This window comes from Macrosteles quadrilineatus, unplaced genomic scaffold (genome assembly GCF_028750875.1).
Source record: "Macrosteles quadrilineatus isolate MER2022 unplaced genomic scaffold, UCM_ALF_1.0 Scaffold_2__2_contigs__length_208266976, whole genome shotgun sequence".
In the NCBI taxonomy this organism is placed as follows: domain Eukaryota; kingdom Metazoa; phylum Arthropoda; class Insecta; order Hemiptera; family Cicadellidae; genus Macrosteles; species Macrosteles quadrilineatus.
This window is the reverse complement of record NW_026542595.1, coordinates 181,175,254-181,291,499: the sequence shown is the minus strand read 5'-3', so window position 1 is coordinate 181,291,499 and position 116,246 is coordinate 181,175,254. Positions and strand designations below refer to the sequence as shown.

The 116,246-nt window shown below is 36.5% G+C and overlaps 4 protein-coding genes across 9 annotated transcripts; 2 read left to right on the top strand and 2 right to left on the bottom strand.

Moving 5' to 3' along the window:
- Positions 1-6,277: 6,277 nt before the first annotated feature.
- Positions 6,278-33,746, bottom strand: LOC128985719 (RAC serine/threonine-protein kinase-like). Of its 3 annotated transcripts, none has more exons than XM_054405528.1 (11): positions 33,511-33,746; positions 22,427-22,531; positions 20,795-21,026; positions 20,220-20,418; positions 18,648-18,845; positions 16,479-16,597; positions 15,151-15,352; positions 13,138-13,275; positions 12,183-12,347; positions 10,564-10,730; positions 6,278-10,115 (listed from the first exon to the last, which is right to left on the bottom strand). In XM_054405528.1, the coding sequence occupies exons 2-11, from the start codon at positions 22,515-22,517 to the stop codon at positions 10,037-10,039; spliced, it is 1,590 nt and encodes a 529-aa protein (XP_054261503.1). In that variant the 5' UTR covers positions 22,518-22,531; positions 33,511-33,746; the 3' UTR covers positions 6,278-10,036. The 3 variants fall into 3 exon arrangements, with proteins under 3 accessions (XP_054261503.1, XP_054261505.1, XP_054261504.1); XM_054405530.1 differs by lacking the exon at positions 33,511-33,746 and adding an exon at positions 33,459-33,485; XM_054405529.1 differs by lacking the exon at positions 33,511-33,746 and adding an exon at positions 26,015-26,111.
- A 6,019-nt stretch (positions 33,747-39,765) lies between these two features.
- LOC128985352 (radial spoke head protein 9 homolog) lies at positions 39,766-55,995 on the top strand. 2 transcript variants are annotated; one of them, XM_054404775.1, is made up of 7 exons: positions 39,766-39,860; positions 44,686-44,772; positions 50,513-50,764; positions 51,355-51,634; positions 52,756-53,047; positions 54,199-54,359; positions 55,387-55,995. In XM_054404775.1, the coding sequence occupies exons 3-7, from the start codon at positions 50,538-50,540 to the stop codon at positions 55,750-55,752; spliced, it is 1,326 nt and encodes a 441-aa protein (XP_054260750.1). In that variant the 5' UTR covers positions 39,766-39,860; positions 44,686-44,772; positions 50,513-50,537; the 3' UTR covers positions 55,753-55,995. The 2 variants fall into 2 exon arrangements, with proteins under 2 accessions (XP_054260750.1, XP_054260752.1); XM_054404777.1 differs by lacking the exons at positions 39,766-39,860; positions 44,686-44,772 and having other exon boundaries at positions 50,478-50,764.
- Positions 40,184-44,611, top strand: LOC128985353 (uncharacterized). Its single transcript, XM_054404778.1, has 2 exons — positions 40,184-40,648; positions 44,203-44,611. The coding sequence occupies exons 1-2, from the start codon at positions 40,253-40,255 to the stop codon at positions 44,596-44,598; spliced, it is 792 nt and encodes a 263-aa protein (XP_054260753.1). The 5' UTR covers positions 40,184-40,252; the 3' UTR covers positions 44,599-44,611.
- On the bottom strand, positions 55,903-112,522 carry LOC128985351 (protein expanded-like). Of its 3 annotated transcripts, none has more exons than XM_054404772.1 (16): positions 112,199-112,522; positions 90,491-90,647; positions 82,398-82,497; positions 72,208-72,287; positions 69,849-69,928; positions 68,747-68,948; positions 68,021-68,257; positions 67,199-67,264; positions 65,532-65,706; positions 64,978-65,124; positions 64,371-64,496; positions 63,717-63,856; positions 62,976-63,106; positions 62,606-62,724; positions 60,765-62,461; positions 55,903-60,478 (listed from the first exon to the last, which is right to left on the bottom strand). In XM_054404772.1, the coding sequence occupies exons 2-16, from the start codon at positions 90,608-90,610 to the stop codon at positions 59,846-59,848; spliced, it is 4,053 nt and encodes a 1,350-aa protein (XP_054260747.1). In that variant the 5' UTR covers positions 90,611-90,647; positions 112,199-112,522; the 3' UTR covers positions 55,903-59,845. The 3 variants fall into 3 exon arrangements, with proteins under 3 accessions (XP_054260747.1, XP_054260749.1, XP_054260748.1); XM_054404774.1 differs by having other exon boundaries at positions 64,371-64,493; XM_054404773.1 differs by lacking the exon at positions 112,199-112,522 and adding an exon at positions 104,654-104,737.
- Between the last annotated feature and the right edge of the window lie 3,724 nt (positions 112,523-116,246).

Here is a 116,246-nt window from a genome sequence, read left to right as displayed (position 1 = left end):
ATAGGTTAAGGCCTAATGTATTGTAGTCTATTTTTGCTACTTATCACAGTTATGTATTTTTGTTAAAAATAGACTGGTTGTGTTTTTCTCCACATTGCAAATATCTTTCTTCACATAATCATTCCATGATGAATTACCTTGGATTACAATTTGTGTGTGTGTGAATAAATATAAAACATACTCCCATTAAATATATTTATGGATGAGCTGAAGACAGTTTTAAGGTATTTTTCTGGCCAGGTTTTTTAGAGTGTGTTATAGTATGTCCTGGGTGATTTTTTTTGTTTGTTTTTTTAGCGAATTTCCCATATAGGGAATAAGCTATTACCGTAGTACTCATGGTAAGACCTGGACCAGGGACCGATTTACTTTTTCGTTTTGAGGTCCCTAGAGGCCAAAAACACCATCTGTTCAAATTCATATATATATTTATATTTATATATGTGTCCGTTAGCGCGATAACTCGAGCAAAAATTATCCAATTTTGATGAAATTTGGTATAAACGTGTAAACCTACATTTATTCGAACGAGTTCGCGAACCAGCATGATCGGACTATGGGAACGGGGTTTTATATGGGGTTTTATGGGGTAAAAATAGGTTTTTCCCATTTTTGACCCTAAAAACACAAAATTTTACAATTTCTTTCTAAACCATTTTGTAAAGTTTAAAAAAAAAACAAATAATTTAGTATATTGAAGCGTTGTTGTGCGCCTAATGGTTACGGAGAAAGTTCCAAAAAATTTTAAATTTAAAATTCCCATGTTATTCCTATGGAGAACTAGCAGAGTACCCGTCCTTCGTACGGGGTTGGCATATAAGTTTAAATTGCTTTTTTCAGTTATACTCAAGCTTTGCGTTTGCAATGGGGGAGGACAAAGTTTGATAAAATTTGCTTCTTTAAATTGACGGTATACTATGGTATAACACATCAACCATAGCCATAATGTTTTACCTCTTCACCTAAACAATAAAAAGAAATAAAGTATTACAAATATAAATACCCCCGCCGCAGCAAACCTGCAGACTAAGCGAATTTCCATTTCCCTGAATGAATTTACACTAAAATGTCTCCTTAAAAATATCCCATTTATTCCCTATTTAAATAGAATCAGTTTAAAACATACTTAGGTTTGCTGCAACAGGGAGGGTAAAAGTGTTTTTTTATGTAAAATGTTAATAGATGGTAAGAAATAAAAACATTTTCCAAATTTGGGCAAAATATGTTAATAAACAAGTTTACTTATTCAACAGTTTACTTATTCTCCATAAGAATAACATAAGAATTTTAAATTTACAATTTTTTGAAATTTTCTCCGTAACCATTAGGCGCATTATAAGGCTTCAATATACTAAATTATTTGTTTTTTTAAGCTCTACAAAATAGTTTAAAGAGAAATTGCAAAATTTTATGTTTTTTGGGTCAAAAATGGGAAAAACCCATTTTTTCCCCATAAAAGCCCCCATAAACCCCCGTTCCCATAGTCCGATCATGCTGGTTCGCGAACTCGTTTGAATAAACGTAGGTTTACACGTTTGTACCAAATTTCATCAAAATCGGATCATTTTTGCTCGAGTTATCGCGCTAACGGACACATATATATATATATATATACTAGCTGACCCAGCGAACTTCGTATTGCCTAAGTTATAGGTTTCCCCTAAGACAGACCGATGGAAAGAAAGTACCGTTACGTTTAATTTTCAAGATGATCTCGTTCGCATCGCTCAATCACGTCCTGGTTGAAGTTCGTTCGCTACGCTCACTCACCTTTGGGTTGGAGCTCGTTCGCTACGCTCACTCACCTTTAGGTTGGAGCTCGTTCGCTGCGCTCACTTGCCTTCAGGTTAGCTCGTTCGCTACGCTAACTGGCCTCCAGGTTGAAGTTCGTTCGCTACGCTCACTCACCTTTGGGTTGGAGCTCGTTCGCTACGCTCACTCACCTTTAGGTTGGAGCTCGTTCGCTGCGCTCACTTGCCTTCAGGTTAGCTCGTTCGCTACGCTCACTCACCTTTTGGTTGCAAATTAGCTGTTGTCATAAATGTAAAAGAAATAATAGTGCTGCACCCTGTTGGTAATCCTTGTAACTTTAATGCTATTGAACATCATAGAACAGAACCAACTTGTTTAATTGAAACAGCTGTTAAGATTCATTAATTCCATTTCTCATAAGGTTAACATGGGAAACTCCAGAGTCACTGGGGCGGAGCCCTTTTAAGAATTTCGAAACGGGAAATAGTTTACGTCCGATTCGCATACCTACAGAATTTACACACCAAATTTCATAACGATCGGTGAAGTCGTTCCGGAGGAGTTTGCAGACAAACACTGTGACACGAGAATTTTATATATTAGATATATATATAAATATATATATATATATATATATATATATATGAATTTGAACGGATGGTGTTTTTGGCCTCTAGGGACCTCAAAACGAAAAAAAAAATCGGTCCCGGGTCCAGGTCTTACCATGAGTACTACGGTAATAGCTTATTCCCTATATGGGAAATCCGCTAAAAATCACAAATTATTCATGACATTAAAAACATAATCATAACTGTAAACAATCCTACTTTGACAGTTCTCATTGTGTTTCATAGTTGTTTGTTGCTGCTTAGTTCAAATTAGCTGTTTATGAAAAAAATATATAGTGCTGCACCCTGTTGGTAAATCTTATAACTTTTTAATGCTTTTGTATGTCATAGAAGCAACTTTTTAGTTGAAACAGCTGACTAAATGCTTTAATTCCCTTTAAATATGAATACTCATAAGGTTAACATAGTGTTGCGGGCTTAACAGGTTCTTTACAATAAAAACTTGGCGATTTTAAAATAGCTATTTTATTTACACTATTTACTCGCTATTTACAATAATTGCAATTACCTAACACCTAACTAATCCTATCTAAACCTAGCTATTGCCTATTCTAATTTACAATGTTTCTACTTACAGCTAGCCTCTACAGGATTTATCACTACTTCTGTTACAACACTGACCAGGCCCGGTCTGGCTCCATTGGAGGCCCTCGGCTAGATGTTGATTTGAGGCCCCCAGCCAGAAATAAAACAAGGACCATGGGGTGCTCTCACGGCAACAATTAGTTAGCATATTTGTTTGCTGCATGCCACAGGTTCATAAAAGGGGCCTAATGTGGTTTTAAATGATAAAAGTTTTGGATAATTTTGATTAAATTAATAATTGCTAAATTTCCATAAATTAAAATCTTTGTATTTATAAATTTAATTCCAAAGGTATCAATCAATTTAAATTTGATATAAAATTTGCTCGTATTTCTATTCACCTCTACAGCTGCCATAAAATTTAAAGGCCTATTCTTAAAATTGTTTTAAGTCTTCAATTTAAAAATAAGACCAAAACCTAGTCTTGGAGTTTTTGCCATACATGGTAAAAAAGCATATCACGTACCACTTTTGAATTTTGAATACATCTATGAATGGACCATATTTACTGTTTATCACACACTTTACTCCATAGTTGTACTTCAGCAACAAAGACAAACAGAAATAATCAAAAGTATTTTAATTTAAACGTTATAAGGCTTACAAAAAACTTCTGATGATTTCCGCCTGCCTGTTTGCGACTTCTCATTGTTAGCAGAATCGGAACTGAAACCAGCTAACCTGCTAACCATAAGTTCAAACAGTTTGAATTTAATTTGTTTTTATTTTGAAATATTTCCTATCCATTTTTACTTGCGCCACTTGGGTGCACACGTTTCATTTTATAAACTGAACGATTCACGTGTTAGTAATCTTTCAAACAATACGCCATAACCTACTACGTAGGAATGACTGGAAACAGTCGTCGGTGATTAAACTAGTCGTAACACCATACTCTACCTTTTGGTGTTGAGATGAGGCTGACTGGTCGAATAAAATCAGTTGTAGATAAACTGACGGATAGGAATTGGGAACAGTTTTTAGGGATGATACATAAAATGTAATTGCATTTATTTTTGTTGTTTAAAAAAATATGAAATTGCCAAGACACTGTGTTTTATATACTGATGATTTAGATTTTAATGCCTGTAGTAAAATCTGTTTTAAAAACCAGGTAACAAATAAATAGGAATATTTGTTATACTGAGTTAGAGACATTAGGCCTACTTAATAATTTAAATCTTGCAGTCATGTATAACTAAAAATTTTTTATTAATTGTAAATGTTGTCATTCTATTACGTTTTATACCAAAGTAACAAAATATTAATTCAAATGACAACAAACAATAGGAATCAAGCGGGAAAACTCTAATGTTTAAAGTAAAATTATATTCGATAATTTTCTTTGCAATGACTGAAACCACTGCACCGATTGAACGCCACCAGTTGTTGTTGTAGTGGAATTCTCTCGGTTTTTCATTCGACTGAAAAAAAAAACCACTGGTTTAAAAAACAACCGATTGACAAATTGACTAGTCGATAGTTTTTTCCAGTCGGTTGTCCCATCACTATACTAGTACAAGCGCTAAGCTGTCTGCTTGAGTCCAGACACCAGACATATCGCTGACGCGCCGGCACGGCAATGTCTCGTCACTACAGCGGAGCGCTGGGCACTGAGCTGATTCGAACGGTGCGTTGCAGTGAGATCGGTGACTATCCTCTAGTACCGAGTGACTATCACTGTACTTAGGGGCTACCCCTAACTGTAATTCAATTAAAAAAAGAGTATTGTTTTTTAAAAATTGTTTTTGCAAGACTACGTCGCTGTGAAACAGTTAAACAAAATATTTTTTTTATTATAACTAATTTTTTTTTAATTTATTTTTTGGCTTTTGGAGGCCCTCTTGAGCCAGAGGCCCTCGGGGATCGCCGACCAGCCGCCCTGGCCAGACCGGGCCTGACACTACACTGTCACTACTGTCACTACACTGTCTCTACACCGTTACTACACTGTCACTCTCACTAGCACTAGCACTGGTCACTAACACCGACGGGCACTTGCCGCGACGATTCTCGGAAGGCTGAACTCAACTCCACTGCCGTGTGCCGGAAGACGGTCCCTTATATAAGTTTACCGTGGAACATTCTGGAGACCCCTAGTAGCCTAGACAAAGGTGTTTACAGATCACTGTGGAAGCTTCTGGTGGATGTCAAAGACCCTATTGACGTAGTCCGTTGACATGGGTCTATTGTCTTTCAGGGAACCCCGTGTTGACAAACAACCCTTTTTAGACGGCGCCTGGCTATTGTTGCGCGGGACTCCTGACTTGTAACAATAGGGAACTACAGAGCCACTGGGGCGGAGCCCGAAGGGATTTTTGGGATAAGAATATGCCTATATGTGAATCGGGAATGTGAACTATCATCATGCCAAACTTTAGCCCAATCCATCCCCCCAATCCCCCCCCCAAATCCCCCAATCCATGTTTAGGTTTATGCGTGATTGACCTTCAAACACACAAACAAACAAACAAACGAACAAACAAACACACAAACTTTCACATTTATAATATTAGTAAGATAAGTCAACTGTTGTAGTTTGCTTGTTTATAAACATATTTTGATCGAGTTTGGAATATACTTTAATTTCTTAATAAACTATTAACATTTTACAAAAAAACACACACACTTTTACCCTCCCTGTTGCAGCAAACCTAAGTACTCATCGTTAAACTAATTCTCTTTAAATAGGAAATAAATGTGATATTTTTATGGAGGCATTTTAGTGTAAATCGAATCAGGTTAATGGAAATTCGCTTAGTCTGCAGGTTTGCTGCGGCGGGGGTATTTATAGTTTAAAACTATTACTTCCAAACTAAAGAACTAATTACAAGTGGTGATAAATCAAAGTCAAGGTACGACATATAATCCTTATTTATAATATCTGAAGGCGATTTCTATGAAACACTACTCCTCTGTTAATAATGGACGGATTTTTGCAATGAGCCAAAATTAATTACTTTTTGTGAAGACACCCCCTCTCACTCATTCCTGTCATAAATGTCCTCGGGGCTTGCCTGTATTTTTTATGACAAAAAGATTTTTTTTTACAGACGAATATTTGTATGAATTGCATACTAAAACAGCTGTTCAAGAACGTTTGCTTTCAGAAAGTTTGTTTGCAGTTCCGATAACTGGAGTGGGGTGATTGATTACATTATCTTTCAGTTGACTCTTTTTTTAGTCGTCGGCAATTATGACTGTTGTTTTGAAATAACGCCTGTAATACTTTGCAATTGCTCGATTTGAGCAACAGATGCACTAGTATATTATGTAAAGAAGCTGAAAAGGAAAAAGGAAGAATTCAGCACTTGACCTTTTTACAAATCATTATACAAGATTTATTTTCAAATATTCAGTTTTTACACACCAGTGCTTTACAGAGTCCTAGCACCATCTTACAATATTACAACATATTTTTTTTATTATTTTATCAATTCCTTTTGGTTTAACATTGTAACATTGTAAACTTATTGAACTAACAAGGCAAAAACAGGTGTATATATTTTTTTATTTTTAGATTTTTATGATATGTTACTAATAAATATCATAGAGTATAATTTCCCAAAGTATAAATAATAGTACTATAGAAAATAAACAAGCGGTTAAAATGAGGAAAAGTAAGTAAAATATGGGTATTGCCAACACTGAGTAATTATTTTTAGATAATTCATGTCAAACCTTTGAGGTCACTGATTTATTCTACTAATTAATACTATGCATAATTTTATTTAAGTATATATAATATATAACTTCCCATGTATCTATTTACAGGTTGATATTTGACAACTGATTAGAAGGTGTGATTTTAATCGAGATAATATAATGTAAAGAGTATAAAGCTAACTGAAATAATTGAATTAACACATCCTTATATATTAAAGTGAAACAAATATCAAGATTTAATTTATTAATAGATATTTTCAAACCATGGTTCCTACTGCATAAATAAATCCAATGTAAATATTACTCGAGGAATCAAATCCGAATTTATAAACAATAGAGATTGCCTGATATTAAAATAAATGGTTAGAAAAATTGAAAATATCTGAAGCTACAAACTACAAATCATAAAAAAAATATTGTATTTAACAATGATCAATTTTATTACCTGTAAAAAGAAGAAAAGTTACTCAATCTATCAAACCAGATTATTTAGTAAATTATCCAAGTTTTACAAATTTAAACAGCCATATAACAGTCCTAGTGTAAAACGTTTTTAATTAGACACAGAAGTTAGAAATCACTAAACATTAACAATAATTGCCAATTGTGGATTTTCATCAAAAAGGTTTAGTTGACAAATTCGGATTTGATTGTAAACTACACACACATCCTTGCACAACATTAACAAAGTAAAACTAGATGATTAATGTAAAGCGGTCTCAACTAGCAGAATAACACAAGCACAGCCCAGTCTAATGGTGTACCAAAAACAAATCAAACTACGTCAAATCTGTAACATTTACCGTCACACACCATTAGGAAAGACTTTCATATTTTCTAATCCACACTTAAAAAAGAAATGGATTAGTCGATGCTTTGTTCTAAAATATTTTTTAAAGATTCTCTTTGCTTTAACACACAAAATAACAAAATGCAATTTGCAGTTTTTGTCTAAATTTTTACAATTATACTACACAAAGGACACAAGCCAGTAAAACTTATTTTTTCACAAAACACTTAGTAACATTGATTATGAACAAACAGTGAAACAAAATAAGTAGAAATTTAAGTTGAAACATCTACAATAATACTAACTATTTTATTTGTGGAATTCCTTGTACAAGATGTCCATAAATGTTGTACATATTGTGATTGATGAGGTAAGGAATATGATCATTGGTTCTTGATTATAAAAATTAATTTGAATTAAAACAAAACAATATGCAAAAAGTTTCAGGGTCGAGGAATATCTTTTGAGAGTCAACAAATTGAAAACACACAAAGTACTTCATTTACAAACCTCTTTGTACTCGGTAAAAAGAGAAATAACCTACAATAAAGCTGATAATCACAAATATTGTAAACATCACAACCACAAGGTCTCTTAAAAGTTCCGTTCTGTAATCGATGTATGGGAAAATGATTATATGCCACCATAAACACAATGTCAAAACATAACTAGGCTAACTCTAAAACCCTATTAAATGCAAAATATTAACATTTTGTTATTAAAAAATCATCAAAACCCAAAACATAAAATAAGTGTCACTAATAAGTTTTTCTCTTCTTTTTCAAAAACTAACATAAATCATTAGGTAAAACACAACCAGTAATTTATTCAAATGATCAATCTCAAAATGTTGTAGGACAACTAACACTTTATCCATTGCATTTTAAAATTATACACTGTTAGTGAACATTTAAAAAGTATTTTTAAATTAGGTAGAGATTTTTTTAATTATAAAACTTTTATTATAACTTTTTTATTATAAAGTAAGATATACTAAAAAAATGACGGCTTGGAAATATTTTTACAGAGGTAAAATTTCTATTATTCCCTGATAGTTGCTAAAAAGTCAAGAGAGACAATTTTTTTAAATGTAATTTTAAAACAGTTGTACAATTGACTGACCTCAAAACTAAAAATCCAACACAACTGTAAAACACAACTAAAATAATTATACTTTGTTTTGGGTTTTGAAAAATTGATTTTAGCTTTACTGATCTTTACGACTTTTCAAATTTGAGTCATAAACATTATAATATAACACTAATTCACCTAGTTTGTAATCCTTTGATAATTTCTGACAAAAAACATTACATTGTTTTACGACATCGTAAATTTGACAAAGTGAGCATAAATATATAAAACATTACAAAATGAATAACATAATCGACATTTATAGTACATATATTAAACTGGGCTAGATATTTCAATATTAGCTGGCTACCGTTTTCACCGTCCAGCCATTATGTATTAATAATTTACAACATTATTCACATTTAATCAACAATCATTCAATAAATAAATATATATTTATAACAACGATACCTCCGCGTTTATTATGTATACTTGCTAGTTAACCCCAATCATTCAACTATAACTTCCATTAACCTAAACATCGCAGTCAACTCTCATTTAACATAACTTGTAGTGAACACTGTTGCAGAGAAAAACAAAACCAACACGATTCACAAACGTTATTTGATCAATTGGAATGTAAATTTGGAAAAAATATCATAATTTTCCATTAACAAGAATATAATAAATTTATTCTCTGATTTACGATCTTTTCAACATGTTTGTTAACACATTTTTAAAAATCTTTGTAAACCTTTTATATATTTTAAATGATATTGAGAAGGACGTTCAATAATAATTACCAATATGTTTTTTGTTTTAAAATAAAACTAAATCTTTAGATGAAGAATTCCATTTAATGAACTAGAGTCGGGACCACGTAAGTTTGCAGTTGGTAGCAGCCAATCACAAGACAAGGCTAGTGCGACGTTGCCACATCACCCGTTGACAACACTAATTCAAATATACTAAGCAATATTTTCAACTCAGCTGATATTATTAGATTTGGCAACACCGAACGGTTCTCATTGGTTCATTCAAACCCATATGGTAAATAGGCTCCTCCCTCAACTGCAAACTTACGTGGTCCCGACTCTAGGCTACAAGTTAGTTTGTTTACAAGTAAGTTTGTTTACAAATACAATATAATAATAATTAACAACCATATGACTTTATAGTCATATGTCACATATGTGTCATATGTTACTTTATAGTCATATGTCACATATGTGTCATATGTTACTTTATAGTCATATGTCACATATGTGTCATATGTTACTTTATAGTCATATGTTTGTTAATTATTATTATATTGTTTTTGTAAACAAACTTACTTGTAAACAAACTAACTTGTAGTTCATTAAATGGAATTCTTCATCTAAAGATTTCATTTTATTTTAAAACAAGAAACAAATAGGCTATTTAAAAATTATTCTCAAAATCTTTCTGGCATTGATTAAATTACTTAGTCAGATTATTCAGTAGGAATGCATTAGCCTTCTGAACAGTGTTCACTTATGACTAGATGTACAAGTTACAATGTTCAATGTTGTTGTACCAGCGAGCCTGTGCTCAGACTGATGGCCGTGGAGCTGCCGAGGGTCGATCCGAGGTCTTGGTAGCTGAAATCATACCGCAACACTTAATTTAATCTCATGCATTTGTAACAACAAAACTGACCATCAGAAACATTCACCATCTGACTAATTCAAATGAATTTAGTGAATTTACTTCATATTAAGTGGCATGCACACCTTTTCCGAGAAGAAGTGATATATTAAATTCAGATCTTGAATTCACCCAATCTCGAGAAATCATTTTATTCTCAAATCTCATACGGTAGACGATCCACAATAATGAGGCTAAGTGATCGTGGATAATGCAAACCTAACCTGAAATTCTCAAGAAATAACTAACATTGACTCTGAATGTATAGTTAACCTTTAATACAGGTATACTGTAGGAGTTTTTTGGTCCGTGTTTTTGACCTAGGACAGTATTGGATAATATTTAACTAGGTAATTTTTGACTAATAAATTGTAAAATACGTCAACATAAAACAGAGCGAACCTGAACTGAGGGAAGTAGGGTTGTTGTTGTTCAAACTCCTCAGCGATGCTGTTGAGAGGTCCTTGATGTTCTGGAGGTGTCAGTTCCACACTCTCTCCTGTGAACTCTGTGTCGAAATACCTCGTGTCAGTGTCAGACTTGACCTGGGGCTTGAATGGAGGCGTGATCTGGAACAATTCATGTCACAAACTCAAATGTATGCTTTCTTTATGCATTTTTATGTACAAAAGTGATTAATTTTTTTACTAGGTTCTAGCCCGGGATTGTTTTTCACCCCACTTCAGACACCAAGGGCTTGCGGCATTATCACTTGGATAAAATGCATTGGTGATTGAAATCAAGCTCTCTACCACTAGACCAGCCCCCTCCTTAGGAGGTAAATTATAAAAAAACTAGCAAACTATTTCCAGGTCTAATCATAGGTTAAAATTTATGCTGAAATCAACATGTAGATCAATTATTATCAAAACTAAGTTAAGGAATGTATTTGCCCAAGGCCACACTAAAAAAACAGGCCGTAATGGTCGTAAAGCATGACTTCACGATAGAAGACAGCAATGACGTAATGTTTGCCATTTGTGATCAGCTGCTTGTTTTAATCTTTCCTTGGAAAATAAATAAACAAATACCTACGTCATTGCCGTCTTCTATCGTGACGTCATGCTTGACGAGCATTACGGCCTGTTTTTTTTTAGTGTGGCCTTGATTTGCCCCCAAGGATGTTCTTTTGTAATGGAATGTGGGAATAACCCACATCACCGCCAACAATTATAAAATAAGGTAAGAGTCAACCCCATCAGCTGATCGAAAGGCAAGCAGACAGCTCTAGTCAGAAAATTGCGACACTAGCGCTACTGCCGGGAAACGAGGAACGGACCGGCAAGGAGGTTGGTCTTTGTCGAACTTCGTAACGGTGTTCATCGGCTACTTCTCTTCTCTTGGTAACGTAATAGTGTAGGGTAGGGATGACCAATTAGTAAATTAATCGTTAGGGGGATAAAGGGGTTAAGGAGTATCTTTTCTAAATTAGCCAAGTTCAACCAACAATAAATTAAGTGATGTAACTAAATTAAACTTTACAATTATCAATATCCAACTTAGGGCAAGTTGTTGCAGGCATCTAATAATGGCGAGGGCTAATTAGAATATGAAAATGTAGTTAATCTATTAATTCAAGACCCATCAAAGCTGGTTTACGCTGAGCAGGGTTTTCGTGAGAGCTATTGGGAAATGGAATCCGTACGTTTTTCGTTAAAATGTGGATCTGGGTGGATTTATTCCAGTCAGGACCCCACAGGAAAAATATTTAAAAATATATTTTTTTCAAATATTTATTCTTATTTAGTTTATGTCTTTATGGTTCAACCACAGGTTGCAGTTGACATTGTTACCATTATGTACACAAACAACTTCTTGGCCACCATTGAACCTGAAAGCATCTTTTTTGGACCCAACTCATCCTAGGTAGAAAATGCTGTCAATCGCAATAAACTACATACCGGTACCCTAATTTTAGTGAACAGTATAATACTTCAGTATAAAACTATCAGGGATACGCACAAAAATATAGCTTATTGAGCTTATAAACCCTTGAGAGGGAGGTAGAACTTCTCATTTACCTTTTTCTGATTGAGTTCTGTCCAGTTAATGGATCGGAAGAAGTTGTGAGCCATGATATCCTTAGCATCGTCAGGACCTCCCCCAAGCCTCCTGGTAGGGTCCTTAACCAACAGTCCACTGAGCAGGTCCTTGGCGTCTATGGAGATGTTTCGTGGGAACTTTACCTACAGAAGGGAAACAAGGTGAGCATAGCAGTTATTATTATTATTAGTTCAAGACAGCGATGCATACCTAGGAGCATATTTTAAGCCAAACATGTGAGGGTATAATGGAGTGAGGTGATTTGTGTAGCTTTGTTACTGGCTAAGATCAGCTGTTTCTTGAGCCAGGACTATTCATTAATAAGCATAATGATAGAGTACAACAGGGGCCTGTTTCATAATAAATTACAAACCAATATTATTAGTAAGTCAGCTGATCGCACAATGGAAATCTAATGGAAATTACAAGTTACAAGTTAAAACTTTTAACTTGTAATTTATTATGAAACAGGTCACTGGGCCTAGTTTCAAACCATCATAAAGCTTTAAAAAAAAGGTTGTATTAACCAAAGGACATGTGAATGATGAAGAAGACACACAGGATTTGAGCAAGTGATGCAATTGTTTGGCGACGCCAAGTATTTTTCAGGGGATAAGACCAGAAGTAAATTATGAGGGTTCAAAACATTTCCCATGTAACACACAAACTAAACACGGCAACTTTGTTCTCTTTGGATTTTGATTTTACCAAATGGGGTCTATTTTGATTGATTAAATATTTTAACTCCAATGTGTAAAACTGCCCTTCTCCAGCTTCAAAGTCCAGTTTCAAGCCCAAACAAACAGAGTTCCATCAAATTTTAAGTTTCTGAAACTTAATGGAGTCTCATAGAGTTAAAATTAAATTGTCACACAATGCATTCCACATTACACACACCGCACAGACGATGCTTTCTGTTATCTTAAGACTTACCTCTTCCATAAGTATAAGAGTGAAAAGCACGTCGTGGTCCCTGTTGTAGAATGGAAGCCGACCACACATCATTTCATACATAACAACTCCGACTCCCCACCAGTCAACCGCTCTGCCGTAGTCATTATCCTCTAGAACCTACAACATTTGTCACGGTAGCTGCTGAGCAAACAGTTAAAAGTCAAATTTATTTATTTATCTTGTGTATACAAACATAAATAGTGCCACAAAATAAGGTGAAATAAAAAGAATTGTATGGTAAAAACAACCAGACCTCAGTCAATCAATGAGTTTTTGTTGAGGGACATATCAAATTGTGCGAGGGACATATCAGCACGAGAAAACTAAAGCTGCAAAATCGATGACAATGATTAAGAATGGGGAAAAGGAAAAGGTGTCGATTATAAACTATAACATCAAGTTGTATAGAACAATATAATCCTATACTCTAATACGAGCAATGTTTGCTTGTATGTATGTATGCTTGCTTGCAAACAAGATCTCAAAAACGGCTCCGACGATTTTCTTCAAATGCTGTAAATAGTTTATTTCTGGCCTAAAAACGAGTTTACTGCAGTTAGAACTGCCAACAAAAATCTAATTACGTAGAAAAATGAAACTGAAAATCACATTTTTTTAACATTAGTCTTATGGGTTGCTAGGTAACCATGTTGGCTGAATTAAATAACAAGGAAAAAGTAAACAAAAGACTTGAAGTTGTAGAATGTGTTCATAATAAGCCAATTACCCACAGTATACTAGCAAATTACAAATACAGTAAAAAAGGAAAAACATCACTTGTTAATATTTAGCAAAGATTATACTGAAGATAACTCGATACATTGTAGCATAGATAAAACATACTCCCTGGTTAGTCTATGATTGTAGTAAAGGGTAGCAGTGCGAAGTCTGGAATCTATTTATGAAATCATAAAATAATATGGGAATGGAGGGAAACAGGTCCGTGACGTGGGAAGTGATGAAGGAAGTAGTAAAGGCGAGCAGTCCGGAGTGTGGGGACTGTTTATGACGATAAGATAAATCGTGGGTATCTGCAATCCTAAAATGCTATGGGAAGGAAGGAAAACAGGTCCGCGACGTAGGAAGTGGTGAAGGAAGTAGTCAAAGCGAGCTGTCCGGAGTGTGGGAACTGTTTATGACGATTAGATAAGGGTATGGGTAATCCTAAAATGCTATGGGAAGGGAGGGAAACAGGTCAGTGACGTAGGAAGTGGTGAAGGAAGTAGTTAAGGCGAGCTGTCTGGAGCGTGGGAACTGTTTATGATGATTATATTAAGGTTTTTGCAATCCTAAAATGCTATGGGAAGGGAGGAAAACAGGTCCACGACGTAGGAAGTGGTGAAGGAAGTAGTCAAGGTGAGCTGTTCGGAGTGTGGGAACTGTTTATGACGATTAGATTAAGGTATCTGCAATCCTAAAATGCTATGGGAAGGGAGGGAAACAGGTCAGCGACGTAGGAAGTGGTGAAGGAAGTAGTCAAGGCGAGCTGTTCGGAGTGTGGGAACTGTTTATGAGGATTAGATTAAGGTATCTGCAATCTTTAAATGCAATGGTAAGGGAGGGAAACAGGTTTGCGACGTAGGAAGTGGTAAAGGAAGTAGTAAAGGCAAGTAGTATGGAGCGTGGGAACTGTTTATGACGATTAGATTAAGGTGTCTGCAATTCTGAAATGCTATGGGAAGGGAGGAAACAGGTCCACTACGTTGGAAGTGGTGCAGGAAGTAGTCAAGGCGAGCTGTCCGGAGTGTGGGATCTGTTAATAACGATTAGATTAAGGTATCTTCAATCCTAAAGTGGAATGCAGGGAAACAGGTCCATGACTAGGAAATGGTGTAGGACGTAGTAAAGGCGAACCGTGTGGAGTTTGGGAATGGATTTATGTATCTCCAATACTAAGACTGCTTTCAGAGTGAACTAATGATTTTCCCCGAGCAAAGCTCGGTCCCCAGGTACTACAGTCTAATATGAGCTATCTGAAGAGTTGAAACATACCTCAGGTGCTAGGTACTCTGGTGTTCCACAGAAAGTCTTGGTAGTTCTCCCGTAAGTTATGTCTTCTTTGCATAGACCAAAGTCAGCTATTTTAATGTGACCATCCTTGTCCAGTAATAGATTTTCAAGTTTCAAATCTCTATAGATTATCCCTTCTTCATGAAGGTAACCGAGGGCTGATATTATTTCGGCTCCATAAAACCTGAAATCAACGCAAATAATTCAGTCTAAAAACAGTAAAAACTATTATTTATAGATCTAACTATGAAAATTAATATTAATAACCAATTACTGTAATATTGATTTTATTTCATGATAAGTTTTTTAACGAGCTGAATTTAAATAATATGGGTAGTTTTTTATATATATATTTAAATTGGTACTTTATGTTACAGTTTTTAAATAGGCCTATGTTCTTTCACAGCAGGGTGCCAACCCACCATTGTTTTATGTGTTTTCTATTATTGTACAGTATCAGCTGTAAATGAGTTGTGAAAAATAAAGCACTTATTCCTTTCTTTCTTCATAAATTCGTCATCATATAACTGAGTTGATGAGTGGTTAAGGAACAGCTGAATCTTAATCAGTATGAAACTAAATTAAATTGTTTGTTGTCATGAAAACTAGATGATGTGGTTGTCAAAACAAAACCATTAAAATATCTTGATCTTGGCTTTACAATAAAATGAACCATATAAATTCTATCTTTAGTATAATAGTACAGTGGAGTCCCGATAATCCGAACTTCGGTAATCCGAAACCAAAAAATATACTTTTGAAAATTTTTTGAAATTTTTTTTATTAAACTTTTAACACAGTTAGCTGTACCTCGTCAAAGAATTCTGTAGCGGCCGGGCGAGATAGAATTTTTTTGTAGAGTATTTTAGTAAATATTTCACCATTCATTTTCGTCCGCCAAATCACAAATGGATTTTATTAAGAGATAATGCTGCAGCCACTAAGTAATGTGAAAAACAATCCCGGGCTCGTGCCTGTGTTCTAAGAAAAAAAAAATTAAAAAAATTAAAAAAAAAAATTTTTTTTTGAAAATAAAAAAAAGTCGTTTAATCCGAAATTTTCGGTTATCCGAAATGGGCCCGGTCACAACCATTTCGGACTAACGGGACTCTACTGTATGTAGTTATACAGTATAATAGCAGTATTTATATTATTCTTATTTAGAAAATAATAAAGCCTTAATTGCATTCCCACTTCATAATATTAAGGATATAGTGAAGAAAAATGTAATGTTTGAGAGGAACAGAAATTTATAAAACAATGTATGTTATCGAAATGTTTAAAACTTGTTACAAAGCTAAGATTGTTACCTGGTCCGATCTTCACTGAAGACTCGTTCTCGACTCAGATGGAAAAACAGTTCTCCACCATTCACGTACTCCATGACAAAACATAACCTGTCTGCCGTTTGGAACGAGTACTTGAGAGACTGGAATAAAATATATCTATAAAATATAGGCCTATTGTTTACATTTCTCTTACAGAAAGCTTAAGCTGTCTCACTTCAAAATACATAATACGAGGCCAGTTCGGAAAGTAACCTCCTTTTTCTGTAAATAAAAAAACACAGAAGTAGAAACAACATTTTCATTGTATACATCTTAAAATTACGTCTTTCCTCTAACATAGTTTCCTTGGACGTTTAACATTTAACTAAGAAATTCCCACTTTACAAAAAAAATCATCCACCAGTGCCTTGAGCCATCCCGTGACTGCATCTTTCAGTTAACTTACTCATCATCGTCAAATCGCTGGGAGCCAAGCCATATATTTTCATGTGATTGAAAAAGTGGTAGTCGCTCAGAGCCAAGTCTAGGCTATATGGAGGATGCGAAAAACATTCCATTTGAACTGGTCCTAAAGGTCTTTGGTTTTCTGGGCAGTATGAGGACGTGCGTTGTCATGCAGAAGGACGACACCAGACGACAGAATACCGCGACGTTTGTTTTGGATGTAGGTTCTTCACTGTCTTAGGTTCTTCAGTTTCAACACACAAATCCGCATTGATTGTTGCACCACGTTCCAAAACTTCAACTGGCAGTAACCCTTTGGCGTCCCAAAACGCAGTTGCCATGAGCTTTTTTTTAGAAAAATCTTGCCGGGATTTTGTTGGTTTGTATGGTGATGCCGTTTGACCCCACAACTTAGACTGTTTTTTGGTCTCAGGATTCACGCATTTGACCCAGGTTTCATCGCCAGTCACAATTTAGTTCAAAAAAATGTCTCCTTCCTTGAAGTATTGAGTCAAAAAATCCAGAGCCAAAAGGTCATTTGTTGAGACTTGTGGTTTTCCGAAAGGATTTTCAGGACCCACCGAGCACAAAATGTACCTAACCTGTCAGTCACAAATTTGTACAGAACAGTAGTCCTGGAAATTGGTGAAAATTTGTCTAAAAGCTCTGAGATAGTGAATCGTCAGTTGTCACAAATCTTTGCATAGATTTTCTCAACCAGTTCATCACTGACCTCAAAAAAAAGAATGACCTCAAGAAATGGCCTGCCATTTCTTTCTTCATCATGCACATTCGTTTGGCCATTTTTAAACGAGCGAACCCATTCCTGAACAACTCCTTTACTCATTATTTTAGGTCCATACACAGCACAACGTTCTCTATGAATAGCTGCTGCCAAATACTGTTTAGCAATGGAAAAACCAATCCCAGCATGAGTGCATACACTTGGCAGGTTCGACTAGCTACGGCAAAAAAAACTAGCGCTCAGACGACCTTTAAACTACCACGGCTAAACGCCGATTGTGAAGAGCGGCGGCATTACCCCTCCACTTCCCGGGCAAGAAGCAAACGGAGGTATTTTCCGAGCTGCCCTCGTACATATACACTTAAAAATTTATTCTAAAAACCAACTTTTAAAAACATAATACATTTTGTTGCTTCATAATTTTTGCTGTTAAATGTTTTTTATTGACTGTCATTGCATTTTACAAGAAACTTTTTAAAGCTTGATTTTACATGATTTAGGGACGTATTTTTATTTTAATAATAGGTGGGTGCATTTCAAATGCAGTAAAAACAGATTGGGTTTACAAGTCCACTTTATTTGTGTGCTTACTAACAAAAAATTTAGATTTTCAGAATTAAAATGTCGCCTAGTTAAGATATAGATTGTGTAGCAGAGATAGATTGTCTTTCTACAGTGCAGTTGATTGGTACAGATAAACAACCACTTTGCATATGTATACGTTCATTATTCTGTGTAGCCTAGTATACTTTAGAGGAAAATCTTTCAAAATTTAGCAAAGATATTTGCAGTGCGGCTGAAAATTCAAACATTATCAATGGTACAAGATTAATTCTACAGAATTTTTAATGTTTACATGGTTACTCGTTTTTACAGGTCTTTATGATATTTACAGGTCTTTAGGTTATATGACCTAGGCCTGGTCCTGTAAGAATCGGTTAAGAGAGGGGTTGATATTTACAAATTTGTGTTTACATTGTATGTTAACAACAGAAACTCACAATCAGGAAAGGATGACTTGTAGTTCTGAGCACTCTGTTTTCCGTTAATGTATGAGCGACTTCATCTTTCTGGATTATCACTTCTTTTTTCAGTATTTTTATGGCGTACAGCCTACCAGTTGCTTTCTCCCTGCAAAGAATAACTTTGCCGAACGTTCCTTTCCCGAGAACCTTTAAGAACTCAAAGTTCTCAAGAGTCTGAAAAAGACAAAATATGAGTACATGAATAGAGAACAGATTCAACTTTGAACAACGAACCAGAGAAAAAGATACATAGAAGAATTAGTAATATTGAATAAAATGTTGCTATGAAGAATTCTCTGTAATATGTATGTAATATATCTCTTTTTCCTACTCAAAACCTTTCTTGCTTAAAAATGCTGTTCCAGTGACACTGAAATAAATTAATTAATACATGTAACACTTTGTTACCACACTATGTTTTATTGATCATGTATATTGCATTATTGTTAACCCTAATAACAATCTATATATTAATTTGAAACTGTTTTTCTTTGTCATAGCTAAATTGAGAGAACGGCTGGGCGTAGAAACTCGGTAGAGGTGTCTAAAGAAAGGTCTTGGTCTGTAGATGAGCCATCAAAAGAGAAACGTGGTAAATTCCCTTGGGGCTCTGCCCCAGTGGCCTTTGAATTCCCATCCCATGTTATTCTTATGGAGGAAAAACTGGGTTTTTGTCCCAGCTAATTTGAGAGAACGGCTGGGCATAGAAACTTGGTAGGGGTCTCTAAAGAAAGGTCTTGGTCTATAGATGAGCCATCAAAAGAGGAACGAGGTAAATTCCCTTGGGGCTCTGCCCCAGAAGCCTTTAAAGTTGCCTCTTCAAATTTGTTTACCATATGCATAATTCTACACTACTTTTTAATGAAACAGCTGTTAATATTTAAATTGTGATTTATTGATTTTTTCAAAATGAAGTACAGTATTTGCAATGGGTTTTTCTGATTTTAAAATTGATTTTATTCTGCATCGTGTCATGTTTTGCAATATAATGTTCTATTACCAAATCAGTGGAAAATTCTAATATCACAGTAACTCTTAAAATTATTTCTTAAGGAGTTAACTTACAAGACCAGTTTTTTGAGAAAAGATAAGATATTTACAAAAGATTTTGATTATATCTAACTGTTGTGTAGATCGTGAGTATTTCCATACGTGAGTTGCCTGTAATGCTTCGCAATTGCTCGAATTCGAGCAACAGGTACACTAGTATTGCATTATTGTTAACCCTAATAACAATATTGCATTATTGTTAACCCTAATAACAATATTGCATTATTGTTAACCCTAATAACAATATTGCATTATTGTTAACCCTAATAACAATATTGCATTATTGTTAACCCTAATAACAATATTGCATTATTGTTAACCCTAATAACAATATTGCATTATTGTTAACCCTAATAACAATATTGCATTATTGTTAACCCTAATAACAATGAAGGATTTGATTTGATATAGGATGAAGTTGTTAGTTTTTCTTGTGCCTGAGAGGACTCTAGGACTAGCCTGAAGTAACGTGTAAAACAGTTTTACTCCAACACTCACCACTTTCTTCTTTCCCGTGGACTTGCTGCTGGACGTCCCCTGCAGTGAGAACTTGCTCTCGAGCTCCTCTAATGCTCCGGCCCCTCCAGTCTCGCCACTGCTGACGCTGTGTTGGGACAATGTCCCGCCACGCATCTCCACGTCCTCAGAGTCTGCCAGCCGGTCCGCCACACCTTGGATGGCGGCCATCCAGTCCTCCCTGTAATGATAAGCCTTCCATGGTCACTAACTCCACAAACTTTGTCTTTGTCCGGTGGAGTGATTCCGCGTCAACAAAAACAGCTTGAATTAAAATTTTACCCGACCATTTCAGTTTTCATTGAAATTTGATGTGTGTACACCTCATAAAAACCAAGAGAAACACAAAATTTATTGTCTAGTGTTATGTTATCGTGTGTAATAACTGGTCGTGCCTATTACAACACTATTTACTGTAATATGTAAATACACTCAATTCTTTCTTACTAAGCCAACATGCATTACAAGAAGTATAGGTCTATTCCAGACAATCAAAATCCAATTCCAAACTAGGATTGTTAGATTTTTAAAAGCCAAACTACTTTTATATTCAGTACCTCTCCTTGTTGGACTCGACGTGGAATGTGCGCTCGATGACAGTGGTCCATTGCAGTCCTCGTATGATGAACGTGTAAGGTTTGGGCCGGTCTGTACTCATGATCTGACACCCCTTAACAGTGAAGTTGTTGAGAGGATCTGTCGGACCCTCGGGTTTGTTCTTGTAGCCGATGAGACTGCCATCCTCCAGTAACAGGAAGTAACGTGACCTCCAGTTCTTAATATGCTCGCCTGTACGTCCAAGAGTTATATTAGTCATATACACCTAGTCTGATTAACTCATCAGTTTCACATAAATTATTTTGTATTACATGACAAATTATCCTAATGAATATGAAAATACCCCTACAGCAAACCTACAGACTAATGAATTTTTTATCCGTCTTATTGGCATTTTTTAAGTTACTAAGATTTTTCTTTAAAATACCATAACTAAGCTTTATTTATACAACATATCCGGTTTACTGAAAACCGCTTTGATTTGCTACTACGAAAAAGGGTAATTTTTTTTCAAATTGTTTGTATTAACCGAAATAATTTAAATAGCCTACATTATAGCTTGAATAAAAATAAATAACATACACATACAAAACAACTTAACTCTTACCGGTCCCCGGACTATTGGAAGATATATCCGCCAACATTTTATGCATAGCAGACGGTAGGCGGATATATCCGCCAATTATTATGACTATTATGAGTTATTATTATAGTTGATGGTCTTTAACATCATTAATATTCATAAACACGCCCACAAATAATAAACGTTTGTATTTTTAAATGTATAATTTATAAACCAACAGGTTCACAAAACATATAGGTACAACTTGTGTACAGATGTGATATGAATGCAACAGAGAGCAAAGATAACAGAAGTGAAGGTGCACTCTTATTATGAACACCAACACATAAACATACGGTAATCAAAGTGCAAAGAGATAATTTACTGAACACTGTTTACCGGAAAATTGTTACCACACAAACTTCACATGTAGGAAAATAAATTAGTACTAATAAATTCTTACTATACTATATTCAGGGGAGCGAGCTGGCGTAGTGGTTAGAGCGCGGGACTTTAGTCCCTGAGGTCCCGGGTTCGATCCCCGCCAAGTCACCAATGGATTTTATCTAAGTGATAATGCCGCAACCCCTAGGTCTAGCCTGAAGTAATGTGAAAAACAATCCCAGGCTCGTGCCTAGCGTCCTTAGGAAAAAAAAAAAAAAACTATAGGCTACTATATATTTAACTATAGAAGGCTATATGCTAATAAGATATTTTTAGAAATTACATGTCTTAAATTGGGGGGGGGGGGGGCTAGCTGGTCTAGTGGTTAGAGAGCGAGCTTCAGTCCCTGAGGTCCCGTGTTCAAATCCCGTCGAATCACCAATGGAGTTTATCTAAATGCTGCAACCCCTAGGTCTAGCCTGAAGTAATGTGAAAAAAAAATCCCGGGCAAAAAACTATTGACTAGGAGGTTTGGTCTAGTAAAAGTCTAAAGAAATGTGAACAGCATGGACAAGAACTAAAGAGTTTTTTTTATGACAAACAGTAATGAGGGATTTTTACAGCTGTGCTCTTATCTGATATTAGCAAAATAGTGAATCTTAAGGCAGTATTTTTTTTTCATTACCTCGTTTGAAGAGCCATCCTTCCTTGACTACGTTTGCAGGCAAATGTGTGGAAGAATTCGGGAGATTCTGTAGTACTGAACTGTCAGCCATTTTTCAAATCACAACTAAAACAAACATGACAATGAATCAATCAAATCTTTCAGACAGTGTTGTACACTTAGGTATGTACAGTAGACCCCCTCTTAACCGACCCTAATGGGACCGGACCTAGGTCGGATGATTCAAAAGGTCGGATAAAACGGGCAATCCCTAATATCATAACATAATAAAGTGCTATTCATTTGGAATTATATATTCATTATTTTGAAGTCATACTTGCATTATTTATCAAATAAACTACTCTTATCTCCTTTTTCATATTGATAGAAATGTCACAAATAAACACAAAACACGGTTAAGTCAAATAGGCCTACTTTTTAGTGAATCTATATAATTAATACGCTACATGAAACTTTGTCGGTTGAACTCCTCCGCCACTTCTTAACCGATTTTATCCATTGACGTCTCATTGGAAAGAGCGAGTCGCGTAGATTTGCAAACTGGCCTTACATTTTTGAAAAGGTCCCTTGGGCTCTGCCCCAGTGGCTTTGAAAGTTCCCATGTTATCCGTATGGAGAACATAATTGTTTACATTTTGATCAGCTGTATTATTTAATTGCTGTTATTTATTTTTCAATTCAATGAAACGCATTGAGTACATTTATTTACTATTTGAGTTTGTGTGAACATAACCACCAAAACGGATCATGTTGGTATGGTTGTATCTTAAATTTGTGTATTTATCGTTGTTTTGTGTCGCTATGACGGATCGTGTTAGCATGATTTTAACTTAAATTTGTATTACCATTATTATTATAATCTTATTTACAACCAAGTATGGTGCACAAACTTTAGGATTATTTTAGTATCATTTTATGTATCTACATTGAGTTAATAAATAACTGAACATACTCCTCCTTCGTCGAATATTATGTTTTTCCACAGTTGCATTAACATAGACAATTTTACAAGTTTTTGTTTTTGGTGTTGTTAAAGATTAATGCTCAAATCTCCATTTTGTTGGTGTTTGAAATCTAATTTGTGAACATCCTTGAAGTGCTCATTTGGAGATTTATATTTTATTTCTTATTGAGCGAAGCGAGTGAAGCTACGTCGACTCTTATGCATTTCGTAATACGCAAACTCTTCCTAGACGGCTGAATCAATCGTTTTCAAATTTTGCATAGTGATAAGGACCATATCGGTGAGTGCCAACATCTATATGGCGTTAAAAATGTCTCTCAGGAATCCGCCCCACTGGGTCTCAAAGTTGCAATGTAATCCTTATGGAAGCAGTATTTGACACATAAACAAAGACATATGATCAGCTGTTGACTTTTGAATGCAGTAGATAAAGAAATAGCTGATAGCATTATTTCACAGATATTAGAACATGGATCATAAATATAATCAAATGACGACTAGCTTGAGGTTCGTTACGTAGGAAGTGGTGAAGGAAGTAGTAAAAGTGAGCGGTCTGGAGTGTGGAAACTGTTTATGACGATAAAATTAAGGTATCTGCATTCCTAAAATTCTTTAGGAAGGGAGGAAAACAGGTCCACGACGTAGGAAGTGGTGAAGGAAGTAGTAAAGGGCAGTTTTTTCGGAGTGTGGGAACTGTTTATGACGATTTTAAGGGATCTGCAATCCTAAATTCTATGGGAAGGGAGGAAAATAGGTCTGAGACGTAGGAAGTGGTGAAAAAAGTAGTCAAGGTGAGCATAGTGTGAGAACCATGTGTGGCAGTTAGATTAATGTATCTTCAATCCTAAAATGCTATGAGAAGGGAAGGAAACAGTCCCACGACGTAGGAAGAGGTGAAGGAAGTAGTAAAGGCTGACAGTGCAGGGTGGGGGAACCGTTTGCTCAGTTAGATAAATGTATCCGTGATACTTTATGCTATGAGTAGGGAAGGAAACAGGTCTATGACGTAGGAAATGGTGAAGGAAGTAGTAAGGCTAACAGTGCAGAGTGTGGGAACTGTCTTTGACAATTACATTAATGTATCTGCAATCCTAAAATGCTATGGGAAGAGAGGGAAACAGGTCCACGACGTAGGGGGTGGTGAAGAAAGTAGTAAAGGTGAGCAGTGTTGAGTGTGGGAATGGATTAATGTATCAGCAATGCTAAAATGCTATGGGAAGAGGCTGTAGACTGTAGGTTAAAATTATTACGAAGCACGAATCGATACATATTTTCGATACATGCAATCGTTTACAATCGAAATTTACAACTGGGTTGACAACAGCTGATTTTTACTCCATAGAGGTTAAAAACGATTTTTACTCCCTAAAGAGTAAAAATGCTACTTTAGACCCGCAACGCATGCATTACAAACGACCGTTTTTACTACAGTATGACAAAGAAATATAATATGAACCCTTGATGACTACGCTCAATTTTGTGGATGCCTCTGCGAACGCCACCTAGTATATTATAATACTAGACAAAAGTTAATTAAATTCCTATTTTAATAACTTTACTGGTAACTGTAATGTATTAATTAATGCTTTCCAAATACATCGTAATACAGTAAAGAACCTTTTGTCGTCATTAAAGATACAAGCGACCATTTTGTTACAAGATAGGACGTTTATTTATAGCCTCTCACTGGAGGCTCGAGGCACAAAAACTATCTTGACCTTGGAGTTGTTAACACCCCTTCCCTGCCCTCCCTACAAGTTGCTAGTTTGTTTACTCCAGCGATAAGATAATCAGTTCTCAAAATCGTAACGCACATTATGATGTTATAAATTTGCCGCACAGATAACAAATCAGATCAGATGTGCTCGAGCTACGAACGATGATGACAAACTGACAATAGGCTATGCTATATTTTTTGTGATCATCACAAAATAACCATTTGTTAGTCATATCCTGTGGAGATAAGCGTATGGTTCAGTTCTCATCGCCCAGCGTGGGAGCGGAAATGCTGAGATTCCTAGAAAGCGGCGGTTAAACCGAGCTGCTCTCAAAGCAAGGTCGGTTAAAACAAACTGTATTGTTTTACGATCAAAGGCGGATAATCCGATTATCGGTTAATACGAGGTTGGTTAAGAGGGGTCTACTGTATTTTGAACTGAAATTGATTGGATGGTGAGTGTAGAATTGTAAAAAAAAACAAGTTTTATATATTAAGTAACTTATGGGTGATTATAAATTTGCCCTAAAATTACGGTGAGGAAGTTAACATAAAATACAACCTCTACAGCAAACCTGCAGACTAAGCAAATCTCCATTTACCTCCTTCGTTTGCGCAAAACAAAAAAAAACACACCTAATCCCATTCCCTGTAGCCAGGAAACATAGGAGGTAATAAGGCTAACCGACACATTAAAATCAATGTTATTGGTACTTTCCTGTTAAAAAGAACATTCTATAAATCTAGCAAGGTAAAAGGAAATTTGTTTAGTTTGCAGGTTTGCTACGGCAGAGGTAACTTATTTTGACCTTAGTCCCAACTACCAAGATTTTTTCACAGTCATTTATATATTGACAAGGAGAACTAGGTTAGCTTTGTTTTGCAATTTTTTTTAACATCAACTTACAGCAAGACTGATTGCATGTTTCCAAATAACTAAAATACACATCCATCATCGCAACTATATCACTAAAACAACAGTCTAAATTATCAAGGAAGTCTAATCACATCACAATCATGACAAGTATGAATTACGTTTATAAACTCAGTAGTCTTTGTATAATTCTATTTTATGTTATCATCATGGGTCAATTAGAGGGCCGCCTGCCACTCTTTCACAGTGCACCGAGGCGTATATGGGTTAGTTTGGATTGATCAGTTTATTCCAATGACAAACAGGATATAAGTTACTCACAATAAGTTTAACCATTCTCATAAAAAACACCAACTTAACTTATAGAAAAGAGGATCCACAGAGATACACAAATTGAAGTCTTTAAATTAGGCCTACTATAAATTTATATCATCAACAAATTACACAACATATGATCAACTTTTGTTTTACAAAAATATAGACCTAACCTGGTTTTTTACAGATAAGTTAAACTAGAACTAATAACTTAAGTTAAGCTTACTTCATTCTATTTAATAATATAGCCTATTGTGGGTTCTCTGAGGAACCAGTACCTGCTAAAAGCAAAGAGGGATTCAAAATTTAGATTTTATTACAGATTTATATTGAGGAAAAAATAAAAATGGCAAATGTGGTACCAAAGTGATCATTAGATCATCTACCCCGATCATGTTAAGATTGTGGTTTAACATTAACAGGTCGTGAGTGATGAATCATCATCATATGTCAATCATCATCATATGCCAAAACTGTGGCAAAATTTATAGCATCTCCTGCAATTAGCTTTTTCAATTAGCTATTAGTATGTCAAATCAATAGTTTGTTGTAATGGTTGAACAGTAGGTAGTTGTAGGGGAGAAAGTGTATATAGATTAGAGCTCTTAATTAATTAGTGCTGTAAATTTGCCAAATGAATAGTTATGTTTATTCTTGACTTGACACAATTCATGTATAGAAATGTACTGTTTGAATAAAGGATTTTTTGATTTGATTTGAATCTTTAAGACAATGAGATCCTTCTGCCTATCAATGCCACTAACGCGGCAAAATGGTTGCTTAAGTTAGCAACCAAAAAACCTAAATCGACATTTAGCCTATCTTAAATTCCCAGCAAGTTCAAGTAGGTCTATATATTTTAAGTAGAAACCAGTCAAACAAATAAGTTACCGTAACCGACTTTAAAACTGATTTTTTCCCATCCCAGGCCTACCTTTTACGTACTTAGGCTATGTACATGTTTCAACTTATTTTGCCTTATTCAGTAGGCCCAAGTTATTGTTTCAGTTTCATTAAGCAGTGTTAACCCTAGCAGTGGCCAATGTTAGAAGTGTGGTCCGGCCAGCCAATTTTGGCGATTTTTCAGACCTTTTTTGGAAAATTCTTAAAAATTCAACCGTAGAAGTAAACTTAGCCAACCTCATATTCGTTTTGTTTGGAAAGAAAAGGAGATTCTAGAAATAGTACCTAATATAATAATGATATTGAAAGTTTTTTTTCTCGGTAAAGTGAAAAGAAGAAACAAATTTTGAATTTTCTTTTTGAAATTTCAAAAGCAGCCTGGGTAACATTTTTTCTACAGATTTTTTATAGGAAATTCATTAGGATACATTTAGTAGATAATCTAATTTCCTACATAGAAATATATAACATGTTGGGAAAATATTTTTTCTTAGTAAGTTTTTTTGGGCGTAATATAATAACAAACGGAGTACCGAAAAAATTTAAAACCGTACACAGTGTTAGTATGTGTTATAAAAAAGTTATAAAATATAGCCTATGTATATACAGTAGAACCTCTTTAATCCAAATCCCCGTAATCCGAACGTCCACTAATCCGAACCCCTCATTGCTGTACTCTATACACTGTACAGCAGTTCTTTATTGTATACTGTACTGTATTTAATTTACAGTACTGTTTATTCATCATGTTTACTACTGTATTAAATAAACAAACTGTATTTTACTTGATAAAACATTTTTTCACTTTTCCCAAAATAATGTTGATAAATTTTAGCCATGTTTTAGCTATTGTTATGTAAAAACAACAATATGTTCTGTAATCCGAACTATTCAATAGCCCGAACTACTCCTGGTCCCAATTAGTTCGGATTAAAGAGGTTCTACTGTACCAATAATGATATTTACATAAAGCTAATGAAGTAAGAAATCCAAAGAAGTCATAAAGTTTATAGTAAAAATATTTGTTTATTTATAAATAAAATAATATTTTTATGTTTTAACAATTTTGTGTAAAAAGATTCCTAGAATTTGGTATAAAACTTTTGTACCTACCAAATGTTTTTACTTCAAACCAACATAAAGTGTATTCAATTACCTACATAAAAATGTATAACACGCTGGGTAGGCCTACGGTAGCAATTTTTGTTTTAACGTGTCAGGGGCATAATAATATAATAAACGGAAAACCGCTAGAAAAATACTAACTTTTATAAACACAATTTTACACTGTTCCGTAAATATTCATGCATAATAAAATGCATGAAGATTACTGTTATTTACACACACACATTTCTCTAACAATACGAAATAATAACGAATTTAGTAATAGGCCTAAACCGCAGAAAACACAAGAGTGAAAATTCACTCTCGACGAAAAATTCGCAACAACACGCGAATACAAGGCACCTTTGACAGTGTATGAGACCTTTGACAGTAGTGACGCACTTTCGTCGTCTTCCTGAGAGAAAACGGAAATAGCCCTGAGCGCAGGGCTGCCACTACCTATCACAAGCTACATTTCTTCTTCAAAATGACATATTACATGACTAGTAATAATAACTTACACTGTATGTAATTCATATTTTCCGTACTAGCGTATTACGATGGTTGGCCATTGGTTATAAATTTCAAAAACAACTTTTTCATAAAATCGTACCTGTTGTAGGCTACAATCAATATTTCGTTCTAAATATCAACACCACAATGAATATAAAATCAATGGCTATCCAGTGGTACCACCCACAACATCCCAAGTCAAAAATTACCCGAGCAGGGTAATGCCAAAAAAGTTGTATTTTGACAGTTCCCAAGTGTCAGCTGCAACAGTCGTGCCATGCCAAAAATTCATTTGATTTCTAATCATCGTGACACTGTTAATACCTGCTACAGGGTTTGTTTATATACCTAATAAAATGAATGTTCAAAATGAGATCTTTCAAATGGTATATATATTTTGTTCACATTAGAGTTGATAAGTGTGGTTCTTTTACCATTAAAAAAATTTTGGTCCATACTATCGTATTACGCTGGTGGCCATTCTGGCCGTCACGGCAAACGGGCGTATTACAATCGTTGGCCACTGCTAGGGTTAAACAGTGCACAACTGCACAAACTGTGTTAAGTTGCCTAACCTACTGTGATCGTTTAGCTTACAAATGTAAACGAGGCCTAGGCTACATAAGTTAGGCCTATGTAAGTGAATTTCCAAGGTTTAACTTAAAGATCAGCCTTTCAACCATAAAGATAGCTTACCTATGTATCAAATCAGTATTTATTTAAATCACAATTGATTGGGTCTCAATTAACTTAAGTTAACTTATTGCAGATTGTTGACACTCTTAGTATGCTATAATGTGTGATCGTGTAAATGTTTTAGGTCTAAAACATCTGAGCTTTACAACAGATATTGAAACATAGACCTAATAAGGGCTCATTTGGGGTACACTTCCATAAGTTATCTGTTTGTACAAATAACCGAATGAGTAATATTGATTATTCGATTGTTTCATTCATTTCGTTAGTGAAGTTGGGTTAGGGTCAGTCCATATCAAATCAACACACTTTTAACATATTTTTTACCTTACCATCTTAGATTTTGATGAAATTTGGTATATAGGTTACCTTTATGAAGACTAAAAAAAATACCAAATTTCAGCTAAATATCTCAACCCGTTCCCAAAATACGGCCATTTGAAATTTTCAAAAAAATGGTCAAAATCGCGCTGCGGTAAAACTTTAAAATAGTCATAACTCTTCTCATGTTTAAGCTAGAAACATGGGAGAGGTGTCATTGTTTAGCCCTTTTTATGCCCTTTCTAATGATATGCAACACATAATAGGTTATGAAAACAAAAATTTTGTCAAATTCAAAAATAAATTTTCAAAATAAAATATTTTGAAAAACACATATTTTTATTTTTTTCAAAAAATTATTTTAAGTTTGTCATATTATCACTAATGTGTACACCAAGTTTGGTTATGGGATTGCAATGGGTTCATGGTTAAAATAATGTTTTATTAGTGGTGGTTTTTACTACATCAACGCAATTTAGGTTAAAATAAAATAAAAATCTCATTAAAAAAAATCTGGGTGGATAAAGATCCATAGGAAAATAGGTATAATATCAATGTTACCAGTTATGAACTAATTGAAATTAACTAACTGGAAAAACCTACAAAGTATATCCCTTGTAAATATTCTTAAAATAATAACATGATAAAAAAATGGATTTTATAAAATTAGCTTAAGATTTGGATATATTTTTTTGCTTCCGACATTTTTCATTTATATTAATTCATATATTTAATTGCAAGCTGAGTAATACTGTTTCCAGCAATTGTGCCATTATCATCTCTTGTTTCTACCTGTAGGAAGTTTTCATGTCTCTACTTGTTTTTCAAGTTGATACAAGCTCAAGTCCACTAGCACTACAGAGTTTGTTCACTTTGCATTTGAAGTCTGTGGTGCACACATATCACAAGAGATGATAATGGCACAATTGCTGGGAACAGTATTACTCAGCTTGCAATTAAATATATGAATTAATATAAATGAAAAATGTCGGAAGCAAAAAAATATATCCAAATACGCCTTAAGCTAATTTTATAAAATTCATTTTTAGCGAATTTCCCATATAGGAAATAAGCTATTACCGTAGGTCTCATGGTAAGACCTAGACCCGGGACCGATTTACTTTTTCGTTTTGAGGTCCCCAGAGGCCAAAAACACCATCCGTTCAAATTCATATTTATATATATATATATATTTATATATGTGTCCGTTAGCGTGATAACTCTAGCAAAATTGATCCGATTTTGATGAAATTTGGTACAAACGTGTAAACCTACATTTATTCGAACGAGTTCGCGAACCAGCATAATCGGACCATGGGATCAGGGGTTTATGGGGGGTTTTATGGGGTAAAAATGGGTTTTTCTCATTTTTGACCCTAAAAACTTTAAATTTCTAAATTTCTCTCTATACCAGTTTGAAGAGCTTTAAAAAACAAATAATTTAGTATATTGAAGTGTTTTTGAATGTTCATTGACTACAGAGAAAATTAAAAAAAATTGTAAATTTAAAATTCCCATGTTATTTTTATGGAGAATAAATAAACTGCTCTAGTTTGCTTGTTTATGGATATATTTTAATCAAATTTGGCAATTTGGTTTATTTCATACTAAGCTATCAATATTTCAATTGAAAAAACACACCTCAACATCTTCCCCGTAGCAGCAAACCTAACTACTCACTAAAATTAATGTTATTTAAATAGGAAATAAATCTGAAAATTTATAGGGAATATTTTAGTAGAAATCAAGCCGGGTAAATGGAAATTTGCTTAGTATGCAGGTTTGCTGCGACGGGGGTATATATATATATATATATATGTGTGTCCGTTAGCGCAATAACTCGAGCAAAAATGATCCGATTTTGATGAAATTTGGTACAAATGTGTAAACCTAAGTTTATTCGAACGAGTTCGCGAACCAGCATGATCGGACCATGGGAACGGGGGTTTATGGGGGCTTTTATGGGGTAAAAATGGGTTTTTCCCATTTTTGACCCAAAAAACATAAAATTTTGCAATTTCTTTCTAAACTATTTTGTAGAGCTTAAAAAAACAAATAATTTAGTATATTGAAGCGTTATAATGCGCCTAATAGTTACGGAAAAAATTCCAAAAAATTGTAAATTTAAAATTTCTATGTTATTCTTATGGAGAATAAGTACTGTTGTAGTTTGCTTGTTTATTAACACATTTTGCCCAAATTTGGAAAATGTTTTTATTTCTTACCAACTATTAACATTTTACATAAAAACACTTTTACCCTCCCTGTTGCAGCAAACCTAAGTATGTTTTAAACTGATTCTTTTTAAATAGGGAATAAATGTGATATTTTTAAGGAGACATTTTAGTGTAAATCCATTCAGGGAAATGGAAATTCGCTTAGTCTGCAGGTTTGCTGCGGCGGGGGTATTTTATCATGTTATTATTTTAAGAATATTTACAAGGGATGGATATACTTTGTAGGTTTTTCCAGTTAGTTAATTTCAATTAGTTAATAACTGCTAACATTGATATTATACCTATTTTCCTATGGATCTTTATCCACCCAGATTTTTTTAATGAGATTTTTATTTTATTTTAACCTAAATTGCGTTGATGTAGTAAAAACCACCACTAATAAAACATTATTTTAACCATGAACCCATGGCAATCCCATGACCAAACTTGGTGTACACATTAGGGATAATATAACCAACTTAATATATTTTTTAGAAAAAAATAAAATATGTGTTTTTCAAAATATTTTATTTTGAAAATTTATTTTTGAATTTGACAAAATTTTTGTTTTCATAACCTATTATGTGTTGTATATCATTAGAAAGGGCATAAAAAGGGCTAAACAATGACACCTCTCCCATGTTTCTAGCTTAAACAGGAGAAGAGTTATGACTATTTTAAAGTTTTACCGCAGCGCGATTTTGACCGTTTTTTGAAAATTTCAAATGGCCGTATTTTGGGAACGGGTTGAGATATTGAGCTGAAATTTGGTATTTTTTTTAGTCTTCATAAAGGTAACCTATAGACCAAATTTCATCAAAATCTAAGATGGTGAGGTAAAATAGGTGTGTTGATTTGACATGGACTGACCCGTTAACCTTTTTTACCTAACGATTTATCGAATAATCGATAAGTTATATCGATCGATATTATCATTCGGTTGTTTGTGCCAACAGATATATGGAAGTGTAATACTCCTCATTTGGATGAAAATTTGCATCCAGGCCCACTTAGGACATAGGTTCAAAAAAGGTAAGTTACACACATCTCAATATTTAGGCTAGAATAGGCCTAGGCTAAGTTAGGTCTGGGCTAAAAAGCACTACCTATTTCAAGAAGGGGTATAGAAAAAACCCAAACAAAATGGGTCTGGCTAGGAAAGACAACTTTTAAAACGCCACAACAAAATACAAACATAGCCTAGGCTACGCAATTTTATTATCTAACATGTAGGTAATTCAAATGTACCAATTTGCCAACACTAGCCTATGGGGAAACAAGGCCACAGAGAAGAACATTATGATTAGTTAAACAAATAACCCTAAGAGACTCATTCAACCTTTATAAAACTTCGAGCAACTCTTATTTAGTCTAATTGCGTTGTTTTATTGGGAACGCAAAACACTTACATGCTAAAGGCTAGGTTAGCACATGAATAAGCTAGAAACAATAAAAACACACCGATAAGTGCGAAGGTCTTTGAGCTTCTACTGTACCCAAGTTTATATTAGTAAACATTAAAAATAATCTGCATGGAAGGCAATTTGCGATTATTAAAGGTCAATCTTTGTTTTACGAAAAACAAAAACATCGCGAACAGTCAATATCAAACTCATGGCTAGACACTAAATACTAAAAACACTCAGACATAGACAAGAAGATGAACATGAAGACAAGCTATTTTAGACGTTTCTTCTAGTGATGTGCGATACGTATCGTATCGTATCGGAATATCGCGATACGCGAGGGACGATACGATATTTCGATACGATATTTGAAAAACGATACGTATCGTATCGCCTAAAACGATATTTGTATTTATATCGGCACATAGAGCGATACGATTCATGTCAAAACGATATTTTTAAGCTTTTTTGCGCAGGCCGAGCAAACTGCAAAATCTGTACTCTGTGGATGTGTAGTCTGAAATAGGAGTTTTTGATGTCTGTATTTTTGGTTTTTACTTGATAATGTACCAGTCCCATCCACTGAGCTAAAATTATAACTGGAGGTAGCACAGCCATGGCAGAAGTCTGTCAAAAGCGTGTCGCTGATTTTGTTAGGTTGGTATAGCAGTGGGTTTTCTTATCATAGCAATAACATGGCTTCTTATAACTAGGTTGGTATAGCAGTGAGTTTTCTTGTCATAGCAATAACATGGCTTCTTATGACATGACACCCGCCTCACGCAAACATGGCGGCTGGCGACACGCATCTTTGACATTCAGTGCTACCTCCAGTTAGATTGATAACTCAGTGATCCCATCCCAGTCCATCTCCACTAGCGTGCTATGGCTATCTGGCAGTCTGGCACTAGCAGTGCAGACTGCAGACTGCAGAATGTGGGAACTGTCTGTGGCTGTGGCAATTACATTAATGTATCTGCAATCCTAAAATGCTATGGGAAGGATAGGGAAACAGGTCCAAGACGTAGGGAGTTGTGAAGGAAGTAGTAAAGGCGAGCAGTGTGGAGTGTGGAAATGGAAATATGTATCTGCAATACTAAGACTGTTTTCAGAGTAAACTAATGATTTTCCTCGAGCAAAGCTTGGTCCCCAGGTACTTATATAAATTTGCCGTTTCTAGGTTAGGTAGGGGAGGGGGGAAACGATACGATACGTATCGTTTTTCGATATTTTTGACGATACGATTCGCGTATCGCGATACAGACGCCCGATTCGATACGGCGATACGATATTTTTTTCCGATACGTATCGTATCGCTGTATCGCGATACGCGTCCGTATCGCCCATCACTAGTTTCTTCAGGTTATTTTTCTTGGAATTAGTATTATGGTCATTGTTAAAAAAAGACAGGCAAAGAGGAATATTTTGTATTTTTATACTTTTTGGAATTGTTTAGAATAAACAGCAGTGTATGTGTATGTTCATATAATCAGTTACCGGTATGAGTTTGTAACGTTTATGTTTGTTATTCAGAATTCAGAGTCTGAACTCTGTTTCTTAAGTCAGAGGTTTGTGATATTATAGTGGTTGAAAATTGAACAAATTATTTTGACATCCCAAAACTTGAATTGAAATGAGGGAGAAGGGGTCGTTTCAACGGATTTGTGAATGGACCACCTGACCAGGGCTACAGATATACATAAACATGTATATTTGTAGCCCTGTCATTGACAGCGGATGACCATAATTGTCACAGCATTCTTGGAGATGAAGCAAAACCATTCTCCCGGTCAATCCAGGAAATTCAAAGTAATTTTTTAAAAGTTCCTGGGGTTACTACAGTTGAGTTTTAGTCTGTTATAATGGCGTTTCTCTTTACCACAATCCTTAATAAATCATAATAACAATTATATATCATATAATAAGTTTAATTAGTATGCCTAGACTATTTTCAAAGTATTGCAAGCATCCCAACAAGGATACAACCCTTGTTTTGATACTCTAGTATTGACACATAGTAAATATTAATCTGTGCAATTTTTATCCGTGCTACGCTTTAAAAAGAAGTCAAATAATTTTATTCAGCCCCAAGTGGACAGTAAATATGCATTAGTAATGTTTATGAGAGAAAAATTACTACACTTTTCCAAAGGGAGTGTTTTATTAATGTCAAACTCTTTCAGTCAGAAGGGAACAAATCTGCATGAACATAAACATCATCCAACGATTTCAGTCAAAAGTTTTAAGGTTCATCCTGCAAGCCCCAGCCCCGTGGTATGTTAATAACAATATCCTTCACAAGGACAGTGGAATTCCAACGGTGGGGCACACGGACGATTTCTCAGGTGCCGTTTGACGTCACTAACTGCTGACGTCACTAACTGCTGCGTCTGAATAAACAGACAGTTTTATAATTTTCTATTATTAAATTAAACTGTCATAACCTAACCAAACTAACCAAACGTGCTGATAATGGAAAAATCGAATAAAGGTTTACTAATCTAAAAAATAGTTTTGTTCATAAAATAAAATTATAATTGCCTAAAATTCAATTTTATAATTTTTTTATTATAAAATTAAACTGTCATAACCTAACCAAACCAACCAAACTTGCTGATATGAAAAAATTGTTGATAAAAAATTATTGCCGCCGGCGGGATTCGAACTCGAGACATTCGGATATTAGCCCGCAACGCTATCCACTACACCACCAAGGCCGATGACTCATATCCGTATCGTTGCGGTATTGGTGTTCCCTCAAAGTGACGTCAGCATTTAGTGACGTCAAACGGCACCTGAGAAATCTTCCGTGTGCCGTTTCGGAATTCCAACGGTTGAAGAGGAAATAACCAAATTTAGTGCAAAATATCTAAAGAAGCTTGAAAATCACTCCAATCACCTGGCTCTAAACCTTTTGGACAACAGTACCAGTATATACAGGCTGAAAAGGGTTCATGTCTTGGACCTAAGCTCACGTTTTGTTTGAACAATTTAATTTTCTCCTGTTTATTTACTTATTTATTTTTTCATTGAAATATTTTTAAGTTAGATGAGATCTGCCAATTGATATAGACTAAATAACGTTTTATTAATAATTGTTATTGTATTTGCTGAATGTTCGAAAAATGATTCGATTGTAAATAAAATTTGTGATTAAAAAACACCAGGTATAAATATATGATAACACAAGTCTCACCCGATCCAAATTAAAGTTGTAAAAAAAACAAAAAAAACTGTTTAGCCGTTCCGTAAAAACATTATACATTATAGCTTTGAATGTATGATTAAAAGCCTTTTTATAATAATAATAATAATACACCTGCTTATAATAATTATAAAAATAATAATAATAAATCAAATATTTTCTTTTTATTTAAAATTCCCTAACTTGTTTGAGAAAATTTTATTAGTTGAACAATTTAAGGGGAATTATTTCATATTATAACAATTATAATAACCTTATTAATAATGGCGATTAATTCATCCATATTCAAATACCAGTATTCTCTCCAACTCCAAGAAAAACAATAATGATGCATAAACGTAGAGTCATTTTTTTACACCATTTATTTCTGGTTCAATGATGACATTTAGTGAGTCGGTGGCTCAGTCGGTAGCGTCGCGGACTTCGGGCCCAAGGCAGCGATGTCGTGGGTTCGGATCCTGGTCACTACCGATAAAATTTTATCAGTACAGTTCACCTTTGTACTGTACCGGCTCACTCCTTGCCTTGCTGTTAACGATCCACGCACGGGCGCTTAGTCTATGTGGACGGTGACCATTTTATCACCCCCTCAGTGTTGACAAGATATCGGTTCAATATCGTGTAGTCATATCGACCATCACTTGCTACCGCTATCGATTATCGATTAAAACACACTAAAAAGGACTTATGAAAATAAACAAAAATTATGAACTATTAATATTTATTTTAATACTAACGCCGGAATGTTAGTCTGCCTTTTATCCCAATTAACTTATATTTACTTAAATAACGCGTCTTGGGTATACCTAACAAAATAATTTACTAACCTTTTAAAATAATGATTTGACAACTAAGAATCTTTTTACCTTATTATTATTAAACCCCAAGTAGGAAAACAAAACATGGACGGGGTAGTTTGACTCGAAACTCAAGAGAAGGAAATATTTTAGTGTGTTGTATCAGTCCTCTTTTACACAAACCCACAAGCTAGCTAAAATAAACCAAGTGAGAGCCATCGATGTATAATAACTCTACAGTTATTATACATCGATGGTGAGAGCCTGTATCATCACATTACTAGGGCTTAGGCTACTTTTCTTTTTTTTATAGTAGCAGCCTTAACTTAATGGCCTATTATATTAAAGCATTTTCCAACCAAAAGGTGGTTTAATATTGTATATTTCAATAATTCATACGCTAGCTGGAACAGGCCTGATAAAACTGATAATTACCAATCATTATTGCTATATATTATTTCCTAGAAAGTGTTGAAGTTAAAACATTTTACGATAGGCCTATCCTATACGTTCTAATGAACCATCTCGGTGTGTTTATTTAATTAGGCCTAACTTGGTTCAATTATTTATTTGGCCATTAAGCAATGCAATAGGCTATGTCACTCTCGATACAAAATAAATAATAATTAGTCCGCCTTGACTCACAAATGCATGCATGCTAGATAAATATTTCGATACACAACAGTGGCAGATGTAGGACCTCACTAACTGAACAGAACAATCCCAACCCAACAGCAAAGTGAATACCCACATAACAATTCAGAAGCTTAAGTCATATTTTTGGATGTGCTAATAATAACTTAGGCTAAGAAGCCGAAGAAGTATTTTTTATGATAGGAATAAAGCAATTAAGGAGGCGAGGATTGGCTTTGGCTTTGCTCATGCTTGGCGGGACATCATCAGCAGAAAACGGTCGATGGTTGGTTGGATGTCGTCGACGTCGATCACTGGTTGACTGGTTTGGTTATCGAATACGATCCGTTCGGTCGGTTGACAATCGACTGGTCGATATGGTTACGAAAAAATGTCAACACTGTGTTGGTGATAAAATGGGCACCTATGTGGTCGGGCAAATGCAAGGTTAAAAGAGGCCGCCAACCTCTTTTTTAAAATAAAAAAAAAAATGTAAAAAAGTATTCACAGAAGTGTTAACAAAATAAAATACCCCCGCCGCAGCAAACCTGCAGACTAAGCGAATTTCAACTTGTCTGATTACATTTTTACTAAAATATTTCCATAAATAAGACATATTTATTCCCAATTTAAATAACATTAGATTTGATTTAACAAGTGCTTAGGTTTGCTGTTTTTTTTTTTACTAAAAAGTGTTTTTTGACCATATGTCAATAGTATAGGATGAAATAAATAAATTTGCCAAATTTTATCAATATATATCCATAAACAAGTAAACTACAACAGTTTTCATTTTCTCCATAAGAATAACATGGGAATTTTAAATTACACTTTTTTTTATTTTCTCCGTGACCGTTAGGCATACAACAGCGCTTCAATATACTAAATTATTTCTTTTTTTAAGCTCTACAAAATGGTTGAGAAAGAAATTGCAAAATTTTTTTGTTTTTAGGGTAAAAAATGGGAAAACCCCATTTTTACCCCATAAAACCCCCCATAAACCCCTGTTCCCATGGTCCGATTATGCTGGTTCGCGAACTCGTTCAAATAAACGTAGGTTTACACATTTGTACCAAATTTCATAAAAATCGGATCATTTTTGCTTGAGTTATCGCGCTAACGGACACATATATATATATAAATATATATATATGAATTTGAACGGATGGTGTTTTTGGTCTCTGGGGACCTCAAAACGAAAAAGTAAATTGGTCCCGGGTCTAGGTCCTACCATGAGACCTACGGTAATAGCTTATTCCCTATATGGGAAATTCGCTAAAAGAAAATAACAATAAGAATGAACATCGTGGGTTCGACCAGACCTGAGACACCCTGTATCATAATGAATTTAGATACAAATATTTAATCTTCTTTAGGTTTCATTCATCCAATAGATCTTGAGGAAGCCTTCGACGTAGCCTCATGTTCTCAGTTGCTTCGCCAAGATGAAAAGCTTGTACACCAGGGACATTGTCTAAGGACTTCAGAAATTTGGAGGTGGTTTTTTGTAAGGCTGAGATAGACTCCACCCCTCTTCATGTATATGCCTGTTTCTAACAAACCATAGGGAGCATTCACCGCTATTCTTAGAATTTTTTTTAATCACTTGAATTTTGAAGAGTTTGTTTTGATATAGCTATAATCCCCAGATAGGAGATCAAAAATATTAAAGTATTGCGACCATTGCAGCTGTCGGCCATTCTTTAACCGCTTAAAAACTGCAGTACAGTAACAGTATCAACAATCACAGAAAGCTCAGAGGTACCTAAGGTAAGAGGTTCATAGCCCGGCTTACACGCTACGATAAAACGTAACGATTTGTCTGCAACGACAAAACGTTGCATGCAAGACCACAGAAAACATACTACTAACTAAAAAAGACGTAACGTGTAAACCGGTCGTCGTTACGTTTTGTTGGAGTTGGAGTGAGGTTGGAGTTGGAAGGTTGGTGGAAATTGGAAATCTCCAGTCTCCAGTCTCCATACCAATTTTGTAGATCGTAGCGACAAAACGTTGCGTGTAACGGCGAATAAGTCCATTGCTATGTACTGTACTGTGTAGTACTGTTGTTTAACCGCTGTATATTTTGACTGTGTAGAGGAGGTTTAGCTTAACTGTTTTCGTTTTGTGTTGTGTGTCAGTTAAAACATTTATTTGTCACTATGTCAGACATACGCCAAGCCTCTCGTGACTTTTTCATAGAATTCATTGAACTATACAAGAGTTTCCCTTGTTTATGGCAAATCAAACATAAAGACTATTCTGACAGGAACAAGAAAGACCTGGCCTATGTAGAATTGATCAACAAATATAGAGAAGTCGACCCTGCTGCAGACAGGGCAATTGTTGTAAAAAAAATTAACTCGTTTAGAACAGTGTACAAAAAGGAAGTGGGGAAAATTAACAGATCCCTCAAATCTGGAGCAGGTGCTAATGAAGTATACAAACCTAAATTATGGTATTTTGAACTTCTTCATTTTTTGAATTATATTGAACCATCAAGGAAGTCCACAAGCACAATCGATGAATCTGATGAAGAAACTATGATTGAGGTGCAGGTGAGTTAAATCCAAACGATAGCCTACCATCGAACGAAATAATCGATAGATCGATATTTTTCATTCTGTTGTTTTTGACAACAGATACGGAAGTCTACCCAAATATAAGTTATAACATTAAAATCCAAAATATTTTATAATTATCATAAGAATATGGATAATTAATTGGCCTACTGTAATGCAAAAACAAAATGTTGCTACCACGTTCAACCCTTTAAGTTAGAGTTTTAGGCCAAGCATTTTTTTAAAGGATGTTTTGCAGTACAAAGTAAAAGAAATGTGTTTCTTTTTTGGGGGATTTATATCTTACTTATTAATTTAAAAAAAAAATTAAATTATTAATATTGAAAAAAATTACAAGTTTATAAATAAATTGTATTTGAATTGTATTGGTTTATAACTTAGGCCTATTTATTAATTTAAAAACAAAATTATTAACAATACTTATTTATAATTTATAAAATGGAAATTATTAAGATTAACAAAATTATAAGTTGATAAATCAATTGTATTTGAATTTTTGGTAGCCTAATTCTTACCTTATCAGCGTACCCTCGGAAAATGGAATTTTCTTTTTTCAAAATGTAGGAATTAAATAAGTAACGCCCTGATACTGAAAATGTTATTTATTTCGGAGCAAAATGTTGGAAATACCAAAAAAATCTGAAAAACAAAAAAAAACTACATTTTTGCGGAAATAGGCCATGTGGGTACTGAAATAACTTAACCGGTAGAGCAAGCCGGAACAAGAATTTGCAAGAAGTTTTAAGTTCCGATGAATATTAACGGAGATAACTTACAACTGGAAAATCATCGGAAAATGGAAAAATAACTGTGGCATTTGGACGTTTTGCGCGGAATAAAACTATTATTTTCAGAATCAGGGAGTTGTTTCCCAGATTTATAAAAAAATTTTAATCTTTCGAGGGTGCACTAATAAGGTATAAGAATTAGGCCTATCGGTTTTTTAAAATAAAAGCTTCGGTAGCGTTATCGTAACTCGTGGCAAGCATCGGTACTACAAAATTAATATTGCAATACATACATTTCTTTTTACTGCACTAAAAGGGTTGACTGTTGCAAAACCATTACAAGTTCTATGCTAATTTATCCTGCCAAGGCACTGATCCCTCATTGTTGAAATAATCACTGAAATTGTTTTGAACTATTTTGGCTGATTTCAAAATTGTTCCTCCCGAATGTCGTTGTGTGGTGCAACTTATCTGGATTACATCTTTCGCCTTTCATTATGGTGCTGTCCTCAATATTTTCACGATCAAATAAGCCTCAGGAGGCGAGTAGGTAGTTAAGTGACCTTTTGCGCAAAAGATTATATAAAGCACAGCCTAGAAATGACGCATTCAATGTTTTCAACATCCATATTAATTGCAGTAGCCTATGTGGTACTCGAAACCGAGATGCCAAAATTCCAAATGTGTTCTCAATAATTCAGTGTGCTCAGGATAAGCGATAATTGTATATATTCTTCTTTCATCTGTAAGTGACCCCCTAGTGTACGCGGTTTTAATAAATCTGGACGCATTGCAAATGCCTCATCACCTACAAAACATAGTTTAGTGTACGAGTCAAATTGGTTATTGGTTCAGATTCTGGAATGTTCAGTTTTTTTTTCAACAAGTTTTTTGGTAAAAATTGAATTATTAATCACTCCTCCATCACAATAGATGAACTCGTAATTTGCGTTAGCTATAGTCACGAGGACGATGCCATAGACTAACCAACACAAGTAGACTTCTCATCCCATTGTAAATTTTGAAGCACGTTTTTCGTGTCTAGTTCATGTACGTGGCACAAAGGCGCCAGTGTCGATGAAACTTTGCTTCCATTATTTTAGGGTTAATTTCTTGATTTGTGCTTTACTGTTTGGTTATATAACTAGGGGACAAGTTATTGTTTATGATTAGACCGTATTATTTGTTTAAATGAGGTTTTAAAAGGGCTGTAATAACGGGAAACAAATTGTAAACAAAACACGACCTCTACATAAACCGTACATGAACTAACAATAATATTGTCTTCAGCTGTTCCATAAGGATGAGAAATCTACTAAGGGAGTATGTTTTATCTATGACGATGCTATGAGTTTTCTTGTAGTTGAAGTAATAGGAACCACATACTGGCTGGAGGAACAATCCTTAAATGCTTTCCATCAAACGAACCAAAGCGATGAGGAAACTGCCACATGTCTTCGAAGTCGGAAGCTACAGTATTTCTATCCATTCAGCTGTAGTAGTTGGTAACTGGAATAAACAAATACCTATTATAATGATGTCAAACAAATTATAGGGTAAGCAAATCTTTGTAAAAGTACACCATTTCGATGTTACAAGGATTACATGGTCTCCTAATTTAAAATTTCATAAAGATACTTACTTACTTTCTGTGTCCGGAAATCAGACTTCGCTTTTCCAAAAATTAGCTACCGATATGGCTTTGTCATTCGCTTGTAAAATATCATTTAATGTGCAAGACTGGTCTAGGCGTGGACAGATCAGCAGATGGATCAGCAGATGGACAGATCCTGAACAGAACCACACGCACACAAGATGTTTTCTTCGTCTGGTAAGAGACCACATTTCTGCATGTTTGTCTTGCATTTTGGTACCTCGACCCTGATTCCATTTAGGGTCTTCCACACCGTGTAATGCAGGCCTCCACCAGGAGCCAGTTCCTCCCTGGCTGGTTTGGGAGGGTTAGTCAACGTGGCCTCCCACCTTGCCACCAGATTGCTTGAGAGTGATCCAACCAGGACTCGTGTCCGTGATAAAAAACTTGTTCTGGACCGAAGCCGTCCCTCTGCAGGTTGGTGGCCGTGTAATGGGTGACGAGGGTCTGTCTCTTACTTAGTCCTTTCTGCGTCGGCAGCGACATCACGTCGGATTGATGGAGGTGCAATCCCTATGTTAGGATAGAGTTTGTATACTGGGGTTGGTTTCAAACACCCAGTTACAATCCGAGCCATGTCATTGACTGCAATGTCAAACTTTATTGCATGTGACGATGCATTCCATACTGGTTCCGTACTCCACAGCCAACACACTGAGCGCTAAAGCTGAGGTTCTGAGGACATTAGGGATAGCACCCCAGCATCTGATGGTTAGCTTCCTGATGATATTATTCCTCGCTGAGACTTTACCTCTTGTCGCAATACAATGCGCCTTAAATGTCAGTGTGCGGTCCAGTATGACACCAAGATATTTGGGTGTAGAACAATGCTGAAGACGGTCTCCCTGCCACCTCACATTCAACTCACGGCCTGCTTCCCTATTGTTTAGGTGAAAGGCACAAACTTTTGGGTCTTAGCAGTTTTCGGCTTGAGGTGATTTGCTTCATAGTACTGGGAAAGTTCATTAAGAGTCATAGTCAGCTTCTGTTCCACCTCTTCAAAACTCCTACCTTGTGCCGCCACCGCCGTATCATCGGCATATATATACTGACGTGTTCATAAAGATAAGAAATAATAACCTTATTGGGTTCATTCCTATGATGATTTGTGTACATATTGGTTACAGTGTTTTTGTTTGTTTTCGCAGAACGATGAACTTGAAGATCAGGCGAGTCTGAATGTTAGTGAGAGGTCTGAAACCCATCTAACAGGTACCACACAGTGTGTGACTCCATCAATACCAAGCACATCGTTGAGTCTACCTAATAAAAGGAAACTACATGTGGTTGAGACTGCGATGCTAGAAACAATGAAAAGGGTTGGAGATAAACTTAATTCAGTGAAAGAAAGTGACCCACATGACATTTTCGGCAAACATGTAGCCGACAGACTGCGCAACCTCAAACCTCATCAACTGAAATTTGCTCAAAAATTAATTTCAGATGTTCTGTTTGAGGCAGACATGGAATCGTTAAACAGATTTTGTAGGATTACCGGCACTGTGGATCCAGTACCACAATACAGCGGTCATACTACTTCATAGAAAGAAATAAAAGTTACTCAAAGAAATAAAAGTTTGTATTTTCTTACCTTAATGAAATGCTTTAATAAATCACCTTGTATGTTTCAGGTATTATTTTGCAGAGGGATGGTTGAGAAATTAGTGTTGTGCATTCCAAGTCTTAAGTTGAAAGTATCTGGTTCGAGACCCATCTGGGTAAACCAATTTTTTCTAGTTCTTTTTTTCAAAATTTGTTTTTATGAACTATTTAATCAAAATACTCAACTGATAAATGTGCTTTTCAGACTAAATATTTATCGAACAAAAAACCACTAAGTGGTAACACTTTCCCCGCCAAGTCAGCAATCCAAAAATGATAATAAATCATTACTTTTTCCGCCAAGAAGTTTGGCAACTTGGCGGCAGACTTTTGATTGTTTTTTTTTCATTAAAGTTAACGTTCGTGGATAATTTCACAAATCAACTTCTCTAATTAATTAGCTCAACTAAGTATAATAATTTTGAGGTAATCAGTAAATATAAAACCATCACTATTATGATTTTATGAAATTTGGCACAAATAAGGTCAAATTTCGTAGAATAAGCTCTCACCTAGCAATGTACTAATGGGAGAGAACTTGTTTATAATTGATTTTCCTTTATAATAATTAGGAGTAAAAGGACTACACAGTATGGTTTCTAAAGTCCATGGAAGAGAAGTTTATTTACAACAAATTAATAAACATAGCAAACACATGGCATATAATTAACACATGACAGCTGCTTCTAACTTAGTACCAAGAAGGCAATAAGGAACAAGATTATAAATAAACTAGCAACAGAGCCCGTTGTAGTTAAATACAACGGTCCCTAGAAAGTACAGTAGTACATAATATATGTCCTTGTAAGTACCTGAACATTTTTTAAAGAATGAAATTGTTTAGAAAATAAACTGATGTTCTAAGATCGTTGTGCCTTCACCAACCGTTACAAAATAATCCAATTTCTCAGCATATATTTTGAATTGGCAGTCAAAAACTCTTGCTGCAGCTTCGATTTCGACATTACCGGCGTATTCCCCATCTTTGGTCATCAAATTTCTGTATTCCGTCACGTTTTTTACTTCTTGTCTATATGTCTTATCCCCTAAAATAAAAGAACAATAGTAGTCCCAGTTGACGACTTCATCAACTACTGTGGATCGTATATCACTGTATCTGGATTGAGATTTATGGCATAAAAATGAGACACTTCTAAAGAAACATTTTCTATCACCAACCATGTAGTGAAGAGTAAAGTTATTCATTTTTCAACTAATGTAAAATATTGAGTCTATAACGAACAGTTCAAAATAACGAATATTAAATACTATTTTAAACTGTGAATTATAAATTAAATTTTAATAATTTATAATTGACAGTTTAAAATAATAATTTTTGGTTATGAAATCCATACATCACTTAACTCACCAATACTTAAATGGTACAGATTAAAAACATTACTTTAGAAACACACACTTTACGGACCTCACTTTAACCACCAATTCAAATAGTAAACAACTAAATGTAAACAAAGAAAAATCAAGGAAATAACAATAAAAAAATCAGCCGTTAAACTATAGGTTGTGTTCCATATGATCAGATGATGCATACTGGCTAACCCATTATTACTACCATAAATTTTTTTAGATTATTCATACCGGCAAACGTATTACTACCATAAATAAATAAAACTCAAACTTTACTAATTATTTGGAAATCTACACAGATTTTATTGACCTATTAATTAATAAAATCGGTCCAGTAGAACTGTAGATTTAGTTGTAGAAAGTTAACAAAAATCTCTCCAATTCAATATTTTCTCACCACAATAAATTAGGAGGTTGCTAAGCTTTTTTGCAAATAACTCTTAAACGGTGAGGAAATCAACCAAAGTGGAAGGTGATATTCTGAAAGAGAATAAAATTTGCTACAAAGTACTCTTAGACGTTTTTTGAAAATATTCAAAAAAGGCAACCTAAAGTTAACTACAAATAGAAATTTTAAAATATAAACTATAAAAAAAATAGTTTTAATGTATTTTTGCTTTTTATTATTTTTTCACCAAAAATAATTAATAAAATCAAACTTTCATAATTATTTGCAAATCTACACAAATTAGGCTTTCCAACGATACATTAGTTAACAAAATCGGTCCAGTAGAAGTCTAGATTTAGTTGTACAAAGTTTAACAAAAATATCCCTAATTCAGTATTTTTAACAACTAAAAATTTGGAGGTCACTTATCTAATTTGACAATAACTTTTAAATGGTGAGTAAATCGTAGAAAATGCACGTGATATTCTGAAAGAAGATAAAATTTCCTACAAATACCCTCTGTGTATTTCTTGAAATTATTTAATAAAGGCAGCTAAAAGCTGACTACAAATATAAACTTTAAAATAAAAACCTGAAAAAAAACAGTTTTGAATGTATTTTTGTTATTTTTATTTTTCCGCCACAAAAATTAAATAAAATCAAACTTTCATAATTATTTGCAAATCTACATGAGTAAGGCTTTCCAATGACTCATTAATTAACAAAATCGGTCCGGTAGAAGTCTAGATTTAGTTGTACAAAGTTTAACAAAAATATCCCAAACTCAATATTTTCTCATTATTATAAATTCGGAGGTTGCTTAGCTTTTTTGCAAATAACTTTTAAATGGTGAGGAAATCGACCAAAGTGGAAGGTGATATTCTGAAAGGGAATAAAACTTCCTACAAATTGATACCATACACTTCTTGGAAACACTAAAAAAGGCAGCTAAAAGTCGCACCCAAATAAAAAGTGTGAAAAACACCGTTTTCAATGTATTTCTTATTGAAAACATGTTTTTTTGAAATTTTTCACCATAAATCATAATAAAAAAAAACTTTCATAATTATTTGCAAATCTACACGACCTAAGCTTTTCAACGACCCATTAATTAATAAAATCGGAACAGTAGAACTCTAGATTTAGTTGTACAAAGATTTTTAAAACTGAATTATATATTTGTACAAAGATTTTTAAAACTGAATTATATATAGAATAGATTCTAACAAGAGATACTTGCTCAATGAAACTAGTTTTATGGTATTTTTTAAAGTGATCGAGCAAAAGTCTGCCGCCAAGTTGCCAAACTTACATACATTACATTGTTTTTCTTGGCAGATAAGTAATGATTTATTATCTTTTTTGGATTGCTGAATTGGCGGGGAAAGTGTTACCACTTAGTGGTTTTTTGTTAGATTTTATTTATTTTTGTAGAAAATTAACAGTTAAAATAAAAATCCTCTTTTCTCTGATATATAGACCACAGCACAACTACATCTCATTTAATTTCAATAATATTGTTTGTGTAGAACTAAATTCTACATTTTTGGTCTTATCTGCTTTAAACCGATTAAAAACTTTTTGACACACGTACCAAAATTACTATTTAACAAACCCCCTGGGCTTAAACTCAGTTTCAAATTTCATCAATGGTCATCTTGAACAACATAAAATGTGTTGGTGTTACATAAGTGTTCTGATAATTAAACCTGTATATCTAAAGACTAGTGTAAATTGAGCCCTTATTAGGGAAGTAAAAATGTAACCAAACAGATTAGGTTTGTTAGAAATAGCATATAAGGCAAAACAAATATTGAAAAACTCATTTATCCTAAATTTACATATCACTTTTTAATTGCTTGTTTAACATACGTAGAGTGATTTTCCTGAATGTTTTATTTGTTTTAGTGTATCAAAACATAAAACAAACCTTAGTACTAGTACTAAGTTTCAAGAGTATGTTTTATCTATGGTTTCAAGTTCCTAGGTTTCATATGTTTCGATAAGTAGTATTAAACTGTTAAAAATGACAAGCTGCTGTACCAGTGTACCATCGGTACACTGCATTTTTCAATGGAAAGTATCGCGGAATATCACTGCTCTAAGTAATTTTATATAGCAAGTTAGTTCATATCATTCGGTATACCTGAAAAAAATACTTTGTAAAAGTTTTAAAATAATTTTTCAGCTGTTCCTATGAATTTCTCTAACATTTAAATTAATTGAGATTTAATCGCAGCTGGTCCTTCTTTTGTTTTGATTTTAATCCCATGTTATTTAAATGGGCCAAAATCGTACTTTGAGGGCTTGCCAAGGGTTTATGGGTCAACGCACCGACTTGAGACCCTCAAAAGGCACATCTACACGTTAAGGGCTTTCAAACAACATTAAAAACATTAAAATTGAGCCAGTGGTTTGGGCTGTAGGTCCGTTACATTCAAGGAGAAGGAGAAGGAGAAGGAGAACACGGAAAATTTGTGAATTTTAAAACTAGTTTTTCTTGGCTCAAACACAACCGTTTTTAAATTCTTTTTTTTATTTTGTTGAGAATGAGTGCCCCTATCCAGTAGATGAATAATTATTTTAATAGCTTTTGTTTCTTCAGAGCTATAGACGAGTAAAAAAGCCACTTTGTCACGTCATGTATATATACACTGCAGCAGCTGTGTACTGCTGGGGGACTTGGCGGGGCAGAACGCTGCCGCGTTCCTTAATTATTTTGTGTTTTTATGTATTTATTATATATTTTTTAGTGATCTGTCAGCAGATTTCCGTACAATTCAACTTTAGAAGTTCTTAATTATTAATTGTAAATCTAATATCTGTTGAAAGTTAAAATTAGTAACATTTTAACTTCTTCACAATATCTAACAAATATAAATATCTGGATTTGGATATTGATAGATGTATTAAGTATCCAAGTGAAATGTTTATAAGATATTCTATAGATATCCCTGTGCTGTTAGGGTTATTTTACAGAAAACAATAGAAAAAAATATTGGGCACTATAACAATTATTGACAACAAAATATCTAACCTCTAATCTCTAATAGTAAACAAAGCAATAACAATGGTTACATGGGGTGAGCGTGGTGTGGGCCGAGCGCCGCTAGGACTACCTGACTATATGTTGTGACAGTTTTGACAGCGAACCGGATAAACTAAGTAAGTGTACCCTTATACTTGCAAATTATCCATGCATCTGCGTCCATTTATGCGAGCCTTTGAAACCTGTTTTCAAACTTAGTGTTTTAGGAGCGTTCTTTTTACCTAATAATATTAGCATAAAAGTTAGCCATTAACCTAGCCTAACCTAACTAAACCTAACCTAACCAAACCTAATCCAACCAAACCTAACGGCTGGCTCTCCGAACTTGTACTTGGCCTGCGAGGGACCCGAATAGTGACCACCGTGCGGAGTTGGGATAAGCCCTGCCAACCACAGAGGCTTATGTTAACCCCAACGATATACAACACTCCTCATCACTTCTGCTTCATTGAACAGACCAGATTTATGGCCTCGGTGCTCACACTACTTATTAAGCCGCGGCGCTCGCCCCACTCGACGCTTGCCATACAACACCATAACAATATGGCGTTGACTTAAAAAATAGCAAATTTTTCCGAGAGAGGAAGAAGAAAGTGCAGTCACCGTCCACTCAACAGCTCAATCGGAAAATCGGTGGTGTTTGTGGTGAGTAGTTTTGGTTGGATAAGTCAACTGATAATCGTTTGAAAAATACGAAACGATTGGAAAGTGATTGACTGAACAGTCAACCATTTCATAAATAGGCCCCCCTGATCTAGGTCTTACAATGAGACTTTGGGTAATAGCTTAATTATTCTCCTAATGTTAATATGGAAATTCGCTAAAACTTAATTTTACAAACACCACCAACTTATTCTAATTTACCCTTTCTTGCCCATTTACTGGTTATAAAGCTATAAGCCTTTAAATTTTGCTTAATATGTATTGCGTATAAAATTATTAAGAAAAATAAAACAGCTGATTACAAGTTGATGTTAAAAGAAATTTGCTATTTTGAAAAGAATGTTTATCAACATTAGAAGCAAATAATAACATGATTTCTTATTTTTAGAGCCCGATTCTGCGCAAAAGAAATCATGGATGTGCAAAGACTATACTGTTTGAAACACTGGGTGAAATACTCCTCTTTTACGCTTAGTTTGGAAAATTATGTTGTTTTGACTAATTCATTGTTACTGCTGCAAAGTGACAATCATTTCAAGAAAATATTGTTTTGGGGAGTCCTTCAAGGTTTAGAAGCAGATTATTACATTTCTTTTGGCTATGAAAAAGATGCTTTAGTAGGGAGAAAGTATTTTTACAGGTAAGTTTTGATTACCTATAACAAAAAAATTACTTATATAAATGCTAAATAAAACTGAGATGTTCATCTCGGTAGCTCAATCAAAGTTAATTCATAGACAACCCTCGTAATTTATCCACCCAATGTTAATTTTTACAGTGTAAAACCGGCATTAAACACTTTACTTTCAAATTTTAAATCTGAGACTAATTAATCTAGTTTCTTTCAGTAATGCAGTAATTAATGATGATGTTTAAAGGTGAATCTGTGCTTACCGGTACATAGCTTTATTTTAAGACAAAAATTATAAAAATTGGTCAGGTAGAAGAGCCAAACAAACTCGGAAAAGAAAAACAAAATTAACTCCCAAAACAATTGTACAGGGAGGGAGTTGCTTTTGTGCATAATTTAAAATATTTACGTCAGATAAATGAATGCCAATGCTTGATACCTTTAATTTAAGACCAAAGGTAAGGGTAGAAGAGCCAAACCAACTAGGAAAAGAAAAACCAATAATTATTATAGATATTTACTTTACTTCAAATTAATTTAACTTTTCTTGGTTAGAATGTGCAAGAAAATCTTTCATCATACAAATTATATTTGCACAGTGATGATTGCCTGAACTGGAAGCTTCTTCCAGTTCCTCAAAGAGAACATTTAGTTCTCACAGAGCTCTGCAAAAGACCATTCCAGGGAGATCCTGGACTTGTTGTGGAGGTTGTTGATGATTCCTCGGAGGATATCCCAGATCAAGATGCATCAGTTTCTGCGGAAATGGGAGGTGGTGATGGTGAAACGGAGATCGAAACAAACCAAAGCTTTGTGACAGAGAATGAAAGAAAATTATCTACATTGTCTGGCGAACAAAGTTTGAGGAAGAGTAAAGAGGTATTTGAAATATATTTAAAAGTCAAGCTTGTTTTTGTAGGTCCAAGGTATTTACATATTTTTTAACTAGATTTATTGTCCTCCTGTCTTTGCTAGGGTAGGTAATTCTTAAACTAGGTAAGGTTTTATAAATAATCTTCCCCAAAGAATCTTCCCTTCTTCCTCAAAGCACTTAAACTTTAGATTAATGGTGCTTATTAGTTAAAATTATGATTTGTTTAGCAGCCAAGTCAACTACCACTGAATATACACTTGAACTTGAAACAAATATTTTTATGATAATATGTTGAAAAATCAAACCATTTTAGAAAACATCAAAACAAAGGTAGACCTAATTAATGCACAAGGTACCATACACAATTTTGTAGGGGATGTTTCTCATACTAACCCAAAAATAATTGATAGAATGTGTTGGTATACCCTAGTACGGTACTTAAAGTCTAATGTCGTAAACTTATGTGCAAGAGTCACAGGGGTTCAATCATCAGCTTGTTCTAACAAAATTGATTGGATTTACACAGCTTTCTCTTAAAAGACTCTGGCTCAGAAACAAAAACTATGCTGTGTCACTATTTTAAAACATATACAGTAGACTCCCTCTTATCCGGACTCTTCGGGACCGAGGCCAGTCCGGATAACGGGTTTTCCGGTTAAACCAACTAACCAACTCATTAAAATGGACAGTTTAAATGCATACTGTATACAGTATTGGAGAGCATTGTATTTAGACACATGATCACTGGTTTCAAATCTTTCTCACGAGAACAGTTGTTTTAGTACCGAACACTTCTTGCCGATATAGTCTGGTTAAAAGGTGTCCCGATAAGAGGGAGTCTACTGTATTAAAGGGCAGTGCATACCGGGAAGTGGAAGTGACGCAAATTTAGTTCTAGGAAGTTCCTGTGAGGGACTGTAAAACAACGGTTGGATATGAGAGGACGCACACCAACACGAATCGTTCACGCGCCTGGTTCGCTGCATGCAGCGTTTTCCGGTGCGAACTGGAACCATACAGTCAACAGTCACTAGTCAGTTAAAAAGTGCCTTTAGTTTCACCCATCTCACAATAGTAATAATGATGTCATATGATAATACTTTTCTTTTGTGTTTTGCCTGTTTAGACCACAACAACCAGCAGCGAACTGAAAGAGGAGGATCGATTAGCAGCAACAGTCCAATTGATCTCAGACGAGGCTGCTATTGTTCCGAGGGGAGGACTGTTTAAGCAAACAGACGGAACCTGTGTCCACAGTAGGGCTTTTGAGGGGATAAAACTTGAAGACGCTGACTCCATGTGCAGTTTTCAACACTATCGAGCTCCTCGGCACGATTACAATACAAATCTGATGATAAGATGTGATTACAACTATGCACTCGATTTCCTCGATACTATTGACAAAGATTTGCCAGCAGGTGTGTTATACCATATTGATAATCCATAGTGGAATTAAAATTTATTTTTCCTACAGTTACCTAACAATGTACATGTTCTCTCACAGATTTTTTTTTTTTTTTTTTTTTTTTGAGAAAGCAAAGTGGCCAATTCGCTCATCAGTGAGACAATGTTAACATTGTCTCACTCTAATTACTTTGTCTCACTCCAGATTTGCATCGTGAAGGCACGAAATAGTGAGCGCGTAACATGCAGTCAACGTCGTATGCGCGCGAAATACGTTGGCAGCACTGGCTGTAAATCAGCTGGTCAGCTGTTGTACTGTTGTATTTGTCACTTCGCATTAAATGTTATGTTAAAAGTTCACTTCTGTGTAAAAATAGGTTATGTTTCTCCACCAATTTATTTGTTTTATGGTAACTGTAGGAAAAGTATAATGTGCAACTCGAGTTCAAAGTACAATTGCCTCACTCGAGAAACCATTCCTCACTCGCCTACGGCTCGTGAGTAAGGATTTCTCTCGAGTGAGTCAATTGCTCACTTTTCTCACTAGTTGCACAAATAACTATTTATTTTTACCCAAGAACTGGAGGGGAGTGAGATGCCTTGTGTATTTTGGAATTTTAAGAATGATAACTTTGTTGACTTGGTTATCTTCCTGTTTTCTTTAGGCAGGATTTTTTAAAGACTACCAGTATACTGTAGCAAAAAATAAAAGATGGGTCCTGTTTTTACAAGTTAGTTTTTACAGATAAACTGAATTGATGAAGCTTTCAAAGTAGTATTTAGCTTTTGTATTCAATGTTCTACTGTGATGTAATGTTAAGCAGTACATTTTATATGCTGTTTGGTTTGTTGAGTAGTGTGAAGAGAAATTTCACTGACCACTTTGTCATTCTTTGAGTGTTTTATCTACATTAAGGTAGGACCATTTATTAAAAGCCCAGTGAAGGACAACTGGGTCCTATTTCAAATGATCTAAATGCTACTTACTCGGATATAAAGCCAGTGATAGTTTGATTGTTGTAGTCATGATAGTAGCTTGGTAAATAGAGAGAGAGAGATAAGAAAGAAAATTTATCTTTCAACTGTAAAATCACTAGTGTTAATGTTTTCCTTTAGGAAAAAAAAAATAAATCAGTGGTTTTTTTAAGGTAATTGTTGTGTTTAGACTGCTGGTCCGCCCAGTTGGTAGAGGGTGATAGATCTATCATCCTGCGTAGCCTGCACTGGCCGGGGTTGATGTTCTTCCACTACCTGAATGGTCCAGACCATGGCTTCATCTACGTAGGCCAAGGCCTTCGCAATCTCGACATACCTTTCATGACTCAGGTTTTTACCTCTTATATTATAATTTTCTTTTGTTACTATAATTATTGTTTTATGATATTACATGTTCAAAGTCAGGTGTAACCTGTTTACAACTTGTGTCAAATTCACGTCTCATATTCAAGACAAAGAATTAGAATAACATCTACTGTAGTAGTAAACTACAAGACAACTACTTGCAGTGGTGAGTCGTTGGCTCAGTCGGTAGCATAGTTCGGGCTGAAGGCAGCGATGTGGATTCGGATTCTGGTCACTGCCACTACCTTCAATCAGTACAGTTCACCCTTGTAATGTACCGGCTCACCCCTTGCATTGCTCGATACATTCCACGCACAGGTCCATAGCCTATGTAGATGGGCAAATACAAGGTTAAAATAGGCCAGAAACCTCTTTAAACAAACAACACCTATACTTTGATTACTCAGTGTTGTTGGCCCTACTCTCACAAACACACACACAGGCAGACTCAAGGGTGAACCATTGATGGCTCACATAAATTTGAATATCAATTTCCTTCATATTACCTTCGCTATAAGTACTGTTGATGAAACAAGAATTTTGATTGCACTCGCTGAGCAACTAGAGTATAGCTCATGTTTAATGTTAGGTAACCATTTTTTTCCTGAAATCACTAAATTAACTTTTTTCCTAATCTGAATTGAAAAAATTAACTTCTTGTGTACTATGACTGCACTAAGTGTTTAGTGAGAAATAAAAAAAACTTAATTTGGCTTCATACGAAGGGTGGTTTCTGATACAGAAACAGTCCATTTGACTAACTTTTTTTACCCTATAAGTCGACCTACTGCTTAAAGAAGCCTCCAAACCGGGTCACAACCAACAACAACAAGTTAACTCAGCTATGACCCAGTCATTGGATCTGAATACAAGTTTGAAAGTATCCCGCATTACATTCCATGTGGCCAGGGACTACGCACAACTTAACGACATACAGTACTACATTTTGATATTTTAAAAGAGTAAATTTAATTTTGTCTGTAAAAAAAAAACAATAGCAATATTTTTTTAGGTAAAGATTCCAAGTCATCCAGTAAATCTGCTGGATGATTCTTCAGAAGAAGAGAATGAAGATCCAAAGATAAGTACAGTTACAGGACAAAGTAGACTTTCCAGAGGAAGTAGACCATCAACGAGATTAAGTACTAAACTTGACACAAAACTCAATACAAAACTGAGCACAAAACTCGATACAAAACCAAGTGAAAAACTTGGAACAAAACTTGAAACAAAACAGAGTGAAAAACTTGGAACAAAACTCGATACAAAACAGAGTGAAAAACTTGGAACAAAACTGAGCACAAAACTCGAAACCAAACTAGGGACAAAGTTGAGTGTGAAAACTGATTCTAAGAACACTGAAGCCTACATAGGTTGATGTTTTATCTTACTTTTCTTTTAGATATTTGACATCATACTTGTATTATTAAATTTGAAAATTTTACTTCCAAAGTTTAATAAGCATTGGATTTGGTTTGAAATTGAATTCTTGCCACTGAAACAGACACACAAGGTAATAACCAAACAATTACTGTAACTGTATTTTATTTACTGATGTAGACATGGAATTTGTTATCTATTTACATTGTTCGTATAAAACTATGCAGATATCTTCAAAATTGTGTTACCATTAAATAATCTTTTCTAACTTGTGACCTCCCTGAAGCCTTTTTCAAACCCGCAGTAGTTTTAGTAATAAGTTAGTATTTAGATTAACTTAAAATCAACATAATCTCCAGTTTTGAAAGTGTACAATTAGTCAGGAGAGAATGCCAAGTTAAAGTTAACGGAATCCAGTGAGTGGGTAAATAGTATTGTTCGGCTAGAGATTAGAAATACATAATTAAACCATAGCTCTGGAAATAAATAATACTTTTAAACCATAACAATGATAAAAAAAAAATTGTACGCTAAGTAGAAAGTTTGTTTAACTAGTTGGGTAACATCAGCTGGCTTATGTTGTTATATTTATACGAACGGTAACAAAATTTATATGTTTAGGAGATTGAATTATTTGAATATGGGATTAACTCATATTGGCTTTAGAAAAATCATTTCTATTAGGAGATGACTACAGTTCCTACTACAGTCTTTAAGAACAAAACAATAATCATTCAGTTGCAGGAGTACAGTAGTACATTTGTTGAGTTGTGTGTGTTTTAAAATATATAAACAAGAATTTGTTACTGAGCTTTTTAAGGAGTTTTAACATTTGGAAATTTGTAATGACCCAACTGATGAATTTAAAAGATTCTAGATATTTGTTGTATCAAATACAAATTTTAAGAACTGGAACTTTTTAGGAAAACCCTTGATAAAGATTTTTGTTATGTTCCATACTTTTGGGAGAATCACGTGTAACAAATGATTTCCAACTATTTACAGTCGATTTAAAGAGAAAAAATGTAAACAGATTAACAAAGACAAAACAAATCAACAAGAAACAAGGCTTAACCTATAAAATGACAACGGAATTCTGCTTAACAATAATTGAGCATTGTAATAAGTGTTTATAAAATACATAAACTGTTAATCAGAACAAATAAAAAAATGGAATGTTAAATATTTTGTTTCTACCAACACATTAAAATCAAACTTTAAGAGTTATGAAAACATAACAAAACAAATAATTGTTGAATGGCACCCTGAGTTAATACTATGAATTGTCTTTTTTAAGTTTATCAAACAGGTTGCGATGAAGTAAAATGTTTTTTTTTAGCTCTTCAAAGTAAAAAATAGTGCTACTTCATCAAGATTTGTGACACAAGAACATTTTCTTTGGACTACTTTGTCTTGGATTTTAACTTATGAATCAAGAAAGTAAAATTGGCCTTTATTTATTTGTACGTATGGGTTATGCTACATATCCTTTTTGTAACAGTAAATTTTTCAACAAACGGTTAGACAATTTTTTAACCTTATATTGGCTGTCTTCTTATAAATCAGGTTATTATAAATTATTTTTAGGACAAATTAAAATAAGTTGAGACATTAAACTTCCTTTTACCTTAAAACTGTTAAATATATTTAAAATATGAGTGTTTTTTAAAGTGCTGGCCTCACATCTTTCCGTCCTCAAAACCACGTACGTACTATTACATACGTACATACCTACGTATTAACAAACGTACCAAAGCATAGGTACAGTACAAGAATGATTCTAATGATAAGTTTTAAATTTTTAAATACAGAATACGAGCCTATGACATCATTGTCTTGGAGTCCTAGTTGCACTGCTGAACTAGCTTTTTTATTTTAGAGCACCTAGTATTGTAAAAGATTTAAAATCAAAAATCAAAAACTGAAAATCTGGATGAAACTTTTAGAGTATAAAACAGTTTACATCATTTAAACCTGTTTGCAGTAACCAAATGTGTTAGATAAAAAATGTCTTAAAGTAGCACCATCAACTGATTTATTTATATTGGGTAAATACTTAACTAATACTTCACATTGACGTTAATCCTTTACATATAAATTTAAATGTACAAGATTTATTGTATTGTCATGGCGACCTAATGCAATATTTTCACAAAGAACAAGTTAAATTACGGTAATTAACCATGATTTTAATAAATTTGGTAAAAATCTGGTTTTAATTTTGTAAAATCCAAAAATGCAAAATCATTTCTTTAAGTTGTAATTTAATTATTGAAATTAAAAGTTTGTCCAAATGGGTATAATTTTAATTTTTTTATAACTTAAAAATTAAAATCAGTTTAGTTTTTTTAGGAAAGCTTGTATTTAATAAAAATGATTATAATTCAAAGACAACAAAACACAAAAACATTATTTGACAGAATTTTAATGGGTGTCCTATAATCATACATAATATAATTGATTTTTACTACATCTTGTAACTACATAGGAACGTTTTTGTGTTAAGAGGTCTTTCACTGAATAATATAGGGATTTTTTGCATGAGACAAGAAACTTTACTTACAAATCAAATACCTTTGACATTGTTAAATAATGTGTAACATTAAAATTAAAATTACAAATAAAAACAAATATCCCAACCAGCATGAATTATTGTGTGGTGAGAATTCATTGGGATCTATTTCAAATTATCTATGAAAGAAAGGATATTTTTTTAATGTGAAAAAAAAAACTTAAGTATATGAATAACTTGTGTATAATCATAGACAAAAAGATTTAAATAGACTGTCAGCTGTGCTGCGGTTACCATGGTTACCATAGGTTCTGGCGCACACTGCTGCGAGCGCCTTGTAGTTACATAGCACATAGGCCGTAACTTCATGGGGCTCCCAGCAGTGTGCCCCAGAACCTATGGTAACCGCAGCACAGCTGATTGTCTATATTTAATTCTTTTAGTCTATGGTATAATGTTTCATCATTTAATTTTTTTATTATTCCAACCATTGATATGTATACATAGCTTCCAATGATACAAGGCCTCCATGTTAGTGTGTGGCAACGTCGCAACAACCAGCTTTTTGCTATGTTGATAACAGTAATAACAAAAGTGTAAACATACACATTGTGGAGAAGCTCCGTTATGAATTAGTGCAACATCTGTTTAGGTAGGCCGAGGCCACTTTTGTCTTGCCAAGGCCTTGTATTAGAGGAGGCTATAGTAATACTGTAAAAAACAAGACTGAACATAACAATAACATTAAATGTTTTTTTTTTAATTTTCTTAAGTTCATAAGAGCCAGAATCAAGACTAAAAGTCAAAATTTATATCTTAAACATATAGGTCGCCATGACTGTTTATAAATTTCATTATAACAATAATTATTGTTTCATAATAATGACAGTAGATTATACAATAAAGATTTATTTATGAAAGTACAACCATAGAGACCAAATTATGATAATCAATTTTTAAATAAGGGAAGTGTGCAAATACCAAGAGTTTGAACAATTTGTTATGGTAAATGGAACTACCTAATTGATAAAAATATGGTAGGTATTGTGTACCGGTACTTATTTTATTGATGGTTAAACTATAGACATAATTAGCCTTAAAGGGTCAATACAATTCATATATTTGGTGAAAAGATACTGGCTGTACCTCAGGGTGATAACAACAATATTTTGTTAGGTGTAAATTACAACATTTCAACAAACTAATTGTAATTATGTAATAGGGTAAGCAAGAAGTAAGCAATTCCCAGTTGAGGACTAACAAATTATATAAAAGAGATTTCAAAATGACTATTTCGTAAAATAATAAATATACAAAGAACTAATATTGAGCAATAGTGTTGTACTTGGATCCAAACGCTTCACTAAATCAAACTACACTAAGTCTTTAAAAGGATTATATAACACAGATCATTTTGAAAACAACGATAAAAATTATAGAAACAAATCAACAAATCACAGAAAAGAACTCAAGATATTGCATTTCCCTTATGTAAAATTGAGTATCATGTCATGGCTGAATCTCTATGGATACTCGGGACTTAGAGCTAACTAAACTTTAAATATACACATCATGTTTGTCATTGAGGTAAAATTGTTTCTTTAACATTGGCACTGCTCGTGGTCGCGCTGCTCGTGCTTTTGCTACGTCCGACTTTAGCGACTTTATTGTCCGGATGGGTGTGTCTGCTGGTACCTTTCCTCACGGGTTTGACAATTTGCGTTGTCGACAGTCCAGACACAGGGTATTTCACTTTGGGCGCTGTCGAATAAGAGTGTTTGGGCGAGGTCGATTCGCTAACGGATTTGGACGACAGTAACGATGACAAAAGAGACTTTTTAGGCGTCCCTTCGTCCAGGGCTACAGGTGCTGATTTACCTTCTGGGGATTTCTTAGACTCTACGTGCCAGCTAACTGGTCGTCCTTCACTCTTCTTCTCACCGGGATGTCGCGGCATGACAAACGCGTTTGTTTGTTTCAGTAGGGAGCGGTCGTTACACAGGGCAGATATCAGAGGCAGGTCCATGTTCCGGCTCTTCTCTCGAAGTGTGCGGATGTCCAGCAGTCCGTCTGCCGTGGCCTTCTCTGATGTGTTCTTCTTCTCTTCTCCAGAAGTCTTTGTCCCCAAAGGCACTGGAGGGACAGAGGGTGCTGCGTGTGTAGCGGGCACAGTCAGTGTGGGAGGCTGCTTCTTCTGTACATCTGATTCTTTCTGTGAAAAGAAAAAAGGTTGAGTTTTATTGATTCTGTAAACTTGAGAAGATGAGTAGTTTTAAAATAGAATATGATGATGTAGTAACTATATTAAATTTACTAGCGTTTTCATATATTATTTAGGAAATTTGGAACTTCAAAAGAAACATTTGGATAAGTTGGATTAGCTATCCTGGAGCTTCCAGTTTAATAACAATCTTCAGCAGCAATTATTTTTAATATGCTTGTTAGAGAGTAGGCTAATTTATTATTGTAAACAGTGAATTAACTAAATGAAACCGTACCTGAAGATCAAAAGCTGAAGGTATCGGTGGGGGTGGTCGCCTCATCCTAATTCGCTCAATCGTTGGTTTCTCATAGGACGAATTCAAAATGTTGTCATCAGACTGAGTTCTGGTGAATCCTCCAGTGTTGACGATAGGAGAAATCAACTTAGGCACTCCTATTTGTAGCGCAAAGGGGTCGTAGCGTAAACTTTGTGTGGACGATGAAGAGTAAGAAGCAGCTGCAGAGTACAGGGGTGAAGTCGATGAAGGATAGTGGCTCAGGAAAGAGAATGAAGAACCGGGGTAGGCAGCAAAATCTGATGACAGATTTGTGTTTGAAGCGTATTTGACTTGAGAAGGTATTGTTGGGTTTTTGAATGACACTGGGATGTAGCCACTGGCAACAGCCACATTAGGTGTACTTCTGTAGACCATGTGAGACTTGCCGGAGTACGAGGGGTAAGGTGGAGGTGGATAAACCTGGTTGTAGTGGTTCAAAGCCATCTTGGAGTCCATATACTCTTGTTTACTGATGGCTGGATCTTGCATGGGGTAGATAACATAGTCGACGTCAGAGTACAACTGTTGTTTGAACTGCTCAATCTGACTACGGGTAACCTGGCTGGTGTAGACTGTCTGTAGCGCAGTCCTGGGTGGTGGAGGTGGAGGGGGTGGTGGGGGCTGCCGAGGGTGCAGAACTGGTGGAGGTGGGGGGAATTTTTGATGGAAATGTTGAAGGAAAGCTGCCCCACTTCCTCTTACATCCAGATAGTTGTTGCTCCCGACGATAGGGATAAGATTTTGAGTGTTTTGGGGATGTTTGATCTTCATCCTCGATGCCGGATCCAGTGGGTAACTTCTAGTTTCAGGGAGGTAGTTTCTTTGAGAGGAGGTATAGGTGGGGACAGATGTCTGATAGGCTAGGGTCGGTGCGGCAAAACTCGGAGCGGCCGTTGAAGCGACCAAGCTCGCATGAGCAGTTAAGATGTTTATGTGCGGTTTTGTGCTGATGAATCTCACATTGGCCTCTTCTGTCGGAGAGGGAAGATTCGGAACGGGGCTGAAACCATTCGGGGACTTTGGAGAAGTTTGGCTTTGCATATTGAAGGAGTTCTGGAACTGTTTGGACGGTTGAATAGAGAGTGGTTGAGATAAATACTCAGGCAAATCTGTTGTTTGCACCGCAGTGCTTGAGGTAGAAACAACAGTTTTTGGCGCCGTATGGCTGAGAGGTGTAGAGCTCGATGAAAAATGCTGAATTGTTTGCTTTTGAGGAGAAAATCTCGAATTCAAATGCTGGAACTGAATTTGCTGTTGCAAAATAGACTCCTCCATAGACTTTCTGGAAGACAAACTCAAATTCGATAAAGAATCGTCCAACCTCAGAGGACTTGTTAGAGTTTCTTCTGGTGAAGACAACGCTGAAGCGAGTTCTAGAATAGCGTAAGTGGAAGACGGTTTTTCTGAGTCAGATCTAGGGGGTGGAAGTGGAGGAGGGGGTAACGTCACGTAGTCGGAATCAGAATCTAACGTGGAACTGACTGTAGCCCGAGACGGGTATATTCCTCTCCGTGGCTTAGGACTTCTACCGACAATCAGATCGGACAACTCCTCGGCTGATAAGAGAGTTCCTCGGCCAGCATCCGACGGGTCACTTCCATCTCCGTGGAAACTTCCTGTCGCACTGACGAGCGATCCACTGCGGGAGTGACGACCTGCAACAGCACAAACTTTTTTAGAAAAAGTCACTGAATATTCAATTTAAAGGATGCTGAAAAGTTTAGCTGTCTTTTATTTGTTTTGCCTTCGCAATCTGATAGCAAATCAAAGCTGAATTACATGAAAGCATAAAAGCTTACCTTCACTCTGGTCAAGTACAATCCCAGAAGTCTGACTGGAGCACGCCATGGTGTGACCCGTGGCTGCGGTGCTGCTGCGTAGAGTGTACACTCCACTGCTGGTGTGGGCGGACTGTACGCTACACAATACAGTTACATGGTTACACAAAAGTATGTGGAAAAACTCAAGCTTTAAGTAATGGGAGGGAATGTTGAGAGAAATTGTAAAGGATATAGTCTTTTTTTCTGAAAGAGAAATTTGATAAATTGTTTAAACTTATGTCTTTTGTTTTGCACCTTGCTGCACCAATGGTTAAATTCATAATGAAGATTGGAAGCAGGCAAATCTTTGTCTATTATAATAAAATAAAAATGGAGTCATTTAAGTTACCTGTAGTCGAGTTCCAGACTCACGCTGGTGTCACTGAGAGCCGAGTTCTGAGCTGTATGAGAGTATCCGAGTTCTAGACTCGAGCTGGTACTGGCTTGTCTTCTATTGGTAACCAAGCGTTTCCCTTCTCTCTGTTAGACAACAAATTCAAACATAACATTCACTAGAAAGTAGCAGGATCAAATGTGGTGAGCACAAATTGAACGAGAACTTTTGCACATTTGTCTTGGCTGTTTTTTTAGGAATAATGAGGTTTGATTTCGTTTTCAATGATCATTCGGTTTTATATTATTAAGATAGCAACAAACTTTCTGTGCTTATTTGATGGTGAACACGAATCTAGTTTGCAGGGGGAAACAGTATCATAAGCCTTGAAATATAGTTTAAAACACTAATTTTGAGTCAAAACAAACCTGCACATAAGGTTAAGATTGTGAAAACTGAAAACACAAGTAAAGTATATAATTGGGTAGGCGAGTGGTGGATATAGTGCTTGCTGATGGCCCCCAATTCGATCCTCAGAAAAGTCAATAGCAAAGTTTGAGTCTAAAGCTCAGCTGTTCTTGATCATTCAACTTTTAATAAATGTATTTGTCTACAGAAACAGCTGATCATAGGCAGTAACAAAGATACAGGTTATCCCACTGTATTATGCTTTCGTCCTTCACTCATTCAAATTAAAATACGTACACAAAGTACGTCGCTTTCAATTGAAGTTATAACGTAAAGCCTGGTACTCACAGTGATAGGTTCGGAGGTGGTGCCTGCAACCACGACGGTGGAGCAGGAGGAGGAACACTGGCTGCCGTCTGTAGTGGCGGGGGTACCAGCCCCTCCTGCGCTAGGTTTGGCCCCGCCATTGCCATCAACATAGTCTGCTCCTGTGGTAAAGTCAGTCATGTAGGGTACAACTTACAACAGGGGTTCTACTGTACTCACAGAGTGCATTGTCAATAATTCTGTTATTGTTTTAATTAGTCTAATTTTTTGTTACTGAGTTTGAGATATATGACAAAGTCACTATAGCTTACAATTAGTCATCCCATAAGTTTGACTTATGGCACATTCGACTAAAATCGGGATTAACACCCACCGGTGGCTCAATACAACTATGTCCATATTGGTGTTTGAACTGACAACAACTCTGAGGGCAGAATGAAGAGGTTTGTTTGAAGAGTCATAAGACCAGAGTGTAAGAAAGATTTTGTGTAGGCCGAGTTCTCCAAAAAAATGCGCTCTATGCTTGTTTTGTTTAAAAGGGAACTGGCACAGTCTTATTTCAAGCAAAATTCCTCTTATCGCCGTTCACAAGTCTCCGGCATTTTCACGATCTATTAAAAAACATTATTATTACTTCTCTGCGGGAAAATAGAGTATTACTAATAGCCTATTTACCTTGGTTCTTGAGGGATGGTCGTGGAGAGGGAGGCGTGACGCTATCCTGGAGATGTGCCAAGGCCAGAGACTCTATCGAGGGAGCCGGTGGAGTATTGATCATAATCTCCATCTCCAGGTCATCTGCTGGCAGGATCATCCATTTTTAGTTAGATATGTAAACAATATTGACTAAACTTACTTAACTAAACGTCAATAAGTTTTGTCAAAAATTTGAGTTTATCTAGCTGATTATCTTTAAAAAGTGTAAATTCACATTCTTAAGATCTATGGCATATACATTTTATGTGATAACGATGTTTTACTTTAAACAGTCACAAGAAGATAAAAATGTTCGCCAGGAAAAAGCATCTGTTGTTTTCCCTAGTGTAACTTATTCAGGTCAGTACAAACTGGGACAAAATAATTATGGATAGTGTATTCTTAAGCCTTCATTTCTAACTGAACTCAATCCCTGTCTAAAACAACTTGTAAATTAGACAAGTAGCTTTTGCTTTAATTAAAAAAAAATATTTTGTAGACTGTTGTGTACTTTAAGCCAAAGTTGGGTCAAGAAGCTGAGGTAAGAATTTTTACCAAAGCTAAAGGATATTATGAAAAAACAAACCTTCGCTCTCATCAAGGCTGTGTACTCGGTCAGACACGATGCCGCTCGTGGTGTTACTCGATGTCGAGGATATCACCGAGATCCTCTGATCTCCTCGGTGACAAACGACACCGTTCCCCAAACCCCAGTCTCGGTACCTCTTGCGTTCTACGTAAAACATTCCTGATCAGTTTGAATAAAAAATCCAGCTTACCAAAGTTTACGTCGAGTTACTTCCTAGGTTGCTTTTAAAAGTACTTAAGTACCTATGAAGTAGTGTTTTTAGAGGAGTATTTAAAATCTATATCTATACTTATTTAATACGCAAGCAGGTTTTTTGTGACAATTACTCCTCCGAAACTACTGAACCGAATGACATGTTTTTGGTGTCATTGGAAAGAGCGTAACGTGAAGTTGTGCAGGAAACTTTCTTTTTAGAGGAATATTTAGAGAGTGAGGCCCTGGGGCTCTTTAAAGTTTCGTATTTCTCCATAAGATTAACATGGGAAACACAAATTGTTATGAAACTCCAGCTGTTGTTAAAACAAATAACTACAAAAGGATTAATAACATACCCTCCTCCTCTTTGCGCCGGATGTCGCCGAGTCTCGGTGCAAGTGCCATGCTGAATTGGTGGCTCTCTCTACATAGAGCGAGAAGATGTTTGGCTTTCTCATCGCTGTTAGTGTAGTAGGTCAGCTTCTCGCCGGACGTTGGCCAATTTAGGGCTCGAATTTCAAATTTTTTACGCTGTGACAAATTATTAGAAGTTAAAACAACTGTTAGAATCAATATAAGTCAATAAAAAAAAATATATTTTATTGTTAAAAGGTATACGGTTTTTTATTGATTTTCTACCATTCTAACTGACCTTGATCATTAGTCTTGAAATAAATGGTCCAAGGAAACAGCTGATTTTAGTCAGAAATAGACAAGTCAATACATTCCGTTCTACACTCGCCCCTCATTTATATTCATCTTAAAGTTTGTAAAGTACGTTGGACTGCGATGTGTAATTTAATGCAAAGAAGGATATTTTGTAATTATTGTAATAGCTTAAAGAAGCCTTAAAACAGAGTGTGTGTTTCATGGAAGATGAGTGAAGGATGCATGTTTAATGTTGAGATTACCACTTTAATTATGGTCACTTAAATCAGCTGGGTCAGCTTTACACAGGAACATTTGAATGTCCAATGATAAATGATAGCTTGGTCCATTTTCAAGCCATCGAGATTTATAGTAGTGTAATTTAACATTATTGACAATTACAAAATTTAATTATTGTTTCTACATTACTGTTCTACATTTTTTCAACGGTTTTCTCAAACAATATTTAAGTATTATTACCTCTACTAAAACTATTAAATGTAAGATGAAGGTCAAATATTTTATTTCCGTCATCTCTGCATTTTGATTGTGTCTACAAAATAATTAAAAGATAATCTCAATAATGAATTTGACCAGGGTTTGAGGTGGAATACTATAATAACTACTATACTATACTAGGAAACTATACTATTATAATATTATAATTGTTTTTTTTCTTTAACAGTTGTGGGAATGCATACAAAATTGGACTTTATTGTAGCAAGAATTAGAGTAATTGTCAAGATTTATCAATGAATTCACAGGCAACATAGCTAATGCCATTCATAGCTGCAATTAAATCCGGGAGTTACAAAAAGCCTGTGAAAATGTAGAGGACTAATTTAAGTTGGTCCGAGGAATAAAAAGTGTGAGAAACTGCCTCTCCAAGTCCGGTTCTCATAAAAAACGTGCAACTCATAAAAAAAGAATGTTAATGATTAAATGTTATGAATAACATTGTACTAATGAGGACAACACCGTGTGACGGTCTATACATTTATTTACATAAATTAAACACAATATACATAGCAAGATTGTGGACCGAGCCTCAATTAAATTCGCAAAGCGTTTAATTACTGAGCTACAGCGCCTGGGACAGCGGTAGACAGATCATAACTCAATGTGTTAATTGAAGAGCCACTGAATTACTTCAGGAAAATTATACCTGAGCGGCCAATCGAAGAAACATTTGGTTAATAGAAATGTCAAAGCTGATTTCTTTTTTGTGTTTTCAACTGTAAGTAATCAGTTGAGAAAATAATTTCAAAGAACACTCTATTATTTGGGTAGAATGTTTTTTTTTCCTAATTAACATAAATTAAATGTGATCAGTTAAACAAAATATATGCAAAACTTATTACCTAATAATACTTACATCAAAACACAGTTTGCCAATGTCGTTCCATAAAAAAGTTCCGCTTAATGCTTTGGTAGAATTCTCCTGTAGACAGAATAATCAATAAAAATCCAGGTTACGATTTGACTTAGTGGGAGTTATTATCTAGAAAAGTACGGTAAAAAATTGTATGTTGTACACTGCAGACACACTGAGAATAAGTAAAAGAGTCATGAGCCTACATTATTTTATTTGGCAAAAATTAGAGTTAATCAAAGAAGGAAAACAGGGAAAATTAAGTTTAAAATTATTTTAAAATCGTCAATCTTTTTAGTTTTCCCTTAAAAAATAATTGGAGGATGAAGTAAACACTTATTTCTAATGTTTAACTTTTGAATTTGTATATTTTTCTACTCCAACTACATTTTACCATTTTTTTAGACTGTACTGAAGTAGGCATCATGGACCAATTTTAGTTTTTTACAAACATCTACAACACTGTTAAAGGAGTCCCTTACATGGTCTACTAATTATCAGGGCCAGTTTGTTTTTGATTTTACAGTAGTTGAAGTAATATAAAATATGATATATATTTTACAACATGTTGTTGTACAGTTTGGCATGGATAAAAAGGTGAAATATTTTACAATGTGTTGTTGTACAGTTTGACATGGATGAAAAGGGCATATTTTACAGAAATGAGTAATTGACATCGGCGACTCAATTCAACTACCTAAACGTAACTGGCTACAGCTCTAAAACAGAAAGGAAATATTTACTCTGAATGAAGAATCAAAGATAACTTACACAGAATGCAAGATTGACAATTTTACCAAAAATCATTTTAGCCACTGGGTTTACCTGATAAAGCTCTATTCCCCGGGTGCAGATCGCTAACAGCACGTTACCAGGCCCGGCGTCCTGCTTGCGCTGCTTTAGACGATACAGGTGGGAGTTGTGAGTGAGAGGGGAGGTGTCACGCGACGATGCCTCTCGGATAAATTGATTCTCGGCCTCGGCTTGCGACAGGCCCCGGTACGCTCGGTGGAGACTGGCAGCTGTCTGTACAATTCTCGCCTCACTCCCGCTCGATACCATCTGTAAGAAGTTATTAATTAGGCTAACAATATCGATGTTCTTGATTACATGAATTGTTTTGGTTGAACAATCTAAACACAGATTGAAGTTGAGATTCTACCATTTAAATGAATTTCTTGTGGTGACACAACTGGATATTTTAATCCAAGGAATGAACATCTGGGACTAGTGAAATAATTTTTATAGCTTTGTACTAACTCAGACCTGGTGAATATTAAAGATATAAAGATTGGTTGAGGTAGGAAACAATTCCTTCACATTGTGGAGGATGTAAATTTTTATTTTTACTTTTTCTCTTCCTTAGAATTCCACCGGACAAGTACTTGGTGAGCCGGAACAGGGTGAAATGTACTGATAAATTAGTGGCAGGTACCAATATACGAACCCACCACATGTCTTGGGTCAGAAGTCTGAGGCGCTACCGACTGAGCGACTCACTCTCCAAAGAAGACCTTCAAGTGAAATTACCTAGAGAAATCTCCAACCTACCTGCTGAGGAAAGTAGTCCGCGGGTTTGAAGTAGTTCTGTAGTGACTGGGGTGGCAATGCGCTGTAGTCGCCAAAGTCTGCCTGCAGCGCAAGCCCGGCCAACAGGTAGAGAACTTCCTCAGAGGCGCATGCGTGCACCAACCCGCGTGCGACCACATTGTAGCGCAACTGTCGGTAGTAGTGGTGGCGTGATGTCTCGTCTCTGTAAAATATATCATCACATTGATTAGTGCAATGTCAATTGTTAAGTTGGAATTTTATTCGAGTAGTAGATTTCTGAGGAAAGTGTGCCAGTTTTTAATCATTCCTGATATTTGAAAAAACTTAAATTAAACTGTGATAAAACTTATACCTGTTTTTACAAGCAATCTGTAAAGTTATCACTGTTCACTGTTATTGCTTTATATTACATGCAGCACAGCTTAGTCGTTAGATTAGTAATTGATGTGTCAGTCTCTAAATTTAAATGTCTACTGAATAAATGACTCATCTCTTTTAATGCATAATTTGTTGGTTGGAATGATGATTTATACTTTTATCCCAAAATACTTTACTACAAACAAATGATTTTAAAAAACTGTTCAGCTCATCTGTGCGTCAACTTTTCCAAATTATTTAACTATTGTAGATTCGAATTAGCTCGGAAATTGAAGAAAACGGAAAGTAAATAAAGATACGTCTTATAACACTTAAAACATATATTTACGCTTCTACAACAGATTCACCTATTGGGTCTGATGATGATTGGAGTATCCAATCGAAATCGATCACCACTTACCATCTTTTGTATATTTACCGTCTTGTGAGTAACAGTAGAAGCGTAAATATATGTTTTAAGTGTTATAAGACGTATCTTTATTTACTTTCCGTAAATTTAATAACACGTACAATGCTGATCAAGAAGTTATTTATTGAAGAAAAGTCAAAAATGTTATTTTAGTCACTGACAAAAATACTTCATACTTTACAATGAGTTAAATCACAGAATACGGGTAAATATATTTTAGCATCATATTTTGGAAGATTCAAATAATGGCTTAAGTTTGAAATTTATTAGAGTTATATGCCATATTTGTCTCTGTATTTATAGTGGGGTACACACCTGAGCAGGAGCGGACTCTCAAGGTAGAATTTGACCCTGAAATGGAGAACCAAAAGGGGTTTTCCATTGCAATCCAGTCCCTGTTAACAAACAAACAAGTATTATTATATTGTACTTGAAAAATACTTTTACCAACAATTTCAGGGCACATTTCACATCCAGTTTATTCGCAATTGAGTTTAAAATGTTTACTCCAATTTGTGTACAAGTATCATATTTGAACTGTATCAGAATTTGCAGTCAGTTCTTAAATTTATATTTTGTTTAGCAAAACTACATGGGGTGCTCTAATGGCACAAATTTGGTGCCAAGCCTAATTGCTTACAGTTCAACGAGTTACCATAAGCCTACCATTTTCAGCATATCAATATAGTAGAAAATAAAGAGCAGTAGCATCCAAATTTATTCAATCTACTCGACTGGTAAAAATTGGGAAATTTTATAATTTTCCCAATAATGCTTTTGTTTTTACCGAAATTATAATATGTGTCAATACCAATGAAGTTGTTGCATGTCAACACTTGGATTGACACAAGGAAAATCTGGAGAAGAAACCAAGGGAGAACATAAAGGTAAATAGTCGGCTTTTCATAAACAAAAAGCGCACATGTGAATGCTTGTATGTGCCGGTGATAAAAAACTGGTCTTGAGGGCGCGGCAGTGACCAAATATGGGGAACAAAGCGGCCCATTCAGCTCCGTCCCGCCGTGGATTGCAAAATCCTTCAATCGACTAGGGAATCCGACGGTTAATGACTTGCCATAACTACGGGACTTAAAACTTTTATCGTAATGAATCTTTGAAGCGCAAAGAGAAAAAGTCAAAGTACTTTTAATAACTTTGTTTTTTAGGACTGATCAAAACAATCCGTGTGAGTTTGATACAACAATTATAAGTCTGTTGAAGGTGGAATGAACTTATTTGTGGCTTTATAATATACTTTGGTTATTTACATTGGTTTACAAAGTATACTTTTAAAATTTTACTTCCAACTGCACAGCTAAACAAAAAAAGATGGTGAAAAAACAGGTTTCAAACCTTAAGATTCACTCTCAAGTTCAATATAAGGAAATAAATAATAATTTGTATCAACAGGGCGGTAGAGAATCATATAAAGCAGGCTTACAAACACACAAAAACGTTGTACAAAATTATTCATAAAGCTTGGTAGTTTACTTGAAAATGGAATGTACCTTTAGATTTGAAACCAATTGATTATCCTCAAAACTTTGGATCAACTGACAATGTTCTAATTAATATTGTGATTTCTGTCCAATACAGTTTAAATTTTCTTTAAAGTTGGTTTACTAAGGGGTACTAAAAAAAACTACTTAAGATGAAATGTTAGTGGATTCTGAGATTCTAAATATTTATTCATCGGCCAACCTTGCAATCCTATAGGATATAAGCTATGTTTCTTTGTATGCATGCTTGCTTTTCGCTTGCAGAAAGATCTCGAAACCGGCTTCGACATCTTTCCTTCAAATGTTATAGATGATTTATCCCTGGCCCAAAATCGTATTTCATGCAGTTAAAACTGCCAACAAAAATCTAAATACTTAAAAAAATTTATCAAAAGTAAAAAATGTTTCAGTGAGCCTTTATAGGTTACTACTTTAGCAACGAAATAACAACACAAATTTTAAACATCAACAAACAAAAATAAATAAATATAACAGCTGATCATAAACAAACCTTAAACCAAAGAGGATTTTAATTTATGATTGGAGGACAGTGAGATGCTATCCTTACAAATGGAGGTAGGGAGTAATAGTGAACCGGTGGAACCATTGAATTAATTGCGTTGGAAAGCCGAGCAATGCTGGGTCATCCTAATTTCTTATTTAATTAGGTATCTTAAAAAATGCACAATACGTAATAAGTCTTGTCAGTTTTACTTACATTTACTTTTGTACTAAACACAATTAAGAAGATATTAATCAGTTGGGAAAACAATAAAAATGTCACGAAACAAGACTGTGCAGCAAAACAACACTGCTTGTGCAAGCAAACAAAACTATTAGATCAATGACACAATATGCTAAACCAGACTCATTATAAAGCAACTCATGGTACTGCATGGTGAACAAGTCTACAGGTCTACAGGTCATCAATCCTATGTTTCAAGGCTGAAAATGGTAAAATAAATTATACAATTAGACTGTTGGTGGCTGAATTTAACCATTGTGTTATTATAAGTACAGCCTTGACACATGGGAATGAGATAGTATATTTATGTGAATAGTCAAATTTTCCGCTCATTATCAAGATATAAGTTTACTGCAGACACAGAGAAAAAAGAAACAGTCTTAATTTATGAAAAATATGTTTTTGAAATATATATTGATGCTGTACTTACATTGGTGGATGAAGATCGCCAGTTTTTAGGGGCATATTTAGACAGCTTGTAGTCCGGGTCAGCAAACAAATACTCTCCATCTGTAAAACAACATTTCATTATAACTTACTAGTGTCCCTGTTGCTCGAATTCGAGCAATTGCTAAGAATTTCAGGCGTTATTTTAAAACGACTAACAGTCATAATTTCTGATGACTTTCAATATAAGATTCGATTCAAATATTATGGAAATACTCAAGATGCGTACATAACAGGTCGATATAATCAACATTTCTTGTAAATATCTTGTCATTTTTCAAAAGCTGATATTGTTTTTTTAGTGTTTTCTACAAATAGCCTTACTCAATAGCCGCATTAGGTTGTCCATAATAACGATTATAAATTTTAAAAAACATTATTTCTTTTTCTTCTCCTTGGTTGTTTTCTATGACTTTCCGATATTTCCATAGTTTGCAAATCGGGTCTTTCAATAATTATTAAGAAATGCAGCACAGTGTTAGTTCAATTTTTTTTAGTATATCAATTTATCCATGCTCTCTCGTTTTTTTCCATTGTAATATTTACATCAACCCAAATTCAAATAGTAACTATTTCATTTCAACCAAGTAAATGTTTGTAGCAAATAACTGGTAAATTAGCAAACTTATTGACAGGTTACAATCAACATAATGTTCTTCTTCTCACTTTTAATTTCTGACAACAGCTGGAGTTTCATAGCAATATTTGTTTCCCGTGTTAATCTTATGGAGAAATACACAACTTTAAAGGGCCCCAGAGCCTCACCCTCTAAATTATTTTCCTAAAAAGAAAGTTTCCTGCACAACTTCACGTTACGCTCTTTCCAATGACACCAAGAACATGTAAATCGGTTCAGTAGTTTCGGAGGAGTAATTGTCACAAAAAACCTGCTTGCGTATTAAATAAGTAGGCCTATATAGATAAGTAATGTTGAGTAATTTTATAACTTATAAGTAACAAAATTCTATTAAAGTGTTCCAAAATAGAATACACACCAAGGTGTTCCATTACCTTAATACACATACCTGGTTTCATAAAAAGATTGATTGCAAAATATTGAAAGACAATAATAGGTTGAAGAAGAACAAAATGATCTATATGTAGTAAAGGGGTTTAAGTCTGTATGAATTGTTCCCAAACTCCCATTAATTTTTCCCCATTCCCAGGAGTACAGAACCTAGTTTATAGAAATCCCTGTATATTCAGCTAATAGTATAAGCAACACTGGATTCAGTTTAGCAATAAATGGGATTTCAGTAATGGTTAGCTATTAATTTCTATTTGTCTATGACTTGACTGAGCTTTGGAACAATGAGTTAAATGATGTGATGTAAACTCCAATTATAGACAGTTAGGGGATTAGCTGTGATGAACTACAATGTTAGACAATGAGCTGAATGATATGTTGTGATATTCTGCAATGCTGAAAAATGAGCTGAGTGATATGTCGTGATATTCTGCAATGCTGGACAATATGTTGAGTGATATCTTATATTCTGCAATGCTGGACAATGAGCTCAGTCTTATGTCGTGATATTCTGCAATGCTGGACAATGAGCTGAGTGATATCTTGTGATATTCTGCAATGCTGGACAATGAGTTGAGTGATATCTTATATTCTGCAATGCTGGACAATGAGCTCAGTCTTATGTCGTGATATTCTGCAATGCTGGACAATGAGCTGAGTGATATCTTGTGATATTCTGCAATGCTGGACAATGAGCTGAGTGATATGTTGTGATATTCTGCAATGCTGGACAATGAGCTGAGGAGTAATATATGTTGTGATATTCTGCAATGCTGGACAATGAGCTGAGGAGTAATATATGTTGTGATATTCTGAAATAATGGACAATGAGCTGAGGAGTGATTAGTTGTTATATTATGAAATAACGGACAATGAGCTGAGGAGTGATATGTTGTTATATTCTGCATCGTTGGACAATGAGCTGAGTGATGTTGCGATATACTGCAAATCTAAACAATGAGCTGACCGTCGTGTTTCACCGTTATGGAGTGATTTGTTTGTGTATTGTTGGGTAATTTTTACAATACAAGTGATACTGAGAAGTCTATCCTGATAGATTCCGTAGGCTGTGATGACGACCCGACTATCTGATTTTTGACTGCGGCTCACAAATGAACGGTAGCCTTGTGAGATGGGACGACGAGATTACAGGGTATTCCATAAAACTACGCCCAGCGCCGGCCCAGTAATAATCCCTCGTGGCTTTCTCCTCAACTACTTCTACTCGTAATCTCCATCCTCCATCTATACTGCATCTCCTTCTTCGTGCAATCCGTAGACCTGGTAAAAGTAACCACGGCAAATATGTTGGCCAACAAGACATACAAACTAAAAAGATCCTTCAGTTCAATCTCGTTAATGTGAGTTCTGGAATCTTCCATTTCCACATGATCGAGAATCTCAATTACTATATATATGAGAACTATAGTTCTCAGAAAAAACGTTGTCATTAATGTATAATTCTGAAATAAAATCGTTATAGAGCTAGTATTGCACAGAGAACACTCGCAAATACTATAACGACGAGTAGCGACGAGAATATCGTAGTACGACGAGGCACGGACGAGATAAAATTCTATATGAAGTCACGTGATTCGTGACAACATCATTGTTTGCCTGAGGTTGATCTTTCAGAGTTTAGTATTGATCGATAAAAAGGGTTTTGGACAGTGTTTCTATTTCCCCGTTAGGAATAGAAAGTTATAAATGTTGAATGGGATAACAATTTCAACTAGTTATTTCTTCATGTAAATTCCTAGACAAACCTCAATCTCTTCAACGTTGCCTGTTTCAATCCTTGACTGAATTTCCCCTCAAGGTCTTGCCCTGCGTCTACGCCGTGATTGTTATAACCCAACCGATCCATCAATAGTCGCCCGGCGTGCAAGGACTATGCAAGTTTCATTGGCTGATTAGCATTCCTGAACGCGTAGGGTTAGACTGACCTTGTAGTCGGGCCGCATAGCCGGGATTCCTTACCGGGCCCGAGTCACTGGAGAATGTACTGCGAAATCTATTGAATAACCAAGTCTCACTTGCATACGAAATTGCGTTGGGAAACACCGCTGAGTGCGTGTGCTAGCTGCGAACTGCGAAATTATGATTGTTTAACAACTTGTCAACTGGAAAAAACTAAGTGTGAACTACAAACAACGAAATCTAAAATACAAAAGTAAAATGCGAATTGAAAACATCAAAATTGGGCTCGCTTCTTCGAACTGACGAAATGTGAACTGCAACTGCAGACAGTGGAAAGTGAACTACGTCACCAAAAAAAGAAATGTTAACTGCAAAAAACTATTTTTGATGTGAACTACAAAAGGCGTACTGTATTGTGAAGTGTAAACATTGAAATCAAAAAGGCTGTAACAAAGAACTGTGCACAGAAAAAAAAAAACTAAATTCAAACAGTTAAGAACGAACTATAAATTGCAATGAGTTAAATAGTCCTACACTAACGTCTAAGAACTTACTGTGTCTGTGTGGGTACAATAGTACAATAGGTATAAACCTACAAACTGAAAACCGAGATAAATGAGAGCAGCTATATAAGCATTAAATTTATAACATCCAGTAGCTATATGGTACAAACTGTGATCTGCAAACAGAGAACTACCCAAGAACTGCTAGGAGCTACTTACGAATTATTGTGGAATACTGTACACGCTAACTACAAACTTCTAGCAACACGAACTTTTTTCAATATTCGCTTAGCATTTACCATGTAAAATGTTTAACTCCGATCAGACTATAAATGTGAACAACTTAAATTCTTAAGTTGCAATTTGTAGAAAACCAACCACTTTGGTTATACTAGGAACAACTTTTAGACATATTTCAAACGTTTATGAATTAAATGTAATATAATATAGACCTTAACTTGATCCACAACCTTTCTTGAATTAAATCCTTTTCATCTTAACAATTCGTCAATGTCAAGAAAAAAGCAGGATTAGCATACATAAGTTGAGGGTTTATATCAGCACCAAGGCCGAAGTTAAAGACCAAATCGACTTCTCGCCTAGCGACCTTGCGAGCGCGAGCCCTTGCCTTGGCTGGCCCTAAAGCCGCGTTTACACCGGAGTTTCAAACAAAAAGTTGCAAACTTTTATTGCAAACAGCAGTTGCAAACAGTAGTTTCAAATAAAAGTTTGCAATTTTTATTTCATGGTTTTGTTTCCATGTTTCATGAAATTGTTTGAAATAATTTCGACCTTGATTAACATCATTGATTGAAAAAAAACTTCCACTTGGTTTTCACATCGTCGGCCCCCGATCCAGACTTATTGCCCTTTTTTGATTCTCTGTTAAATTTAATTATGAGGTTCCTCGTCTTATTTTGGACCTCTGCCTTGCTTAAGTTCATTTCTCGTAAAATTTCATTCCACGCATAGTTTTACTTGTTTTTATTTGTATAGTCAGAAATAGTTTGATTCCTAAGCACTTCCTGTTCTCTGTACAAGCTAGTTGACTTAATAATATTGTCATCTCCCCTCTCCATCTCACTCAGTAGATTTTCCATCACAACAACACAACACGCACGATACGAAATAAGTCACAACAAACAGGAGGTAGCTAGTAGCCAGGCTTATCAGTACAGACAGGGTTAATAACACTGAGTCGAGATACAGGGTGGTGCGAGTGATCACGTGAGTGAGACAGGAGGTGGTAGCGTAGGGGATGGCGGAGAAATGTTTCTGTTTCGTGTTTCAACGGCTCATAGTGACCGAAACTAGTGTTGCAAACAAAGAGTTTGCAACTCCCTTTGATCTTTACCGACTTCAAGTGGAAACAAAAATTTCTGTTGCAAACACTGAAAAACTGTTTGCAACAGCAAAAAGTTTCGTCTAAAAATTGGCGTGTTTAGAGATGTTTGCAATTTCTGTTTGCAACTCGTGTTTCAAACTCCGGTGTAAACGCGGCTTAAAGGAGAAAAAAATAATTTGTGTAGAAACAATAGGAATGGAATGTCGGCGGCCCGAGGGAGGGATCACCCCCCCCTCCCCCCTACATGAAGGAATGCGAGAGGCTGGAGTGGCGGGAGAGTCCAGATATCTTATCATGGCTCGCAGCTGCGCACCGAAACATTCCAAAAATGCCCCTTCCCTCCCCCCTACCAGAAACGATCGGGAATTCCAGGAATTTACCTTTGGATTTCGGCATTTTTTCCATTGTTGCGCGTCGATTCGGTATTTATTGCCAGGATGGTCATTTGGGAGTAATTTGGCATTTTGCTGGAACAGAATGAACTTGGTAACAGAAATTTGTTATATTGTTCCATAAATTTTTCCTAGAGATAAACTTTTTTAGAGATATAAATATCAGGAACGGAAAGGTTATAAAGTATTTGTCAAGATAACCAATCATATTTTGCTCATTGTGAAATAAAATTACTCTCGAAGTACTGGGACGGAGAAAAAATAGTTTCAAGTTTTAGCATACAAAAGGTAACAATCTGAAGTAAATCGAAGGAAGAGTTGGCTCAACAACAGCGAGTGCTCGCTAGTTGGAGACTTTAATGTGGGGTTATTGAAGTAGCTTTAACAGATTTCGACCAAAATGTTGAATGAGGTTGATCAGAATTATGCTGATAACCCACTATGAAAATTTCGAGTAATGCCGCTGGATACAAAAATGCTAAATACAGAAAACCTTGAATACAATACACCTGGCAAATTTTGGTATTGGCGAATACAGTGTAGAGACGGCTATGGTATTACACGGCTGGTTGTGGGATGGGAGCCTTCGAAATATATAAAGATAATTAATACTCAGAGCACTTAATACTGCAATGCAGATAGGCCCTAGTAATCCTTGGTAGTAAGTAACCTAGGGGAAAACTTTGGTATTTTCACAAAAGAAAATCTAATCAGAGCAAGTTACCGACGAAAATATTTATAATCAGCTAGTTTCTGGACGGGACAATTAACATCCTTTTATATACACAGTAGGCGATTTCTACGAAACACAACTCCTCCGTTAGTAATGGACGGATTTTTACAAACGATGTGTCAAAATTAAGTATTTTTGTATAGACACCCCCTTTCACCATTTCCTGTACTGTAACAAAAGTCCTCGGGCTTTGCCATCAAAATCCCATAAGATTTTGTATATTGTGCTGAAACAGACGAATAATTTGCATTTTTACTATAGTTCGGCCGCTTAGAAAGCGACCTCCTCCAGCATTGGTTTAGCATTAGCGCGCAGGTCGTTTTCTAAGCGGCCGAACTATAATTACAGCTGTTCATAGTAAACACAGTCATGTTACACAGAAGAGCGTTCGTGTTCAGAGTGAGTTCGTTTTCAGTTTCGGCAACTGAGTGGAGTGATTGATTACATTATCTTTGAGTTGACTCTTGTAAGGCATCGGAAATTATTACTGTTATTCGTTTTGAAATAACGCCTGTACTTTGCAATTAATAGGGCAACAGGTGCACTAGTACAATTATAATTGTTGAATGAAGATGTAGAAACCATTTTGGGATTAAGACAATGCGTTAAAAGAAAGAACTGTTAGTTTAATGTAAGGTATTTCTATAGAATCTAGTTAGATGTAAAGACTGAGATAATGTTAGCTGTAACCCAAATTTAATACTAGTTTCAGTGATGCTAACTCGTTACCATAATATTTTTTTCAGCGGTGTAAACATTAAGAAGCTGTTTACATAATTAAAAAAGTCAAATGAATTGTGCAGCCAAATTCTTAGAAGATAACTCGGGGTACTTATTGTTTAAGAGGAAGAATTACACTTGAAAGTGCTGTGTAATCATTGTTATCATTGCTGTGCAATAGTTATTTGTGCAACTAGTGAGCAAAGTGAGAAACGTGCCTTCACGTTGCAAATCTGGAGTGAGACAAAGTAATTAGAGTGAGACAATGTTAACATTGTCTCACTGATGAGCGAATTGGCCACTTTGCTTTCTCAAATCAGTGAGAGAACATGTACATTTTTAGGTTACTGTAGGAAAATTATATTGTTAACACTATAAAAATTCAAATTCCACACCATCAACTTAAGTGTTGTCATTTAAAAAGAGTTTTAATTACGTTTGAGGAAAGTGTTGAGTTACATCTAAAGATGTGCAAGTAAGCCTATGAAAATGAATGGAACTAGGCATTCCATTTTCGTATTTACATTTTAGTCAATAAAAAAAATACTAACATTGAATTACTCTACTGATAGAAACAGATGTAAACTACCCATTTTGTTGAATATCTCAACTTAACGAAATTAAATGAAATGAAAATGATTTATTCAATCAGGCAAAGTTAGGGCCACATGGCCCTCTCTTACACCTTAACCTGTCAACGAACTGTTAACGAACTCAAAGAGGAGGTACTCAATGTAAATTATACCGATCACAGAACAAAAACACAAGGGAGCAAATAGAATTTTAGGCTGTACACTTTGGCTCATTCAACTAAATTCTTTTTGGATACAAATATGGCTAAAGCTGGTCCATATAGATGAGATTTCTACTACAGTATACCAAAGACGGCAGCACACTCCGGGACTGTTCATCTATATTATTTTTACAAACAGGCCACAGTTGGTCCATATAGATGGCAAATCCAATGCCATATAAAAACACTTTTTGACATAACGTAAAACGTTTTTCAGCATCCAAAAGTGAATCACAGCAAACAATATTTTACACTAAGCTTAAAGCTTAAGACATTTCTGTTATTGAATATAGAGGGATCGGTGACCCCGCTGCAGCCAAAACCGGGAACAAAAGGGCAACCGACGTTTGGGTCGCGGCCCACGGGTCCAGCCACGAGGCAGCGCACAAGTCCGGTAGCCGGGCATATTATAAAATACAATCCCCCCCCCCCGACCCACCACTCGTCTATTAGAGGGCTGACATAGTACAGTCCACTCCAACAGGCTGGCGCGCCGACCCGCTCGGCAGCATTCCGAACCCTGGATTTGCTCAGCTTTACGAACTGCGCGCCCAAATTTCAAAATCCCCGGGGGAAATGCGCGGTTTTGGGTTGTAGGAGTTTACATAGCTAGTAAAAGTTCTAGTTCTATCGTAATTGGGGGGGGGGGGGGTACTGGATAAGGCGTAGTATGTCAATGTGGGAGTCATCGACTCATCGATGTTTATAGTCTAACTGATAGTTGATGCTTGAGTTTGAGTGTGGTGAATTGGTGTTAGAGAGGAAATAAGGAACATATTCTGATACTCTGCAAGTTTGTCAGATATAGCAACTTTGTGGTTAAATTGAAAGAAAAGAAAACAATATAAGTCTGTAGCTGTTATTTTCGAAGAGAACCCAAGGTAAATATTCTGCAAGTAGCCCAGTTGTAGAATATTCGCTATTGGTGAATTGAAAAACAAATACACGCTTCCAACTGTTATTTTTCGAAGGAAATTCAAGAAGGTATTCCCATGTATAAGTGTCGTACTTCTAGGAACTTGGCGAGTGGCAAACGGAATAAAAATATACGATTCAAACTGTTATTTAAACTACGGTCATAAAATAGAGACGGTGAAAGGTTTCAGAAGTATCTTTCGATAAAGCTTCTCGTGAACGCATAGGGAGTAATCGACTTCATCAAACAAAATCTCCAAAATATATACTTCTTTACACACGACCAAGAATATAAAAAACTGACTTTAAGAGGTAATCAACTCATCCCTAATAATACCACCTCATCCACTGGCGGCGCCACGGACGGACCCGTTGTCGAGCCAGACCCGTGGTTCTGGAGTCCAATTCTAACAATGTTAGTAAAAAGGTTGTATAAGTCAGGGTTAGTTGCACTCTGTCACATGTAATAAATTGTAATAATTTCTGAGCATCGAATGTCGAATGTAGAATTACGATTACGATCATACGCTTGGCATAAACACTGAAATTGTAGCGTTTGGAAGAGAAGAGACCAAAATCCGTATGACTTCACCACAAGGTTCATGTTTTAAATAAACATAAACTAGTAAAGTTCGCGATCCGAATGTATAAATCATGGTAAACTGGTAGCTCAACCAGAATTTTAAGACTACTGGTATAAAAATCAAGTATTTTAAGAATCTTAAAGTTCCACTAACACGACACGCCGAGCGTAACGAAAACTTCTGAAACGGCATAAACTCAGACATGTGGGAATTTTCGCCGGGGGACCGGCATTCCAGATTTAATTAAGAGAAATCGGATCGCAGCGCGAAGGCAATTCGAAAATCGGAATCAAACCGCACGTCCTCCCGAGCCCGGAGGTGAGATAAATAACAACGTACGTAAGCTAAAATCAACATTCCTACCCGTGACAACAGATAGGCATAACTATGCAAATACCCTCGGACAAAAAACGTTCGATTTCAATCAAAAGCAATAAATACTCGGGAGGAATTCCCATAACACAAGGAGGTGTCGGGGTTTCGTTCGCCTCGCGCGGTGAAAATTTACTATGAACCATCTATCAGATCGGAGAAGCTGGGGAACCGTGGGCGAAATTTAGGATGCCCTCCCCCCCTTCCCGGTAGTCAGCACTCGGCAGTCGACCTCGGCTCGGCCTTGGGTTGCACCTGCATACGCGCACACACGCACACGTATACGCAGAGTGCAGTGTGTGTTTAGAGTCGTGACTTGTGGAAAACGGAAAGATAGTGTAAAAAGAATCCAGGAAAATAGAGAAAATCCTAATTCAAATTGATTGATTTACCTTTGGCAGGACTACTTTGCAAATGATTTCTCATGGGGGAAGTAGACAGAGAGGGAGAGGGACTCACACCCTAAAGTGAGAGATGTGAGAGATTAATCAACGCTTCATTTGCTACACTTTCGAGTAATCTGGAGTAAGTCACGAAGAAGAGAACCTTGTCAACAGATCTCCGCATCTCAGCTGATGCTGTATCCAGTCCGACGAAAAAGACGAAGAAAGTTTGGGAAGGTGCAAATAAACGTATGGCTTGTCATTAGACGTAACATCACTGAATTCAATGCGCCGCCGTCTTGGACCTATGTAGGTGGTAAAGAAGGTATACCTCTCCGAATCGAATCTTAGGTGATGCGTGCAGTCTACCAAAGGAAGAACTTGTCTAGCAAGGCCATCTACATCTAACAAATCTGTTATCTAATGTATGTGTTTTATTAGTAGGAATATTACTGACAACTTCTTTAGTATGAAATGTAAACTTACCGGACGCCGTCGCCAAGCCGAAGAGCTCGGTGTCCATCATCCCTGAAGCTGCAAGATGGCGACATGTTTCCGCGTAGAGTTCACGGGTTCGTGACTTGGGCTGAGGCAAAACAAACGTTAATTAGACACTGTTGGGGCAAAAGGTTAAACGGGGTTACAAGAGAAGACTCAATAAGCATATACAACATAGGAGTTCAAAGACACTGATGCTTAGGATCTAACACCATTCAAATGTCCTTTCATTTATCAACTCAAATGATTCTTACTATAATATCTTACCATGGCCTTTGTACTGCTATTTCGAAATAAACCAAGCTACCTACTGCTTCATAGTAGAAGCAAACCACACTGAGACTAGGAAAGATTTTCCGTCTCAAATTGTAGAGCGGAAAAAACATGAGTGTCTTCTCATGAAGAGAGCTAAGAAGAAAAATGTTTAAAGTAAAATTAACATATTAAATCATGGAAATGGGACGAAATTGTGCGTAATTTTACACAAATTTAAGTGAAGTATGGCGATAAAATGGAGTTTAGCGAACCATGTTGCCAAGTCGATTTTTAGTCAGATGATCATACTGAGTTCAAGATGAGAAGTTTTGAAAACAAAAAAATTTGTCAGTTTGCAGACCTTTTCTCTGTGTTTCGACCTCCCTGTTGATAAAATTACAAACTCGTTGAAAACCACATCATTTTGATGCATTAAACAAAATGTCCAAGTCACTCGACATTTAAATCTATTGACAGGATTTCAATCATCAAACGTACTCAACGCAGTTCTCAATTTCTCAACTGAAATATTAACGAAGTGAAAAATATGGAGAGGACGGTTCATTGGATAGTTCACCTGTGGACGAGAATATGCTTCAATAAACTAGCATTTTTGTTACTTAAATATAACATTACTTTTTGCCACAATATTGCAGTCTCTATAGTCTTTATCTTACTTGATTTCAAAGTGCGTTTCTAATTACTCCTATAACTATATTTTTTTACTTAAATTTTGGCTTCCATCCTTTCCAGTTCCTGTGATAAAGCCGGTCTCGTTAGACCATTTTACAAACGGTGGCTGAATCAAGCGTGAGCTTATTTCAGGAATGTTTTACAACCAAACGAAGAGCCTGCCTAGTTATGCATGTTGGCTTGCACCTCCCTTCACGTCTCTTACATATATATTTATCTTTTCACTTGTATGCACAGCTGTATGATGAAACTATAGTTTCCTTTGAAACATTATAATAGAGTGTCGAGGCCTTTCTTAAACCTCCACAAGCATACAAATAATAACATTGTCATGACTAATTACGGATAAATCTGTCTATATGAAGCTTTTTGTCACCCTAGAAGCTTACGAATTGTCAAATATTGCAATACATTAACCTAAAATGCCAAAGAAAGTCTAAGCAATTTTCTCTTGAGAAGCTAAATGTTCTTCGTCAAATAAAAAGCATGAATAGATAGAATGAGGGTTACATTTGATTGTTTATTTTTCATTTTTTTTTACCAAACACTGTGTAGTATTTCTAAATCAGTGTCTTATGTTTTGCTCCTTTGCTCCTGGTGGGCTCTAAAACGAACAAGTTCAATGGTCCCAGACTTGTAAAAAGGATCAAGATGGTTGTTCCATATGTACCAAGGAACAACGGCTTTATACAGTAGAATTCGCTAAACATGAAGGTCGTGCACTAATTGCGCCAAGCTCTCAAAGGGTCTAAAACAATGTTCTTAGGCCTAGCGCACACGGTCGATTTTTCGATCGGCCGATTAAAAAATCGGCCAAAAATAAATCGCCCTTGATTTATGTCTAGGCGCACACGTGGCGATTTTTTAGTCGAGAAATTGATTTTTTTGAGTGCGTTTAAGCTATCCTAAAATGAACTTTGTTGAATTAACCTGTGTTTGTGCTCTTCTAATTAGACCAAAGAAAAAAAGAAGACAACTTAAATATTGGGTTCAACCGATAGTAAGTCAGAGACTTTAAAATCGACAGTTTTATAAACTATACACTTTACGTGATGACAGTAAAAAGTTCTTTAATTACTGTTTAATGTCTGTTGAAAGTTTAAGTTCTTAAAATAACAGCTGTGGCCTTTTTAGCAAAGAAAACAACACAACTCACACCACTCCTGAGGAGAACAACAAGCGACTGGCCGATTTTTTAGTCGACCGTGTGCGCGGACTGATAACAACCTGTACGTTACAGATTTTCGGGCGACAATCGCCTCGCCTACGAATCTGTGGCAAAACCCAGATTTTAAAATCGGCGCAATTCTCGATCGCCTGTGTGCGCGCTTCCATTCAAATACATGATGCACAGATTGGCCGATGAAATAGTCGCCTCAAAATAATCGCTCGTGTGCGCCTAGCCTTAGTTGCGCCAAGCCCAAGCCAGGTTGGGGTGATTTGCCGACAGAAGGAATGTCCTTGTTTACGTGTTATACCATTGACTATAAATCCTTGTCAATGGTTATACTAACATAATCTACCTAGCCTAACCTAACCTACTCGATTATACAAAAGGAACGTATCGGGTGGCTCCCTGGAGTAGTTGGCGCAATTCAAGAACACCCGACTACACAGTACTGTTTTCGTGTAACTAGAGGTCGTCCAGTGGACGAAAACTATACCAAAAATATGTAATGCTTCTCTATTTTCACCCTACGCTGTAAATAAAACATGTGATTTTAATTTCTTCCATTTGTTTAGATTTTCTGTTTATATTTTGTTGTTTTTTCGTCTTAAGTCACCAACATGGAAACCCGTAAGGCCCATGTTATTTCTTTGTTTAATATTAATTTTCTGTACTTATTTTTGAGCCTATTTGAATTTATAAGAGATTCTGCACATCTATAGGAATACCTTTCTAACAGTATGCGTAGATTTTCCCAGCGATGCACACGAGCTGAGAAAAATGTTTTAAAGAACATAATTGTCTATTAATGTATATAAATGCTTGATTACGTGGTTTTCGACTGATGTTCCTTGGATTGAGATTCTGTAGCCCTATAAGCGTTAAAGCTACAGGTAGGTAGGTGGTTTTTACCGATGTTTAGTTGAAGAATTTAAAAACACGAACTACCTTAAGACATGCGGGTCCACTTGACAAGCATGTTATGATTTAAAAGGATTAGGTTTAATCAATTTAAATTCAGAGCTATGGTATAATGAATGTTCGAGGAATGAGCGGTGAACCTTGCTGCCTGCCTTGGTCCCATTTAGTAAGGTCACTTTAAATACGTCTGCGTCCACACGACCGCACGTACCTGCCTTGTGTGCTGAGGAATACACAACAACACACGACCAAATACAATAATGCTGTCGATAAAAATTAACAACTTGTATTTGTATTTTTAAACTGAACGATTTTGACACAAATATATTTAAACAAGTTGAAAACAAATATTTCATTAACTCACCTGCATCTTTGTAAAAATTTCCAATATGGTTTTCCAAATTTTTTGCTATATGCACAGTGCACAGCATTACAAGATTACTATTATAACCAAAAACTGTAATAACAATTTAGATTGGCTGGGTAGCTGAGAGGTTATAGTGCTGCCTAACAATCAAAAGGTGGCGTTTATTATTGTACTACTTGTACTGTGAAAACTATCTGATGTTTGAGTTTTTCCATATTATGTTGAGTACACCGCATTTTAGAATCAAGCAAAAAACTGCTGCGGATGGTCTGGACATGGGATGCGTAGACGTTGAGGAATTTAGAAACCAACGACAATGAAGGCCGAATTCTCTCCACCGGAACAGGTTCAGTATCTGGCTCGAATCTAGATGAAATTCCACGATACCTTAAGAATTCCTAAAATTCTTTGACCAGTCGAAATGGTCTACAGCTTTCCCTAGCTTCGGTGTTAATGGATTTTAAATAAAGGAGTTAATTGAGATTTGGAGAGAACGTACTGTTATTTACTTGCCAGCCAACAGACTACCAATAATGCACTCCAAAAAATAATGCTCTTGAAATAAAATGAAATAAATTTAACGTTTGTAAAATATTGTTCAAATTAAATGTGCATCAAGTTGATCATACAATTACACGTTTATGTAAACATTTTAACACTACGTAATTAACTAAAACCACTGTCCTCTTTTTAATATGTGCTAAAACCCAACATGATATCTAAAACCAGAATGCCCGTGAAATTATCGTATATCGTAAAATGATCCTGCCGTTAAGCCACAATACCCCACTACCAGTGGAATTAAATGCACGTACAATTCCACCCACCTTACCTCGTAAGAAAAACTTCCTAGGAAAGTTAATACGATCACGGACGTTTTTACTCTAGTGTGACCTGTCCCATACCGTATTGTATTGTATCGGTTAAAACCAAGGGTAACACCCGTGAAAAAATCTTACGAGATGAGGTGAGTGTGTTCCCGCCCTTATGCTTCATCAAACGCACATACCTAAATAAAAAGCCCAGTAGTACAGGATAAATTTGGTTAAAATATAACTGTCTTGACACTTTGTCATAGTTATTCCCAATTTGGAGAAACCAGTCAACTCCAACTAACACGCACGTGGTGACAAGAACCGCCGTTCATTCATAAAACCAAGAGCCCAATCAGGCTGTGGACCGTCGACTTAGTTGAGGATCGAATTTGCAAAATCATCGACAGCAATGTCGTTGACCGACATAGAGACTGGTCAGCTTCCGGCGCATCTTCCCATCAATGGAGGCCACTAGACGCTGCCTACACACTCCATAGAGCAATGGACGCCACTAGACGCTGCCTACACACTCCATAGAGCAATGGACGCCACTAGACGCTGCCTACACACTCCATAGAACAATGGAGGCCACTAGACGCTGCCTACACACTCCATAGAGCAATGGAGGCCACTAGACGCTGCCTACACACTCCATAGAACAATGGACGCCACTAGACGCTGCCTACACACTCCATAGAACAATGGAGGCCACTAGACGCTGCCTACACACTCCATAGAGCAATGGACGCCACTAGACGCTGCCTACACACTCCATAGAGCAATGGACGCCACTAGACGCTGCCTACACACTCCATAGAGCAATGGACGCCACTAGACGCTGCCTACACACTCCATAGAACAATGGAGGCCACTAGACGCTGCCTACACACTCCATAGAACAATGGAGGCCACTAGACGCTGCCTACACACTCCATAGAGCAATGGAGGCCACTAGACGCTGCCTACACACTCCATAGAGCAATGGAGGCCACTAGACGCTGCCTACACACTCCATAGAACAATGGAGGCCACTAGACGCTGCCTACACACTCCATAGAGCAATGGAGGCCACTAGACGCTGCCTACACACTCCATAGAGCAATGGACGCCACTAGACGCTGCCTACACACTCCATAGAGCAATGGAGGCCACTAGACGCTGCCTACACACTCCATAGAGCGATGGAGGCCACTAGACGCTGCCTACACACTCCATAGAGCAATGTAAGCCACTAGACGCTGCCTACACACTCAATAGATCGATGGAGGCCACTAGACGCTGCCTACACACTCCATGGAGCAATGGAGGCCACTAGACGCTGTCTACACACTAAAAAGAGCGATGGAGGCCACTAGACGCTGCCTACACACTCCATGGAGCAATGGAGTTCATAGAGCGATGGAGGCCACTGGTCGCTGCCTACACACTCCATAGAGCAATGGGGCCACTAGACGCTGCCTACACACTAAAAAGAGCGATGGAGGCCACTAGACGCTGTCTACACACTAAAAAGAGCGATGGAGTTCATAGAGCGATGGAGGCCACTGGTCGCTGCCTACACACTCCATAGAGCAATGGAGGCCACTAGACGCTGCCTACACACTCCATAGAGCAATGGGGGCCACTAGCCGCTGCCTACACACTCCATAGAACGATGGAGGCCACTAGACGCTGCCTACACACACCATAGAGCAATGGAGGCCACTAGACGCTGCCTACACACTCCATAGAACGATGGAGGCCACTAGAATAGAGCAATGGGGGCAACTAGACGCTGCCTACACACTCCATAGAGCAATGGAGGCCACTAGACGGCGAGACGCTGCCTACACACTCCATAGAACAATGGAGGCCACTAGACGCTGCCTACACACTCCATAGAGCGATGGAGGCCACTAGACGCTGCCTACACACTCCATAGAGCAATGGAGGCCACTAGACGCTGCCTACACACTCCATAGAACAATGGAGGCCACTAGACGCTGCCTACACACTCCATAGAGCAATGGAGGCCACTAGACGCTGCCTACACACTCCATAGAACAATGGAGGCCACTAGACGCTGCCTACACACTCCATAGAGCGATGGAGGCCACTAGACGCTGCCTACACACTCCATAGAGCAATGGAGGCCACTAGACGCTGCCTACACACTCCATAGAGCGATGGAGGCCACTAGACGCTGCCTACACACTCCATAGAACAATGGAGGCCACTAGACGCTGCCTACACACTCCATAGAGCGATGGAGGCCACTAGACGCTGCCTACACACTCCATAGAGCAATGGAGGCCACTAGACGGCGAGACGCTGCCTACACACTCCATAGAACAATGGAGGCCACTAGACGCTGCCTACACACTCCATAGAGCGATGGAGGCCACTAGACGCTGCCTACACACTCCATAGAACAATGGAGGCCACTAGACGCTGCCTACACACTCCATAGAGCGATGGAGGCCACTAGACGCTGCCTACACACTCCATAGAGCAATGGAGGCCACTAGACGGCGAGACGCTGCCTACACACTCCATAGAGCAATGGAGGCCACTAGACGCTGCCTACACACTCCATAGAGCAATGGAGGCCACTAGACGGCGAGACGCTGCCTACACACACCATAGAGCAATGGAGGCCACTAGACGCTGCCTACACACTCCATAGAGCGATGGAGGGAGAACACTAGTAGACGCTGCCTACACACTCCATAGAACCATGGAGGCCACTAGACGCTGCCTACACACTCCATAGAGCGATGGAGGGAGAACACTAGTAGACGCTGCCTACACACTCCATAGAACCATGGAGGCCACTAGACGCTGCCTACACACTCCATAGAGCAATGGAGGCCACTAGACGCTGCCTACACACTCCATAGAACCATGGAGGCCACTAGACGCTGCCTACACACTCCATAGAGCAATGGAGGCCACTAGACGCTGCCTACACACTCCATAGAGCAATGGAGGCCACTAGACGCTGCCTACACACTCCATAGAGCAATGGAGGCCACTAGACGCTGCCTACACACTCTATAGAGCGATGAAGGCAACTCCACTAGTCGCTGCCTACACACTCCATAGAGCGATGGAGGGAGACCACAAGTAGACGATGCCTACACACTCCATAGAGCGATGGAGGCCACTAGACGCTGCCTACACACTCCATAGAGCAATGGAGGCCACTAGACGCTGCCTACACACTCCATAGAGCAATGGAGGCCACTAGACGCTGCCTACACACTCCATAGAGCAATGGAGGCCACTAGACGCTGCCTACACACTCCATAGAGCAATGGAGGCCACTAGACGCTGCCTACACACTCCATAGAGCAATGGAGGCCACTAGACGCTGCCTACACACTCCATAGAACCATGGAGGCCACTAGACGCTGCCTACACACTCCATAGAGCAATGGACGCCACTAGACGCTGCCAACACACTCCATAGAACCATGGAGGCCACTAGACGCTGCCTACACACTCCATAGAGCAATGGAGGCCACTAGACGCTGCCAACACACTCCATAGAACCATGGAGGCCACTAGACGCTGCCTACACACTCCATAGAGCAATGGAGGCCACTAGACGCTGCCTACACACTCTATAGAGCGATGAAGGCAACTCCACTAGTCGCTGCCTACACACTCCATAGAGCGATGGAGGGAGACCACAAGTAGACGATGCCTACACACTCCATAGAGCGATGGAGGGAGACCATTAGTAGACGATGCCTACGACTACACACGCCATAGTGCAATGGAGACCACTAGCTGCTGGACACATCCTCCATAGATACAACCACCCCTTTTAATACAAAATTAATATTACTACTATACCGCTACTTGTACGTGAACTTACCTCAACAATGAAGTACAAAAATTGATTGGTTAAAAGCTGAACAGCTGCGTAGCGAGCGTTGGGAGCGGACAATCCAAAACCACAAGACTGCACGGGGGCGCTTACGGTCCCACTGCGCATACTGTGCTACATCCCGAGTGTTACTGTGACTTCCGACCTGCAACAACAACATGAATGTTACAACACAGCAACAACAGTTCATTCAAGATATAAACATCGCTTATTGTGCTACAATATGGACGTAATAACACACGACAACAGAATCATACATTTAAAAGTAACACATTAGTATAATACCCCTTCCTTATTTTTTTCAATGAGAACTTGACAAACATCTACCCAAACAGTATTCACGTCTGTTTATGAAGACACCGGTCTTTTTGTTGTTCAAAGCTCTTCACAACGTATGGGGTACTGTGTTTACTGAACTGCTCAAGAAGCACGGAGATGATAAGAAAATTCCCATCTTTGTCCTGAGAAAAACACTGAACGCTGAAAATGTCTAGACCCAATTATTTAACTGAAGCTGACTTAAACAATTGCTTTATAAACTTAGTCAGTAACAAAGATACGAGTTCAATCATCTCACATACATCCACTTTTTGTTTGAATATGTATTAGTTAATCGTTGTTTTAAACGAATACCAGAACCAGTGAACGATTCAGTTAGTAGGTAAGAGGAATTTCGAGGAATTCAAGTGACGACAGATGCCAGAACAGTCTTGTGACTATGGGGATGAAACTCCATAACCCATATAGTGGACGATTACCTTTTACGAACACTTACTGCCAGGTACTCTCTACCCCACAATCTAGATGAAGCGCTTACTACGCTTGAAGATCTGAATTTGACTTTGTAACACAAAGGCAGGACCATTGTTACTGGCTGGAATACGTTTAGGATTTTGTTGGTTTCTGAAAGAACGAAACGGGCCACTAAGGTACTTGAAAGGTCAAGCTCAGGGTTATTAAGCCCCAACACCCTAAAAGAATTAAATAAAAACAATGTGAGCGACAATGTTCATCACTCTATATCTTTTGAAAAAGCTATAAAGACCGTACCAAAAAAATCTATAGTTATTTGTGTAACTAGTGAGCAAAGTGGCACTTTGCTGCACACGAGAGCAATGTTTACCTAAGGAATGATCTCGACTGCAGCAAAGGCCTTTTTCACTCGTGTTACACATTATATTTTTCCTACAGCCACTATAAAGCATATAAATAATAAGTCTTTCAAACACTATACAACACGTTTTTAGGTTCAGCTGGCAACACAAATAGGTGCCCTAGAGAAAGTAGTACCGGTCCGAATCACTCCGCTATTTTTTCCTCGGAAAGCAATGTGCTCCGACTTGAGAAAATAGTTCCGTATGTTTTTGTAATTTGAAGTGGTTTCCGCGCCTTAAAAATACGTTAAAGGTATTTTCTTGTTTATTAAGACCGTAGGAATGTTTTAAAAAAGTTTAAAAGAAAAGTCCAGAAAGTTCAGAAATACCGAAACTATAAACACGAAATGACAGGTTAAATCGTAGTTATAATAGTCAATCAGCTGCTCATAGTATTATTATCGTGTTGCCAACCTATTTCCAAGCGTACACGGATTACGTGCATAATAGAACTACGCTGTTTTGTGTTGTTTCGTTGGAATCCTGATGTGCGGCAAAGTATAAACCGTACGGCAAAGTATAAATATGCAGCAATTAGCAGCTTTCTGTACTATAAACAGTACAAGGAAGCCAACTTTGTCGGGTGACTGTAGGAAATAGTTATTTGTGTAACTAGTGGTTAAAGTGGCACTTTGCTGCACACGAGAGCAATGTTTACGCACGAGCCGCAGGCGAGTGCGGAATGATCTCGAGTGCAGCAAAGGCCTTTTTCACTCGTGTTACACATTATATTTTTCCTACAGTCACTATAAAGCATATAAATAATTAGTCTTTCAAACACTATACAACACGTTTTAGGTTCAGCTGGCAACACAAATAGGTGCCCTAGAGAAAGTAGTACCCGTGATCCGTATCACTCCGCTATTTTTACTCGGCAAGAAATGTGCTCCGCGTTTTGAGAATATAGTTCCGTATGTTTTTGTAATTTGAAGTGGTTTCCACGCCTAATAAAATGCTTTAAAGGTATTTTCTTGTTTATTAAGATCGTAGGAATGTTTTAAAAACGTTTAAAAGAAAAGTCCAGAAAGTTCAGAAATACCGAAATTATAAACACGAAATGACAGGTTAAATCGTAGTTATAATAGTCAATCAGCTGCTCATAGTATTATTATCTTTAAGTGTTGCCAACCTATTTCCAAGCGTACACGGATTACGTGCATAATAGAACCACGCTGTTTTGTGTTGTTTCGTTGGAATCCTGATGTGCGGCAAAGTATAAACCGTACGGAAAAGTATAAATATGAAGCAATTAGCAGCTTTCTGTACTATAAACAGTACAAGGAAGCCAACTTTGTCGGGTGACTGTAGGAAAAATTAATTTTATACATTTGTAAATATCAGCGCAAACATTCTTTTCTACATGCCAATATGAGCAGGCGGGATTCCAAGTTATCTTCTTAAGTATTGAGATAGTGGTCTGGGTGACTTCATACAAGGTAGTATAATCTTAAGTACGTGCTGGAATTTCCATTACCTCATTGACGTTCCAGTGGTATTTACAGACCGTCAGATAAACATTCGAAACACGGTTCTTACCTAACACGCAAACTACTGTAATACCAAAATTAATGTGTTTATAACCATTGATTTAATCTGAAATGCGTTCATAAAATCTTCCGCATTTAAGCGCAATTCACTAGTCAGTATTTTGTACTAGGTGTCCGGTGTCAGGTCCGCCAACTGAGCGGAGCAAACAAAAAAGTAAACAAATTATATTTTTACTAAATAAAATTTGAATTAAAAAATATACTACCTATAACCTTTGACTATTGATAGTCAATGCTATAACCTCCAGTCAACGTAACAACTTCAGAACAATTTTAATGATGAATACAACACTTCACCATACGAGTACATATATAACGTCCCCATAACGGTTTTTGTTAAAGCTTGTAGCCTAACTATCTCTATCAAAAATGGCTCAATTAGCTAGCCCTCGATAGTTCTTGTTCTTACTCTCAACAACGCAAGCTAATGTAATCCGAGGGAAATTTTGATTTTACCAGGTCCACCAGAGCACAGAAAACGTACAGTAGTAGCCTACGTTTTCTGTGACCAGAGCCTGATCTACAGTGCATCTTTGTTGGCTGAGATGTACTGAAATCGGATGGGCAAGATTTAGTGGGGATTGCCTATGTTAACATTTTACTCCATTACATTTGAACGAAGTAACTTATAAAGAATGTGTGACAGGCGCAAAGGAACTTGTGACGAAGCTGTATTCATGCTGATTTTAAACGTGATCATCATCATAGTACGTGATTTAATATTAATCATTTAGCCAGTCCAAAGCCTGTAAAGTGTGATGTTTCAGTAATCAGGAAACCCACTAGTTCGACGCTCTCCGACACACCTTCCGTCAAGTCTCCGACACCTTCCGCAATTTTAAGGCATTAACCCATTGGTCCGACGGGCTCCGACAGTAGGCCTCCGACGAGAAATACACCACCACTCTTAACAGTGCCAGTTGCGATGGAACATGTGATCACATACTGTTCACAAGCAGTAGTTAGGGAGCAAATAATGAAAAAAGTCCATAACATTTATGACGATCTCTTACAATGGTAGACCTTTGTGTACCGGCCGGCCCGGCCTGAACAGTCCACGCCGGCCGGCCGATCGTTACGTGTATGGGGTCGTCGTCCGGCCGCCGGACGACCAAATTGGCCGGACGACGACTGATGGGATTCCCATCAGTCGTCGTCCGGCCAACCCCCGCCTTCAGGCCGATCGTTACGTGTATGGGGTCGCCGGCAGGCCGCCGGAAGGCCGACAGTACAGTAGTAGCATTATTTTTGATTTACGTTAATTTTTAAGCACGGTCATTAACATAACCTAACATTATTTTCTGTTCAGTCTTTGTACTAATATGGCTACGTGGACTAATCAGCATGTGCTAGCCTTTATAGAAGAATACAGAGAGCATGAATGTCGGTGGAGGGTCAAAACAAAGGCATACCACAACTACAACAACAGGGACTTAAAAGATGCAGCTTATAGCAAGTTAACCAAAACGTTTTTGCCGTACGAAAACTGACTGCACACTTTACCACTATGCGGAGAAACTTCAGTCCGGCCGGCAGGCGAATCGTTGCGTGTATGGGGACTCTCCTTTGACAGGCCAAACTGTTCAGTTTGGCCTTCCGGCTCTCGCCGGCCGGCCGATCGTTACGTGTATGGGGGGCCTAGACCCACCTTGATAATTCCGGTAACATTTACTGTACCGTACTACAGAAAAATTAGCAAAAAGTACAGTACAAAACGTAAACAATAATACCCCCGTCGCAGCAAACCTGCCGACTAAGCAAATTTCTATTTACCTGAATTGATTTTCAATTAAGTGTATTTAATTAACATTTGGTTTTATAAGTACCTAGGATTGCTGCTACAGGGAGGGTAAAAAGTGTGGTTTTTAGTAAAGTATTAATAACTAGGCCCTAAGTATGAAATAAAGAAATTTACCAAGTGTGCTGATCAAAATATATCCATCAGAAAGCAAACTTACAATATTTTATAATATTCTCCATAAGAATAACATGGGAATTTTAAAATAAAAATTCTTTGAATTTTCTCCGTAACCAATAATTGTACAAAAACATCACACTCTTGTGATCACATGTTCCATATCCGTTCCACATATTGTGATCATACACAAAGCTAGACAGTAAATCTAGGCCTGGTGCACGCAGAGTGGAGAAATGGCGGATCCGACATCCGACAAGAATGCCCCAAAGAGCAATGTTGTCGTGACGTGTCGGATCGGAAGGTGTCGTGTCTGACTAGTGGGTTACAGTCCATTTAAAATAATGGAAAGTAATTTTGTCGGAAGGTGTCGGAGTCTTGACGGAAGGTGACGTGTCGGAGAGTGTCGGACCAGTGGGTTTCCTGCTAATTCAACTTTTTTTTCTGTGTGCATGGCATTGCGCTTTCTTCAAATTTCCCTCTCTTTACAGTTCGCTTTTTCGCTGGGCGCTTTCTTCGTGACACCATAGAATGTTAGCAGTTTTAGGTTGACGTACGATGATTAATCATTGATAAAGAAAACCCCTCAATATATTTCATATAAGTTTGCCAAAAGACTGCTAATAATTAATATATAAACAGTCATATGTTTTTCAATTGTTTTGTAAACAGAAAATAGTTTAGTATGTTGTTTTGTTGAAAACAATAAAGAAGATACCTAGTTTTTGTTAAAATTTATTTTGTCATTTCTAATGTTTGATATTAATCGTCCGTGATATCAAAGGAATTGAATCACGTACAGTATAGTGACGATATCAATTGGCGACCGTGACAGGACTTTAAGAAGAAATGGCAAAATTATGAGAACCACCAGCAGACCCGGTGAGTATGTTACTAGTAAAGATTTCGGCACAGTTAGATACTCGATCAAAACAATTGGATACTCATTTGGCAGGCATCAAAAACGTAATTTCATCCTCCATTAAAAAGATTTCGGAAAACCAAAACCAATCAAAATTAGAAACTAAACTTATTACTAACACCTATGAAACAGACAAATCGGACATCGAAATTAAATACAATAAAATCAAATTCAACAACCTTGAAAATATCTTGGAGTTAGCCGAGGACTCATCGGCCATCCCGGGAGGTATAGAGATCCTACGTCAGACAGAGACGTTTGAAGACTCATTGGCCATTCCGGGAGGTATAGAGATCCTACGTCAGACAGAGACGTTTGATGACTCATCAGCTATCTTGGGAGACAGAGAAGAGATCTTTCGACGGACAGTGATGGTCGAGGACTCATCAGCCATCTTGGGAGATAGACAAGAGATCCTGCGGCCAACAGAGAGGGTCGAGGACTCAACGGTCATCACAGGAGGTGCAGAAGAGATCTTGCGACGGACAGTGATGGTCGAGGACTCATCAGCCATCTTGGGAGATAGACAAGAGATCCTGCGGCCAACAGAGAGGGTCGAGGACTCAACGGTCATCACAGGAGGTGCAGAAGAGATCTTGCGACGGACAGTGATGGTCGAGGACTCATCAGCCATCTTGGGAGATAGACAAGAGATCCTGCGGCCAACAGAGAGGGTCGAGGACTCAACGGTCATCACAGGAGGTGCAGAAGAGATCTTGCGACGGACAGTGATGGTCGAGGACTCATCAGCCATCTCGGGAGATGAGGATGGGATCCTGCATTGGACCGATGCTCCTGGGGTCACGTCAACCGCAAAGGACACCGAGATACGACCTGCACTCAATGTTACGTCGTGTGAATATTTCGAGGAGGCCAAGGATACGATGAGAGGGAAGGAGCAAGAACATAAGATCAGGCAGTGGGACAAGATGGTCCCTAAACACTGCAACAGGCAACATTGTCTGTTACAGTACCAACAAAAGGTGGAAAGGGAAAGGAAGACCAAAAAGATAGAATACCTTTACTTACAACTGAGAAATCGTCAGAAGTTGCGGCAGGTCAACCAGTCTGAGAGTTATGGTGAAGGTAGTGGAAGAGTAAGGAAAAAGAATGGTGGAAAATATGTGGAATCTGCAAGTGAAGAAGGAAGTAATGAAGAGGGACGGAGAAAGAAAGGAAGACCTTCTAAGAGAAAGACACTTAAAAAGAAAAACACCACATATTCCAAGAAAAAGAGGTTCAAGTGCAGAAATGAATCTAGATCCAAATTTAACACCTAGTTTTAAAATTTTCAAAAAATATATTGAGGGTTTTGGGGGGGGATGATTGACGTACGATGATTAATCATTGATAAAGAAAACCCCTCAATATATTTCATATAAGTTTGCCAAAAGACTGCTAATAATTAATATATAAACAGTCATATGTTTTTCAATTGTTTTGTAAACAGAAAATAGTTTAGTATGTTGTTTTGTTGAAAACAATAAAGAAGATACCTAGTTTTTGTTAAAATTTATTTTGTCATTTCTAATGTTTGATATTAATCGTCCGTGATATCAAAGGAATTGAATCACGTACAGTATAGTGACGATATCAAGGTAAGTTAGTTATTTCAACTATTTGTGTGAGAAAATAGTCTCCAGACTCTACCGCTAGTCCATAGAGATGGAATGTTTACCCGAGTGTCCAAAAGTGACGATACTACATTTTTATCAATGAAATAATTAATTGCTGCATTAACCAATTCAAAGATGTATTCAATTACATACAGGAAGAAAATGCGAGTATTAAGGCGGTGACACACTATCGATCTTTTCCCCGATCAAGACCCCGAACCGAGCAGGGAGAAGGGAGAAAGGAGATAAATATCAGCAAAATTTTACTCCGAACATTTCCCCGAACATGACCAAGACCAGACGAATTCTACCGAGCGCGGCAAAAGGAAGTTTGGAGAGAGATAGAGAGTGTGTGCGAGTGAGAGCGCGGAACTATCAATGCTAGCGCAGGCGGCCGCTCGGTGCGGCGCTCGCGACGATGTACGGGGCAAAAATGTACCGTGACACACTATCGTACATCGGACCGTACATCGGACCGATCTTTTCTTTGATCTTTCGCCAAAAAACCGCCTCCAGAGCGCTCGTCTCCCTGCTCGGCCTGATGTCTTGTTCGGCGTCTTGATCGGTGTACGGACCCGTGACACACTATCGAACATCCTCCCTTCGACCTCCCTTCTCCCTTCTCCCTTCTCCCTGCTCGGTTCGGGGTCTTGTTCGGGGAAAAGATCGATAGTGTGTCACCGTCTTTAGTAATAGGTATACAAGTGTGAGCGAGGAAGAAGGGAGGAGATAGAATAGCATTGGAGAGAGACAGAGACAGGGACAGCTGAAAGAGAAGAGGTGAAGTAGGAGGGGAGGGGGAGATTGGCGAATGACAACAATGTGCGCGAGAGGCCAGAGCCCGCTCCTACCTGAGGAATGCGGTCGGCCTTCAGTGACCCCTTCCCCAAACTGTACACATCACCTTCACTGTACACGGTACACGGTAGGGAGAGCAGTGTACACTGTGACTGTACAAAATAATTAAAGTTCGACTCTGTAGTGTACTGCAATCATAGATCCAAACTCAAGTAAACATCCTTTGGAGATGACAAGTTGCCTAAACAGTACAAAATTACAATCCTCTCTTGTAGCTGACACGGGATAAGAAAAGTTGTCAAAACTGTACACAATAACAGACCTGTTTGAAATTGATACTATATAAGACAAGTTGTAAAAGCTGTACACAATAACAGACCTGTTTCATATTGATACTGTAGATGACAAGTTATCAAAAATGTACACAATAACAGACCGGTTTGAAATTGATACTATATAAGACAAGTTGTAAAATCTGTACACAATAACATACCTGTTTCATATTGATACTGTAGATGACAAGTTATCAAAGCAGTATACAATAACAGAACTGTTTGAAATTGATACCTTAGATGACAAGTAGTCAAAACTGTACACAATAACAAACCTGTTTGAAATTGATACTGCAGATGACAAGTTGTCAAAACTGTACACAATAACAGACCTTTTTGAAATTGATACTGTAGATGACAAGTTGTACAAACTTTACACAATATCATACCTATTTTCAATTTATACTGTAGATGACAAGTTGTACAAACTGTACACAATAACAGACCTGTTTGAAATTAATACTATAGATGACAAGTCGTCAAAACTGTACACAATAACATACCTGATTGAAATTGATATTGTAGATGACAAGTTGAACAAACTGTACACAATAACTTACCTGTTTGAAATTGATACTGTGGATGTCAAGTCTCCAAAACTGTACACAATAACAGACCTGTTTGAAATTGATACTCTAGATGACAAGTTGTCAAAACTGTACACAATAACAGACCTTTTTGAAATTTATACTGTAGATGACAAGCTGCCCAAACTGTACACAATAACAGACCTGTTTGAAATTTATACTGTAGATGACAAGCTGCCCAAACTGTACACAATAACAGACCTGTTTTAAATTTATAATATAGATGACAAGCTGCCCAAACTGTACACAATAACAGACCTATTTGAAATTTATACTGTAGATGAAAAGTTGTACACACTGTACACAAATTAGACGTGTTTGAAATTTATACTGAAGATGACAAGTTGTCAAAACTTTACACAATAACAGACCTTTTTGAAATCTATACTGCAGTTGACAAGTTGTACAAACTGTACACAATAACAGACCTGTTTGAAATTTATACTGTAGATGACGATTTGTACAAACTGTTCACAATAACGAAACTGTTTGAAATTGATGCCGTAGATGACAAGTTGTCAAAACTGAACACAATAACAGACCTGTTTGAAATTTATACTGTAGATGACAAGCTGCCCAAACTGTACACAATAACAGACCTATTTGAAATTTATACTGTAGATGAAAAGTTGTACACACTGTACACAAATTAGACGTGTTTGAAATTTATACTGAAGATGACAAGTTGTCAAAACTTTACACAATAACAGACCTTTTTGAAATCTATAATGCAGTTGACAAGTTGTACAAACTGTACACAATAACAGACCTGTTTGAAATTTATACTGTAGATGACGATTTGTACAAACTGTTCACAATAACAAAACTGTTTGAAATTGATGCCGTAGATGACAAGTTGTCAAAACTGAACACAATAACAGACCTGTTTGAAATTGATACTGTAGATGACAAGTTGCCCAAAACTGTTCACAATAACAGACCTGTTTGAAATTGATACTGTAGATGACAAGTCGTCAAACTGTACACAATAACAGACCTGTGTGAAATTGAGACTGTAGATGACAAGTCGTCAAACTGTACACAATAACAGACCTGTTTGAAATTGATACTGTAGATGACAAGTCGTCAAACTGTACACAAAACAGACCTGTTTGAAATTGATACTGTAGATGACAATTTGTACAAGCTGTACAATATAACACATAGGGTACCTATATTTGAAATTGATACTATAGATATATATAGCTTAGGATATACCAATTTAGTTAACGTAGAACATTCTAGTTAGTAATTAATTAGATGGTTCGGAGAGTATAAATTTGCTACAAGTTTGGTGTGTCGGCTTTACCATTGTTTACCTATGTGTATGGACTGGTTTAAATATTCAATTGTTCACATTACTTATGTTGTTAATCGATGTATTACCGTACATAAGCACACAAATTTTAGCTTTTAGTGGCGCTAAGCATAACACCATCACATAGCAATGTTACGTACGCGTAAACACCACGGGATATTTAGGTGTATGTAAGTTACTGTATTTAGCATTGTACCATGCATTGCTCTTTTTGCTCAAATTCGATAAAAACCCATAACTATCCAATCACAAGTGAATCTCACTGTACTATAGACTTGACTGAGGCATTGTTACCTTACTTTTGTTGGAAGGTTTTACAATCGTGGCTTAGTAAAAAAACATTTCTTTCATCACTGCGAACTTTGGAAAATAAGTGTCTCACAAAAACACTTACGGAGGTTTTTATTGTTAAGCGATCCAAGGTTAACTTGATTCCGACCGTAAAGATCAAACGAGCAAGTCGAGAAGAATTTCAGCGATTTTGACATCCGCGCTGGCGTAAAAACCTGAATCATCCTGATCAGAAACTCCACAGGAGCTGATTCTCAGAATCAAATCCGACACAGGATACGTTAGTTTGCTGAGATTGAGTCAAACACTGATAAGATGCCAAGCTTAGGCTGTAGTAATATACACAAAGTGACAAGTGTGATGGCAATCCATAGCGAACCGCGACCGTGGACCTAAAGAGGTTTTAATGATATCGATTTTTCCAAGTGTATGACGTTTCCTTTTACAATTAGTTTTATAAAAATCTTATATACTAAAAAACTTGTTGAAAACTTACGACAGCTAGCTTGGCCATACTACTGGGCCAAATTACACACGGTTGGTACCAAATGAAAGATATTTTCCTGTAGATGTGCAGAATCCCTTTATAAATTAAAATAGGCTCAATCATAAGCACAAAAAATGAATTTGAAATTTTAAAAAATAACATGAGCCTTTTGGGTTGCCATTTTGGTGACGAAATAACAACAAAATATAAACATAAAAAATCAAAACAAATTAAAGAAATTACAACGTGGGTTGAAAATCAAGAAGTTTGCACAATACATACCTACTTTTGGTCGAGTTTTCGACCACGGGGCGAACTCTCGTATAAACTAACTTCTTTTTAGTTTCGTGCATAGTGTGTTCCTTTCGCCCTCATCAAAAACTACTTTGGTTGGAATTATATGAACCCATCGTTAAATAACAATTTACCACCAACATTCTATCGACATTCATTTACAGTATTGATTACAAGATTTAAAATCATTCACAGTGTGAATGAGGACTGATTCATGGATTCACTCATGGAGGACCGAATGAATCCAGGATTTAAATCTGTGAACACATACGTTATGGTTTAGGCCTACGTTATTGTGCGCGACGTAAAGACCAAGGTTGCTAGTTCGGTGCTACGAAGGATCGATTTTGGATACATTTGCCAATTTCACCGGGGAAGTTTTTAAATAGGAAATGTTGGTACCTATTTTCAAACATTTCAAACCAAGCCAAACATTCCAAACATTTTCAAACACAGTTGACTTATGACTTAGGCTACTTGAAAACACTGAGAAGATACTAAATACGGTGGTGTCTTACGGCCATTTGCTTTTAAATAGTGTGCTCAATTACACATCTCATTTAGGTGGACCAGCTGCAGCACAGAACATTCGATGCCCCTCTCACAGAACGTAATAGAGTTAACATTATATTTTCTCCTTATTTTTTGTTCCGATTAGATTATAGTTGATATGATATAAAATATACCATAGTTGATTCACTATTAAGAATGATTATTTACAGCACGGCTTACGAAGAATTCTTAATTTCCAAACAAAACAGGTCCTCAAGAGTGGCCGAATTTTACCAGAAATATGTGGACGGATAGCGCGGATGACTGCAGACATTTCCGACTATGCAGACCTTTCGTCACTTTCATCCTCCACACTCCGCTAGGACGTTGACTTCTCCGCAAGTAGGCTATCCTCCCCCACCCCCTCCTGGGACTTTCTCCTGGTTCACATTCTTAGACATCTCGCAGAGCCCCGACGTTCTTCCGCTACTGTAGCTGGACTACGGAGTGGTTACAATGCTCTAAATCTGAAGGTTTTCGATTCAATCCTTTCTGATAGCGACGCACAGTTGGGTGTGTTGTTTAGCTTCATAATTTGAACATTTGGGTCTTTGGTTTCTAGACTACGGCTTGTAACTTACCACTGGAGATATGCAGTGTGAGTGTAGAGTTCATTCCAAGATTCAATAACGGGCTGAATGATGTTCAGAAATCTATCATTACGTACCCTACACATATAATTTTCAAAAAATTGGGGGTTTCAAATTTTTACCCATAAACATACAAATGACCAGTTTTCATTACACCCATCGTGTACGGCTTAAAAAATAATTTTGTAAGGTTACGGAGAGAAAAAAAAAAAAAACTGTAGGCTAAATTTAAAACGTCAATGTTTTTCTTATGGGGTAAAAGGCGACTGTTGTAATTAGTATGGATGTATGTTGATTTATGGATACTAGTGTACATGTTGCTCGAATTCGAGCAATCGCAAAGTATTACAGAAGTTATTTCAAAATGAAAAACAGCCATAATTACAAAGAGTTTAAAAGAGTCAACTCAAAGATTACCGGTGTGTAACTCATGGAGATACTCACGATGTTCAACATTTCCTAGAAAAGTTAAGTCCATGTTTCCTACTATAAATAATTGTAGCACTTCGGCTAATACCCTCGTTCATCGTTTGTAGGAATCTTCATCTTGTAGGTGTTCTTCATTATATAGGCTAATAACGATCATAAATTCTTTAAAAATATTATCTCTATTTCTTCTACTCAGTGGCCTTTTTATGTTTCCATAATTTGCAAATGGGTTCTTTCAATGATTTAATTTTTGTAGGACGCATTTCTTTGAATTTCACCTTAAATATTAACAGCAATTCGCCTATAATAGGGACATTCGCTTATTGGGTCTGATGATGATTGGAGTGTCCAATCGAAATCGATCACCACTCACCATCTTTTTTGTATATTTACCGTCTTGTGAGTAACAGTATAAGCGTAAATATATGTTTTAAGTGTTATAAGACGTTTCTTTTATTTACTTTCCGTAAGCAATTAAATATCCAGCTGATCATGATGTAAACAAATATGTTCTTCATAAGGATAACATGGGAACTTTAAAAGCCACTGGGGCAGAGCCCAAGGGACTTTTTCAAAAATGTAAGGCCAGTTTGCAAATCTACGCGACACGCTCTTTCAAATGAGACGTCAATGGATAAAATCGGTTAAGAAATGGCGGAGGAGTTCAACCGACAAAGTTTCGTGTAGCGTATTAATTATATAGATATTTATGTTTGTTTATGGGCATTAACAGTTTGTAAAAGAAAAAAACACTTTTTCCCGTCTCGCACGGGAACGACCACACTCGTCCGGCAAACACTTATTTTCAGGACTAGTAACGTAATATACTATAGTAGCAATTCGTATAGTTCAAAGGTTTATTGTAATTTTCAATGACATGGTAAAAACAATACACAACATTTCGGGATCTGGAATCTAATCCCGTCCTCTAATTAAAAAACTTAACTAACACATTCCAAATAACAAAACATAAAAGCCCAACCTAAGTTGGAATAAGCCTACACTACAGAGTGTAGCAGTCAAGTAACTACAGTATACGCACTGTATAGAAGTCAAGTCATATTTACAGTATATTTAAAAATTCATATGGATAAATTGAAATCCGCTTAGGCTGCAGGTTTTCTGCGGCGGGATAATTTTTAATATTATTCTCTACCTAAGTTTAGTTAAACTTATTTAGCCTAGAAACATTACGTGTACAGCGCTTTGCGCACAAGAAATGTTAAATTTCTTTCAAAACCTAAGGTTCAGTATCCTGCTGATATATATTATGGCGTTTCCCTCAAATTTGTGGCAAAATTTAACATCATGCACCTTACCTGCTAATAGTTTGCTCGTTGGTCGTTATATTAGGTCACAATAATTAAAGTTAATAGCACAAAGTAAAATATACAACAACTAGACATTATACATTATACACTGATCCATTATGATGAAAAATCTATAAAGGGAATATGTTTCTTTTGTGAATATACTTCTACAAATAATTTGTTACAGTTTGTATTTAAGAATGACAACATTAGTCTGCTATTTGGATCCGGGTGAATGTTTGAACAGCTGATTAGCGCTTGGAGAATGTTAATTGGTATTGGTGCAAGTTGTTTATAAATTCTTGTGAAACTGCATTGCACATTTCTATATGAAGCTGCAATAAACGAAATCGTACATAAAATATAGTAAGATAAACTATAGGCTATAACATGGATTAAAAACATTTTTTGAACAATGGCTACAAAATAAAATTAGAGTATAATTAGTTCGTTATTTGTTAGGCTTTCTTAAAGAGGAACCCAAATTCTTATTTTAGTTTTTCAGTTTTGATTTTTTTTTGTTTTGTCATCTTATGTGTTGCATTACGTGTTTATGGCATGCATGGATTGGGGTGTTAAAGTAAAACTTATTTTGTCGATCTAAAATTATTTTTTTTACCTAAAAATAAGCCCTCTGCCTTCATAAATCAAACCTACAAAATTATCTATTCTATCTATCTACTATATATTAATTACGTAAGCCGATTCTTTGCGTCAAAATTGTGGGCGACTGGGAAGTCGTAGAACGACGGGAGAGATCTCGATCCCGTGACGGCGGGAAAAATAGTTAAATTCCCCAAATTTTAACACAAAATCAGATATAAGGTAAAATGTTCTCCATGAGAATAGCATTAGAAACCATTTACTGCTGGTCTTTGTTTACTTCAATACAGCTGATCGTGATTTTTTTATTAAAACAGTAAGCAATCATGGTGGAAGGAAAATACATAGGTGTGCTATCCCTGTCATATTCTGACGTCACTCGGATTTCAAACAAAAGATCACCAGTAACTGTCAAATTAGTTTGTATTTTGTATTGATTTGATTGTTATTGTTTTTATAATGTTTTCAAAATAGTTAAATGTGTTCATTATAAAAACAATATCAGCCAAATCAAAACGAATACAAAATAGCCTATACTAATTTGACATTTACAATCAGGTGATCTTTTGTTTGCAATCCGAGTGACGTCATAATATGACGGGAATAGCACTCCTAATTTATTTTGGATTAATCATTTGCCAGTCAATTCTGCAATTTTCATATTTTTGACGAAGAGAATTTCAAATTCCAATCAGGGAAATCTTTTTTTATCAGCATTAACCACAAGACAAGACCAAAGCTACCTTAATAACCCAGTATCCATTCACAAACAGTTATATGTTTGCTGCCTTTAGCAGAGTTAACCCTACGGAGCGATTCAAATTATTTATCGAAAATAACATCAACAAAAGCAAACAAAGACAAACAACAAACTGTTTTTTACACAAAAGATATGGTGTACAGGGATATATATTCTGACACATAGATAATATATTTCTGAGTATCTTTAAATATTAGAATAATTTGTTTTAAATAGTTGAACTTTTTAGGGACTTATGTCCCGACAAGCCACTAGTATCATTAATTGTAATTAACATGTCTGATTCAAATGTATCATAATTTAATTATACAGTTAGTAGTTAATTTATATTATTTATAACATATTCATAATTAGAGCTTATAATTAATTAATTAATTATAATTTATTTTATTTATATATTTATACATAATTAATTTATTATGATTTAAGCCTTCCTTCAAATACTACCTTAGCATGATTCTGAGTCAATGCTAAGGGAGTAACAGTCAAATCTGGGTAGAATCTATACCTAACTGTTACGGAGTACTGTAGTTTGGTGCGAAATGTCGAATGTTCGGTACAGTATAAAGAACTCAACGGCACGCGAGTCCCGAAGCGTTTTGTATCCTTGAAACACGAACACGAAATAACACGAACACGAACACACGAACACGGGCCGAGGCCGTAGACGCTCGCTGGCGCCATAGAACCTGTTATTTGAAACCTCAATTTGCATATGCATAAATATTCGGCTAAATTATACTCGAAATAAATAACTAACAATTAATTCTACAGTTATAGGAATTTATTCACTACTCCTTGGAAATCGACGAGATTCTGTTGAATTTACTAATTTAGAGTTAGGGTTGATTTTTTATTCTGCAGACATGAAGTGGAAATTTAGTAACTTATTTAAGTTGATTTGTATAATCTAAAATAGGAATGAATAAGAGAAGTCGTTCACAAAGCTAAATTAGGAAAGCAGGTCCCTGTAGTAGTTTTGAATTTTGTAATTGAAAGGTTCACCACAGCGTCTCAAAATCAAATCCCTATAGTAGGCCTATTATTCTTTGAGAAATTGGGTTCGTTTCGTAAATCTTTGTTTAGAAAATAACATTTTGAAAGAACTCTAGGTACTGTATAACATTGTTAGGTATGTTGACTTCATCAGAACCCTTGATTTTGGGCTGTTGAAAATACCCGGTTAACTAATGATGAAATGATAGGTAAAGCTTAAAACTTCATAGGAGTTACATATTTTAATAAACTTACAGTTTAATCGCCACTCTCTCTGTACAGTATGACAATTTAATGCATTGAATCTCTGCATTGAAGCTGAAGGTTCGAAAACTCTAGCACTTTGTCGTAGTGGCAGAATATATAGCGTAACACACTTCAAACAAACGTGTAATATCATTTTAACTAGTTTTGCAGTTTCGTGAATGTTTTGCGCGGTGATAAATAGGCCTAATATACTATTATCCATAGACGGTAAAAAATTGGCCTTTCAGGTCTAATCGCCTGTCCCAGCAAGCACTTCAACAGTCAGAACTCCCAATAAAACAAAATTGTTTAGGGCCAAAAGGATAAATAATGGTTAGTGCCAGTATAACAATGATTTATCGATAGAATCCGAGGTGACACAATACACGAACAAAAGTAATTCACAATTCAATCCCCCCCCATGACATAATACTTCCATATCCCCGTTGTTCGATGTAATTGTGTTAAATTAGCCGTAGTCACCACTCGCAAGCGGATAAGAACAGGCACCAAGTTATAATAATTCGAGTATAGCCGTGACGCGCGTGCGAGAGATGAGGCAGGAATGCGCACACACTGTCACAACAATTCAATACACACACACACGCACGCAATGCCGCGTTCGTCGGTGTAGAATGCGCGTAGCTGTTAATATGTTGTGGCATAACTTGGTATTGACCCTTCTGCGTGTAGCATAACGTGATACCACAAAAAAATAAATAATAAATAAAAATGCCTTTTATTAGCAAGCGCTCCTCAGTAGGCCTACAAACTGTTTTACAGGACGACTCTAGTCAATTAACTAATCCTAACTTAAAACTAAAGACAAAACAAAATACTGATCCCCCTATTTACAAGATTTTAGCTATTTACAAAAATACATTTTCTTTAACCTAGATCTAAAAGCTGGCACACCCAGCATCTTCAGGTCACAGGGGAGGTCATTGTACATTTTAGGCCCAAAGTACGAAAAACCTCTCTTTCATCCTAATTTCAACCTCACCTTCGGGAAATTAAGCTTTTTGTCTTGTCGGGTATTGCGCTGAGACACCCGATCGCGGGTGACCAGTCTTTCAATTAGGTACGCTGGTTCCTCTTCGGCCAGTACCCTGTGTACCAGAGTGCAGGTTTGCCTCCTGCACACCGCAGTTGAAGACAAGAAGCCAGCAGTTCTTTCAAATTGAGAAATATGGTCTCGTTTCCGAAGACCATATACAAATCTCACTGCAGTGTTCTGCAGTCTTTGGAGCCTGCCCATGTCCTCCTTTGTGATACTATTGCCGTATGCAGGAAAACAATAGTACAGCACTGACAATACAATGGATTGAATCAACTGAATCTTAGCTGACACAGGTAGGATGGTTCGGCATTTGTACAGACCCCGCAGTCTACCCAACGCCAGCTGGGAAACATGAGTGATGTGATCAGAAAAAGTAAGACCATTGTCCAGTATCACACCCAAAGTCTTAGCAGTGTGGCACACCTTCAAATCCCTCTGATCAAGCCTGCACGTCTCTATCAATTATCCTTTGGACAACATTGGGTGGAGCAATGTGGAGAACTGTGCATTTTTCTCCATTTAACTTGAGACCATTGCTCATTGACCACTCACTGACGTTCGCCAAATCTGAGTTTACCCTCGCAACAGCCTGGTCAATTGAATTGACATCATAGGATAAATGCAACTGACAGTCATCAGCATAGGCGTGCACATTGCAAAAGTGTACGCTACTGGAAAGCTCATACTAGACAGCTATTACAAGAAATAATTTTAAATTAGATAAGAATGTTTATTTAACCTGGGACATTAATCAAAGCATAATGATCACGACAAGTTTTGCCTAATTTCGAACTATTCTCATAAGACGTATCTTTAGCAATACAAATAAAACTTTTTGGGTTTATAAATCACGTGTCAACGTCTGCAGAGCGTGATTAGGTTTCCTGTCAGTCTCGTATACCGTGATGCGGGATAAGCTACAGCTTGAAGATATAGGTTACATTTCAGTAAAAATTATTTTGATGATCGTTGTAGGAGGTTTTGCAACCTTTTTTATACGTATAAAACCCCCAAAGATAGTATAAGTAAATCGGGAAACCCAAAAGAGTGAACCTTCAAACCTAGTTCAGAGACAATCACAAATCACAAAATCCGTTGGTGTTGGAATTCGAAGAATATGAGGGAGTGGGCAGCGAGAGGAATTTTCAAAAAATCATAATATATCATGCAATCAACATTGAAAGTAAATACAATAACTACACACGTCACAAAAAAAACAACAAATAAAATCATTCCAAACAGAGTGCTTAACACAAAACTGTTCTAAGTTATTATAACGGTGCTAGTGTTGTCTTGTCTCCGAAAAAATAAGACAGAACAAATCCTTGCCAGCGATGGCAGAAAGCATTCAGAATGAGGAACGTGCCATTCACAAATAGTCCATGCTGAAGGACAGAGAGAAACAGTTAGGTCGACTGACACTGTCCCTCCCTCCCACGCGTTCGGAAAACTAATTCCCGGGAAAACTGGGCCATTCACGAAACGGCGCGAGGAAACACGGATAAAAACTACAGGACTTCCCTGGAATGTAGGAGTGTAGAGAATTTACAAATGTTGTTTGCTGATTGGTTTAAAATCCTATTAACGCTGCTTTAGCATACACAATGCTAATTTTGAGTTAGCTAAATCCCCCCAGCTGAGCCAAGTTTAGATCCATAAAAATACTGACTTTTTCATGGTCGGTTACAATATCACAGTAAAACTTTGATTACCTACACTAACATTTTTAGGTATTCGAATTATGATAAAAACACACAGTTTTTCCAAACGAAGTCTAGAGAGTTTAAATGTTCCCAACAGGATTGTGAGCTGGAATCTCATCGGCATGTGGCTAAGATTTACCTCAAAGACGCTTGTATACTAACATAAACAACCGTTTTAATACATGAGATTGCTAGTAAAAGTAGGTAGCATTTGCACTATGGAGTGAACAGCCTTTTTAGTCCCTAGGGAGTAAAAGCTGTTGTAAACAGTAGTGAATGTCCATTGTAAGTACCGGTAATCACATGGATCAAAATTATTTATTGATTGATTTATTAGAATAGGTTTTAGAGTTTTAGCTATTATAATTGTTAGTCTACATTATTTTCAATATGTCGACTTATCGATAGTATAATCAGATGATTGAATCACTTACTATACAGCTGCTTATTTACATTAGGAAAATTGAAAACAAGCTGGAAGTCGTTTGCCCGCTAACTTAAAAAAAACATACCTAGTTGCAGTAATAGGTCATAGCACGCAGTATTAATTACAAGATCTCTGCAGTAATCAAAATGTCAAATGCCGCATAGGTTTAATGATACGTAAGACATCGACGACATTCTACCGCATATGCGACAAGCGATCCTTCTAAAGGTTGCGCTGATTAAAATATTTCCTGTTAATTAAACAAGTTTCTACCTGAACGCCATTAACTATAGATTGCTGTTTTTCCCGGCAAACTGTCGGGAGTAAATTGTTTATGATCAGTATTCCTATCTTGGCCGCCTTGCATTCTGTAATCTAAGCCGTAGATTAAACATATTCCTTCATTGACTTGTCTGAGCTGAAAACAATTTTAAGGTTATCTCTCTCCGGTTTATGTGGGCGTATTTGTTGTTCACTGGTATTTGTTTTGTATATTTGTAATAGGCATATGTATTTGTAATTGTTGTATCTTATACTTAAACATTTTGTACTAATTGCATGTCATCAGTTATTACCACGGCCGCCTTTAACTCCGGTGGTAGCCTACCACTGTTTTTTTTAGGCCCACCTACTGTAAATAAACTGAGTGTTAAGACCAATCGTAAAATGTGTGCAAAAATAAGAAAGAAACATTTAGTCAACAACTAGCTGACAAAAACACGTCACTAACACATGTAACACATTAATAACAGGATTCTTTACCTGTTGGTTTGACTTGACAGGTCTATTTTCAACGAAGAAGATGTCTAAGCTGCTCAGACATTATCGCTAAATGAGTTGTTGGTCGTTGGTGTATAAAGTGTGTTTGTGTCAATGTACTGGTATCACACAGTTTGGTCAATATTCTATGACTCACGCCTAGAAACTCATATCCGCTCTTTCCTTCCCCTTTGTCGTTAATTTCCTAGGAAAACAAAATCTTTCCGTAACAAAACCTTGCTCTAAAAAGTCTTCTTTAAATACAGGAACTTTCTCTTTAGTCAAACATTTCCTGACTTGTCTCATCGCAGAACAACACAGCATTTCAACTAGTGAATTTTAATGTATCCCTACTTAAATTCCGTGACAGTTAAGTTAGTAACCATATCAAAAATTGAATACAATCAATCAATCTCAGACATTACACTGGGACACTGGTTGTTTCATTCGTCACGGAATACGCCCTCAACACTGAAACCTGAACGGAATGCCCATTTTCGTACAACTATAGACGTGTTCGTGTTGTAAAAATATAAGTCAGTAGCTTAAAACAACTACAGTAAGTAATAGTAACTTAGTTTAGTTAATAAGAATAACCATACCGGTACTTTAACATTCGAATGACATCGGTGTAATCAACACGCCCCAATCAACACGTCATGTTGTTGCAAATGATAGATAACAGCCACACCAAAAATGCCAAAGTTGTGACAACAAGCGTCGTTGAAAGATAACCAATCAAGTCAGCGTGTTAGAGCGACGAGGCATGCAATAAAACATGTTGATACAGCATTCCTAGAAGTTACGAACCAACAGTAAACAATGTAACACTTTCAGAATAGAGCTAATCGGCGTTTTAACCATAGATTAAGACTCCTTCAATCCATGGTTTTACATTTAAACATCCGACACGTAGTCAATGATCAAACTTTGGTGACATAGATCTTTATGTGCTCGGCGATTTTCATTAAAAATCTGAAAACAAAATATATTCGCTCACCTTTATGTCAATCCTAAGAGTAGAATCGCGTCAGTCCGAACTGCATGCTGTATAAGTATCACAGGTAATCCAAAATGGCACAACACTAATTACAAAACACTCGGCCTTATCAGTAAAAAACACTCCATAACAATATCACTGCACAAATCCGGGTTACAAACACTTAGCACTCTTTCTCTCTCCTATCTGCTGATCTAGCACTGTAAGGTTAGGGATCCACAACACTTTGACGGACGAAACACTTCAGGACCGAAACAACCGCATTTTTCACTGCAAAAATCACAGCCGTTTCCTTCTCCCGGCACAGCGCGTTTGGTTTGACTGTGCTTGTGCTACCGTGCGCCGCACGACGCTAGCGCTGCGGTGGGGGACAACGGAGTTAACCGGCTGCATTCCTGAACGGACCTGGAGGCGAGGCTACATTCCACAAGTAGCGCGTCGGCCGTATTCGTCCTCTAGCCTCGTTCCAGGTCCACTCGCATAACATACCTCTTCCCCACTACATTTAATCATTCAACGTGACATTCCAGAAGTACGAGCAAAAACCAGACCGATAGTCTCAACGCGTCACACGACGATCGCACCGAATCTCCAAAGGCAGCATTTTTTCGGCCTTATTGATTCGTAAAGAGCGGCTTGAAGAATTTCGACTGCGGGATTTCCTCGGCGCCAGTCATGAATGGTTATGATGTGGTGGGCAAGAAATATAGAGAGTGGTCTAGAGGTACATTCCCGGCCGCATTCCGAAATAGTAATTTTGGAAGAGGAAAGAGAGCGGAAGGTACATTCCTGACGGGGAGATTGCAATCTAATAGATTCAGCATCTTATGACCTCTAATGATCCACGTCCGTGCTTACGAAATAGAAGTACAGGTTGACACCTTTTGGATTTAGAGGTGTCGGTGTCAGTTATTGTAACTTAGAAGTAAAATCGTTTATGTTGCAGAAGAGAGCGCTTATATAAAATAATCGCGTTCCATAAAAACTCATTGTTAACCTATTTTGTTATTATTTTATCAACTAGGCCTACTAGCCGCCATACTTCGCAATGGGAAGAGAACTTTAAAAAAGAATAATTTGTTTCTATAGATTTTGCTATATACATACAATAGGTATATTAACTCTAAAATACCACCATTTTAATAAAGCACCGACAAAACATTTTCAAACACGTGGTTTATATATAAATTATTTGGCAATTATAATATTAACTGTATCCATAAGAATAATATAGAAGCGACGATGAAAAACATCCAGAGCCAAAGCTTAGAGGATAAATCCTGAAAAAATTTAAACATTTTTAATTTTCATACACATGCCAATTTCATGCCATTTTCAATATTTGGAACAAACAAAACAACGATCTAGTCAATTCAATTCATAAACCAGATCAAATCTAGATTCGCCCTCTAATAGGAAACGCAGTTTGTGCACTACAACATATATTTTTGCATGATCAACATTTTATGACAAAATTGCTTAGGCCTACATTTGGCTTCAAAGGGAAAGAAAAAACTTGAAAGTACATTTATTTTCTGATTCTATTGGTTACAAAGATAATAAAATGTGCTAAAAGTTATACGTTGCATAATTAAATGTTATTCCGATGAAGAGATTTTTCAACATAGAAAATTATAAAGGTTTTCCGTTTTATATTATAAATTTCTAGGAAAAGAAACAACAACTTCATTATTGCTTTACATATATTTTATATAGGCCTATATGTTCTAAGTGTTGATTTAAATGTGTAATGTGTTTACAGTAGTATAAACAAAATATATCAAGTTCATTTGGGTTTTATGTAGTACTGTCCTATTTCATATTTTGGACAATTTTCATAACCTTAGGGCCTACACCATAAAAGTTGGGATATTTAATTTATTATGTTAAAAGTTGAGCGGCTTCAATTTTTGTGTGACATTTTTGATTTGCCCTGTGAGATTTTCTAAAAATCGGTTGCGTATTTAATTGAATAGGTACACCAATAACAATTACTATCAACAAAATAACGGAGTGACTAAAAATTATATAAATAAAATAAGTTATTCGCTCTCCATAAAGTCCGGGATATCGATCGCTCTCCAAAAAGTCCGGGATAATTATTCGCTCTCCAAAAAGTCCGGGATAATTATTCGCTCTCCATAAAGTCCGGGATAATTATTCGCTCTCCATAAAGTCCGGGATGATTATTCGCTCTCCATAAAGCCCGGGATATCGCTCTCGATAAAGTCCGGGATAATTATTCGCTCTCCATAAAGTCCGGGATAATTTTTCACTCTCCATAAAGTCCGGGATAATTTTTCGCTCTCCATAAAGTCCGGGACAATTATTCGCTCTCCATTAAGTCTGGGATAATTATTCGCTCTCCATAAAGTCCGGGATGATTATTCGCTCTCCATAAAGTCCGGGATATCGCTCTCCATAAATTCCGGGATAATTATTCGCTCTCCATAAAGTCCGGGATAATTTTTCACTCTTCATAAAGTCCGGGATAATTTTTCGCTCTCCATAAAGTCCGGTATAATTATTCGCTCTCCATAAAGTCCGGGATAATTATTCGCTCTCCATAAAGTCCGGGATAATTTTTCGCTCTCCATAAAGTCCGGTATAATTATTCGCTCTCCATAAAGTCCGGGATAATTATTCGCTCTCCATAAAGTCCGGGATAATTTTTCACTCTTCATAAAGTCCGGTATAATTATTCGCTCTCCATAAAGTCCGGGATAATTATTCGCTCTCCATAAAGTCCGGGATAATTTTTCACTCTCCATAAAGTCCGGGATAATTTTTCGCTCTCCATAAAGTCCGGGATAATTTTTCTTTCTCCATAAAGTCCGGGATAATTTTTCGCTCTCCATAAAGTCCGGGATAATTATTCACTCTCCATAAAGTCCGGGATAATTTTTCGCTCTCCATAAAGTCGCGCGGAACAAGGATCTGCATTGGCAGTAGTTGACGCAAGCGTGCCATTAGTATCCCTAAACAACAAACTAATCAAACTTTTTAGTGATTTTGTTCTCTATTTTATTGTTTAACTGTTGACTTTCTGTGATATCATTATTGATTAAGAAAACTTAACAAATTATTTTTGATAGCTACGGTACTATCAGTATTGGTTAGTTTTAGCCTAAGAAGAAAGAAATATCCACAGACTTTTTCTAAACAATTATATATTTGTTATATATTTTTACATTGACATTAGTCTGTACATTTTTATAATGTTTTCGGCTATAAATTTATTCTATTCTATTCTAGTATATTCTTCTATTTATCATGACAAATACCTAGCATAATCATACCTAATCAATTCGTAGTTATACTAGAATTTTCAATTCAAATTAATTACAATTCATTTGTGTTTTTTACGTACAAGAGTGTGTTCCACTCTAATAAAAAGAGTAGTTGTAATATAAAATATTAAATCAAATAAAAAGACAAAATACCTACGCATCATACAGACTTCCGCTCAATAAAGCCGCGGAGTTTGAGGGATTTCGTGGCGCGCCGGGTAGGATGGCAGGATGCCTGATCATGTCCTTCGGCCTTGGAGTTTCTCCGCGCATTCCTCAGCGTTCAGCCGCGCCATCTAACGACCGACCAGATAACTAACACCACCGCGTCCTTCCATCCACCATCCACATAAGATGACGGTTCACCGTGATGATAAACTTTGCCAGGCCACCACGGACCAGCCAAAATCCATTACACTCTGACAGTTGACCCTATCCATCCACCATCCACAATAGATGACAGTTCCCCGTGATGATAAACTTTGCCAGGCCACCACGGACCAGCCAAAATCCATTACACTCTGAGAGTTGACCCAATCCATCCACCATCCACAATAGATGACAGTTCCCCGTGATGATAAACTTTGACAGTCACCATACAACCAGCTACAATCCTTAACTCTGACAGTTGACCCAATCCATCCACCATCCACATTAGATGACAGTTCCCCGTGATGATAAACTTTGACAGTCACCATACAACCAGCTACAATCCTTAACTCTGACAGTTGACCCAATCCATCCACCATCCACATTAG

Excerpts from the sequence above, each read along its gene's own strand:
- LOC128985719 (XM_054405528.1), bottom strand. The coding sequence starts at position 22,517 with ATGGCTGACAGTTCAGTACTACAGAATCTCCCGAATTCTTCCACACAT. Across the intron at positions 12,348-13,137 it reads CTCTTATACTTATGGAAGAG|GTAAAGTTCCCACGAAACAT; the intron begins GTAAGTCTTAAG and ends TCCCTTCTGTAG. Across the intron at positions 10,116-10,563 it reads CCCTACTTCCCTCAGTTCAG|CTACCAAGACCTCGGATCGA; the intron begins GTTCGCTCTGTT and ends GTATGATTTCAG.
- LOC128985351 (XM_054404772.1), bottom strand. The coding sequence starts at position 90,610 with ATGCGCAGTGGGACCGTAAGCGCCCCCGTGCAGTCTTGTGGTTTTGGA. Across the intron at positions 72,288-82,397 it reads CGGCTTGGCGACGGCGTCCG|ATGGAGAGTATTTGTTTGCT; the intron begins GTAAGTTTACAT and ends GTTGTTTTACAG. Across the intron at positions 68,949-69,848 it reads GAGAGTCCGCTCCTGCTCAG|AGACGAGACATCACGCCACC; the intron begins GTGTGTACCCCA and ends TATATTTTACAG.
- LOC128985353 (XM_054404778.1), top strand. The coding sequence starts at position 40,253 with ATGTCAGACATACGCCAAGCCTCTCGTGACTTTTTCATAGAATTCATT. Across the intron at positions 40,649-44,202 it reads AAACTATGATTGAGGTGCAG|AACGATGAACTTGAAGATCA; the intron begins GTGAGTTAAATC and ends TTGTTTTCGCAG.
- LOC128985352 (XM_054404775.1), top strand. The coding sequence starts at position 50,538 with ATGGATGTGCAAAGACTATACTGTTTGAAACACTGGGTGAAATACTCC. Across the intron at positions 51,635-52,755 it reads GTTTGAGGAAGAGTAAAGAG|ACCACAACAACCAGCAGCGA; the intron begins GTATTTGAAATA and ends TTGCCTGTTTAG. Across the intron at positions 54,360-55,386 it reads ACATACCTTTCATGACTCAG|GTAAAGATTCCAAGTCATCC; the intron begins GTTTTTACCTCT and ends ATATTTTTTTAG.